This window comes from Neoarius graeffei, chromosome 3 (genome assembly GCF_027579695.1).
Source record: "Neoarius graeffei isolate fNeoGra1 chromosome 3, fNeoGra1.pri, whole genome shotgun sequence".
In the NCBI taxonomy this organism is placed as follows: Eukaryota; Metazoa; Chordata; class Actinopteri; order Siluriformes; family Ariidae; genus Neoarius; species Neoarius graeffei.
Window position 1 is genome coordinate 24,188,342 of NC_083571.1, and position 144,179 is coordinate 24,332,520.

Sequence of the window (144,179 nt, forward strand, 5' to 3'; positions counted from 1 at the left end):
GTTCCTGGGTACTATATATACACTATATTGCCAAAAGTATTTGCTCACCCATCCAAATTATCGGAATCAGGTGTTCCAATCACTTCCATGGCCACAAGTGTATAAAATCAAGTACCTAGGCATGCAGACTGTTTTTACAGTTTGGATCTGGCCCCTTCCTCTTCCAACATGACTGTGCACCAGTGCACAAAGCAAGGTCCATAAAGACATGGATGACAGAGTCTGGTGTGGATGAACTTGACTGGCCTGCACAGAGTCCTGACCTCCACCCGATAGAACACCTTTGGGATGAATTAGAGCGGAGACTGAGAGCCAGGCCTTCTTGTCCAACATCAGTGTGTGACCTCACAAATGCGCTTCTGGAAGAATAGTCAAAAATTCCCATAAACACACTCCTAAACCTTGTGGACAGCCTTCCCAGAAGAGTTGAAGCTGTTTTAGATGCAAAGGGTGGACCGACGTCATATTGAACCCTATGGATTAGGAATGGGATGTCACTTAAGCTCATATGTGAGTCAAGGCAAGTGAGCGAATATCATTATCTCTAGCCGCTTTATCCTGTTCTACAGGGTCGCAGGCAAGCTGGAGCCTATCCCAGCTGACTACAGGTGAAAGGCGGGGTACACCCTGGACAAGTCGCCAGGTCATCACAGGGCTGACACATAGACACAGACAACCATTCACACCTACGGTCAATTTAGAGTCACCAGTTAACCTAACCTGCATGTCTTTGGACTGTGGGGGAAACCGGAGCACCCGGAGGAAACCCACAGGGAGAACATACAAACTCCGCACAGAAAGGCCCTCGTCGGCCACGGGGCTCGAACCAGGACCTTCTTTCTGTGAGGCCTATAAAGAGTAGTAAACAGTAATAAATGAAACAAAGTCTCAGGTGCAGTTTTATAAGGAACGTTTTAATGAGAACGTTCCAGAGCCAGTTCTTCTGGAGATTTTGACTGTCGCACTTTTGCAGTAACACCAAGCAGCCTTCATTCTATTGTATGATTTGTCTGGAAAGTGAGTGAATGTAGAAATTATCTAATAAAAATATATAAAGTTCTCATCTCATTATCTCTAGCCACTTTATCCTGTTCTGCAGGCAAGCTGAAGCCTATCCAAGCTGACTACAGGCGAAAGGCGGGGTACACCCTGGACAAGTTGCCAGGTCATCACAGGGCTGACACATAGACACAGACAACCATTCACACTCACGTTCACACCTACGCTCAATTTAGAGTCACCAGTTAACCTAACCTGCATGTCTTTGGACTGTGGGGGAAACCGGAGCACCCGGAGGAAACCGACGGGGAGAACATGCAAACTCTGCACAGAAAGGCCCTCGCCGGGCATGGGGCCCGAACCCAGACCTTCTTGCTGTGAGGCCTATAAAGAGCAGTAAACAGTAATAAATGAAACAAAGTCTCAGGTGCAGTTTTATAAGGAACGTTTTAATGAGAGTGTTCCAGAACCAGATCCAGTTCTTCTGGAGATTTTGACTGTCGCACTTTTGCAGTAAAACCAAGCAGCCTTCATTCTACTGTATTATTTGTCTGGAAAGTGAGTGAATGTAGAAATTCATATCATTCATCTCATTATCTCTAGCTGCTTTATCCTTCTACAGGGTCGCAGGCAAGCTGGAGCCTATCCCAGCTGACTACGGGCGAAAGGCGGGGTACACCCTGGACAAGTCGCCAGGTCATCACAGGGCTGACACATAGACACAGACAACCATTCACACTCACATTCACACCTACGGTCAATTTAGAGTCACCAGTTAACCTAACCTGCATGTCTTTGGACTGTGGGGGAAACCGGAGCACCCGGAGGAAACCCACGCGGACACGGAGAGAACATGCAAACTCCACACAGAAAGGCCCTCGCTGGCCACAGGGCCTGAACCTGGACCTTCTTGCTGTGAGGCCTATAAAGAGTAGTAAACAGTAATAAATGAAATTGTATGGAAAGTGAGTGAATGTAGAAATTATCTAATAAAAATATATAAAGTTAATACTAAAAAAAAAAAAAAATAGGGTGCCTAAGACGTTTCCACAGTACTGTATTTACAGAACAAAGAAAAGATGATAATAATAATAATAATAAATGCAGAACTGGATCTTATTTTCTTGCTGATATTTTATTAGAACTTATCCACAGGCCATTCGCGCGCACAGACAGAACACATGCACGAGCGTCTAATACCTGCGTGCACGCGCTTTAGACAGTATCTCTCGTGCATTAGAGGAGTTGAGGAAAGGCTCGCGCGGGGAATAAACACCAGGCTGTTTGTTTGTTTGTTTGTTTGTTTGTTTGTTTGTTTGTTTGTTGAACACTGATCAGAAGTCAGACTTGACATTATTCCGTTATTATTCCATGATGAGGGAAAGTGTGCTGCAGAGGCTGGGTCTGTCACCTGCGCTGGGGCTCATGATGATGATGATGATGATCTGCTGGAGTGCGGCGCGTGAACCCGGGGCTCCTCGCGGGGACGCGCTGGACTTCGGCTTTGTCCCGGCTGTTGTGTACGAGACACGCGCGCACTACGAGCCCGGAGCCGCGGATCTGCTCTTTCAAGTAGTGCACATGTTTCTAAACACGGTTCAGCCAAACCCATTCCCAGCAGGTGAGTCCTCTACCAAAGTAGTGTGACAAAACAGCACTTACAGTGGTGCTTGAAAGTTTGTGAACCCTTTAGAATTTTCTATATATTTCTGCATAAATGACCTAAAACATCATCAGATTTTCACACAAGTCCTAAAAGTAGATAAAGAGAACCCAGTTAAACAAATGAGACAAAAATATTCTACTTGGTCATTTATTTATTGAGGAAAATGATCCAATATTACATATCTGTGAGTGGCAAAAGTATGTGAACCTTTGCTTTCAGTATCTGGTGTGACCCCTTGTGCAGCAATAACTGCAACTAAACGTTTCCGGTAACTGTTGATCAGTCCTGCACACCGGCTTGGAGGAATTTTAGCCCATTCCTCCATACAGAACAGCTTCAACTCTGGGATGTTGGTGGGTTTCCTCACATGAACTGCTCGCTTCAGGTCCTTCCACAACATTTCCATTGGATTAAGGTCAGGACTTTGACTTGGCCATTCCAAAACATTAACTTTATTCTTCTTTATTGATTGAAAACACCTGACTGTATTTTCACCTTCAAATTAACTGCTAATCCTAGAGGTTCACATACTTTTGCCACTCACAGATATTGGATAATTTTCCTCAATAAATAAATGACCAAGTATAATATTTTTGTCTCATTTGTTTAACTGGGTTCTCTTGATCTACTTTTAGGACTTGTGTGAAAATCTGATGTTTTAGGTCATATTTATGCAGAAATATAGAAAACTCCAAAGGGTTCACAAACTTTCAAGCACCACTGAACACTATACTTACAAAGCATGAAAGGAATTCTACAGAGATTCCAAAGTCAGGTCAATTTATCTGCATAGCACTTCTAACAATAGACATTGTTGCAAAGCAGCTTTACAGAAAAATAAAAATGTTTAACAGATCAAACTAATAAATGTATCCCTAATGAACAACCCAGAGGCGACTGTGCCAAGCTAAAACTCCCTGAGACATCATGAGGAAGAACCAGACTCAAAAGTGAACCCTTTCTCATTTAGGTAATAACAGATAGTGTGATTATACTGTATATACACCTCGCTTCTGTAAGTGCAATTGTGTAAATTTAACCAGGAAATTTCATTATAGTTTGAACACACAGTCTATTTTCTTGAACTGTTCATGTGTACCAAATTTGAAAGTTATTATGGTAATTGTAGTCCTAAGCCATCATTCAAAACTGTTTGTATTAAGTATCCAGAGCCGTCTTCTAAGTATACTGTATCTTTAGATTGTAGATATAGGGCCATCCTTAACAGGAGTGATGTAATGAGAACTCCAGCCAGAAGTAGGGCATCAGAATGGATCAGGTAGGTCCGAAGAGCAGGAGATGTTAGCATCACTGGTATTTCAGGATTGATGTGTAAATTGACAAAAAGAGAGAGAGAAGCACACAGGGTGTTGGGTATGTCTGTTGTCACCTAAGGGTTAAGAACAGTGTACATTGTGCACTGAGTGCAAGGTGACTTTTTTAATCATGTGTGCATAATAGTGTTGTAGTCAAGACCAAGACAAGACCAAGGCAGGGCGAGACCAAGTCAAAACCAGGACCAGACCAGTATGTGTGAAGGGGGGCAGGGGAGGGGTGACAGCCATTAACAGTAACAAAATTTTTGAATTAGCAGTGAGTCACATTATTGGTCGCATTTGAAGCAGGAAATTTTACATCCAGTCACAGTAATGATGTTAAATCAGACAGTGCACAAGCAATTTTGTAAAATCCCCACAGTTGTGCTCTTGACCAGTCTTGAAATAAAATCCTGAGTCCTCTATGTCTGAGAACCAAGATAAGACCAAGTAATAATGCAGTCGATTCTGAGATGGGACCAAGACCTTCAGAAAGTTGTCTTGAGACCAAGACCGGTCTCAAGTACTACAACAGTAGTGCATGATTTACGGTATTATCTTGTAGGAACAAGTTATTAGTTTGCACACAGGATAAAAATATCAACCTTCAGGACTTTAGGGGTTCTGCAGAATTCAGATATAATTCTGATATAATTCTGTGAAACATATTTACAATAAAGTACTTTATTATATGGCACGAGCTATTTCTGGTAAAATCGTCTGCTCTGATTGGTCCTTTGGCAGGTAGAATTTTCCCATAATGTCTGTGGGTGATTATGGGCTTTCTTTCCAAGGTGCTGGTTTTCAATGTTGCAAAAAAACAAACAAAAACAAACGACAACAAAGATTAATTGGAAATCAAAATGGAATCAAAAATGGCCAAAAGACAAACAAGAGTCATCAAGTTATTCAAGACATGAGCAACGAAAAGCATTCAGAAACCGCTAATAGAAATTCAGTTTTGAAACCGCTAGCCATTTATTCTGCCTGCGTGACTCAACTACGTTACAAATATGATGTGACTGAAAGCAGTGTCATGCCTTATTATAATGAGCATCTATTTTAATCTTAGAAATAAAAAAGCCATATAATACACTCTTTACGAGCCTTGCTTGCTCAGTCTTTACGGGAAAATATCAGACCTCAGTCTTTTTGTGCACTGTCAAGACCTCTGTCTGATATTTTCCCATAAAGACTTCACGCTCAGTTAATAAGTAGTTAATCATAGCTTACATAGTAAAATAAAGCATAATCCAGTACGTTTACTCATTTGGCTGGAGCTTAAATAAAATGAAGAAGAAGCTATTTACATCTGATACCAGATACTTAGCTGAAGGGACTTGCTCAAGGACTCAATCGTGGTCGTAGCTTGGTAGTGCTGGGATTTGAACACACAACCTTCTAATCTGTAACTCAAAGCCTGAACTGCTGAGCTGCCATAACTAACTTAGCTTGCATGCACTGATTTGACCACACCTATGACTGAATCAACTTGCACGAAAGGATTGCATTGAATCAGTGTAAACTTGAGCTGGTTGTGGTCAAGATCAGACTGGTGTTTGTTCAAATCTCAGCACTGACAAATTGCCCTGGTTGGGTCAAGTCAAGTTTATTTGTATAGCGCTTTTAACAATAAACATTGTCACAAAGCAGCTTTACAGAATTTGAACGACTTAAAACATGAACTAATTTTATCCCTAATCTATCCCCAATGAGCAAGCCTGCAGCGACGGTGGCAAGGAAAAACTCCCTCAGACGACATGAGGAAGAAACCTCGAGAGGAACCAGACTCTAAAGGGAACCCATCCTCATTTGGGCAACAACAGACAGCATGACTATAACATTAACAGTTTTAACATGAAGACAGTTTCATTGATGTTGTAACTCTTCATTGATGGAAACTTAAGTGCAAAAGTGTTCATGACAACTGCAGTCCTAAAGTTAGCAAGTCAACTGTAGTCCTCAGCCATAAAAGCATTACTGTAAGAGTCCAGAGCGTCCTCCAGGTGTAACTTTCAACTGTCCTCATGGGGCCATCCTCCACAGGAGCGATGCGATAAGACTCCAACCAGACACAGAGCACCAGAATGGATCAAGCAGGTCCGAGGGGCAGAAGAGGTCAGCATCTCGATCCCAGGACCGACATGTAACTCAGAGGGACAGATTGGGGGGAGAAAACACAGGTTGTTAGGTATGCCCTAAAAATGACACAAGTATTAAGTCTGTGTGGTAGGCTAGCAGAGACGAGAGTCTTGACATCAGGCATAATACACAACAATGGCATGTTAATATGGTTAAAAAATATCATGACCTGCTCTGGCTGGATGCTTGATTGGGTGATGGGAGCACACTCCTCAGCAATGATTGGATGCAGATGGGACCTTTAAGGCCAATTTATGCTGACAACGCAGTCCTCGCAGATGGTGTCATAGATGGCGTCTGCATAGCCCCCCCCCTTCGCAGACGCTCTGCGTGCACCTCCCAAAAATTGTGACCACCGCAGAAGCCTCGCAGACAGCGTCGCAGACAAGAGGGCTCTGATTGGTCCACTCTACATCCGCTGTACACGCACTTCCGCTTCCCTACTGGTTTGGTTTGTTTTCACTACCGCCATTTTTAAAAACACGAGCGAAGATGGAGCAGCATGAAGAGCGGTTGATCGAGGAAGTGAGGAAGTACGTACATCTATACAACTCCAGTTCTAGTCATTATAATTAACCGGAGGATAAACACTCCACTAACCACACCCACCAACTACTCCTAGCGATTTCGCGACTTCATGCCCCCTTGCGTTGTGGCGGTGAATAACATCGCGCGCGCCTATTACTCCCCGCTCAACGATAAATTACAACTGTCTGCGAAAAGCTATCTGCGAAAGGCTTGTCGCAAGAGCATGCAGAGGCTTTTATGGCTGGCCAAGACAATTCAGTTACATTTCACTGGGTCTGGGACATGCGACAGAATGTCTGACAGCCGATTCCCTGCAGGCTACGATAGCCAGTCAAGGTCTCCACCCTCTCCACCAAAAGATTTCCTGTTGACTCCATGTAACTCAGAGGGACAGATTTGGGGGGAGGGGGGGAGAGAGAGAGAGAGAGAGAGAGAGAGAGGGGGGGGGGGAAGAAAACACATTGTTAGGTATGCCCAATGTCACCTGAATAAGTAGGAACAGTATACATATTGCACTGAGTACAAGCAGGGACTCAGGCAACTAACTATGACAGCATAACTAAAAGGGGAGAGCCAGAAGGTAACACAGGCATGAGGGAGCCCCGGGACATAAAGCAGCCAGCCACTACACCGTCAACAAACTCGAGTGAGCAAGCGAGTGGGGACTGACAGCATCCATACATCCCAGTTTACCAAAACACTGTCTGAGGACCCTTCAGATCTACACCTTTACTTCATAAACACCATTAACAAAAGGCTTGATTAAACAGATATGTTTTCAGCCTAGACTTAAACACTGAGACTGTGTCTGATTCCCGAACATTACTTGGAAGGCTGTTCCATAACTGTGGAGCTTTGTAAGAAAAGGCTCTGCCCCCTGATGTAGCCTTCACTATACGAGTAAGTCCTTGAGTAAGTGTGTTAATTAGCCTTCTGCTCGGTTGTATCCTGCATCAATTGTAAGCTGCTTTGTAAAGAAGAAGAAAGCATAAGGCAAATGTACTGGATTATGTCTTATTTTATACGACAGAAGTATTACAGTTCTTTACTGTAAAAAATGGAAATTGCTGTAAATTTTACAGCCAGTATTCCACAGTATAAGCTTTCTTGCCATTAGAGCAAAACATATGATACATTTTGGAAATCCTCAATGTGTTGACTCGAGATGTGAAGGAAAGATGGCGTAATCTTTTATCAAACTGGCAGAATCCCATTTTACATGGCCATCACTCATTACCTCTGCTAACCTTTTTGGAGGAGGTTATGTTTTCAACTCTGTTTGTTTGCCTGTTCCCAACGTAACTCAAAAAGTAGTGAGTGGATTTTTATGAAATTTGGTGGAAAGTTGAGCCATGGGCCAAGGAACACTTGATAAGATTTTGATGCAAATTCAGATATGTATGTGGATCCAGGATTTTTCATCTTTTCCCAGTGTAACTCAAAGTAGTGAACGGATTTAGATAAAATTTGGTGTACAGCTGAGGTTCAAGTTATTTGGTTTTGATGGAGGTATACACTCTACTGAGTGCCCTTCCAGTTTCTGACATGCATTGGTTTTGGCATTTATTTTCATACTCAAATACACAAATGCTATTTATTTGTAGCATACATATTCATGACAACAACAAATCAAATTTCAGTAAAAAAAAATCTTTCACCATATTCTAATATTGCTGGAACAAAGTATACTATGATTATTGACGGCATATTAAGGGCAAATTCTGCTGTATAGAGTAACATTCTCTAATTCATTTCTTACAGCAGAAACAACAATAACAGCGTTTAGAAAATCCTCACTATTTTCCAAAGTCATAACTGATCTTTTCTGGAATTCAGCATGAACAGATAAAGTGGGCAAAATAAGCAAAGCAGAAATCCTTTTTAAGTAACATAATAATGTTATAGTTCATTTCTTGCAGTAGCGACATAACATAGGATTTAAAAAAAATGTCAACACCTCTAAAATAATATTAACACAATACACTCAGTAAAAATCTCTGCATACTAGGGCTAAGTCTATATTTTCCAATCTTATGCCTTATTAACATCATCTCATATCATCTCTAGCCGCTTTATCCTGTTCTACAGGGTTGCAGGCAAGCTGGAGCCTATCCCAGCTGACTACGGGCAAAAGGCGGGGTACACCCTGGACAAGTCGCCAGGTCATCACAGGGCTGACACATAGACACAGACAACCATTCACACTCACACCTACGGTCAATTTAGAGTCACCAGTTAACCTAACCTGCATGTCTTTGGACTGTGGGGGAAACCGGAGCACCCGGAGGAAACCCACGCGGACACGAGGAGAACATGCAATCTCCGCACAGAAAGGCCCTCGCCGGCCACGGAGCTCGAACCCGGACCTTCTTGCTGTGAGGCAACAGCACTAACCACTACACCACCGTGCCGCCCCCTTATTAACCTGTTTCTTAAAATGCTTCATAAAAAACAATTTAATGAACATAAAATTCATCAATGTTTCATCCATCCATCCATTATCTGTAGCCGCTTATCCTGTTCTACAGGGTACCAGGCAAGCTGGAGCCCATCCCAGCTGACTATGGGTGAGAGGCGGGGTACACCCTGGACAAGTCACCAGGTCATCGAAGGGCAGACACACAGAGACAAACAACCATTCACACACACATTCACACCTACGGTCAATTTAGAGCCACCAATTAGCCTAACCTGCATGTCTTTGGACTGTGAGGGGAAACCGGAGCACCCGGAGGAAACCCACACGGACACGGCGAGAATATGCAAACTCCACACAGAAAGGCCCCCGTCAGCCCCGGGGCTCGAACCCAGAACCTTCTTGCTGTGAGGCGACAGTGTTATCCACTACACCACCGTGCCACCCATCATTGTTTCATTTAACCATATTTGTCAGATGTTTCATGCATCCATTATATCCCTTCACTTTTTTGCTCTTCACTTACTGTATTTTAATGAACCTGAACGATGCTGTCCCAAATTCCCAAACCATGATCCACAAGATTTTTGAGGCTGGCTTTCTGTTTGATGTTAACGACACCCCTTATATGATGTCACATGAATTTCATCCATCCATCCACTATCCGTAACCGCTTATCCTGTGCAGGGTCACGGGCAAGCTGGAGCCTATCCCAGCTGACTATGGGTGAGAGGCAGGGTACAACCTAGACAAATCACCAGGTCATCACAGTGCTGATACATAGAGACACACAACCATTCACACTCACATTCACACCTATGGACCCTTTTCACGTGACATCACGACAAACGCGGCCGCCATTTTGGACATGTACTACCAGTAGTTTACCACAGCCAACATTGAGGAATGGCAGCAAAGAAAGTGTTTATTTTCAGCAAGACTTCCATCATGCCACTATGTTGTTGTGCACCTGGATGTAGTAACCATCAACAAACAAGGCAAGGGTTATCAGGTGCTGCAGATGCCGTGGCCAGTCATTACTATAGATTATTATGTCATCCAAGTATGCAGCCGCGTAGGTGGCGTGGGGGCGGAGAACCCTGTCCATGAGCCGCTGGAACATAGCGGGCGCCCCAAACAGCCCAAAAGGAAGTGTGATAAATCAGTGTAAGCCAAACGGTGTGGAAAAGGCCGTTTTTTCTTGGGATAATGGAGTCAAGTGGATCTGCCAGTAATCCTTTGTCAAATCCAGTGTCGAATAAAAGCGAGCCGTGCCTAGTCGATCCAGCAACTCGTCAATGTGAGACATTGGGTACGCATCGAATTTAGACACCGCGTTGACTTTTCTATAGTCCACACAGAACCAGACCGACCCGTCAGCCTTGGGAACCAAGACCACCAGGCTGCTCCAGTCACTGTGGGACTCCTTGACGATGCCCATTTCGAGCATGGCCTCGAGTTCTTCCCAAACCACCTTTTTCTTGTGTTCGGGTAGCCTGTAAGGGCGGCTGCGCACTACCACCCCTGGGGGCATCTCAATGTGGTGTTCTATGAGGCGGGTGCAGCCGGGCAGGGGCGAGAACACGTCCGAAAATTCGGTCTGCAACTGGGCAACCTCCATGAGTTGGGTCGGGGAGAGGTGGTCTCTACAGGGGACCGGAGAGGTAAGTGATGTCAATGTTCCTTTTTGAACCTCCGGCCCCAGCTCCGCTTTCTCCAGAACCACCGACACCAATGCCACGGGGACCTCCTCATTCCAGAGTTTAAGCAGATTGAGGTGGTAAATCTGTAGCGCCCCACCCCTGTCCATTCGCCTCACCTCATAGTCAACGTCCCCGACTCGCCGTGTGACCTCAAAGGGTCCATGCCACTTGGCGATCAATTTGGAGCTCGATATGGGCAACAGTATGAGTACTTTATCTCCCGGTGCGAACTCCCTAAGGCGGGTACCCCTGTTGTACAGGCGGATTTGCTGTTCTTGAGCCTGCCGCAAATTCTCCTGGGTTAGGTGTGTGTGTGTGTGTGTGTGTGGAGTTTTGCGTGCAGGTCAATAACGTATTGAATTTCGTTTTTGCTCAGTGAAGGTCCCTCCTCCCAATTTTCCCGCAGTACATCTAGGATGCCACGCGGCTTATGCCCGTATAATAATTCGAATGGGGAGAACCCTGTGGAGGCTTGTGGGACCTCTCGCACTGCGAATAACAGGGGTTCAAGCCATTTATCCCAACTGCATGTGTCCTCGCTTATGAGGTTTTTTAAATTATATTCTTGAGGGTGCGGTTGAACCGTTCGACTAAACCGTCCGTTTGTGGGTGATAAACGCTGGTGCGGATCGGCTTAATTCCCAATAACCCATACAGTTCGTGCAGTGTGGGTGACATAAACGAAGTGCCTTGATCAGTCAGAATCTCTTTGGGGATTCCGACTCGGGAGATGACGTGGAAGAGTGCTTCCGCAATACTGCGTGCTGAGGTATTGCGAAGAGGCACTGCTTCCGGGTATCGCGTTGCATAGTCCACCAGGACTAAAATAAAGCGATACCCTTGTGTTGACCGATCTAATGGCCCGACGAGATCCATCCCAATTCTTTCGAACGGGGTCTTGATTAATGGTAGAGGGCGCAAAGGTGCTTTTGGAATGGCCGCTAGATTTACTAACTGGCATTCGCGGCATGCCATACACCACCTACGGACATCGCCGCGAATCCCTGGCCAATAGAACCGGGCCATTATTTGGGCTAGTGTCTTATCCTGCCCCAAGTGTCCGGCCATGGGATTAAAGTGAGCCACCTGGAATACCAATTCCCAGCAGCTCTTTGGGATCAAAAGTTGTGAGACCATCTCCTTAGTCTGAGTGTCCTGCGTCACTCGGTATAATCTATCTCTCCTAATGGAGAAATAGGGGAAAGACGGGGTGGCGTTTGGCTGGAGCGTTTGACCATCGATTACTCTCACTTGGTCAAACGCATGCCGCAGAGTCTCGTCTCGCGACTGCTCTAACGGGAAATCCGCAAGGGACTCCCCGAGAGAGGGAGGAGGAGCCTGCTGCTCCTCACTCTGACGCGAAGATGACGTAGACGGCTCGTGACAACTGCTCCCACCAATGCCACTCCGGGACCTCCCCCTGCTGAACCCACTCTTTACTAAATGAGTCATTAATTCCCGAAATCCCGGCCAATCAGTCCTCAAAATTATCGAGTGGGTAAGGCGAGGATTAACCAACGCCTTTACACTAGATTTCTCCCCTCGAAATAGAATGTGGGCTGACACTAAAGGGTAGTTGTGAACATCCCCATGCACACACAACACCTTCACCAATTGTACTCCCCCCAATGCCTCACCTTGCACCAGGCTTTGGTGGATTGAGGTCTGATTACAGCCAGAGTCCACCAAAGCCTTATACGTATCCCCTTGGACAATCACCAGTATGCGATACGCTCCAGCTTGATCGAGGGCGGTTCCTGGCGTGTCGGGGATCCGGACCACCACGCCCACCTCCATTACTGAGCACTGATGCTGGAGGTGCCCCGACTTCCCGCAGCGCCAGCAAACTGGCCCGGGCTTTCTCTCTGCACCGGTGCTCTGGGGCTCACTCACCTGAGGGGGGGGGAGAGACAGACACGGAAGCGGGAAACGGGAGGGCACCACAGGTGCGGTGGGCCGGCTGGGGTGGAGCCAGCCCCCGCCTCCGCGGTGGGGGAACGGGGTGAGGACGAGACACAGAAGGGGAGGGGGAAAGAGAGAGAGAGGAGAAGAGGAGATCTGCTGTCCTGCCGTGGGAACAGCCACCAAATGATCCTCCGCCAACTCGATGGCCTGATCCAGTGACGCCGGGCAATGGCACTGGACCCACTCCGCTGTTTCTTTGGATGGCGAAGCCTGGCAGAGCTGTGTTGGCTGTGGAGCCTGGCAGGGTGATTTTACTGTTGGGACTGGATGGGCTGGGTGTTGATGGTGGAGCCTGGCATGGCTGGGTTGGTGTTGGGACTAGCAGGGCTGGGTTGCTGTAAAGATTGGCAGGGCTGGGTTGATGGCAAAGCCTGGCAGGGCTGCATTGGCTGTGGAGCCTGGCAGGGTGATTTTGCTGTTGGGATTGGATGGGCTTGGTGTTGATGGTGGAGCCTGGTATGGCTGGGTTGGTGTTGGGACTGGTAGGGCTGGGTTGGTAGTGCAGCGTTGCAGGTCTGGGTTAATGGTGGAGCATGGGAGGGTTGAGTTGCTGTTGGGACTGGCAGGGCTGAGTGTTGATGACTGAGCCTGGCATGGCTGGGTTGCTGTGAAGCCTGGCAGGACAGGGTTGGTGGTGAAACCTGGCAGGGCTGGGTCTTGAGATGATACATGGCTGAGCTGTATTGGTGCTGGGGCCTGGCAGTTGGTGTTTGGACTGGCAGGCCTGGGTTGCTGTTTGGAAAAGCCAGCCTTCAAGGGGGTTGCAGCCAGAGGACATGATATTGCCATAATTCTGCAAATATCATAATTCCATTTTTCCATATTTTTCATGATTGTTCCTCATCCAGGCTTTACATGCAGCATTGATATGCTTCTTTAGTGACTTGTGCATAGACCTGAAGATGATGATTGCAGAGGGCTGGAAATGAAAGCACAACTGTACCAACTAGAATCTTGATCGGATGCAAAGAAAAAAGCTCAAACATTTAACTTGTGCTTTTCATGCTGTACATTTATTCAGAATAAATTTTGAAAAGCCTGTATATGTTAGGGCATACCACTGTCAGTTATTAGACTTGTCATGGATGGTATGACAATCCAGAATTGTCATACTGGATATTGTATAAAAATCAAGGAGTAAAAATTTCCACATTGTGTAAGGTGTCATCTATTCGGTTTTTGAGACTAAAACTGTGTTTCATCATTGTGTTTAAGACACTCTTAACATTTTGTGCTTACTTATTCTACTATGGGGAATCCCTATGACTTTAATAAAGCTGGTTTCAGTACTTGCACAAGTTATTTTGGTAGATGACCCTTGGCAGACACAAAGAGTGAAGTGAATATTAATGCAGATTTCTGGGAACTTACTGAGAAAGCATTACAATTTTCGTTTCAATGTAGAAGAAAATAAAGATTAAGTTGTTTAGAACTAATTAGCGAAACATTTGATTTCCTACTTTAAAAATGGGACAATAGACACAAAAGTGTCAGACACAAAAACAGGTTATGCATTTCTTTAGTTTCTCAGGGTGATGAGAGAGGAAATGAGGACTGTGTGTGTGTGTGTTCAGAGAAGAGGATTGCAGAGGTAAGTCCCTGCTGCCTAATCAATTAGTTGATCTGTCTCTCTGAGTCACCTGCCTTGTCACGTAATCTGAAAATCTGAGTGCCATATGCTGCCAAAATACTCACTGTGGCCATACAATGTACATTAAACTTCCCAAATTATGACGCAATTATAATATTAAGAAAGTAAATCTGAAAATGTGATCTGCATTCATTAAAGTTGTTACCATAGTAAAAGTTTAAATAAAATTATTGGAAATAATCACAAATTTAGAACCCTATTCAATTAGATTCTTTTAATTGTCTTTTAATTGGACATTGTCACAAAGCAACTTTACAGAAATATATAAATTCCGTATATAAACTTTACATATATGAATTTATAAATTTGTCCCTTATGAGCAAGCCAGAAGGCAACAGTGGCAAGGAAAAACTCCCTGAGATGACATGAGGAAGAAACCTCGAGAAGAACCAGACTCAAAAGGGAACCCATCCTCATCTGGGTGATAACAGATGGCATTATTGTCAATAACTCTCTTCAATAACTGTGTGTTTTTTAGTCAAAAAGTGCAATTGTGTAACCAGGAAATTCATTATAGTTTTAAAATGAAGTCTATTTTGGTGAAGTTTTGAACTGAAGAGGGAGAGAGAGATGGAGAGAAAAACACACTGTCACATAATGGTTAAGAACAGTGCACATTGTGTGCTGAGTGCAAGCAGAGACTCTGGCAAGACTAACTATGACAGCATAACTAAGAGGGAGAGCCAGAAGGTAACACAGACATGAGGGAACCCTGGGACATAAAGCAAGCAGTAACTCCACTGTCAACAAACCCAAATGAACGAGTGAGAGTGGGGGGGTGACAGCATCCATACATCTCAGTTTACCAAAGCAATCTATGCCTGAGGACCCTCCAGATCTACTCCTTTACCTAATAAAAACTATTAACAAAAGGCTTGTTAAACAAATATATTTTGAGAATAGACTTAAACACTGGAACTGTGTCTAAGTCCCAAACATTAATTGGAAGGCTGTTCCATAACTGTGGGGCTTTGTAAGAAAAGACTCTGCTCCATGATTTAGCCTCCATTATTTAAGGTACCAACAGGTATCCTGCACCTTGTGATCTAAGTAAGTATGCTGGATCATAAAAAAACAGAAGCCTGCTCAGTTACTGTGACAAGAGACCATTCATTGCTTTAAAGTCAATAGCAGTATTTTATAATTGATGCAAAATTTGACTGGAAGCCAATGCAGTGTGGATAAGACAGGGGTGATGTGGTCATATCTTCTGGTTCTAGTAAGGGCTCTCGCTGCTGCATTCTGGACTAACTGAAGCTTGTTTATGCACCTACTAGAACATCCAGACAGGAAGGCATAAAATAATCTAACCTAAAGGTAACAAAACCATGAACTAGTTTTTCATGGTTGAGATGACAAAAGGCTAGCCTATTAATATTATCTACAATCCCAAATCAGAAGAAGTTGGGACGGTATGGAAAATGTAAATTAAAAAAATAAAGCAGCAGTTTACTTCGACTTGTATTTCATTGCAGCCAGAATGAACCCAAGATATTTCATTTTTTGTATGGTCAACTTCATCTCATCTCATCTCATTATCTCTAGCCGCTTTATCCTGTTCTACAGGGTCACAGGCAAGCTGGAGCCTATCCCAGCTGACTACGGGTGACAGGCGGGGTACACCCTGGACAAGTTGCCAGGTCATCACAGGGCTGACATCAACTTCATTTCATTTGTTAATATACATCCATTCCTGCGTTTCAGGCCTGTAACACATTCCAAAAAAAGTTGGGACAGGGGCAATTTAGGGCAGGGGTCATCAAACTACGGCCCGCGGGCCGACTCCGGCCCGCAACCCCCCTTTGACTGGCCCCCCAGCCCCTCTGCCCCCCACCACTTGAACCAGCCCTATGAGGCAATCCCCAAAAGTGGTCATAGCCTATTTTTTTAAATTGCTTTTTGGCAAATAATAACGTCTGCATCTTGTATTTTGTTGATTTTATCAATTAAAATTGATATTTAGTTATAAAATGAACTATTCATATTTTCCGAATTTTCATCATATGCTCGTGATCAAGCAGTGACAGGCAGCGCACGCGCAGAGAACTGTCAGTGTTCAGGACAGCAAAATGGCTAGCGGTAAGCGAAAAGCTGACAGAGAGTGCAGAGTTTTTAAAGAACAGTGGACCACCGATTATTTTTTCGTTCAGTGTAAGGACCGTGCAGTTTGTCTTGTATGTAAAGAAAGTGTGTCGGTTTTCAAAGAATATAATCTGTGTCGTCACTACGAAACCCGCCACAAAGAGTATGCTAGTTTGAGAGGGCAAACAAGAGAAGACAGGATTCGGAGGATGAAATGCGGACTGGCTGCACAACAGAATGTATTCCTTCGCCAAACCCAGCTCAACCAGGCTGCTGTCCGAGCTAGCTATAAGGTAGCTCACCTACTAGCTACCCATGGAAAGCCGTTTACTGATGGGGACTTTGTTAAAGTATGCATGCTTGCTGTGGCCGAGGAGGTGTGTCCCGACAAGAAGGATGTGCTCAACGCGGTGAGTCTCTGTTTAGATACGGCTGCTTCAAATTCTGTAAAGCTGCTTTGCGACAATGTTTATTGTTAAAAGCGCTATACAAATAAACTTGACTTGACTAGGATGAATTGCGCTAGGCTTATGTTATAGCCGACCTTATAACATTGCGATTTCAGATCCAGAATCATAGAAATATGTGCTCAACCCAACTACAGTGCGAAATCATTCCGTTATAACTTTCCCCAGTTCGCCTAATGTGTGCATGAGTTTTTCCCCCTCGTGACAGCGCGATGCAGCCCAGCCTCAGTGGACTTCAATGGCATTTGGGAGCTATGCGCTTTTCAATATCAAAATGCAAGACGGTTATTGGACAAATACTGTGAAAATGCCCGCCTACGGACTCCGAGCCTCACATGGGAGGGACATGGCAGTTTCCGCGAGGAGACTGGTGATTGGTGAAAGCGGCCGGATATTTTCTTTGATTGACATCTCGTTTCAACTATAGACAGGCAGCGGTGAATTTCAGTTCAGTCCCATGCGGATTCGCGAGTGCTGTGGTGTATTGTAAGAGATCAGCTTACATTTCAATTTCATTCATTACATACAGTTTCTACCAGCTTTTTTAGTTTGTATATATTTTCATTGTAAATAAAGTGTAAATATAGTGTCAAGTTTGCTATCTTAGTTCCAGAAATTTAGTTTATTTGAGTGACTGAACTTGAACTTGAGGGGGCTAGTCAGCTAGCAAGAAAGCTGCGCACGGATGCCAAGCATTGCTGATTTAATTTTGGCGAAGCCATTTGCCAGTCTTCCTTTCAAGGAAAAAATTAAAATTAAAGAGCAGGGTAGACCAACGCCTCAAATTGACTTGGTGAAAAAGGTAGGGAATAATACTCATTCCTTTCAGCTTTCCTGGTACGAGAAAGTGAATTGGCTAACAGCAAGTGACCCACATCAACAACAGTAAATAGGCTACTTTAGTAATATGTCATGGATGGACCAAAAATATAGAATCTATTTAAAATGTTTATGCTGAGTATATTATATTGGAATATATATTTCTCTGGATATGAATTAAACACAGCTACAATTTGGAAAACATTTTTAAACAAAAACACAGCCGAGAACATTTCACACTACAGACCTGGATTAAAAGTGAAGGGTTATCAAAATTGTCAATAAAACATTTCTCAGTCAAAATAAGTAAAATATAGGGAAAGTGTCATTGAATGAAATGTGTGGCACCCAATAATGATCAATTTTTAAACAACATGCCACAATTTTAAAATATAAAATGTTAAAATATACACCCCCAACACCATCATCATGTATATTGGACAGTAGGCTAATGGGCCAAAAGAACCTGTTATTTCACAGTTTGTGACCCTGCCAACAATCAGCCAGATCAGAGGCAAGAGTATGGGCAAAATTGATGTGTTCTTTCTTTTTTCTTTTAAAATCTGGAAATATCGTAACTGACCAGCCTCCCCTGTTTGAAAGACTACCAGCCGCCACTGTAGTAAGGGTATTGGATATTTCACCCTCTATGGTACATAATATCATTAAATGATTCAAGGAATCTGGAGGAATTTTGGTGTGTAAAGAGCAAGGGCTCAAGCCTAATCTGAACCCCCATGAGCTCCAATTCCTCAGACGGCAGTGCATCAAGAACCATCATTCATGTATAGCTGATATAACCACATGGGCTCGGGATTACTTTGGCAAACTTTTGTTAAGCTACAATAAGGAGTTACATCCACAAACACCAGTTAAATCTTTACTGTACAAAAAGGAAGCCTGATGTTAACTGTGTCCAGAAGCGCTGTTGACTTCTCTGGGCTTGGTGGAATTGGGGATGGACCATCACACAGTGGAAACATGTATTGTAGTCAGATGAATCAGTATTCCACATCTTTTTTGTAAGAAATGGACACTGTGTGCTCTGGACCAAAAGCCAGGGTGTGTCATGGTATGGGGTTGTGTCAGTGTCCTTGGAAAAGCTAACTTACTTACACTTCTGTGATGGAGCGTTAATGCAGAAAAGTACATTGACATTTTTGGAGCAACATATGCTGCCTTCAAGGCGGCACCTTTTCCAGGGAGATTTCAACAAAACAATGCAAAACCACATTCTGCACACATTACAAAGACATGGTTGTGGAAGGAGAGGGTGCCTGTCTCCTCTGTCCTCAATAGAGAATGAAGCGAAAAATATGACAACGACCCTGTACTGTTGCACACCTTAAGACCTGTTTGCAGGAAGAATGGGACAAAATAACACCTGAAACACTTCATCACTTGATGTCTTTAGTCCCTAAACATCTTTTAAGTGTTGTGAGAAGGAATGGAAACAGTATAAATTGGTTAATGCTTTACTGTCCCAACATTTTTTTGAAATGTGTTTCAAGAATTAAAATTTAAATGTGTTTATTTTGAAAAAACTAAAATTCATGAGATAAAACATCAAATAATGTGCTGTTGTATTGTTTTGTAAATAATCTTTGACCTGTATTACATTCAAATCATTGTTTTCAGTTTAATTACAATTTCAACATACAGTGTCTTGCAAAAGTATTCATCCCCCTTGGTGTTTGTCCTGGTTTGTTGCATTACAAGTTGGAATTAAAATGGATTGTTGGGGGTTAGCACCATTTGATTTACACAACATGCCTAAAGGTGCACATTGTTTTTTATTGTAACACAAACAGTAATTAAGCTGAAAAAACAGTGTGCATAGATATTCACCCCCTTTCGCATGAAACCCCTAAATAAGAGCGGGTCCAACCAATTCACTTCATAAGTCACATAATTAGTTGATTAAGATCCACCTGTGTGCAATCAAAGTGTCACATAATCTGTTACATGATGTCTGTAGAAATCAACCTGTTCTGGAAGGACCCTGACTCTGTAACACTACTAAGCAAGCAACATGAAAACCAAGGAGCCTCCAAACAGGTCAGAGACAAAGTCATGGAGAAGTATAGATCAGGGTTGGGTTATAAAAAAAAATCCCAATCTTTGAATATCCCAGGGAGCACCATTAAATTCATTATAGCAAAATGGAAAGAATATGGCACCACTACAAACCTGACGAGAAGGCCGCCCACCAAAACTCACAGACCAAACCTCACAAGGAGGGCATTAATCAGAGATGCAACACAGACACCAAAGATAACACTGAAGGAGCTGCAAAGATCCACAGCGGAGATGGGAGTATCTGTCCATAGGACCACTTTAAGCCATACACTCCACAGAGTGGGGCTTTATGGAAGAGTGGCCAGAAAAGTAATTGCTTAAAAAATCATGTTTGGAGTTTGCCCAACAGCATGTGGCAGACTCCCCAAACACATGGAAGAAGATTCTCTGGTCAAATGAGACTAAAATTGATCTTTTTGGCCATCATGGGAAATGCCATGTGTGTCGCAAACCCAACACCCTGAGAACAGCATTCCTACAGTGAAGCATGGTGGTGGCAGCATCGTGCTGTGGGGATATTTTTCATCTGCAGGGACAGGAAAGCTGGTCAGGACTGAAGGAAAGATGGATGGCACTAAATACAGGGCAATTCTGGAGGAAAACCTGTTTGAATCAGCCAGAAGTTTGAGACTGGGTTGGAGGTTCACATTCCAGCAGAACAGAGACCCTAAATATAGGCATATCAGATGCTCACTGGCCATGCTGTGAAAATTGTGCATGCAGACACTCATTTAACTTTCCAAATCTGTCATTGCTTAACTCTTGAATATTTTCTGTTGTGAATACTATCATTAAAAAGCTTATAATCTCTGCTTTCCAAAGAAATCCATCTCGTTAAAGTCTGTTCAGCACTTTGTGAGTAACAGCAGGTTGAAGTTGGTACAACAGAGTAAAAACTTTGCTCGCATGATGTCGGGAAACTGTCGGTGCTTTCTGAGTCATGGGAAAGTGGTCAGGCTCTCTTCTGATCAGTTTCTGACTTGGTTACTCATGGATAGCAATCAGATAACTTTTATAGGGATGTTCTCTAGGTGGCATTATGGTGTAGTGGTTAGCACTGTCGCCTCACAGCAAGAAGGTTCTGGGTTTGAGCCCAGTCGCCGATGGGGGCCTTTCTGTGTGGGGTTTACATGTTCTCCCTGTGTCTGCGTGGGTTTCCTCTGGGTGCTCTGGTTTCCCTCACAGTCCAAAGACATATGGTTAGGCTAATTGGTGGCTTTAAATTGACCGTAGGTGTGAATGGTTGATTGTCAGCCCTGCGATGATCTGGCAACTTGTCCAGGGTGTACCCTGCCTCTCGCCCGTAGTCAACTGGGATAGGCTCCAGCTTGCCTGTGACCCTGCACAGAATAAACGGTTATGGATAATGGATGGATGGGATGTTCTCTAGCTCTCATTGTTTCTGATGAGGTATTCAGCAAAAATTTCTGTCAGCTAGTTTTGATGTTATGATTCATGGGAGACTTTGAAGTGAGTTTTCATAGCTTTACCAACTTATTTTTTCAAATCAAACTGATTCATGTAAATAAATAATTACTTTAGAATATAACTGTAGTTATTTTGATGAAAAATATTGAGCTCTTAGTGGTCGGAATGATATTTTTTTAACCCTTTGGTGACTGACCCCTTGAAAATGGTTCCTCCAGGAACGATGACGTTTCAGTTGTCAAGACAACGGAAAAACTAAAATACAAGAGCATTTTGTTTTGTGCACAAGAGCATTGTGACGTATCTTTCTGTTTTTGTATTTTAGTTTTTCCGTTGTCTTGACAACTGAAACGTCATCGTTCCTGGAGGAACCATTTTCAAGGGGTCAGTCACCAAAGGGTTATTAAAAATGGAAGTCAGAAACATGAGTATCAGTTTCAGTTCAATTAAATAGAATTGTTTATTGGATGTGGCTCACAGTTTTTTCATGGTTAGCCTTGAAAGCTGTAAATATTAATCAAAATAATCATTTATATTCTTTCATATAAACACTAGTAGGCCCTACTTAGAAATACAAAGGCCTACAGAGCACAAAGAGGGTATTAGAAATATTCTTTTATTACTTTTTTATTTTGATAGAGAACGATAGATGTGAATGACATTCAGTGCTTATTTATGCATATTTCATCTCATCTCATCTCATTATCTCTAGCCGCTTTATCCTTCTACAGGGTCGCAGGCAAGCTGGAGCCTATCCCAGCTGACTACGGGCGAAAGGCGGGGTACACCCTGGACAAGTCGCCAGGTCATCACAGGGCTGACACATAGACACAGACAACCATTCACACTCACATTCACACCTACGGTCAATTTAGAGTCACCAGTTAACCTAACCTGCATGTCTTTGGACTGTGGGGGAAACCGGAGCACCCGGAGGAAACCCACGCGGACACGGGGAGAACATGCAAACTCCGCACAGAAAGGCCCTCGCCGGCCACAGGGCTCGAACCCGGACCTTCTTGCTGTGAGGCGATAGCACTAACCACTACACCACCGTGCCGCCCCTATGCATATTTTATAACTGTATTTGTAATTGTAATTAACATTGATTTCTCCTTCTTTGTGATGTATAAATGAGAGTTAAGATCAGCTTTAAATTGCATAAATAAAGCCATTTGGTGAAACTTTGAAGAAGAGAGTGTATCGATTTAACATTTTTACCTAATTAGCATAATTAATACTAATTTAATACTAATTATTATATCACTTGCTTTTTTCTAATTTTTGTAAACTTTGTATTCGGTGTACAACCATGTATGTGCCTGCCAATTTCCATGTTAATACAAGAAAGCTGAGGAACTACAGGAACTGGCAGACAGGAAGGACTACCATGGATTATTCGCCAGACTAAAGACTCTATGGACCAAAAAGCAATGTAGTGGCACCAGTGAAAAGTGCTGATGGAAGTATACTCCACACAAATCTGGAAGACATAAAAAGAAGGTGGAAGGAACATTTCTCCAATCTCCTAAACCAACAAGGGTCAGCCGATCCTTAGGCATGTCATTGGCTTGAGAGGAGACCAACAAGAGAAGGTCTGTGTGTACCCATCACATCAGATGAGCTTGAGAAAGCACTCAAGGATACTAGATGTGGCAAAGCACCCGGCCAAGACAGCATCCCAGCTGACATGTTGGAATGAGGTGGTCCCAGCCAAACAGCTGCACTCTGTACTATGCATGTTGAGAGAACATGTGTCTTCCCCAAGACTTCAAAGATACACTAATTGTGACCACCTGCAAAAAGAAAGGAGAAAGGAGTGAATGTGGAAACCACCGTGGCATATCTCTGCTTTCCATTGCAGGCAAGATTCTGGCCAAGATAGTTCTAAACCGAATTAAAAATGTCTCAGAAGATGAGACAGAAAGTCTTGACTTCCAGAAAGTCAGTGCGGTTTCAGGGCTGGCAAATCTACCTCAGATATGATATTTAGCCTGAGACAACTCCAAGAGAAAGCCATCGAACAACCGTCACCGACACCGTTGACCGAGAGACGCTTTGGAAGGTACTAGAATTGTATGGATGCCCGGAAAGACTGATACGGCTCATTAACCTCTTCCATCAGAATATGTCTGGAAAGGTTTCGATCGGAGGAGACATTAATGAAGCTTTTTCTGTCAATCATGGTGTCAAACAGGAATGCATTTTTGCCCCAACATTGTTTATACTCTACCTTACAGCAGTCCTAGAGACTATGGGCACTAACCTAGATAAAGGAGTCTACATCAGGACTCGATCGGAAGGCAAAATCTTCAATCTTGCCAGACTCAAGTCCTCAACCAAAACTCGGCAAATTTGCATGTGAGAACTGCTGTACGCAGACAACTCTGCATTTGTAGCAACAGATTTGGATGACATGCAGGAAATCATTGATCGTTTGCCACAGCTGCAACCCTCTTTGGATTGAAAATCAATACCATAAAAACAGGACTCCTGTCCCAACCCTCACCTGAGCCACAGGCAATGTCAAACAATGTTGTTTTGGTCAATGGAACACCTCTTAGGAGTTCTGAGAGTTTCATCTACTTAGGCAGAGCAGTTACTAACACAAACTCATTAGACTTGGAGGTAGACTGCCAGATTCAAGCTGCCACCAAAGTCTTTAGTGCATTACAAAAGCAACTATGGTCTCAACTCCGACACCTGCATCAAATCTGTAAAAAAAGATGACAGGACAAGGTCCCTGATATAGAAGTCCTCAGGTGAGCCAATACGGTAAGCGTGAAAGCTCTTATCACAGCCTCCCAACTTCGTTGGGCTGGACACATCTGGTGCGTGCCTGACACGTGACTACCCAAAGCCGTTTTGTACAGAGAACTGAGCTGAGGAAAGAGGAGACAAGGAGGACAGAAACTGAGGTACAAAGATGTCTTGAATAGGAACATGAATGCCGGAATTATCGATAAGATGTGGGAAAGGGATGCCTCAGAAGCATAGTTAAAAGCTCAGTGTCCGCAGTTGAATACAAGCATCAAAGGGAGTATACGAGGGCTCACAAAGCCAGACATTCCATGGCAGCTCAGCCAGGCCTTTTGTGCCACCGCTGCGGACAAGTCTGTCGCTCTGGTGCAGGCCTGGTGGCCCATCTGCGTTTCTGCGCATCCTAATGAAGCAGTCATCATCACTAGCCTTGGACATCCGCCGACGATGAAAATGTTCTGCATGTAAGAATAGGACAAGATCCCTCCACATGTGTTTACAGGCTTGTTAGAGATTCAGTGCTGTTATTCTCTACAAGGCAGGAGTCATGAAATATTAATTGTCAGGGTGATAATCTTTTTCCTTGCACTACTTAAAAACTTGTGTTTATGAAAAAAAAAAGTGTCTAGTCTGCTACTACTATACTGTGCTACTATACAATGGTCAAAATATCACATTGCACGTGTGTTTCATCCATCATCTGTAGCCACTTATCCTGTTCTACAGGGTCGCAGGCAAGCTGGAGCCTATCCCAGCTGACTATGGGCGAGAGGCGGGGTACACCCTGGATAAATTTCCAAAGCATGATCCACAAGATTTTTGAGGCTGGCTTTCTGTTTGATGTTAACGACACCCCTTATATGATGTCACATGAATTCCATCCATCCATCCATTATCCGTAACCGCTTATCCTGTGCAGGGTCATGGGCAAGCTGGAGCCTATCCCAGCTGACTATGGGTGAGAGGCAGGGTACAACCTGGACAAATCACCAGGTCATCACAGTGCTGATACATAGAGACACACAACCATTCACACTCACATTCACACCTACAGTCAATTTAGAGCCACCAGTTAGCCTAAACCTGCATGCCTTTGGACTGTGGGGGAAACCGGAGCACCCGGAGGAAACCCACGCGGACATGGGGAGAGCATGTAAACTCCACACAGAAAGGCCCTCATCAGCCGCTGGGCTTGAACCCAGGACCTTCTTGCTGTGAGGCAACAGTGCTAACCACTACACCAAGCACGTTTATTTTTTTGTATTAATCTTTGCCTTTTCATTAACAGACATGAAGTTTAATTTGAATTAATAAATAAATCACACAATAAATGCCTTAACAATTTAAATATAAATAAGTAAATGCATAAGATACACAACCCTGATTCCAAAAAAGTTGGGACAAAGTACAAATTGTAAATAAAAACTGAATGCAATAATTTACAAATCTCAAAAACTGATATTGTATTCACAATAGAACATAGACAACATATCAAATGTCGAAAGTGAGACATTTTGAAATTTCATGACAGCAACACATCTCAAAAAAGTTGGGACAGGGGCATTAAGTGGCTGGAAAAGTTAAAGGTACAAAAAAGGAACAGCTGGAGGACCAAATTGCAACTCATTAGGTCAATTGGCAATAGGTCATTAACATGACTGGGTATAAAAAGAGCATCTTGGAGTGGCAGCGGCTCTCAGAAGTAAAGATGGGAAGAGGATCACCAATCCCCCTTAAGGCCTCTGCATGCTCTTGCGACAAGGCTTTCGCAGATAGCTTTTCGCAGACAGTTGTAATTTATTGTTGAGCGGGGGAATAGGCGTGCGCGATGTTATTCACCGGCACAACACAAGGGGGGGCGAAGTCGCTAGGAGTAGTTGGTGGGTGTGGTTAGTGGAGTGTTTATCCTCCGGTTACTTATAATGACTAGAACTTTTTTTTTTTTATAATGACTAGAACTGGAGTCGTATAGATGTACGTACTTCCTCACTTCCTCAATCAACCACTCTTCATGCTGCTCCATCTTCGCTCGTGTTTTTAAAAATGCCGGTCGTGAAAACAAAAACCGGGAAAGTAGGGAAGCGGAAGTGCGTGTACAGCGGGTAGAGTGGACCAATCAGAGCCCTCTTGTCTGCGGCGCTGTCTGCGAGGCTTCTGCGGTGGTCACAATTTTTGGGAGGTGCGCGCAGAGCATCTGCAAAGGTGGGGGGGCTACGCAGACACTGTCTGCGACACCGTCTGCGAGGACTGGGTTGTCAGCATAAATTGGCCTTTATTCTACGCCGACAAATAGTGGAGCAATATCAGAAAGGAGTTCGACAGTGTAAAATTGCAAAGAGTTTGAACATATCATCATCTACAGTGCATAATATCATCAGAAGATTCAGAGAATCTGGAAGAATCTCTGTGCGTAAGGGTCAAGGCCAGAAAACCATACTGGGTGCCTGTGATCTTCGGGCCCTTAGATGGCACTGCATCACATACAGGCATGCTTCTGTATTGGAAATCACAAAATGGGCTCAGGAATATTTGCAGAGAACATTATCTGTGAACACAATTCACCGTGCCATCCGCCGTTGCCAGCTAAAACTCTATAGTTCAAAGAAGAAGCTGTATCTAAACATGATCCAGAAGCGCAGACGTCTTCTCTGGGCCAAGGGTCATTTAAAATGGACTGTGGCAAAGTGGAAAACTGTTCTGTGGTCAGACAAATCAAAATTTGAAGTTCTTTATGGTAGGGTTTTACTGGGATTCGAACCCAGGTCACTGGTGTGATAATCCAGCAAACCCCCACTAGGCCATCAGGGGGATGATGCAAGTGCAGAGGTGTGAGGCAAAAGTAGAGTATCAAACACAGTTTATTTACAATATTTACAATCCAAAGGAAAAAACAAAAGGATAATCCAAAAGCTCAGAAGATATACAAAAATAAAAATATCCAAAGGTTCAATGTCCAAAATCTAACTCAGAAAAGAAGAGGCAAAAACTCAAACGCTCAGAAGATCCAAAGGTCAAAACAAAATCCACAAAGTCCAAAAGAAAGTAACAAAAAACAAGAATACTAAGACACAGGCAAGGTACATGGGACAGAGGGAACTAGCACTAACAGCATAGCATAAAGACTCCGTGACTAGGGACTGAACTGAGGGAGTATATATACACAAAATAAATGGGAAACAGGTGAAAATAATGAGGACTAAACAGGCAATCAACACAAACACAAAACACAGGAACAGTGGCAGCCTCTAGAGGCCAAAACAAACATGACATGAAAAGGAAATAACAGCGGCCTCTAGAGGCCAAAACAGTCCCAGTCCTAACACTTTATGGAAATCAGGGACGCCGTGTCATTCGGACTAAAGAGGAGAAGGACGACCCAAGTTGTTATCAGCGCTCAGTTCAGAAGCCTGCATCTCTGATGGTATGGGGCTGCATTAGTGCGTGTGGCATGGGCAGCTTACGCATCTGGAAAGACATCATCAATGCTGAAAGGTATATCCAGGTTCTAGAGCAACATATGCTCCCATCCAGACGACGTCTCTTTCAGGGAAGATCTTGCATTTTCCAACATGACAATGCCAAACCACACACTGCATCAATTACAGCATCATGGCTGTGTAGAAGAAGGGTCCGGGTACTGAACTGGCCAGCCTGCAGTCCAGATCTTTCACCCATAGAAAACATTTGGTGCATCATAAAACGGAAGATACGACAAAAAAAGACCTAAGACAGTTGAGCAACTAGAATCCTACATTAGACAAGAATGGGTTAACATTCCTATCCCTAAACTTGAGCAACTTGTCTCCTCAGTCCCCAGACGTTTACAGACTGTTGTACAGAGAAAAGGGGATGTCTCACAGTGGTAAACATGGCCTTGTCCCAACTTTTTTGAGATGTGTTGTTGTCATGAAATTTAAAATCACCTAATTTTTCTCTTTAAATGATACCTTTTCTCAGTTTAAACATTTGATATATCATCTATGTTCTATTCTGAATAAAATATGGAATTTTGAAACTTCCACATCATTGCATTCTGTTTTTATTTACAAATTGTACTTTGTCCCAACTTTTTTGGAATCGGGGTTGTACAAATAAATACTTTCAAATTTTGTTGGAGGTTTTCACCTCCATCTGTTTGTTTGTTTGATTGTTTGTTTATGTCTTTTCCCAACATAACTCAAAAACTAGTGAACTGATTTTGATGAAATTTGGTGGAAAGGTGGGCCATGGGCCAAGGAATATTCGATTAGATTTTGATGCAAATCCAGATGTGTATGCGGATCCAGGATTTTTTAGTTTGTTCCCAACGTAACTCAAAAAGTAGCAAACAGATTTTGATGAAATTTGGAGGAAAGATGGGCCATGGGCCAAGGAACAATTAGATTTTGATGCAAATCCAGATCTGTGGCTTGGCGGAGGTCTCTGCACTCTACCAAGTGCCCTTCTAGTTACACACTATAGCTGGACTGTACACGTCAATGCTACAGTTGTTATAACTTTTAGTGTGTTCAAATGCACATGTGACATTCATTTATTCACCATCATTTGCGAGTTTTGCTTCCCTAAGGATAAATTTCAAGTTAATAATGGTTATATTTTTGGTACTAGAAATAACTAGATATTTCCAACAAATACTACTATACTGTAACTAAATACTACAGTACTACTATACTGTAGTACTACTATACTATAGTACTACAGTACTACTATACTGTAACTAAAATGAGAGGTTCTCTGTTCCCCTGCACTGTCTAATTTAACCCATTGATGTTGCTTACCTTCTGATGTTTATGCTGTTTCACGCACATTTAAAAAGGTGCTTTTGCACTGTAAGTCATTTTGCACACAAAACTCATTTCAAACACAAAGTCCAGATAGGTAAGGCAGAATTACATAGAAAAGAAAAAAGAAAACAAAAACAAATGGGAAAGAAGGTAGAAAAGGGGGTTTAAAAAGGGATTAGGGAAAAAGAGATTGGGATTGACAATAAAAGAATCATGAATGCAAATGAAATAAGTGGGATCACTTAAATACCCAATAGGAAGACCCTTTAAAGAGGATTAAAGACATGCCTCTTTGTGAAGTTGGACCTTCCTGACTTATTTTTTCTCTCTCTCTCTTTCTCACACACACACACACACACACACACACACACACACACAGCTAAATTAGCTGGATTTCCACTAATATGCAGTACTGAGGCTGGAGTTGATTTTCCCTCAACATAACATTCTTTCATGATACATCAAGTGGTTAATTGAGCCATGCTGAAATCAATTATTTAGTCTTGTCTAATATGTTCAATGTCTTCTAATAGAGTCATCCTTAAACTGTATATGTTTAGTCACCCTTGCCATTCTTCACTGGAGGAGCAGGAGGAGGCTATGTTTACAGAATCATATGACTACAGAGAAATTCCTCTGGAATCATAATGACCTAGTAGTTGAACCCACAACCTCAACTCTAATCTTGGCAATGACTAGGCCAGCCTCTAGAAACTCACAGGCACCTTGAACAACCTCTAAACTAGTCATGGTAACCACTCTACAATGGGCTTTTATCAGCCTATGGCTAGATATATCCAAAATCCCACAAAGAGAGATGTGTCATTGTCTCAGTGAGAGGTCTACAGGCTCTAGCTTACTAGAGAAGCAAGGATTTTCTAACTAAATGCATCCCTTTGAGAGAGGTGTCCCAGAGAGAGAGAGAGAGAGAGAGCCAACCTGGCTGGCATGTGGCCCATCCCAGTGAGAGATCCGAACACACCAACCATATGGAATTTGTGCAGTAGTATAGCGTATATGAAGGAGAGTGGTGTCTGCACCCAGAAGTGGTGTCCCAGATCTGAGAAAAACTTGGCAAGGCATAGGTGGATTTCTTTGCCAATACCAGGTCAGCACATTGCTGATTGTGGTTCTCCCTGGTGGAGCCGGACAGCCTGTTGGGACAAGACTTTGTTATTCGATGCTGCTTTTGCTAGTGATAGGAACACCCTGGGGGCTTCCTCCCTGGTCAGATCTTATCCCTACTACATGGGCTTTGTATATCCTTAGATAAATGCTGTTCTACAGATGGTGTGCACCTCATCAGCTAGATCCAATGTATTGCTCCCTTCCCAGAATACCTTTCTCTCACAAGTTCCCCTTTACATTAAAGGTGTATGTGGCAGCCACTGAGGAGCAGCACCACACCATGAATGGCATTTATCTGTAGGCTCATAAACCTGCTACAACTGGTCTTAAAGGGGTGAAGTGCCTCCATCCTCCAAGAGCCCTGGGTCCTGGAGTCCTCTAAGACCCTTCCTTTCTTGCCTATGCAAGATGTTAAATTGAAAGAAGTGTCTCTGAAAACTGCCTTTTTGCTAGAAGTGACTCCAGCACAAGGAGTCTGAGAATAGCCTTGCATGGGAGTGTTAGGCTAATCTTTTGGTTGAAGCTGTGATTTTTTTTGCTCAAGGTCATATAACCTAATTTGTAAATTCAATTGACCTTATAGTGTTTCTTGAAGGCAAGCCCGGAGAGAATTGCTTTATATGCCTAGTTTTCACTCTGTGGTACTATTTGTTACCTATATGGTACCTCAGACTTGTTTTTTATCTATCATGGAGGAAAGACACAAACATCCCCTATGTTTAAACACAGACTGGCCCACTCAGTGGTGGACGACATCACCATGATCTATAAATGGACCAGATGCCCAATCCAGGCTTGTTGCTCCAGGAAGTATGTGCCACTGCCACCTGGGCATCACCATGTATCTTTTACAGGTTCTATAAGGTTAACTCCAGTGGTGTGAATGTTGTGGTTATATGTAGATGTCCAGCTTTTGGCATAAATTAGCCACCCCTGGGTGTTGGGAAGGGTGAAATAAGTCAAAAGCTATGACATATGTAAATGTGGTTCTATGAACCAGTACCAGGGCTTTTTTGTCATTTGGAACAAGTGCCGACTGACCCAATGAGAACTTGGCAAGAAAGTTCCTAGGATAATGGTTCTTTGTCACATGTCACTTTGTGACTTTGTTGGAAGGTTTTGGCATGCAAAGCCATGTACGCAAAAAGTTATCCAACCAATTTTCATCACCACTGGTGGTTGTCTGAACCAGAACCACCATAGAACCATACTTGTAATGCTATATAAATAGTCAATCCATCCATTATCCGTAACCGCTTATCCTGTGCAGGGTCACGGGCAAGCTGGAACCTATCCCAGCTGACTATGGGCGAGAGGCGGGGTACACCCTGGACAAGTCACCAGATCATCGCAGAGCTGACACATAGAGACAAGCAACCATTCACACTCACTTTAGAGCCACCAATTAGCCAAACATGCATGTCTTTGGACTGTGGGGGAAACCAGAGCACCCGGTGGAAACTCACACAGACACAGGGAGAACATGCAAACTCCACACAGAAAGGCCCCATCAGCCACTGGGCTCGAACCCAGAACCTTCTTGCTGTGAGGCGACAGTGCTAACTACTACACCACTGTGCCGCCTCTATATAATTAGTGTTCAAGCCAAGCATAAACCAAGCAGGACATCTAATTACAGTACTGTGTAGTGTTCATAGGCACAGAGAAAGCATGCACTAGGAGGCTTGTCATTACCATTCTAACTGTTAAGCCTATAAATGCCACAACTGTCTTTCAAATTTTATGTTATGATCACAAAAATAGGACTCTTAAAGTTTTAATGTTACAGAAGGAGGTTAATGGCCCTGTGTAGGTGCAGGTATAATTCCACCATTTGCTAATTTGGTTAGAGGTTTATCTATTTTCCTTCTTAAAATGTGTATGAACTGAGTAAGTTTTACATTTTATTTAAACAAAGAAATTAAAAACAAGACATTTTAATAACGATTAAATTAAAATAGGTCTCTCTGGTGGTTAATTGATTAATAAGTCTCAGGAAATCTGATAACTAGTGGAATAAACTAGAATCTACATAGATTATTCAGTGGTGGCGCTCTTGGGCCTTGAGTTAAACCCTGGACTCTAACCCTAAATTGTACTGCATACATATCGTATATACTGCGTACATAGTTTTATTTAGACCATGGCAATTATTTAAACCTGAGAAGAGAATAAAGAAAATTAGGATGCCAGTGATATTCATCTTCATCCTCTCATAACTACGCTGGATTCGGCAACAGACTCCACTTCCCATCCTTCAAAATGGCTGACAAACACGATAACTCTGAACTACAGCTTGCAGTTGTCATGCTCCAGCTCCTCGCCTTCTGATTTTACACACCTGATTCCACTCACCACCCACTCTTTATAAAAACACGCATAAAACCACAAAGTATAATTCAGTGAACCTTTTGCCTGATGTTTTGCAGAGCCTTTTGTTGCTTCTGACGATTTCAACCTGTTTGATATTCTGTTCTTTTTTTTTCTCATCCTCTGGATTGTTGTGCTAGTTGTGTATACTCCTCTCTGCTTGTGGATTGCCTGACCATAGCCTGTTTTTTAACTCTACTTTTGCCTGACATTTTCAACCTGCTTGATATTCTACTGCTTTTCTATTAAAAATAAAAACAGATTTTTGCAACTCCAGCGCCTAAGACAGACACACCTAATGAAAAAGAGTAACTGTGTTTATAAGACATGCAGTAGGTGCAGATTAGTGCATAAGCAGCTTGTTATTTGTGTTGTGACTACTTATGCAGGTCATGATACTGACCATGTGTTTTAAATACAGAGTGACTCACACTCACACACATTCACACACCCACACACTTCTGACTTAATCATGTCTTATGGAGCTAAATATGGCTAAGCGTACAACTACAACTCGAATTTTAACCTCCCAAATGTGCACACACACACACACACACACACACACACACACATAACACCCTGGCCATAGGTGCTGGTTTTTACAAGTTTTTATGACCTCTAATTATTATTTAATTTATTTGCTTATTTATTATTTAAATCAGCATTAGTTTGAATCAAGCTGACACAACAGGAAGCTCTTTTGATGACACTACAAGATAAAGCTAACATACTAATACACTCTAGTTCGGAAATGTGTACATTTGTTTTTACTTTCATTGTATCTAGTGATTGATTGTCATTGCTAAATCCTTTTAAATAGTAAATAATCCCAAGCAGGGATGGAGATTAACTTTGTAGCTCACCAGCAACTATGGATAGGCATTTTCCAAATTAATGAACCATTTATACAGTTATTGACAAAACAAATGCCTTTTTTTCCATCTTAAATTTGTATAATACAATCAAATCAGTTCATTTACATTTATCTCATTTGGCTGATGCTGTCATTCGAGGCGGCTTACAATCGAGGCAGGATACAACTGAGCAGTTAAAGGTGACGTGTGGCACATTAACAAACGAAGAATGCAAACAGAATTCAGAAAAAAAAAACAAAATCAAAAGCATTGTCTCAAAACAGAAAGGTCCTTATCGAACATGTTGAACTTGTTGAACATCACATGCTTGTTGCTGATTGGCTAATGCATGGATCAGTCAGAGATAGCAGAAAGCCAAAAGCTGCAGGATGTTTACCATAAGAGGAAATATGAGCCAAAAATGAATATACTGATGCTTTATGCATTTATTTGTTAAGGGTATTCAGATGATGTTATCTTAGATATGCTGTCAACTTAGCTCAGTGGAAAACTGTAATAACCTACTGTGACATAAAATAGTTTTCACTAGACTAAATAGATAAGAGATTTCCTTGTGATAGTCATATGCCATGTCCAATCAACAATTGGACATTTTATTTCTAAAAGACTTATATAGATAACCATATATAAATAACTTGTAGTGGTAACTCATATCATAGATGACAGTATTTCCTTGCTTCCAAATATTGCTGCTCAGGAGAAATGGAGAGTGATTTAGAGGATGTTTATATCATAGTAATTCCAGTTACTATATCGTGGACGACGCGAAAATCTAATTTTACCTCCACCAAATTTGTTTTCACCTCCATTTGTGCATCTGTTCCCAATGTAATTCAAAAAATAGTGAATGTATTTTGATGAAATTTGGTGGAAAGGTGAGCCATGGGCCAAGAAACACCTGATTAGATTTTGATGCAAATCTGTATATGTATGTGGATCCAGGATTCAGATATGTATGTGGATACAGGATTTTTTTTTTTGTCTGTTCCCAGTATAACTCAAAAAGTAGTGGATGGACTTTGATGAAATTTGGTGGAAAGTTGAGCCATGGGCAAAGGAACAATTTATTAGATTTTGATGCAAATCCAGATATGTATGTGGATCCAGGATTTTTTTTTTTGTCCTTTCTCAGTGTAACTCAAAAAGTAGTGAATGGATTTTAATGAAATTTGGTATACAGCTTTAGTATTATCCTCGGTTCAAGTGATTTGATTTTGATGTTGATAATGTGTAGCTTGGCGGAGGTATGTTCTCTCCTGTGTGCACTTCTAATTCATAAGGTTTCTTCGCTGACAATGGACCTGACAATGGATTTATTCACAAATCATTAGTACGAGAATTTACACAAACAATTTGGTGAAATTCGGGCGGCACGGTGGTGTAGTGGTTAGCGCTGTTGCCTCACAGCAAGAAGGTCCGGGTTCGAGCCCCGTGGCCGGCGAGGGCCTTTCTGTGCGGAGTTTGCATGTTGCCCGCGTGGGTTTCCTCCGGGTGCTCTGGTTTCCCCCACAGTCCAAAGACATGCAGGTTAGGTTAACTGGTGACTCTAAATTGACCGTAGGTGTGAATGTGAATGGTTGTCTGTGTCTATGTGTCAGCCCTGTGATGACCTGGCGACTTGTCCAGGGTGTACCCCGCCTTTTGCCCGTAGTCAGCTGGGATAGGCTCCAGCTTGCCTGCGACCCTGTAGAAGGATAAAGCGGCTAGAGATAATGAGATGAGATGAGAATTTGGTGAAATTCATAAAAGTCATGTAAATTTGGAAAAATGTTAATATTCTACTCCTGCTCCTGAGTCTGTGTAAATTTACACATAAGAAGACTAACTAATGTAAACCTCGACTTTCCAAATATTTCAGGCAACAGGGTTGAATGAATGGCACTAACATTGATGTTCAGTGAAGTCACACATTAATGAAAATAAGATTTTGAAGTATTTTAGTAATAATTTTTCAAGGTAAATTGTAGTTATAGTGGTCTAGGACAGGCAAAAAATGTGTTTTAAAAGCTATAGAGGTTTTACTTGTGTTTTAATTTATTTATCTGAAACATGCACATTGTTATTAAAATACCAAGGGTTTAACTTTACATACACTTTTGTAAATGCAATATCCAATGGTAGCCCAGTCATGGAGTCAACATGTTGTCAACTTTTTTTTTTTATTATTATAACAGATCTAATTGTCAAGCTTTTGCAACAAAACATGAAAGGACTCACACCAGAGGAGCTTCAGAAGGTGCGTGTCTTTGTGTGGATGCATATAAATATTAGTTATTAGACTTTATTACTCCATGTAAATCTCACTGTCAACTTAATTTTGTCACTGCTACTTCTGCAACATCATGGAACAACAGCCTGAGAACATTGTCCTAACACTACAGGTAATAACTTCACTTGCTATCACATTCCTATTCTAACTGTGGAAAAAATGTTTTGATATTTCTCTGTCATTACATTTAATTTTCTCTTGATATTTGATCTTGTATTCATTCATCTACATATACAGATGTAGAAACATGAATATCTAAATATCCAGTTATTTTAAATATTAATTAAATATCCAGTTAGCATTTTCTTCATTTGTTTTTTCACCATTTACAGATGGGTGACAAATTAAACAAAAAAAGAAACTCAGTGGCTGTGTTATGCTGTAGCGGCACTGAAAATCAATACAAAGCACCTTTTTCCAATAATGAAACATTTCTGTATTGATTCTGGGAGTGGTCTGTTGTGACTCCACCCCTTTCCACAGGGCAACAGGATGCACTGAATGGGTTGCAAATGGGTTGTTAAACGAGGTTGCAAATGATATAAATCATATGCTATGGCCATCACACTCACCAGATCTCAGACTAGTTGAATACCTATGAAAGACTTTGGTTTGACTTTGGTTTGGTTTGGATAGTGCTCTCTACCACCATCATTAAAACACCAAATGAAGTAATATATTTTGGAAGAATATTGTTCATTGCTCTAGTACAGTTCTGTTGTTCTGGTAGCTTGTGGAGGCCCAATACCTTACTAACCACACCTGATGCTGTTTTTTCCCCCTTTAATTTGTCAAGTATTTGTGTATTTCCTTTTATGTAATGTGTTAGTGCCCCACTGTTTTCAGTAAGAAATTAGAAGCACACTCAGTAGAGTGTATATCTCCAACAAGGCACATATTATCAACATCAAAATCAAATCACTTCAACTGAGGATAATACTAAAGCTGTACACCAAATTTCATCAAAATCCATTCACCACATTTTGATTTACATTAGGAACAGAGAAAAAAATCCTGGATCCACATACATATCTGGATCCTGGATTCACGTACATATCTGGATTTGCATCAAAATCTCATTAATTGTTCTTTGGCTCATGGCTCACCTTTCCACCAAATTTCATCAAAATTTCTTCACTACTTTTTGAATAACATTGGGAACAGAAAAAAATTCTGGTTCCGCATACATATCTGGATCCTGGATCCACATGCATGTGCAGATTTGCATCAAAATCGCATCAATTGTTCCTTCACCCATGGCCCATATTTCCACCAAATTTCATCCAAATCTGTTCACTACTTTTTGATTTATGTTGGGAACAACAACACATGGAGGTGAAAATACAACCTCCTCCAACAAAATTGGCAGAGGTAATAATAGGCTTTTAGAAAAGTAGAGCAATTATTTCCATACTCACGTTTGAGTATTCATGTGCTTCACATTGCTGATGTACTTGAATTATGTGCATGTGCATGTGTGCTTTGTTGGTCTTTGAAATAAAAGAACTGGAAATCCATATAGACCATCGCTTTAAAATATCATTACTACAGCACTGTTTTGTTCTTATTCTGAACTGCAGTTGAGTTTAAAAATCTTAAATTTAAACTAATGAAACAAGATTACATTATTTAAACCTTTAAGACACACGTATGTCTTTGTCACATATTTTTCATCTCAATATTCTTTTCTTTACCATTTATGTAAGTTGTTGTACCCTTCTAACAATATTACATGGATGCTCTTAACAGTGTTAACTGCATTGCTTAAGAACTAGCCACTGAACCACTGAGACCCAGTTAATGTGGAGACTTGAGGACTTACATAAAGAATGATGTAAATTCGTTTTGTAATGAGACATGTGATGAAATAAACCATGACTCATGTTTTTCACACATTTTTCTCTCTGAAGGCCATTTATTATGAGATCGGCTTCATTGTGCTGGCAATGCTGGGTGTTGTTTTCATGCTGCTGATGCCGCTGGTGGGTTTATTTTTCTGCCTGTGTCGGTGCTGTGACAACTGCGGAGGCGAGATGCACCAAAGACACCACAAAAATGCTGACTGCCAACGAGGCTTCTATACATTCTCACTTATCACCTCATCTGTGTTTATTGCGTATGTATACAAACTTCCACCTAAATATGTCACAACACATGTATGATCTATGTATGATGTAATGTCTCATCATTGTTTATTTCATGAGAAAACAGGCATGTGATTATGTTTTAACAGAGTAGCGTGATCAGGCAATGGTTAATGTATTCATTAAAGAACAGGAGCTAATAACTTTTTTAAAGGTCGTGCTGTACACTGTACAGTGTGAAATGGGCTTTAAGTCCAACATTTCAAAATATATTATATCCTCAGCATAAGAATTGAAATAAAAGCTGCGTAGTCACAAGAAAAGCACTTGTTAGTGAGACTGATTGGAAGAAAAGGCTTGCTAGGGAGCATAAAGATTGGAATCTGGACCAATGGGAAAAGGCCATGAGGCCAGTGTGATGCTATTCCTGAGTGATGGGAGCTTTAGGGTGAGAAGGGAAGCACATGAAGTGATGCATCCATCATGCATAGTGGCCACTGTACAAGCCCATGGAAGCAGTGTTATGATCTGGGGTTGCTGCAGTTGATCAGGTTGAGGCTCAGTAATGTTATGGGGCCATAAAATGAAGTCAGCTGATGACCTGAATGTACTGAATGACCAGGTTATCATCATATCAATGGATTTTTACTTCCCTGATGGCACGGGTATAAAATTAGAGCTCAAATTGTGAAAGAGTAGTTCAGGGAGCATAAGGAATTATGTTCACACATTAATTAACCACCACAGAGTCCCAACCTTAACTTCACTGAGTATCTTTGGGATGCTGGAGAAGACTTTATGCAGTGGTTCGACTCTCCCATCTTCAACACAAGATCTTAGTGGAAACTAATGCAACTCTGAATGGAAATAACTGCTGTGATGTTGCATAAAGTTATCGAAACATTGCCATGGCGAATGCATGCTGTAATCAAAGCTAAAGGCAGTCCAACCAAACATTAGAGTGAACGACTTGTTTTTGGCCAGGCAGTATGTCTATAGTTTTATACTGTAGTGTTTATTAATTCAAACCTGTCAGTCAAAAAGATGTATCAGAAATCATTCTTATGCCTGTGCTCACCTCTGTGTGTGTGTGTGTGTGTGTGTGTGTGAGAGAGAGAGAGAGAGAGAGAGAGAGAGAGAGAGGTAATTACCTCTAGTTAAAGTTAATTACATTAATTGGTGGCTAGAAATAGAATGAAGAGCACATCCTGGACATCCTCCATCGATCCTCCACCTGTTTATCTCTTTCTATTGCTATCTCTTCCTCTGTTTGTGTATGTATGCTATTCTGTTCATCCCCCTCTTTCATGCTTTGTGTGTATAAATGAGTACATGCTGTCATTTGTGTGTGTGTGTGTGTGTGTGTGTGTTCCATCACGTTTTCCATGCCACACTTATTTGTAGGTTTGTTTATTCTGAATGTAAACTTGGAGGAAATTTGACAATTTCACTGCAATCAAAGAAGTATAAATCAAATACAACTTTCTCATTAGAAGAGAGGCTTAAGAGTACACCTGCAGTAGTTTAGAATATCTCTCTCTCACACACACACACACACACACACACACACACACACACATATGGGGAATAAGAAACTCGTGCTTTTGTTACAGTCTGTGTGTGTGTGTGTAGCAGTTATGTGACATCGATAGCCCTTATTTTGTCCTCAGAGAAATTCTCCGCTTTCTTTCTCTGCTCTCCATCTCTCACTTTTCCTCTTTTTTCTTTCCTGCACTGTGCTGACAGCAGCCTTCACACCACAATGAGCGTTTGTGAAGAGAAGACAAGTGTGAGCCCTGTCTGCATTGTGTGTGTGTGTGTGTGTGTGTGTGTGTGTGTGTGTAGTGTGTGACTTTCACAGTGATGGTTACTCGTTGAATGAAATGTTCCCAACTGAGAGCAATGTGTTTTATAATGACACCAGAGTGCAGCGATACTGAACTGATTACTTTTAGCTGAATCACAGCCATGCTGATATTCAGTACAACAGCATGACTGCGGGTGCATAATTACTTTTATACAATAATTCTATAAACAATAATAGCAAGTAATGACATTTCTGACACAATATGGGCAAATGTTTTGGTTGCTTTTGCTCTGCTAGTGGAAATAGATCCTGAAGAAGCCTCACTCACTTTACTGCCTGTCAGCTAGCCTGCTGACTCGCTCACATTGATTTGTATGTTTCAGTTAAACATGCTCCAATGAAATTGGCTTCGCTTCTTCCTTTTCATCGTCATTTGATGTGCTTTCACATTTTAAGTCAAAAGCAACATTCATGAAAAATGCATCGGTTGCCATGTCCACTGATGATGTTGCTAACTCTACTGTAGTAACCATTACGGTACACCAAACTTTTGCTAGAATTTATGTAGCAAACGCAGATGAGTGGAGTGACACAAACAGTGAAACATCCCAGTGTGGTGTTTATAAGCACTCTTGGAACACTGCTTGTCCAATCAAAATAAAAATATCTTAGCAAATACTTAAAGGTTCTGACTGAAAAGTTGAATTCTGTGCAAAATGTTGCATTTCTATTGCTGTTGGAGTTTCGAGATGTTCCGCTGCTGCACACACTGTGTACCCAATGTGTACTGTAAAGGTTTTGCCGAGATAAAATGCGTCCCGCGTTTTATAATTCCGGCGGTTGCCGAAGCAAGTGAGCAACAATATCACATGACCACCATGGGGCATGTTTGACCTACTTTTAACCAAAACAAGTTGGCAAGGACAAACATGGCGGACTCAGCTCTTCTGCCAACTAAAAGCCAACGGAAAAGAAAAGTAAAGCCTGCCTAGTGAGTGCAACTGCAAGATAGAGCAAGGTTAGATGACATGTCATTTTTCTGGACTGATAACTAAATTATTCTAGTTAGTGCTTAGCTATCTTAGCCTTAGAATGCATGAGCTTGACTCCACGGTAGTGAGTATGAAGTTATACACCTAATGTTTTGATCTTACAGAGAAAGAAATGATAACACAAAAAGCAATAACAGAGAAAAGATATATTCGTCTTTTGTTTCATGGATCTATTCATGAATGTCAACCACAAATTACATGACGACTCAAAACTCTCCGAGGTCAATGCAGAGTCACAATGTTTTCCATGCATCGCCATCTTGGTGTGACACAGTTCCATAGTTATGCTAATTGGTTCAAGCTCCTTGCATTTGGCTGTTTCTGTAGGGCCATACTGTTTATCTCAAGAGGGAGGAAAATGGTCCCAAAATGGAAAAAAGCAACCCTCAACACATCAAAATGATCACATCTCCTCTGCATGATATTGTTCTTGCGAGACATAGGAAAATGCCATGCACAATAAAAAATTAGAAAATTTCAGATGAATTTGCAGTCAGCACCTTTAACAGTTTCATCCTTGTGTTCTCCCAAACAAAAGGCCTCAAGAGCCATATAGCGCCACCCACTTTAATTTATGATAATTAGCATAATATGCAAAACCTACTTTTGCATACTAGGCCTAGGATTTTTGGTTTATCTTCACAAACCTGGTACCAAACTATTCAGCAGTGTGTGAACCTTAATAATTATCAGAAACATGTTGATATTTGTTACCAGTATGACCAACATGTCAATCAATTCCACTGAGGCGAAGCCTAATTTACTTAGAACTGTAACTCATAGCAGAAGAAGAAGCTTTTATTTGTCACATGCGCACTCAAGCACAGTGAAATTTGTCCTCTGCATTTAACCCATCTGAAGCAGTGAATACACACATGCACACACAAGTGAGCAATGAACACACACACATACCCAGAGCAGTGGGCAGCTATGCTACAATGCCTAGGGAGCAGTTGGGGGTTAAGCGCCTTGCTGAAGGGCACTTCAGCCAGAAGTAGGGCATTAGGATGGATCAGGAGCTTTACATATACGGCTATCCTTGCAGGAGTGAAATGATGAGAACTCGAGCCAGAAGTAGGGCATTAGGTTGGATCAGGAGCTGTAAATATGGGGCCATCCTTGCAGGAGCAAAGTGATGAGAACTTGAACCAGAAGTAGGGCATTAGGATGGATCAGGGGCTGTACATATGCGGCCATCCTTGCAGAAACGAAGTGTTGAACACTCAAACCAGAAGTAGGGTATCAGGATGGATATCATGATTACAGATTTCCCGATTTTTGCAGAGAAAAAGGGGCAGCCAGAAATGCAATGCTACCAAGTGGACCAATCACAGTTGTTGCCATGTGTGTCACAGTGACGTGTAGTTGCATTTCTAGAGAAGTGCATGTCAGGCTGCAGTGTAGAGTACAGCGTAGGGTACATGGCTATGCCGTACCCTACGGTGTAGATTTGAAGCAGAAGTGTAACAAGATTCTGAGGTCACAAGCAAAGTTTGGGGCATGGTGATTCATACAGGGGTGGCGCGATGCTGAAAAATCTGTTTATCAAAATGTTCAAAAACATTTTGAGATTTGCAAATAGCATTGCCCCACATGCCAATCAACCCAACTGAAGTGGAGCCTGATTTACTAACACAGTTGTAATTTAGGACTAGTTTTTGGATCCAAATAAAACTTGAAAGTCAACTTCAGGATAATGTTATGAGGAGGCGTGCAAAGTTTGGGGTATGAATGTCAACAGTGGGAGGAATTAAGGCCAAATAGCTATTTGAAATTTGGTATTCTGGACTGTTCTGTTAATCTGTAACTGGATTTGAATTTCTATAGGCTTACTTCAAAAACATGGTCATCTTCAGCCAAATAGCTTTTGGCAGCATTTCATACAATTTCAGACATTTGATACTCATTAAATTATGTCCATCTCTGGAATCTTTATTGTTCTATGTAAGTTAGCAAGAACTGGCCATTGGGGGCAATCTTTTGTGAATGTGCTTGGACCCCAATAAGTGCTGCTTGTGACTATATTTATGGATTATAATCAGTTGCTAATAGGGAGGTCCTCAAAAATTGTGTGTGTGTGTGTGTGTACTGCCATAATGTGGTTGAGTTACTGCCTCTGTGTGGTTCATAGCTGCTACTGCAAGACACCTCTATTACAGCTTGCATAAAGGTATACATTGTAGGCATACATTGTAGGTATATAGTTCCTGTGGGGTGGCATGGTGGTGTAGTGATTAGCACTGTCACCTCACAGAAAGAAGGTATGGGTTTGAACCTCATGGCCGACGGGGGCCTTTCTGTGTGGAGTTTGCATGTTCTCCCCGTGTCTGTGTGGGTTTCCTCTGGGTGCTCCGGTTTCCCACACAGTTCAAAGACATGTAGATTAGGTAAAATACCCAGCCACTGGGGTTGCTCAAGCCAGTGCATACTTAGTGCCAGTCTCAAGCCTGGATAGACTGGGGAGGGTTGTGTCAGGAAGGGCATCCAGTGTAAAACTTGTGCAAAATCATTTATGTGGAACAGATCCACTGTGGCACCTGAATGTACGGGAGCAGCTGAAAGAAGAAGTTCCTGTGTGTAGCCCATCTGTTACCATGTGTGGTAGGGGGTGGGAGTATAAATCCAGGGGACATGTACAGGAGATACTGAGGACATAAAAATACTAGTATGTACAGGATATGGTAATTATATTATGTCAGACATGTGTTTAATACATATGGAAAAATAAGTGTTAACGCTGTGTATGTTCCAGAGTGGGTGTACTGGTTGCCTACACTGGAAGCTACAACATCACATCCCAGATGAAAAATACCAAACAACTTCTCAGCTCCAACATAAAAGACCTGAAATCACTGGCCAGTCATACACCAGCGGTAACTCATATCATAAACACACAGAATTCTAACAGCTTAATGCAAATAAAAATGTGTGTAGTTGTACAAATAGATACAGATTCTAGACCAACAAACACACAGAAACTGGCACAATTGAACTAAGTCACTGTTGGTTTGTGTATATTTACAGCAAATCGAGTATCTGACTGCACAATACACAACAGCCAAAAATAAAATTCTGTCCGATCTAGACAGTAAGTAGTCTCTCTCTTCAATATTTTTTGTATATTTATTTTATTTGTATACATTTTACGTTATTTAGTCCTTTCTGTCTTCATTAATTGTGTGTGATTTTTTTTTCATTGTGATCGTGACCAGATATTGGGCCATTGTTGGGTGCACGGATACACAACCAGCTGAATAGAGATGTGATGCCAGCTTTAGACAATGTACTGCATATGGCAGCAGGTAAAGTCAAAACACACACATACTGTATACATATTGGCACAAACACAAGCAGTTTAAATAACACTTTAACCCTTTAAACTCCTCTTAGTGGGTCCTTTCATATTATTTTTGCTGTAGTTACTGAAAAATTCTGAGGAGTTACTGGATAAGATGGCTTTTGGGTTACAAGGATATCTCAGCAGTAATGTGATCTGTGGTTGATCTGGAAGCTGTCCCTTTTTTTTTTTTATCTGGTCTCTATTGATTTTAAAAATAAAGCTGTAATTGGTCGGTTTGTTAAGAAAGTTTCCTGGTTTAAACATGGGGCATCGTTATAACATAAAACAAAACCACTGATGTGATGTTTTTTTCCATGGTTTTTTTTTTCCACATAGCAGAGTGCGCTTAGTTTGTAAGGACTCATTTGCTGTAATGAAAGAATGTGGCCACTTTGATTCAATTCCATTGTATTTATACAGTGGTGCTTGAAAGTTTGTGAACCCTTTAGAATTTTCTATGTTTCTGCATAAATATGACCTAAAACATCATCAGATTTTCACACAAGTCCTAAAAGTAGATAAGGAGAACCCAGTTAAACAAATGAGACAAAAATATTCTACTTGGTCATTTATTTATTGAGGAAAATGATCCAATATTACATATCTGTGAGTGGCAAAAGTATGTGAACCTTTGCTTTCAGTATCTGGTGTGACCCCCTTGTGCAGCAATAATTGCAACTTAACATTTCCAGTAACTGTTGATCAGTCCTGCACACCGGCTTGGAGGAATTTTAGCCCGTTCCTCCGTACAGAACTGCTTCAACTCTGGGATGTTGGTGGGTTTCTTCACATGAATTGCTCGCTTCAGGTCCTTCCACAACATTTCGATTGGATTAAGGTCAGGACTTTGACTTGGCCATTTAAAACATGAAATTTATTCTTCTTTAACCATTCTTTGGTAGAATGACTTGTGTGCTTAGGGTCGTTGTCTTGCTGCATGACCCACCTTCTCTTGAGATTCAGTTCATGGACAGATGTCGTGACATTTTCCTTTAGAATTTGCTGGTATAATTCAGAATTCATTGTTCCATCAATGATGGCAAGCCATCCTGGCCCGGACGCAGCAAAACAGGCCCAAACCATGATACTACCACCACCATATTTCACAGATGGGATAAGGTTCTTATGCTGGAATGCAGTGTTTTCCTTTCCCCAAACATAACGCTTCTCATTTAAACCAAAAAGTTCTATTTTGGTCTCATCCATCCACAAAACATTTTTCCAATAGCCTTCTGGCTTGTCCACGTGATCTTTAGCAAACTGCAGACGAGCAGCAATGTTCTTTTTGGAGAGCAGTGGCTTTCTCCTTGCAACCCTGCCATGCACACCATTGTTGTTCAGTGTTCTCTTGTTGGTGGACTCATGAACATTAACATTAGCCAATGTGAGAGAGGCCTTCAGTTGCTTAGAAGTTATGCTGGGGTCCTTTGTGACCTTGCCAACTATTACATGCCTTGCTCTTGGAATGATCTTTGTTGGTCAGCCACTCCTGGGGAGGGTAACAATGGTCTTGAATTTCCTCCATTTGTACACAATCTGTCTGACTGTGGATTGGTGGAGTCCAAACTCTTTAGAGATGGTTTTGTAACCTTGCCAGCCTGACAAGCATCAGCAGCGTTTCTTCTGAGGTCCTCAGAAATCTCCTTTGTTTGTGTCATGAAACACTTCCACAAACGTGTTGTGAAGATCAGACTTTGATAGATCCCTGTTCTTTAAATAAAACAGGGTGCCCACCTACACCTGATTGTCATCCCATTGATTGAAAACACCTAACTCTAATTTCACCTTCAAATTAACTGCTAATCTTAGAGGTTTACATACTTTTGCCACTCCCAAATATGTAATATTGGATCATTTTCCTCAATAAATAAATGACCAAGTATAATATTTTTGTCTCATTTGTTTGACTGGGTTCTCTTTATCTACTTTTAGGACTTGTGTGAAAATCTGATGATGTTTTAGGTCATGTTTATGCAGAAATATAGAAAATTCTAAAGGGTTCACAAACTTTCAAGCACCACTGTACATATAGTGCTTTTAACTTTATAAGAAAATCATACCGGTCAAGAGTTTCAGTTAATGTTCACATCAGACATCAGAATGAGGAAAAAATGTGATTTCTGTAACTCTGATTGTGGTGTGGTTGTTGCTACCAGATGGGATGGTTTGAGTATTTCAGATACGGCTGACCTCTTGAGGTTTTCACTCACAAAAGTCTTTAGAGTTTACACAGAATGAATTAAAATTCTGTTTACAAAAATACAAGATGATGAAACTTATATGGACATGCTGGCATACACACAGACATGAACATAACATTAATTGCTCTGCCTCCGCTCTTCCCCCTCCCCATCTCTCTCTCTCTCTCACTAATTTTATTGTAAAGTCAAAGTGGAAAGTGCTATTAAAGGTAACCGATCAAACCTGACATCCCTGTACAGTGAAAGTGATGAATGTGCTTGTGTGAGTTGTTGTGATCCTTTGTTCTTTGTCCATGTTGCCTTGACCATACAAACTGAAATGCAGTATTTATTGCCATTACTGACAGTGGTGAAAAGTGTTCACGATACAACAGACACTTTTATCCAAAATCCAAAAAAATTCCATGCCATTACTATATTTAAATCTATGGACAGTTTCACACTTTAGATGTAGATCAGGGGCGTAGCTAGGATTTTTCAAAGGTGGGGTCACACACTGACTGACAGCCTGAGTCACAGACTGACTGGCAGTTGAAAAAAGGAGGAAAGCTTCGCTTGTTTTGACATGGGGAATTATTAACCCAAGAGGAAACACTCATAATTCGCAACTACTGCAGCTACACTGGCAGCTTGACCACTTTGTGGAAGATTGAATTTACTAAACTGAAAGGTGAAATGTTGTTCAAAATTGCTGTTAAAATAAAGATGGTGAAAATGAGTACAGTACCACTCAAAAATGCTCTTAAAACTATGGATGGTGTAGAAAGGAGGACGTTCTGTATCTTCTAACGTGAAACGTTTCCATAACACAGCCATGTGAGATACCGTAGCTGCAGCAGCCTTTTGCAGGTACTCGACAAGCTATGGAACACTGCCGAGAGCGGTAGGTGCTTCATAATCTTCAAGATTATTTCATCTAGCAAATCAAGAACGCCTACAGTATATCGACCAAAAAGAATGGTTGAGCTTACTGACCATACTAACGTTTTGGGCTAATTCTATCAAACCAAACAACAGCGACCATAGCATAAGCAAACCAAGCTCGCTCACCGGCAACTGCCACTTGGGCCGGTGTTTCTTGGTCTGCCGAAGGCGATGATGCAGCTTGTTTTGAGTCTGTTTTATCATAAAAAATTGACTCAGTACTAGAATAGAAATATGAAAAATATGTAACAAAAAATAATTACAATTGCTAGTTTTATGTAGCTTAGAAACTCTTCCATTATTGCTGTTTCTTCCACATTTTCTTGATGTGTTCTAGAAACGGCGTACTAAAACTTAGCTTCGAAGCAACAAAATGCAACTTTGATGGAAAAAAACAGAAAAAAAGGGAGTCTCTTCACGTCGAAAGAAGGAGGAAAGTTTCACTTGTTTTGACATGGCGAATTATTAACACAAGAGGAAATACTTGTAATTCACAACTAAAAAGACTGCAGCTACACTGGCAGCTTGACCATGCTTTCTAGTGCGATCATGTTGCGCTTGCACAGAATTGGGTTTTTGTGCCCAAACCACAGGAAGTTCATACAAGGTTATAGAAACCCTAATGAGGCTGAGGTGACAATCTAGTTTAAAAATTGTTTTTTAGAAAAATTACAGTGGGCGCTTTTCTAATATTCTTATGTGGCTATTGAAAAAATGTATGGTCCAACAAAGGGCGAGGGGGGGGGGGGGGGGGGTCACGGGCACCCCAGGACCCCCCCAGCTACGCCCCTGTAGATTATGTACTTCAGGTATTCAAAATGATTAAATTATGATGACTACATACGCTATAACTTGTGCCAGAGAAAACTGTTTCATTGTTTCTACATGAATCGCCTCATTTACTGAATCTCATTTTAAATGGTCTGTTTGACAAACCTCACAAATGTGTATATGTGAATATACAGTACTGTGCAAAAGTCTTAGGCCCCCTATTTTTTCATACAAACTTTGTTGTAGATTTCTATTTTATGACTTCTACATTATCGAGTCAGTACAAAAACATTTTTGAGTTCCAAACATTTGTTTTCCAGCACAAAATTAAATGTTACAGAAAAAAAAGTTTGTATTTGAGCAGCATATTCCATAAGATACCACTTTTCAGATTAAAAAAAGAAAACATAATGAAGCCTTCTGGGTTTTGGTGCAAAATGAAGAAGCGAGTGTGACAGTCAAAGTGTCCAGAAGAACCGTGGCTGGTTCTGTAAGATGCTCAGTAAAACCTACAGCTCATTTCCTTATCAAACTGCACTCATTGTACCTGAGACTACTATTTTTTTTAAAGCAAAGGGTCATCTCACACCAAATATTGACTTTGTTTCATTTATTATGGCTTACTGATTACTGTTTGTAGTATTTTTTAATATCGAAACATTTCATTTAATTATTTTTTCAGCCATTTTTGGTCTACAGCATTTCTTTACATGTGCCTAAGACTTTTGTACAGTACTGTACATGTCTGGATGAATGTGTTATTAGTTCACTGTGTGGATTTGTGTGAGTCGTCGCTAATCTGTGCATGTACATATGGTTTTATCCTCATTCTGTATTTGTGCATGTTGTGTCTGTCGGCTCATTTTGCATGTGCATGTGTCTGTATGGTTGTGTGTGTGCTCATTACATTACTTGAGCATATTTTTGATCGTATCTGGAGTTTAAGTATTATTTTAGAGGATTTTACTTCAGCTGAATATAATTCAAAATGGACATTTGGACTCTTAATTAATTACAGTTTGGCTTTACAAATGGCCATAATTATGATGTGATCATGACTAATTTTTGCCTTTCATCTAATTCTGTCAATGCATTTTAACATTACAGTACTTATTAATTATGTATGTCACAATCTGAGAAAGTCAGTAGTTGCTGTGGTTAAATTTAGGCAAATGGTACAAAAACTTTAGGCAACCAGAAATATATTTCAAAAGTTTTGCTGACCTTTTAATCTTGTCCTGGCCATTTTCATGAAAAGCTCATGCTGAGTAAGGAGCCGGGATAACAAACACAGTCAGTCTGCCGAAAGACGTCTAGATAGTGTAACTTTTGCACGTGATGAATGTCAGGCTTTGATTAGTGAAATAAACATAATCCATTCAGTTGTCAAAATGTCCATGATGCTTCTGCCCAGGGCGTCACGGTGGTGTAGTGGTTAGCGCTGTCACCTCACAGCAAGAAGGTCCTGGGTTCGAGCCCCGTGGCCGGCGAGGGCCTTTCTGTGTGGAGTTTGCATGTTCTCCCCGTGTCCGTGTGGGTTTCCTCCGGGTGCTCCGGTTTCCCCCACAGTCCAAAGACATGCAGGTTAGGTTAACTGGTGACTCTAAATTGACCGTAGGTGTGAATGTGAGTGTGAATGGTTGTCTGTGTCTATGTGTCAGCCCTGTGATGACCTGGCGACTTGTCCAGGGTGTACCCCGCCTTTCGCCCGTAGTCAGCTGGGATAGGCTCCAGCTTGCCTGCGACCCTGTAGAACAGGATAAAGCGGCTAGAGATAATGAGATGAGATGAGATGCTTCTGCCCCAAATACGATTTTCTCCCTTTTTACTTCCCTTTTTGGGGTAATTAGACTTTAAAATGTTCCAATTTCACTGTACTTGAGAGAAGTATATTTCAGTTCATAAAGTGTGGGTTATTCCAGAACTAGTGGAATAGTAGAAAAAGTAGAAATGGAAAATGTTGAAATTTGAGAAGGTGTAGAATTTTACTGGGTGGCACGGTGGTCTGGTGGTTAGCACTGTTGCCTCACAACAAGAAGGCTCTGGGTTCAAGCCCAGTGGCTGATGGGGGCTTTCTGTGTGGAGTTTGCATGTTCTCCCCGTGTCTGTGTGGGCTTCCTCTGGGTGCGCCGGTTTCCCCCACAGTTCAAAAACATGCGGTTAGGTTAACTGGCTACTCTAAATTGCCCACAGGTGTGAATGAGGGTGAATGGTTGAGAAGAGAAAACCTCTATAAATAATCCAGTAGAAGCCAATGGGAAACCACTACACTAATCCTTCCCTAGAAAACTTGGACCTGCCATCAGGTAAAACACTTAAAAAAGAAAAAAGGGGGGAGTTTACCCCAAACATGTTTAAAATACACTGTTCAGCCATAACATTAAACTCACTGACAGGTGAAGTGAATAACATTGATTATCTCATTACAATGGCACCTGCCAAGAGGTGGGATATACAACCCCGATTCCAAAAAAGTTGGGGCAAAGTACAAATTGTAAACAAAAACGGAATGCAATAATTTACAAATCTCAAAAACTGATATTGTATTCACAATAGAACATAGACAACATATCAAATGTCGAAAGTGAGACATTTTGAAATTTCATGCCAAATATTGGCTCATTTTGAAATTTCATGACAGCAACACATCTCAAAAAAGTTGGGACAGGGGCAATAAGAGGCTGGAAAAGTTAAAGGTACAAAAAAGGAACAGCTGGAGGACCAAATTGCAACTCATTAGGTCAATTGGCAATAGGTCATTAACATGACTGGGTATAAAAAGAGCATCTTGGAGTGGCAGCTGCTCTCAGAAGTAAAGATGGGAAGAGGATCACCAATCCCCCTAATTCTGCGCCAACAAATAGTGGAGCAATATCAGAAAGGAGTTCGACAGTGTAAAATTGCAAAGAGTTTGAACATATCATCATCTACAGTGCATAATATCATCAAAAGATTCAGAGAATCTGGAAGAATCTCTGTGCGTAAGGGTCAAGGCTGGAAAACCATACTGGGTGCCCGTGATCTTCGGGCCCTTAGACGGCACTGCATCACATACCGTACAGGCATGCTTCTGTATTGGAAATCACAAAATGGGCTCAGGAATATTTCCAGAGAACATTATCTGTGAACACAATTCACCGTGCCATCCGCCATTGCCAGCTAAAACTCTATAGTTCAAAGAAGCAGCCGTATCTAAACGTGATCCAGAAGCGCAGATGTCTTCTCTGGGCCAAGGCTCATTTAAAATGGACTGTGGCAAAGTGGAAAACTGTTCTGTGGTCAGACGAATCAAAATTTGAAGTTCTTGATGGAAATCAGGGACGCCGTGTCATTCGGACTAAAGAGGAGAAGGACGACCCAAGTCATTATCAGCGCTCAGTTCAGAAGCCTGCATCTCTGATGGTACGGGGTTGTATTAGTGCGTGTGGCATGGGCAGCTTACACATCTGGAAAGACACCATCAATGCTGAAAGGTATATCCAGGTTCTAGAGCAACATATGCTCCCATCCAGACGACATCCCACCCATCCCATCCATTTCAGGGAAGACCTTGCATTTTCCAACATGACAATGCCAAACCACATACTGCATCAATTACAGCATCATGGCTGCGTAGAAGAAGGGTCCGGGTACTGAACTGGCCAGCCTGCAGTCCAGATCTTTCACCCATAGAAAACATTTGGCGCATCATAAAACGGAAGATACGACAAAAAAGACCTAAGACAGTTGAGCAACTAGAATCCTACATTAGACAAGAATGGGTTAACATTCCTATCCCTAAACTTGAGCAACTTGTCTCCTCAGTCCCCAGACGTTTACAGACTGTTGTAAAGAGAAAAGGGGATGTCTCACAGTGGTAAATATGGCCTTGTCCCAAGTTTTTTGAGATGTGTTGTTGTCATGAAATTTAAAATCACCTAATTTTTCTCTTTAAATGATACATTTTCTCAGTTTAAACATTTGATATGTCATCTATGTTCTGTTCTGAATAAAATATGGAATTTTGAAACTTCCACATCATTGCATTCTGTTTTTATTTACAATTTGTACTTTGTCCCAACGTTTTTGGAATCGGGGTTGTATTAGACAGCAAGAGAATTGTCAGTTCTTGAAGTTGATGTGTTGGAAACAGGAAAAATGGGCAAGCGTAAGGATCTGAGTGACTTTGTCAAGGGCCAAATTGTGATGGCTAGATGACTGGATCTGAGCATCTCTAAAATGGCATATCTTGTGGGGTGTTCCTGGTATGCAGTGGTTAAAGTGGTCCAAGGAAGGACAACCAGTGACACCTTTCTGTTTTAGTCAGCATTAGCTTTTTCAGCAGTTTGTGCTACAGTAGCTCTTCTGTGGGATTGGACCATATGGGCTAGCCCATACCTGTCAACTTTGAGGTTTGAAAAAAAGGGATATTTCCCAGATTTTAACTCAAAATAAGGGAAAATTTCAGAAAGTCGAACGTTCCGAAAATTTCAGAAAGTCGGTAATCGAACTGACTTTTCTTCACAAAATTAAATTCGTCCTGCCATTTGGGCAAGTAGCGGCAATACACCTTTTTTGGTTTTGCCTCGCTCCTTTCTTTATTCATGTCTCTAGTCTTGCCGTCTACTGAAACTCGCTCCCTGAGGAAAGAATTACAACCATCTTTTAGTTTTGTGAGAAGTTCCGAGCAGTGACCTTGGTCAGACCATAGATTTACATAGAAGACTAGATGCCTCGTCCCCGTTGCCCGTCAACGAAGTCGAACGTCCGCACATGGCGGCCATCTTACCTCAGACAGCTGGCTTACCCATTACATTGTGTTGGTAGCGATACGTACTTTTCAGATGACCGTAACTTCCTCAAATTTCAATCGATATTCAAACCGTTTGGTTTGTTATATAAAACAAACAAACGGAAGTATGTATTTATGATATTAATGATGAATAATCATTTTATGTTTTAAAAAATACGCATAGCTTGGCGAAAATATTTCAGTATACTACAGACTGTAAGACAGGATGCATGCTGAAATTCCTATGCTGTGAAAAGCCTAACACTGCATACTTATGGATAACTGCGGCCTTAGGACAAATAATCATACAATTTATTTCCAATTTTTAGTGAAAATATTTTTACATGTGATAGGGCCGTAGGGGAAGCTAAAGTTAAATAAACAGCTTACTCACTTCTGAAACTTCAGAAATACGTCATCCACCTCAAAAACCTAATGCACTCACATCATAGCATAATAACAAATGTAAACTCACATCATAGCATAATAACAAATGTAAACTCACATCATAGCATAATAACAAATGCACTGCCCGAGTAAGTAATAGTATAAAACAGTGACAGCGACTCATGGTAGTTTGTGACAAAAAAAGCACTTAATTAATCACATGTGGTTATACTTCCAAGGATAAAAAGATATCTTTACATTTACAAAAAGAACATTCAAAGCTGATTATCATGTCAAAGTCAATATATGTTAGCACAGAAGATTGAAATTTCATTTGACTAGGCTCCAATGTGCAGTTAAAATAAAACTAAACATACTGATATAAACATCTACAATTAAAACAGACACACACATCAGCTTGTCATCAAAGTCAGTACTTTGATTTCCTGTAAATCATAATGTGAGTGCTGGGCTGTGCTTGCGTAAGTCTTCATACCCATAGGATGTCTATGTTCATACCCCTTGTCTGTGGTAAGATGTCCACCCTGTGCGGACGTTCTGTAATACGCGGTGAGGAATCTAGTCTTCTATGTAAATCTATGGGTCAGACTAGCACTATGGTTCTGACAGTCTTCTTCACAGACATGCAATTAAAATCAATGTGTAATTACTAGACTGCCACCTGCTGTACTGGAGAGGGTGGGGACGTGAATTCATGGCCCAACTTCCTGCTGTAAACTCCTGTCAGAGGCGTGTCATGAATTCTGGACCTACCGACTTTTATATAATGTGAAAATACGGGATATTTTCGGGAAAATAAAAAAAACGGGAAGACAGCGGGAAATAAGTCAAAATAAGGGATTTCCCGGGAAAAACGGGAGGGTTGACAGGTATGGGCTAGCCTTCATGCCCCATGTGACTCAATGAGCCTTCGACACCCATAACCCTGTCACTAGTTCACCGGTTGTCCTTCCTTGGACCACTTTTGGTAGGTACTAACCACCACATACCAGGAACACCCCACAAGATGTACCACTTTAGAGATGCTCAGACCCAGTCATCTAGCCATCACAATTTGGCCCTTGTTAAAGTCACTCAGATCCTTACACTTGCCCATTTTTCCTGCTTCCAACACATCAACTTCAAGAACTGACTGTTCTCTTGCTGCCTAATATATCCCACCCCTTGGCAGGTGTCATTGTAATGAGATAATCAGTGTTATTCACTTCACCTGTCAGTGGGTTTAATTTTATGGCTGATTGGTGTATACAATCAAATTCATACCAATTCCTATAGATACAATAAACAATCAACTTTGTTAAATTAATATCTAGTTATTAGTCTCACTTAATCTTTAGACTTCAATGTTACTTTATACTATAAAATTACTTTTCATATGAATGATTGAATCATGAGATCTGTGAAATGTTAAGAATTTGTATTTACAGAAATAAAATAAAGTACCAAATTTTAATTTCATTCACGTTTCAGTTCTAAATATTTTTAATGTCCAGTCAACTACATTTTTTTACTTCTAGCTAAGATTCTTAAACTAATTATACAGGTATATTCACGTCACAACCCTGTACCTTTTCCATCACTCCATTTATCTATCTATCCACCGTGTGTGTGATTTATATGTGTTTTTTCGTGTGTGTGTGTTAAGCAATGCGAGACACTAAGGAGGCTTTAGAGAATGTGAGCATGTCCCGAGAGACACTACAAGAAGCAACTACTGAGCTGCACAGGTCTTTAGAGGCAGAGCGCACTTCACTTTCAAACACACTCAATGATCCAGCCTGTCGCAGCGGAAACGCCACACACATGTGCAACAGCATCCAGGACGCACTTGACCGGCTCACTGTCAGTGCCAACTTCAGTGGGGTAACACACACACACACACACACATCTTGTATGTTTCATTGTCCACACTATTTCATCCCAGTCTATGAGGAAATATTGGCTGAACTAATATAAGAGTAGATATGAATGAAATCTCCTTTTCTATCATTTTTATTAAACAGTAACTGTACAAAACAGTATATAATTACATACGGTATATACACCACTATGGATATTGATGGAATCTTATTACTGAATATTATGTCTTGCTTTACTAATACAGTACTTCCTTTTATATTATAGCCGTCCATTCATAACATATAAATGTTTCTTTTTAGATCACATTCTTTTTGTATACTGTGTTTACAGGTTTGCTCTTTGCTGTGTATTACTGCATGTTGCATACATACTAAACAAAAATGTACTATAAATTTCCTGTGCATCCTGTATTTTTCCGTACACAATTTATTCCACCTCAGCAGTTTGTGTTATGTTACAGCTACCGAATGTCAGTCTTCAGTTAGCAAAGCTAGAAACTGTGATGGAGACAGATCTCAGCTATATTGTACAGAAGGTACTATATGTGTGTCATTCATTTATTCACTTACATGTCAATCTGTTATCCAGTCCATTATGCACTGGTGTGACAGTTTTAAATAAAAGAGACATGACAGATATTTCTCTCTCTCTCTCTCTGTTTAGGGCTACTCTGCTTTTAACGACACTTCCAGGATAGTGAGTGAACAGACAGAAGATATTGTGGCCAGTGAGTAAAATTTCTTCATCCTTCCACTTACCTAAGGCTTATTACACTCATTGATCGCAAATTTCCATCTAATGTCTCATTTTTACATTTTCTTTATATACCGAGTGTCCCAAAAATGTACTCACTCAATGCATTTATTGTAATTTAAAGAGTGAGTAATTTTTTTTGGGACACCATGTATATTTATCATTAAGTTTATACTGTATCTGCTACTAGTAATATACTGTAGATAGATCCACCTAAGAGCAGGTATGTTGGAGTGCAAATAAAAGATGATGGAAATGCAATAGACTATAATCACTTTTTACCCTCACCAACTTTGTTGGAGGAGGTTATGTTTTCACCTCCATTTGTTGCTTGGTTTGTTTGTCTGTTTCAAACATAACTCAAAAATAGTGAACGGATTACGATGAAGTTTGGAAGAAAGGTGAGCCATGGGCTAAGGAATAATTGATTAGATTTTGATGCAAATCCAGATATGTATGTGGATCCAGGATTTTTTTTTTTTTTTTGCCTTTTCCCAATGCAACTCAAAAAGTAGTGAAAAGATTTGGATGAAATTTGGTGTACAGCTTTGTATTATCCTCAGTTCAAGTGATTTGGTTTTGAGCTTGATAATATGTATCTTGGCAGATGCGTACACTCTACTGAGTGCCATTCTAGTTTGTAACTGATTTACATTTTCTTAAATGTTATGTTGTGTATGTCATAATTATGAACATCATCTAAAATATAAATAATTTATTAAATTATTTTCATCAAATAAATTAAAAAATAATAATTTCTAGCATTGTTGCACTTTTATTTAAACTAGAGCATAACTGTTCATTCTAATTATAACTAGAAGGGCACTCAGTAGAGTGCATACCTCCACCAAACCACATACTCAGATTTGCATCAAAATCTAAGCAATTGTTCCTTGGCCTATGGCTCACATTTTCACCAAATTTAATCAAAATCCATTCACTATGTTTTGAGCTATGTTGGGAACAGACAAACAAATGGATGCCAAAACGTAACATCCATCCATCCATTATTTGTAGCCACTTATCCTGTACAGGGTCGCAGGCAAGCTGGAACCTATCCCAGCTGACTATGGGCGAGAGGCGGGGTACATCCTGGACAAGTCACCACGTCATTACAGGGCTGACAGAGAGACACAGACAACCATTCACACTCACATTCACACCTACGGTCAATTTAGAGCCACCAATTAGCCTAACCTGCATGCCTTTGGACTGTGGGGGAAACCAGAGCACCCGGAGGAAACCCACATGGGGAGAACATGCAAACTCCACACAGAAAGGCCCTCGTCGGCTACTGGGCTCAAACCCAGGACCTTCTTACTGTGAGGCAACAGTGCTAACCACTACACCACCATGCTGCCCTGAAAACATAACATCCTCCAACAAAATTTCCAGAGGTAATAAAGCTCAAGTTTGTGTTCTAGTGTTCTGTTGCTTTTGCAGGTGAGTTTGATCAGCCGGATTAAGTGTCTTAAGTGAATGAGGGTTGAATCTCGTCAGTAAGCTTGAGAATGACAGATCGAATAACTTTCTGAAAGATGGATATGGATGTACATTCTGCTTTGTGCTCTCTATACTTTTCAGTGAAACATAATACTGTTCTTTTCTTCTGTTTCTGTACGCCTCTGTTTTGAATGTCAGCACTGCCCAGTAAGTCTCTCTCTCTCGCTCGCTCACTCACTCGCTTTGCACCCTTAGTACCTTTAGGTATGATTTATCCAAATGTCTGACAGATGTTAAAAGAATTTCCAAAGCCAAAGGTATACTAATGTGCACACAGTGCTAGCTTGCTATATTAGGCCTTGATTTCTTGAATGTATGAGTGTTCAATCTAAATTAGTAAAAATATAAGGCAGTTTCGATGCTAGAATATTATTATTGTTAATTCGTTTTTGTTTTATTACCCACAGTGCTGTTAAATACCGGATTATCAGAAGGTGTTGTTTGGTTTTCTATACAGTAACAACACTCTTCAGAGGTTCATACTGTATTAACATGGTCATTCTTATATGTTATACATTATAGAAATATAGTAACAACTTCCAAAGGGACTTGAATGAAAATCTAGTGAGGGAACAACTGTTTATAGCTGTGGGTTTTAATAATATTGCAAGTGATAACAAGAATGCAGGAACACAGATGTTCCACAGCATAACTATATACAAGTAAAACATACAGTATGCCTTTCAAACTGTTGGCAAGCTGCTGTAGAGAGGAATAAGAGGAATTTGGGATGTGCTGTTATTGGAAAGCAATCAATTTCAAGGTTTCAACACATCACACCACTTTCTCGTGTTTTTTCCTTACTTTTATATTTAAGCGCCTCGGCGAACCCACATGTCCTAAAATATGGATTTTATTACTTGTTTAGTACTTTAGTTTAACGGTGTTTCACTTTTCCCTCTTTCTGTGTGAGATGAGCTTGGTTCTGCTACAGTGGGGCAAAAAAGTATTTAGTCAGTCACCAATTGTGCAAGTTCTCCCACTTAAAAAGATGAGAGAGGCCTGTAATTTTCATCATAAATATACCTCAACTATGAGAGACAAAATGAGAAAAAAATCCAGAAAAATCACATTGTTTGATTTTTAAAGAATTTATTGGCAAATTATGGTGGAAAATAAGTATTTGGTCAATAACAAAAGTTCATCTCAATACTTTGTTATATACCCTTTGTTGGCAATGACAGAGGTCAAACATTTTCTGTAAGTCTTCACAAGGTTTTCACAAACTGTTGCTAGTATTTTGGCCCATTCCTCCATGCAGATTTCCTCTAGAGCAGTGATGTTTTGGGGCTGTCAACTCCCTCCAAAGATTTTCTATGGGGTTGAGATCTGGAGACTGGCTAGGCCACTCCAGGACCTTGAAATGCTTCTTACGAAGCCACTCCTTCATTGCCCGGGCGGTGTGTTTGGGATCATTGTCATGCTGAAAGACCCAGCCACGTTTCATCTTCAATGCCCTTGCTGATGGAAGGAGGTTTTCACTCAAAATCTCACGATACATGGCCCCATTCATTCTTTCCTTTACACAGATCAGTCGTCCTGGTCCCTTTGCAGAAAAACAGCCCCAAAGCATGATGTTTCCACCCCCATGCTTCACAGTAGGTATGGTGTTCTTTGGATGCAACTCAGCATTCTTTCTCCTCCAAACACGACAAGTTGAGTTTTTCCCAAAAAGTTCTATTTTGGTTTCATCTGACCATATGACATTCTCCCAATCCTCTTCTGGATCATCCAAATGCTCTCTAGCAAACTTCAGATGGGCCTGGACATGTACTGGCTTAAGCAGGGGGACACGTCTGGCACTGCAGGATTTGAGTCCCTGGCGGCATAGTGTGTTACTGATGGTAGCCCCAGATCGAGGGAGATTATCAGTGGTCTTGTATGTCTTCCATTTTCTAATAATTGCTCCCACAGTTGATTTCTTCACACCAAGCTGCTTACCTATTGCAGATTCAGTCTTCCCAGCCTGGTGCAGGTCTACAATTTTGTTTCTGGTGTCCTTTGACAGCTCTTTGGTCTTGCCCATAGTGGAGTTTGGAGTGTGACTGTTTGAGGTTGTGGACAGGTGTCTTTTATACTGATAACGAGTTCAAACAGGTGCCATTAATACAGGTAACGAGTGGAGGACAGAGGAGCCACTTAAAGAAGTTGTTACAGGTCTGTGAGAGCCAGAAATCTTGCTTGTTTGTAGGTGACCAAATACTTATTTTATCGAGGAATTTACCAATTAATTCATTAAAAATCCTACAATGTGATTTCCTGGATTCTTTCCCCCCATTCTGTCTCTCATAGTTGAAGTGTATCTATGATGGAAATTACAGGCCTCTCTCATCTTTTTAAGTGGGAGAACTTGCACAATTGGTGGCTGACTAAATACTTTTTTGCCCCACTGTATCTTACTTCCAATGTGTACTCCTAAGCATATCGACATCTCTGTCTATCTTTCTTTCTGTGCTTAAGAAATGAAGGCTTTGTTGGAGAAGTCAGGAGCAGAGATTATTGATTTCACTAATACATTCCCAGTGGAATCAGCAGTAGGGAACTTCACTCGTTTCCTAACAGAAACCGAGAAGGACATAGAAGCTTTCTACCCACAGATTGACCAGTTTGACTTTTACAGGTAATGGGACAACAAACTGTAGTACTGTACTAAAGCATTTAATTGTAGTATAGATCTCAAATAAAACTGTAAAATATTAACAAGTACATTTCATTAAAAATAATTATAGAATAATAACAATTATTAATTATAATTTTAATATCAAATGTCAATCATAAGTCAATTATTCAAACTCATGATTTAAAATGGAGAAAATCTCATATGAATTGAATCTGAATATGTAGTTCACTTTTCAATTTTCCTGATTGGTTGGATGGTCCATAATTAGTTTTTACTTCCGCCAACTTTGTTGGAGGAGGTTATGTTTTCGCCCCTATTTGTTTTTTCTTGCCTTTATCCAATGTAACTCAAAAAGTAGTAAATGGATTTTGATGAAACTTGGTGGAAAGGTGAGCCATGGGCCAAGCTAAAATTGATTAGATTTTGATGCAAATCCGGATATGTACAGTATATGGATCCAGGATCCAGATATGTATGCAGATGGAGGATTTTTTTTCCTTTTCCCAACATAACTCAAAAAGTAGTGAGTGGATTTTGATGAAAATTGGTGGAAAGGTGAGCCATGGGCCAAGGAACAATTGCTTAGATTTTAGTGCAAATCCAGATATGTATGCAGATCCAGGATTTTTTTTTTGTCTTTTCCCAATGCAACTCAAAAAGTAGTGAACAGATTTTGATGAAATTTGGTGTAGAGCTTTACTATTATCCTAGGTTCAAATTATTTGATTTTGATGTTGATAATATGTGGTTTTGCAGAGGTGTGCACTCTACCAAATGCCCTTTTAGTTTCTCCTGTTTACAAAGCCTGGGATTCTACAATGATATTTATTGTTAATATACTGTATTATTTTTTTAAAAGATATTTTATTGGTACCTTCTACAATAAGATCAGAACTTCATCATATATGACTAAATACAGTATGTTCTTACAAAATCCCACTCAGAAATGTTGCCTTTCATTTAACCCCTTCGGAAACAAGGAAAATGCTATGGAACTTCATGCTATGGAACTTCATGTGTACAGTTGTACACATTATGTCCGAAGGTGTTAAAGTCCATCCAACAAAAACAAAAACTATTCTTTAGTCCCAAAAACAAGCCTAATTTGGGTTTCTCTCTCCCATTAGATGGATAGGGTGTGTGGTGCTGTGCTGCATGGTTGTGCTGATCCTGGCATTTAACTCTCTGGGTTTGATGTGTGGAATGTGTGGCCACGATAAGAACGCCACACCTACAACACGTGGCTGCCTCTCAAACACAGGCGGCAATCTCCTCATGGCGTAAGTTAGATTAAACAGGTCTGAGTTGACTCTAAAAAGATATTATATGTCCACACATAAATATTCCAACAAAATTAATAACCAAGCATAGTTATTTAATAATGAAATGTTTAATTATTTTGGAATTTAATAATTATAGTGCTGCCAAATTTTGCCACATACATTTTGTTCAATATTATGTCCAAATTATATCCCAATTCAGCCAAGAATAATTTTTCCATTTGTCTAAAATTAATTCAAAAGTCATATCATAGTGCTCTATTTTTAATGTCCACCATTTTGTAGTCATAAATAGTGAATCATAATTTGCATTCTCCATATTATTGTAGTACATAATGCTCATGTTATCTCCAATGTAAGGAACAGAAAGTTAAATCATGTCTCTACATGGTTAAACTGGCAATATCAACCACTATCATTGTTCAACAAATGGATAATAACATGTAATAATATTAAAAAAAATAGTATTATGCCATGAAGATGAAAGAATGTTCTCCCATTAATGATTTAATCATACTTAATTACTTCTGCAGAATGTTAGATTTGCCATGTTTGAAGGCACTGAGGTGTATTTCTAACCACTAAGATATGGATGTTTTTCCAAATTTACCACAATGTTAAATTACAAACTAGACATTCAGTCGGATTATGTAAAAGTAAACATCCATTTGTTTGTGTGGTGAAACAAAAAAAATCTCTGGTTCTGGGTATATACTCAGAGAGGAAGCTGTAGTTTACCGGTACCTTTGAACTCCTGCCACTAGGTGTCAGCATTTACCTAAACATGTTTCTATTTTCCTGCAGTAAAATTCAGTCTTTCTGATGTAACATGTCCATCACTTTGTAAGTATTCAATAGAACTAGAGGACAGAGGACATCTTGTTGTCAGGAGGCTGTGCTTGATCAGTGTCAGGAGGATGGGCTGCCTAGCTCACAAGAAGACAACTGCAGTTCATCCTTCCTGACCCTGACCAATAAGTCCTAGCTAGTGGATTTGGGCAGTGATGTGCACTGTTCAGGAAACCCCTTAGTTGTAAGAAGAGTGGGGTAAACTGGCTAAAGGTCCACTTGATTGCAGACGTTTGTGGCATGCTTAACCTCAACTACATGTGATCCAGGTAGTGGTTCTGTCTCTTGGTAAAGGTTTCATCATTATGCTCTGCCCCATGCTCAACCCAAAGTTCACATGGCTACTTGTCTTGTACGGTGCAGATTCTTCTAAAACACTTATAGCAACGCATGGTTCAAGCAGTGCATTTGACACAGGCAATGGTGTTTTGAACCTGCATGTCTTCAGGCTTTGTGCTGGGTTGCTGTCTGCCTGATGTGAGCAAGACACCTTTCCACGGGTTATTACTGCTTACAGAGGCTCTTGACAAATCTTACAGCTCACTCTGCCTTGTCAGTGGGCTTCAGGTGTTTGGGGGATGTTCAAAGCAACAGGTCTGGGCACATTTTTGAAGGTGGCACAGATGAGCTTTGCATCTCAGCTTCCTTTCAATAGTGCTTGATGAGAATGATGAGCTTATCATTGTGGTTCCAGGTGGCTTCCTCTGAATCTCCCAAGCTAATGGCCTGGCAGATGTGTGTGCGCTCCAGTCCTGGTAGAGCAAATCCAACCTTCAGCATCATCCTCCCCTCATCTGGAAGTGTCTACAGTGTTTTGGTTCATTTTCATGCATGCATTTTCAAGCTGATTAAGAGTCCCATGAATCAGGCATCTGCAGCTTGACACATGTCCTGCCTTGTGGGAACATTTTTGTCCAGAGTTTTGCAGCTTGGCAGATCTTAATAGCTGATGCGAGTGTGAGATCCCTTTTTCTCAAGAGGCAATGCTCTCATCAGTGATTCCAAGAAACAAGTTGTCTCTAATGTGCTCATCTTTCAGCTGCCAATAATTGCAAAACAATGCTTTCTTTCATAATGTGGTAACGTAGGCTTCAATAGCCTCAGCTTTAAAATACCCCCTAGTGTGGACAAAATTACAGTGAAATCTTTCTCTTTCCCCTCCATTAAATGGAGATTGTATCTGTAAATGTGTCTTTTGTGTCTGTTTGGTGGTTACCACAACCACTGCCCATTACCTTTCAGAATATTGCAGCTTGCACTTTGGCAGACTTATCGTTATTTCTCCAGGCCAGAGTGGGATCCATTTTAATTCAAATTAAGCATGTCCCAGTTGCTAGCTTTATCTACAATTAATTTCATTTCAGCTGAGGGTGATATGGCATTAGCAGCCATGTTAGCTAACTTGTCTTTGGGTCAATACTAGAGAAAAAAAAAACTTGGTCAGGAAGTAATCATCTCAGTAGAGCTATGAATGTACAATATTTCCTTTCCAATACATTAAATTTGTTGTTCTTGATAGTTGTGCAGACAGTCTCCCAGAAGCTACCACCAACATCTTTTAATTTGGTAAAGAAGCCAGTCTAAAGATTAGTGTCTGAAGGACTGAGACCATGCTCATTGGGAAGTTCCACAATCAACACCTTTATCAGCAAGATGAGGTGCTGGATGTCACTGTAGACTGTGAGCCTTTAGAGCAAGTGAACCCCTTCAGATATCTAGCAGTCTTTCCTTGGACAAGGAAATCAATGTGAAAATTGGCCACACTTTCAGTGCATTCAATGCTCTCAATAATATCTAGAGAAACTGTGGTATCACACTCAACACAAAAGTCAAGATCATTGAAAGTGGTGTTGTGACACTACTCCTGTACGGTTGTCCCACATGGGCTCTGAAACAACAACAGCTAAGCTGACTTGAAAGCTTCCATCATGCCTGTTTATGGAAAATCTTAAGGGTATGGTTTTACCATCACATCTCAAACAAGGAAATAAGGAGGACAGGCTGTTGTAAACTCAGCACCTTAACAAATTTCAGTTGACTCCACTACTTTAGTCACATCTCACAGATGCAGAAAAGCAGACCACCTACAGTGGTGCTTGAAAATTTGCGAACCCTTTAGAATTTTCTATATTTCTGCATAAATATGACCGAAAACAACATCAGATTTTCACACAAGTCCTAAAAGTAGATAAAGAGAACCCAGTTAAACAAATGAGACAAAAATATTATACTTGGTCATTTATTTGTTGAGGAAAATGATCCAATATTACATATCTGTGAGTGGCAAAAGTATGTGAACCTCTAGGATTAGCAGTTAATTTGAAGGTGAAATTAGAGTCAGGTGTTTTCAATCAATGGGATGACAATCAGGTGTGAGTGGGCACCCTGTTTTATTTAAAGACCAGGGATCTATCAAAATCTGATCTTCACAGCACATGTTTGTGGAAGTGTATCATGGCACGAACAAAGGAGATTTCTGAGGACCTCAGAAAAAGCGTTGTTGATGCTCATCAGGCTGGAAAAGGTTACAAAACCATCTCTAAACAGTTTGGACTCCACCAATCCACAGTGTACATTATGTACAAATGGAGGAAATTCAAGACCATTGTTACACTCCCCAGGAGTGGTTGACCAACAAAGATCACTCCAAGAGCAAGGCGTGTAATAGTTGGCGAGGTCACAAAGGACCCCTGGGTCATTTTGCTGCAGGTAATGTTATGAGTCAGCAGAGTGTGTGTGTGTGTGTGTGTGTGTGAGTGAGTGTGTGTGAGAGAGAGATAATAAATACATACACATTTTGCTAACTACAACCCTGATTCCAAAAAAGTTGGGACAAAGTACAAATTGTAAATATAAACGGAATGCAATAATTTACAAATCTCAAAAACTGATATTGTATTCACAATAGAACATAGACAACATATCAAATGTCGAATGTGAGACATTTTGAAATTTCATGCCAAATATTGGCTCATTTGAAATTTCATGACAGCAACACATCTCAAAAAAGTTGGGACAGGGGCAATAAAAGGCTGGAAAAGTTAAAGGTACAAAAAAGGAACAGCTGGAGGACCAAATTGCAACTCATTAGATCAATTGGCAATAGGTCATTAACATGACTGGGTATAAAAAGAGCATCTTGGAGTGGCAGCGGCTCTCAGAAGTAAAGATGGGAAGAGGATTACCAATCCCCCTAATTCTGCGCCGACAAATAGTGGAGCAATATCAGAAAGGAGTTCGACAGTGTAAAATTGCAAAGAGTTTGAACATATCATTATGTACAGTGCATAATATCATCAAAAGATTCAGAGAATCTGGAAGAATCTCTGTGCGTAAGGGTCAAGGCCGGAAAACCATACTGGGTGCCCGTGATCTTTGGGCCCTTAGACGGCACTGCATCACATACAGGCATGCTTCTGTATTGGAAATCACAAAATGGGCTCAGGAATATTTCCAGAGAACATTATCTGTGAACACAATTCACCGTGCCATCCGCCATTGCCAGCTAAAACTCTATAGTTCAAAGAAGCAGCCGTATCTAAACATGATCCAGAAGCACAGACGTCTTCTCTGGGCCAAGGCTCATTTAAAATGGACTGTGGCAAAGTGGAAAACTGTTCTGTGGTCAGACGAATCAAAATTTGAAGTTCTTTATGGAAATCAGGGACGCCGTGTCATTCAGACTAAAGAGGAGAAGGACGACCCAAGTTATCATCAGCGCTCAGTTCAGAAGCCTGCATCTCTGATGGTATGGGGTTGCATTAGTGCGTGTGGCATGGGCAGCTTACACATCTGGAAAGACCCCATCAATGCTGAAAGGTATATCCAGGTTCTAGAGCAACATATGCTCCCATCCAGACGACGTCTCTTTCAGGGAAGACCTTGCATTTTCCAACATGACAATGCCAAACCACATACTGCATCAATTACAGCATCATGGCTGCGTAGAAGAAGGGTCCGGGTACTGAACTGGCCAGCCTGCAGTCCAGATCTTTCACCCATAGAAAACATTTGGCGCATCATAATACGGAAGATACGACAAAAAAAGACCTGAGACAGTTGAGCAACTAGAATCCTCCATTAGACAAGAATGGGTTAACATTCCTATCCCTAAACTTGAGCAACTTGTCTCCTCAGTCCCCAGATGTTTACAGACTGTTGTAAAGAGAAAAGGGGATGTCTCACAGTGGGAAACATGGCCTTGTCCCAACTTTTTTGAGATGTGTTGTTGTCATGAAATTTAAAATCACCTAATTTTTCTCTTTAAATGATACATTTTCTCACTTTAAACATTTGATATGTCATCTATGTTCTATTCTGAATAAAATATGGAATTTTGAAACTTCCACATCATTGCATTCCGTTTTTATTTACAATTTGTACTTTGTCCCAACTTTTTTTGGAATCGGGGTTGTATTACACACCTTGCTCTTGGAGTGATCTTTGTTGGTCGACCACTCCTGGGGAGGGTAACAATGGTCTTGAATTTCCTCCATTTGTACACAATCTGTCTGACTGTGGATTGGTGGAGTCCAAACTCTTTAGAGATGGTTTTGTAACCTTTTCCAGCCTGATGAACATCAACAACCCTTTTTCTGAGATCCTCAGAAATCTCCTTTTGTTCATGCCATGATACACTTCCACAAACGTGTGTTGTGAAGATCAGACTTTGATAGATCCCTGGTCTTTAAATAAAACAGGGTGCCCACTCACACCTGATTGTCATCCCATTGATTGAAAACACCTGACTCTAATTTAACCTTCAAATTAACTGCTAATCCTAGAGGTTCACATACTTTTGCCACCCACAGATATGTAATATTGGATCATTTCCCTCAATAAATAAATGACCAAGTATAATATTTTTGTCTCATTTATTTAATTGGGTTCTCTTTATCTACTTTTAGGACTTGTGTGAAAATCTGATGATGTTTTAGGTCATATTTATGCAGAAATATAGAAAATTCTAAAGGGTTCACAAACTTTCAAGCACCACTATAGATACCTACTTGACTGGGTGCTTGTCCACTACCATCAGGGTGTTGGTCACCTGAGGACAAATCTGATGCAAACTCTACAATCAAATGTGGTAGTATTTTTGGGAGAGGGGTGTGACTTGAAGCTGGCTAGGCATTACACAGAGGACATGGAAAGATGGAGACAGCGCTTCTATACCATCAAATATGACCTGACCTGTAGTGAGCAGGCAAATTCGCCCAAAAGCAAATGAAGATCTGACCAAGTCCAAGTCTAGTCCAAGCTTCTGTGTATATGAAGAACCACACAAAGCCTGTGGTGTTATATGTTCAGAACCAAAGGTGTGTTTCATCTGTCACATTATTTCAACAACACTGGCTACTTCAGAAACCCCTAAACCTTATTTAGCTAACTTTATACTTCTAATATTAGTAGGTTTAAGACTTTGTTAGGTAATTAATGCTTTATTCAAAACTCAGCAGAGGCTACATTCGCAGCATAGCTAAATTAGCCTTGTTCTTTATAACATTTGTATTTTTCTCTTTGACAATTCAGAAGCATTGGCTTTAGCTTCATCTTTTCATGGGTGCTGATGGGAGTTGTGGTCACTACATTTGTTACTGGAGGAAATGTGGAGAAGCTTGTGTGTGAGCCTCTGGCCAACAGACAACTGTTTAAGGTATTTAAAAAATTACAATAATACAAACAGTAATACTTGTTTGACAAATGTCACTGTTTCAAAATGTCATATTTTAGTATTTATGTTCTAACAGGACATAGTAAGTAATTTTTTTTTCTGTGTAGATCATAGACTCACCATATTTGGTCCATCCTGGCCAAAAGAATTTCCTCCCAGGAATGCTGTTTCAAAACCCCAATATTGATCTTACTGTTGGCAGTATGTACAGGTGTGTGTGCGTGCGTGCGTGCCTGTTTAGATTAGAAATAATTTTGTAACTAATCTTGGACCATCTCTAACCTTTTTGTTTCGGTGAGCTAATGGTGCACATAACATCTTGCAAATGTTGTTCAGTATAAATTAATTCATTCATTAATTCACCTTAAGCTGAGCAGTTTCAAGCCCAACATTGGTTTTCTGCCAGTGCTGGGATATGAACTTATAACCTTCATGTCACTACTCACACCTGCATAAAGAGTAGCTTTCCCTCATGCGCACACTGTTCCCCAGCACAGTGATGAAGAGGATGAAGGAGGAGCAAAAAGAGGCCAAAAATCACATCACAGTTGTAGAATTACTCATCTGTCACATACCATTTTCTTAACAGCAAGCTGTTTGAAAGCATGGCAGGAAAGAAGCCTGACCTTATTGAGCGCATCTCACAAAATGAACACATAAACTAAGCACCAAGCATCATTACAACTACACTACTAACATACCAAGTGCACTGGAAAGTGTGTTCTTAAACTTTTGACAACAGCAAGTATATAAAATGCTATCATTCGTGATCAGGCACAATCATTCTGACAATCATTAGTGGGGGTTTTTTTGTTTGTTTGTTTGTTTGTTTTACTGATAAAAGACAATGATATTATGTTTGAAATAGGAAAATTAGATTATAGAAATGGAAAAAAGATGCAACATTCATTTTATATGCAGATCATGTTGTGTACAGTGCCTTGGAAAAGTATTCATCCCCCTGGTTTTTTGCATTACAAGCTGGAATTAAAATGGATTTTTGGGGGGTTAGCAACATTTGATTTACACAGCATGCCTACCACTTTTTTTTTCCTCCGTGCTCTCACGGAAGGCGGTCGCATCTCTGCTCTCCTCTCCTTTTTTTTCCAGCTTGTGCTCTTTGTTCGTCTCGTCTGCCTATACTTTTTTTTTGAGAGAAACTCTCTCCGCATTGAATTTCTAAATTAAAAAGCATGGATTTGATTTGGTGGAGAAGTCCTGCCTCAAGTGGAAGAGTTTAAGTATATCGGGATCTTGTTCACGAGTGAGGGAAGGATGGAGCGTGAGATCGACAGGCGGATCGGTGCAGCCTCCGCAGTGATGCGGTCGCTTTACCGGTCCGTCGTGGTGAAGAAGGAGCTGAGCCAAAAGGCGAAGCTCTCAATTTACCGGTCGATCTATGTTCCGACTCTCACCTATGGTCATGAGCTTTGGGTAATGACCGAAAGAACAAGATCGCGGATACAAGCGGCCGAAATGAGTTTCCTTCGCAGGGTGGCTGGGCGCTCCCTTAGAGATAGGGTGAGAAGCACAGTCACTCGGGAGGAGCTCGGAGTAGAGCCGCTGCTCCTCCACATCGAGAGGAACCAGCTGAGGTGGCTCGGGCATCTTTTTCGGATGCCTCCTGGACGCCTCCCTGGGGAGGTGTTCCAGGCATGTCCCCCCGGTAGGAGGCCCCGGGGAAGACCCAGGACACGCTGGAGGGACTATGTCTCTCAGCTGGCCTGGGAACGCCTCGGTGTTCTTCCCGAGGAGCTGACCGAGGTGTCTGGGGAGAGGGAAGTTTGGGCTTCCATGCTTAGACTGCTGCCTCCGCGACCCGGTCCCGGATAAAGTGGAAGAAGACGAGACGAGACGAGATGAGACGGGATTTGATAAACTGGTCTCCCAATGAAATTGACACAGTTTCTGGGTTCGGGGGAACCCACCTGTCCTGCCGGAACGTCTGTGGAGGACACTGAAGATATCTACCTATTCGGAACCATGATTACAGGACTTTTGCTGATTGGATTAGGCATTGCCCTGGTATATCGAGGAAATCAGACAACGGTGACAGCTGTTCAAAGCCCCACAAAGCTGCCCGATATGATTGGAGTGGTGGGCAAAGCTGTTTGCACTTGGACTGTGGACATTCAGAACTTCATCTCATCTCATCTCATTATCTCTAGCCGCTTTATCCTGTTCTACAGGGTCGCAGGCAAGCTGGAGCCTATCCCAGCTGACTACGGGCGAAAGGCGGGGTACACCCTGGACAAGTCGCCAGGTCATCACAGGGCTGACACATAGACACAGACAACCATTCACACTCACATTCACACCTACGGTCAATTTAGAGTCACCAGTTAACCTAACCTGCATGTCTTTGGACTGTGGGGGAAACTGGAGCACCCGGAGGAAACCCACGCGGACACGGGGAGAACATGCAAACTCCGCACAGAAAGGCCCTCATCAGCCACGGGGCTCGAACCCGGACCTTCTTGCTGTGAGGCGACAGCACTAACCACTACACCACCGTGCCGCCCCATTCAGAACTTTAACCACAAAATGGTTGTTATCTTGGAGCAGCTTTCAGCTTTGCAAGGAATACGTATTTCGGAGACCAAATGGAATTGAATTGAATAGAATGGATGAAATGGACAGATATGGACGAGTGGTGTGGACGTGTAAAGACTGCGTCTGTTTGAAAGACTAAACAATCTCTATCTTATCGACATTCGGCTCCCTGAACAGCACTGGCCTTGATCAAGGCCGTTGCTGGGTAACATTTCCCCCAGAAGGTCACTGCTGGGAGACACACTCGCATTCCTTCCCCAATTTTCCGTGGTCGCCGTTTTTCACACCCAGTGTGACAAGCGGGTGCGTGACCAGCGCCGTTTGCATGGCTGCAGGAGCGGACGGCTGCTTGCTTGCACTGGGTTACCTCTACCTCCTCCCCTCCCCTCCTACCCCCTTCCCCCTACCCCTGATTACCCCCTCCTTCCCCCTGTCCCCCCCTCAAGTCCCATGTTTCAAAGTGTACTTGTGTTATTGTGTGCTTTTGCGGAGGTTTTTAAATGTTCCCACACTGTACTCCTGATAGGAGCATAGTGGGGGGGGGGGGTGATCTTTTTTCCTCATCTTTCCTTTTGTCTTTTCTTTTTCTTTTATCCCTGTCTTCCTGTCCTGTTCCCCCTCTGTAAGGACAGGTTGATGGTCAATTTCACTGGTAACAGTGACAATAAAGGGTTCATTCTTTCACTTTAAAGGCGCACATTGTTTTTTTTTATTGTGACACAAACAATAACTAAGATGGAAAAACAGAAATCTGGAGTGCGCATAAGTACCCCCCCAACTTTATAGAGCCACCTTTTGCTACAATTACAGCTGCAAGTCTCTTGGGGTATGTCTCTATTAGCTTTAGCACATCCAGCCACTGGGATTTTTGCCCATTCCTCAAGGCAAAACTGCTCTAACTCCTTCAAGTTAGATGGGTTGCGTTGGTGTACAGCAATCTTCAAGTTATGCCACAGATTCTCAATTGGATTAAGGTCTGGGCTTTGACTAGGCCATTCCAAGACATTTAAATGTTTCCCTTTAAGCCACTCCAGTGTAGCTTTAGCAGTATGTTTAGGATCATTGTCCTGCTGGACCATGAACCTTCGTCCCAGTCTCAAACCTCTGGCTGACTCAAACAGGTTTTCCTCCAGAATTGCCTTGTATTTAGTGCCATCCATCTTTCCTTCAGTCCTAACCAGCTTTCCTGTCCCTGTAGATGAAAAACATCCCTAGAGCATGATGCAGCCACCACCATGCTTCATTGTAGGGATAGTGTTCTCAGGGTGTTGGGTTTGCACCACACATGGCATGATGGCCAAAAAGATCAATTTTAGTCTCATTTGACCAGAGAATCTTCTTCCATGTGTTTGGGGAGTCTGCCACATGCTGTTGGGCAAACTCCAAACATGATTTTTTAAGCAATTACTTTTCTGGCCACTCTTCCATAAAGCCCCACTCTGTGGAGTGTATGGATTAAAGTGGTCCTATCTCCCATCTCCACTGTGGATCTTTGCAGCTTCCTTAGCGTTATCATTAGTGTTTTTGTTGCATCTCTGATTAATGCCCTCCTTGCCTGGTCTGTGAGTTTTGGTGGGCAGCCTTCTCTTGTCAGGTTTGTTGTGGTGCCATATTCTTTCCATTTTGCTATAATGGTGTAGGAATTCGAGCGGGTGGGTGGAGCACAGAAGTACGGCAGGCCAGAACTGAGTTTCCCAAAACTCTTTATTGTTGCACTTTTCAGTGATTTCACAATCTCCCAGCCACACATACACGCACACACACAAGTCATCTGGTTGGGGAGAGAGCTCCCTTCCTCTGCTCTCTCTCTCCTTTTATAGGGCACGGTCACTGGGGAAGACACACAAACACAGGTTAACTGACATCAGGTGCAGTGACTCTGCCACTTACCTTCCTTGACTCCGCGCTCCATTCACAGACTGACGCTTGACCATGCCCCCGCTGCCACATACCCCCACTGTCCGACTCAGGCCGGGCAGCCGTCCAGCCTGCAGCCGACCCCCCCCCCCCCCCCGACGGGAGAGGAAATCCGCCACGACCATCTGCGCCCCCGGCCTGTGGACCACCTTGAAGTTAAAGGGCTGGAGTGCCAGATACCAACAGGTGATCCACGCGTTGGCATCCTTCATGCAGTGGAGCCACTGGAGGGGCGTGTGATCCGAACAGAGGGTGAAAGGGCATCCCAGTAGGTAGTAGCGGAGGGCGAGGACCGCCCACTTGATGGCCAGGCATGCCTTTTCTATCATGCTGTAGCGGCCCTCACGCACCAACAGCTTCCTGCTGATGTACAGTGCTGGGTGATCCTCCCCTTCCACCTCCTGGGACAGAACAGCCCCCAGCCCTCTGTCTGATGTGTCCATCTGCAATGTAAAGGGGAGAGAAAAGTCAGGGGAGTGTAACAGTGGCCCCCCACATACCCCTTTTCCACCAAATCAGTTCCAGGGCTGGTTCGGGGCCAGTGGTGGTGCTGGTTCACAACTCGTTCAACTTGCAAGCCAGCTGAGAACCAGTTTGCTTTTCCATTGCTCGTGGTGCTAAGAGAATTCACGTCATTACATCGCTGTATACGTCATTACGTTGCTGTATACGTCAGTTACGTCGCTATGTTTGCATCAACCTTGGCGTGAATATCGAAGCAAAAACAACACGGAAGAAGCAGCAGCAACAACAATAATAATAATGGATGACTTCGCGTTTGTACAGCTGCTGCTTCTCGTCACTTAAAAATGGCGATCTTTCGTGGTCTTGTTATTGTTGTCGGTCTTAACAACTCCGCCCCCCCGCTGACATAAGCAGTTCTTTCCTCTGGCCCAGCAGAGAGTTGGTGCTAGCCTGGAACCGTTTTTTCTGGCCCCAGAGCCAGTTCTTTGTCAGTGGAAACAGAAAACCCGGTTCCAAACTAAGCACTGGCCCCGAACCAGCCCTGGAACTGCTTTGGTGGAAAAGGGGCAACAGAGTGCAGCCTTTACATCAGAAAAAACCCGCTGGCATTGCTCCGTCCACTGGACCGGATCTGGTGCCTCCTTTTTAGTGAGATCAATCAGCAGGCTGGTGACGTCCGAATAATTAGGTATAAACCTACGATAGTAGCCAGCCAGCCCCAGGAACTGTCTCACCCCCTTTTTGGTCTTGGGCCTCAGGCAGGCCGCAGTTGCTGCTGTCTTATTAATTTGGGGACGCACCTGCCCATTGCCCAAGTGGAAGCCAAGATACCGTACTTCCACCCACCCAATCGCACACTTTTTTGGGTTGGCTGTGAGACCCGCTCGCCTCAGCGACCTAAGGATGCCCTTTAGGTGTTGTAAATGCTGTGGCCAGTCATTACTATAGATTTATAATATTGTCCAAGTATGCGGCCGCATAGGTGGCGTGGGGGCGGAGGACCCTATCCATAAGCCGCTGGAACATAGCAAGTGCTCCAAACAGCCCAAAAGGAAGCGTGACAAATTGGTGTAAGCCAAACAGTGTGGAAAAGGCCGTTTTCTCTTGGGATAATGGAGTCAGGGGGATCTGCCAATATCACTTTGTCAAATCCAGTGTCGAATAAAAACGAGCCATGCCTAGTCGATCCAGCAACTCGTCAGTACGAGGCATTGGGTACGCATCGAATTTAGACACCGCGTTGACTTTTCTATAGTCCACACAAAACCAGACTGACCCGTCGGCCTTGGGAACCAAGACCACCGGGCTGCTCCAGTCACTGTGGGACTCCTCGACGATGCCCATTTCGAGCATGGCCTCGAGTTCTTCCCGAACCACCTTTTTCTTGTGTTCGGGCAGCCTGTAAGGGCGGCTGCGCACTACCACCCCTGGGGGCGTCTCAATGTGGTGTTCTCTGAGGCAGATTTAGCCAGGCAGGGGCGAGAACACGTCCGAAAATTTGGTCTGCAACTGGGCAACCTCCGTGAGTTGGGTCGGGGAGAGGTGGTCTCTACAGGGGACCAGAGAGGTAAGCGATGCCAATGTTCCCTTTTGAACCTCTGGCTCCCGCTCTGCCTTCTCTGAAACCAACGACACCAATACCACGGGGACCTCCTCATTCCAAAGTTTGAGCAGATTGAAGTGGTAAATCTGTAGCGCCCCACCCCTGTCCGTTCGCCTCACCTCATAGTTGACGTCCCCGACTCACTGTGTGACCTCAAAGGGTCCTTGCCACTTGGCGATCAATTTGAAGCTTGACGTGGGCAACAGCGCGAGTACTTTATCTCCCGGTGCGAACTCCCTAAGGCACGTGCCCCTGTCATAAAGGCGGATTTGCCGTTCTTGGGCCTGCCACAAATTCTCCTGGGTTAGGTGTGTGAGTGTGTGGAGTTTTGCGTGCAGGTCGATAACGTATTGAATTTCGCTTTTGCTCATTGAAGATCCCTCCTCCCAATTTTCCCACAGTACATCTAGGATGCCACGCAGCTTATGCCCATATAATAATTTGAATGGGGAGAACCGCGTGGAGGCTTGTGGGACCTCTCGCTCTACAAATAACAGGGGTTCGAGCCATTTATCCCAATTGCGTGCATCCTCGCATAAAATTACTTTTTCATTATGTTTTTGAGGGTGCAATTAAACCGTTCGACTAAGCCGTCCATTAGTGGGTGATAAACGCTGGTGCGGATCGGCTTAATTCCTAGTAACCCATGCAGTTCGCACAGTGTGCGTGACATAAACGTAGTGCCTTGATCAGTCAGAATCTCTTTGGGGATTCCAACTTGGGAGATGACGTGGAAGAGTGCTTCCGCAATACTACGTGCTGACATATTGCGAAGAGGCACTACTTCCGGATATCGCATTGCATAGTCCACCAGAACTAATATAAAGCGATACCCTCGTGTTGACCGATCTAATGGCCCGATGAGATCCATCCCAATTCTTTCAAACGGGGTCTCGATTAATGGCAGAGGGCGCAAAGGCACTTTTGGAATGGCCGCTGGATTTACTAACTGGCATTCGTGGCACGCCGTACACCACCTACGGACATCGCCGTGAATCCCTGGCCAATAGAACCGGGCCATTATTCAGGCTAGTGTCTTATCCTGCCCCAAATGTCCAGCCATGGGATTAAAGTGACCCACCTGGAATACCAATTCCCGGCGGCTCTTTAGGATCAAAAGTTGTGTGATCGGCTCCTTAGTCTGAGTGTCCTGCATCAGTCGGTATAATCTATCCTTCATAATGGAAAAATAGGGGAAGGACGGGGTGGCATTTGGCTGGAGCATTTGACCATTGATTACTCTCACTTGGTCAAACACATGCCGCAGAGTCTCGTCTCGTGACTGCTCTAACGGGAAATCCGCAAGGGATTCCCCGAGAGAGGGAGGAGGAGCCTGCTGCTCCTCACTCTGACGCAGTGATGACGTAGACGGCTCTGTGACAGCTGCTCCCGCCAATGCCACACCGGGACCGCCCCCTGCTGAACTATGGCAGGCCCCACTCTTCACTAAATGTCATTAATTCCCGAAATCCCGGCCAATCAGTCCCAAAATTATCGAGTGGGTAAGGCGAGGATAAACCACCGCCTTTACACTAAATTTCTCCCCTCAAAATAGAACATGGACTGACACTAAAGGGTAGTTGTGAACATCCCCATGCACACACAACACCATCACCAATTGTGCTCTCCCCAATGCCTCTTCTTGCACCAGTCTTTGGTAGACTGAGGTCTGATTACAGCCAGAGTCCACCAAAGCCTGATACGTATCCCCTTGGATACTCACCAGTATGCGATACGCTCTGGCCCAATCGAGGGCGGTCCCTGGCGCGTCGGGGATCCGGACCACCGCGCCCACCTCCATTGCTGAGCACTGATGCTGGAGGTGCCCCGGCTCCCCGCAGCACCAGCAAACCGGCCCGGGCTCTCTCTCTGCACCGGCGTTCTGGGGCTCACTCACCTGAGGGGGGGGGGAGAGAGAGAGACACAGAAGTGGGAAATGGGAGGGCACCACGGGTGCGGCGGGCTGGCTGGGGTGGAGCCGGCCCCTGCCTCCGGTGGTGGGGGAACAGGGCAAGGACGAGAAACAGAAGGGGAAGGGGGGAGAGAGAGAGGAGAGGGGAGGGGAGAAGAGGAGACATGCTGTCCTGCCGTTGAAACAGCCGCCAAATGGTCCTCCGCCAGCTTGATGGCCTGATCCAGTGACGCTGGGCGATGGCACTGGACCCACTCCGCAGTCCCTTCGGGAAGTCGGGCGATGAACTGTTCCAGTACCACCAGATTGACGATTCCCTCGGCGTCGCGGTTGTCAGCCCTCAGCCACCGCCGGCAGGCGTCCCGGAGTTGCTGGCCCAACGCGAATGGCCGGCCAACCTCCTCTAGGTGCAGAGCGCGGAAGCGCTGTCGTTGTTGTTCAGGGGTGCACCCCACATGCTGGAGGACGGCCTAGCGGAGGTCTGCGTAGACTAGCCGGCTGTCGGCGGGGAGCTGTAGTGCGGCCAGCTGCACCTCGCCCGTTAGCAGGGGGAGGAGGCGTGCCGCGCGCTGTTCCACCGGCCAGCCTCAGGCCTCTGCTGTTTGCTCGAAGAGCGCGAGGAAGGCCTCGGGGTCATCGTGCGGGCCCATGTTCGTTAGGGTGAGGTGGGGTGGGCCCGTGGCGGTGGAGGTGGTGGACCCCGCTGACGCGAGGAGGTGCCAGAACGCCTGACGATCTTCCTGCTGCGCCAGCACCAGGGCCTCGAACCGTTGCTCCTGCTCCTTCCGAAGGGTGACCAGCGCCTGGTGCTGGCTCTGTTGGGCCGTGGCGAGGGCATGGATCAGGTCTGCGAAGGGGGAGGACTCCATGGGGTTGTTCTCCTCTGTGCTCCGAGTTCCGGGTTTCAGCACCACTGTAGGAATTCGAGCGGGTGGGTGGAGCACAGAAGTACGGCAGGCCAGAACTGAATTTCCAAAAACTCTTTATTTGCACTTTTCAGTGATTATTTTACACTCTCCCAGCCACACACGCATGCACACACACACAAGTCATCTGATTGGGGAGAGAGCTCCCTTCCTCTGCTCTCTCTCTCCTTTTATAGGTCGCGGTCACTGGGGAAGACACACAAACACAGGTTAACTGACATCAGGTGCAGTGATTCTGCCACTTACCTTACCTGACTCCGCCCTCCGTTCACAGACCAACGCTTGACCACACCCCTGCTGCCACAAATGGATTTAGAAAGAAAGAAAGAAAACACAACTTTATTCATTAAACACTTGTGAAATTCCTCTCTGCATTTAACCCATCTGAAGCAGTGAACACACATATGCACACACACGAGCAATGAGCGCACACACATACCCAGAGCAGTGGGCGGCCATGCTGACAGCGCCCAGGGAGCAGTTGGGAGTTAGGTGCCTCGCTCAAGGGCACCTCAGCCCAAGGCCGTCCCATATTAACCTAACCGCATGTCTTTGAACTGTGGGGGAAACTGGAGCACCCAGAGGAAACCCATGCAGACACAGAGAGAACATGTGAACTCCACACAGAAAGGCCCTCGCCGGCCGCTGGGCTCAAACCCAGAACCTTCTTGCTGTGAGGTGACCATGCTAACCACTACACCACCGTGCCACCCTTTAATGGTGCTCCCTGGGATACTCAAAGTTTGGGATATTTTTTATGACCCAACCCTGATCTGTACTTCTCCACAACTTTGTCTCTGACCTGTTTGGAGTGCTCCTTGGTTTTCATGTTGCTTGCTTAGTAGCGTAGCAGAGTCAGGTTCCTTCCAGAACAGGCTGATTTATACAGACATCATGTGACAGATCATGTGACACTTTGATTGCACACAGGTGGATCTTAATCAACTAATTATGTGACTTATGTAGTGAATTGGTTGGACCAGCTCTTATTTAGGGGTTTCATACGCAAGGAGGTGAATACTTATGCACACTCCAGATTTCTGTTTTTTCATCTTAATTATTGTTTGTGTCACAATAAAACAACAATGTGCACCTTTAAAGTGGTAGGCATGTTGTGTAAATCAAATGGTGCTAACCCTCCAATAATCTATGTTAATTCCAGCTTGTAATGCAACAGAACAGGACAAACACCAAGGGGGATGAATACTTTTGCAAGGCACTGTATCTGCATAATTTTAAAGAAACAAAATAACAAAGTAATGGCTACTGTGTGTCGTTGTACCACAATAATAAGACATTATTTGTCTTTTTATTTCTCAGTGATTGTTATGAGAATAAAGGCATATATTCTGCACTACAACTTGAGAACCAGTTCCATTTCTTCCAGTTCATCAACAGAACCGTGGTGAGTTTCATCATTGTCCATTTCATATAAGCAATTCAGAATATTAAAAAGGTTTTCCATTCATTTTTACCTCCAGCAGATGTGTTGGAGGTTGTGTTTTTGCCTCCATTTGTTTGTTTGTTTATTTGTTCATAACTCAAAAAGTAGTGAACAGATTTTGATGAAATTTGGTGGAAAGGTGAGCCATGGGCCAAGGAACAGTTGCTTAGATTTTGATGCAAATCTGAATATGTGGCTTGGCAGAGGTAATGTGGTGCTTGAAAGTATGTGAACCCTTTAGAATTTTCTATATTTCTGCATAAATATGACCTAAAACATCATCAGATTTTCACACAAGTCCTAAAAGTAGATCAAGAGAACCCAGTTAAACAAATGAGACAAAAATATTATACTTGGTCATTTATTTATTGAGGAAAATGATCCAATATTACATATCTGTGAGTGGCAAAAGTATGTGAACCACTAGGATTAGCAGTTAATTTGAAGGTGAAATTAGAGTCAGGTGTTTTCAATCAATGGGATGACAATCAGGTGTGAGTGGGCACCCTGTTTTATTTAAAGACCAGGGATCTATTAAAGTCTGATCTTCACAGCACGTTTGTGGAAGTGTATCATGGCACGAACAAAGGAGATTTCTGAGGACCTCAGAAAAAGTGTTGTTGATGCTCATCAGGCTGGAAAAGGTTACAAAACCATCTCTAAAGAGTTTGGACTCCACCAATCCACAGTCAGACAGATTGTGTACAAATGGAGGAAATTCAAGACCATTGTTACCCTCCCCAGGAGTTGTCGACCAACAAAGATCACTCCAAGAGCAAAGCGTGTAATAGTCGGCGAGGTCACAAAGGACCCCAGGGTAACTTCTAAGCAACTGAAGGCCTCTCTCACATTGGCTAATGTTAATGTTCATGAATCCACCATCAGGAGAACACTGAACAACAATAGTGTGCATGGCAGGGTTGTGAGGAGAAAGCCACTGCTCTCCAAAAAGAACATTGCAGCTTGTCTGCAGTTTGCTAAAGATACCGTGGCCAAGCCAGAAGGCTATTGGAAAAATGTTTTGTGGCCGGATGAAACCAAAGTAATACTTTTTGGTTTCAATGAGAAGCGTTATGTTTGGAGAAAGGAAAACACTGCATTCCAGCATAAGAACCTTATCCCATCTGTGAAACATGGTGGTGGTAGTATCATGGTTTGGGCCTGTTTTTCTGCATCGGGACCAGGACCGCTTGTCATCATTGATGGAACAATGAATTCTGAATTATACCAGTGAATTCTAAAGTAAAATGTCAGGACATCTGTCCATGAACTGAATCTCAAGAGAAGGTTGGTCATGCAGCAAGACAACGACCCTAAGCACACAAGTCGTTCTACCAAAGAATGGTTAAAGAAGAATAAAGTTAATGTTTTGGAATGGCCAAGTCAAAGTCCTGACCTTAATCCAATGGAAATGTTGTGGAAAGACCTGAAGTGAGCAGTTCATATGAGGAAACCCACCAACATCCCAGAGTTGAAGCTGTTCTGTACAGAGGAATGGGCTAAAATTCCTCCAAGCTGGTGTGCAGGACTGATCAACAGTTACTGGAAACGTTTAGTTGCAGTTATTGCTGCACAAGGGGGTCACACCAGATACTGAAAGCAAAGGTTCACATACTTTTGCTACTCACAGATATGTAATATTGGGTCATTTTGTTCAATAAATAAATGACCAAGTATAATATTTTTGTCTCATTTGTTTAACTGGGTTCTCTTTACCTACTTTTAGGACTTGTGTGAAAATCTGATGATGTTTTAGGTCATATTTATGCAGAAATATTGAAAATTCTAAAGGGTTCACAAACTTTCAAGCACCACTGTATGCACTCTACTGAGTGCCCTTCTAGTTCAGTATGTGGTTCAGACTTTAGCAAGCTGTACACAAATGAATGCACTGTATCTGTGATTTCCAGAACAACCATGACCTGGCAGAGATATTTGAGGGGGTAAATGTAGATTTGGAAGGAATAATCCTGCTGGGGGAAGAAGGAAAAGACAATCTCATCAATTTTGCTAATACAGGCCTTGGAGAAATCAACTACAAGGCCTACCTCTCAGAGGTAACACATGCATACAACACACATACAATACACATTTGTACGCAAATCAAATACACATATGATGATTGTAGATCTTCGAGCAAGTGGGTAGAGCACAGAAGTATGGCAGGCCAGAATTGAGTTTCCCAAAACTCTTTATTGTTGCACTTTTCAGTGATTTCACAATGTCCCAGCCACACATACATGCACACACACATAAGTCGTCTGGTTGGGGAGAGAGCCCCCTTCCTCTGCTCTCTCTCTCTCCTTTTATAGGGCGCGGTCACTGGGGAAGACACACAAACACAGGTTAACTGAGATCAGGTGCAGTGATTCTGCCACTTACCTTCCCTGACTCCGCCCTCCGTTCACAGGCCGACGCTTGACCACGGCCCCGCTGCCACATACCCCCACCGCCCGACTCAGGCCGGGCAGCCGTCTGCGCCCCTGGCCTGTGGACCACCTTGAAGTTAAAGGGCTGGAGTGCCAAATACCAAAGGGTGATCCGCGCGTTGGCATCCTTCATGCAGTGGAGCCACTGGAGGGGCGCGTGGTCTGAACAGAGGGTGAAAGGGCATCCCAGCAGGTAGTAGCAGAGGGCGAGGACCGCCCACTTGATGGCTAGGCACTCCTTCTCTATCGTGCTGTAGCGTCCCTCACGCACCGACAGCTTTCTGCTGATATACAGCACGGGGTGATCCTCCCCCTCCCCCTCCTGGGACAGAACAGCCCCCAGCCCTCTGTCCAACACGTCCGTCTGCAACATAAAGGGGAGAGAAAAGTCACGGGAGTGTAACAATGGCCCCCCACAGAGTGCAGCCTTCACCTCAGAGGAAACCCACTGGCATTGCTCCGTCCACTGGACCGGATCTGGAGCCCCCTTTTTAGTGAGATCAGTCAGCGGGCTGGTGACGTCTGAATAATTAGGTATAAACCTACGATAGTAGCCAGCCAGCCCCAGGAACTGTCTCACCCCCTTTTTGGTCTTGGGCCTCGGGCAGGCTGCAATCGCTGCTGTCTTATTAATCTGGGGACGCACCTGCCCATTGCCCAAGTTGAAGCCCAGATACCGTACTTCCACCCGCCCAATCGCACACTTCCTCGGGTTGGCTGTGAGACCTGCTCACCTCAGCGACCCAAGGACGGCCCTCAGGTGTTGCAGATGTCGCGGCCAGTCATTAGTATAGATTATAATGTCATCTAAGTATGCAGCCGCATAGGTGGCATGGGGGCAGAGGACCCTGTCCATAAGCCGCTGGAGCATAGTGGGCGCCCCAAACAGCCCAAAAGGAAGTGTGACAAATTGGTTTGGAAAAGGCCGTTTTTTCTCAGGATAATGGAGTCAAGGGGATCTGCCAATAACCCTTTGTCAAATCCAGTGTCGAATAAAAGTGAGCCGTGCCTAGTCGATCCAGCAACTCATCAATACGAGGCATTGGGCACGCATCGAATTTAGACACCGCGTTGACTTTTCTATAGTCTACACAGAATTGGACCAACCCGTCAGCCTTGGGAACCAAGACCACCGGGCTGCTCCAGTCACTGTGGGACTCCTCGACGATGGCCATGTCGAGCATGGCCTCGAGTTCTTCCCGAACCGCCTTTTTCTTGTGTTCGGGCAGCCTGTAAGAGCGGCTGCGCACTACCACCCCCGGGGGCGTCTCAATGTGGTGTTCTATGAGGCGGGTGCGGCCGGGCAGGGGCGAGAACACGTCCGAAAATTCGGTCTGCAACTGGGCAACCTCCGTGAGTTGGGTCGGGGAGAGCTGGTCTCCACAGGGGACTAGAGAGGTAAGTGATGTCAATGTTCCCTTTTGAACCTCCGGCCCCAGCTCCGCCTTCTCCGGAACCAATGACACCAACGCCACGGGGACCTCCTCGTTCCAAAGTTTGAGCAGATTGAGGTGGTAAATCTGTAGCGCCCTACCCCTGTCCGTTCGCCTCACCTCATAGTCGACGTCCCCAACTCGCCGTGTGACCTCAAAGGGTCCTTGCCACTTGGCAATCAATTTGGAGCTCGACGTAGGCAACAGCACGAGTACTTTATCTCCCGGTGTGAACTCCCTAAGGCGCGTACCCCTGTCATACAGGTGGATTTGCCATTCTTGGGCCTGCCGCAAATTCTCCTGGGTTAGGTGTGTGAGTGGTTAGAGTTTTGCGCGCAGGTCGATAACGTATTGAATTTCATTTTTGCTCGTTGAAGGTCCCTCCTCCCAATTTTCCCGCAGTACATCTAGGATGCCACGCGGCTTACGCCCATATAATAATTCGAATGGGGAGAACCCCATGGAGGCTTGTGGGACCTCTCGCACTGCGAATAACAGGGGTTCAAGCCATTTATCCCAATTGCGTGCGTCCTCGCGTACAAACTTTTTCATTATGTTCTTGAGGGTGTGATTGAACCTCTTGATTAAACTGTCCGTTTGTGGGTAATAAACGCTGGTGCGGATCGGCTTAATTCCCAGTAACCCATACAGTTCGCACAGTGTGCGTGACATAAACATAGTGCCTTGATCAGTCAGAATCTCTTTGGGGATTCCAACTCAGGAGATGATGTGGAAGAGTGCTTCCGCAATACTACATGCTGAGATATTGCGAAGAGGCACTGCTTCCGGGTATCGCTTTGCATAGTCCACCAGAACTAAAATAAAGCGATACCCTCGTGTTGACCGATCTAATGGCCCGACGAGATCCATCCCAATTCTTTCGAACGGGGTCACGATTAATGGCAGAAGGCACAAAGGCGCTTTTGGGATGGCCGCTGGTATTACTAACTGGCATTCGCGGCACGCCGTACACCACCTACGGACATCGCCACAAATCCCTGGCCAATAGAACCGGGCCATTATTCGGGCTAGTGTCTTATCCTGCCCCAAGTGTCCAGCCATGGGATTAAAGTGAGCCACCTGGAATACCAATTCCCAGCGGCTCTTTGGGATTAAAATTTGTGTGATCAGCTCCTTAGTCTGAGTGTCCTGCGTCACTCGGTATAATCTATCCTTCATAATGGAAAAATAGGGGAAGGACGGGGTGGCGTTTGGCTGGAGCGTTTGACCATCGATTACTCTCACTTGGTCAAACGCATGCCGCAGAGTCTCGTCTTGCGACTGTTCTAACGGGAAATCCGCGAGGGATTCCCCGAGAGAAGGAGGAGGAGCCTGCGGCTCCTCACTCTGACGCAGTGATGACACAGACGGCTCTGTGACAGCTGCTCCTGCCAGTGCCACACCGGGACCTCCCCCTGCTGAACTATGGCAGGCCCCACTCTTCACTAAATGAGCCATTAATTCCCAAAATCCCGGCCAATCAGTCCCCAAAATTATCGAGTGGGTAAGGCGAGGATTAACCGCCACCTTTACACTAAATTTCTCTCCTGAAAATAGAATGTGGACCGACACTAAAGGGTAGTTGTGAACATCCCCGTGCACACACAACACCTTCACCAATTGTGCTCTCCCCAATGCCTCATCTTGCACCAGGCTTTGGTGGATTGAGGTCTGATTACATCCGGAATCCACTAAAGCCTGATATGTATCCCCTTGTATACTCACCAGTATGCGATATGCTCCGGCCCGATCGAGGGCAGTCCCTGGCATGTCGGGGATCTGGACCACCGCCACCCACCTCCATTACCAAGCACTGATGCTGGAGGTGCCTCCGGCAGGCGTCCCGGAGTTGCTGGCCCAACGCGAATGGCCGGCCAACCTCCTCTAGGTGCAGAGCACGGAAGTGCTGGCGTTGTTGTTCTGGAGTGCGCCCCACTCGCTGGAGGACGGCCTGGCACAGGTCTGTGTAGACCAGTCGGCTGTCGGTGGGGAGCTGTAACGCGGCCAGCTGCGCCTCGCCCGTTAGCAGGGGGAGGAGGCGCGCCGCACGCTTTTCCACCGGCCACCCCCAGGCCTCTGCTGCTTGCTCGAAGAGCGCGAGGAAGGCCTCGGGGTCGTTGTGCGGGCCTATCTTCATTAGGGTGACGTGGGGAGGGCCCGTGGAGGTGGTGGACCCCGCCAACGCGAGGAGGTGCCAGAATGCCTGACGATCTTCCTGTTGTGCCAGCACCAGGGCCTCGAACCTTTGCTCTTGCTCCTTTTGGAGGGCGACCAGTGCCTGGTGCTGTCTCTTTTGGGCCATGGCGGGGGCGTGGATCAGGTCCGCAAAGGGGGAGGATTCCATGGGGCTGTTCTCCTCTGTGCTCCGGTCCCGGGTTTCAGCACCACTGTAGATCTTCGAGTGAGTGGGTGGAGCACAGAAGTACGGCAGGCCAGAACTGAGTTTCCCAAAACTCTTTATTGTTGCACTTTTCAGTGATTTCACAATCTCCCAGCCACACATACACGCACACACACATAAGTCGTCTGGTTGGGCAGAGAGCCCCCTTCCTCTGCTCTCTCTCTCTCCTTTTATAGGGCGCAGTCACTGGGGAAGACACACAAACACAGGTTAACTGACATCAGGTGCAGTGATTCTGCCACTTACCTTCCCTGACTCCGCCCTCCATTCACGGACCGATGCTTGACCACGCCCCCGCTGCCACAATGATATATTAGTATGCCAGTATCATGGACTGTGATAATGATAAACTTGAAATATTCATGATGCTACACAAAATATAAAATGTCATGAACCAGGCAGTAATCATTTAAGAATCAGGCCACAGGACAATCCAAAAGAATAAACAGTAAGATAAGGCTGATCAGTAAGATAAGGCTCAGAACTATAACAACCCCAATATTTTGCAAGACTTTGCAATGAATTAATGATCTTGGCATGTTTATATAGTGCAGAGTAAGGAAGTGAAATTTTTCTTTGGCAGAGGTCATGTTAGAATTCTCACTCTGCTGCAGGGGACGTGCCCCCCTGGCCCCTTTTTCTCTAAAGCTGAATCACTTCTCTGACATGTCCTGTCCTTGGTCTCGAAGCAGGTCAGTCCGGATGTTGGCGATGGAAATCTTTAATGAGAGATGAGTCTAGAATCCCATCCGCACTGACCCAGGAGGTGAATTGCACTCTACTGTCAGAAAAAAATGTCCTTTAATATCCAGAAAGCTCTTGGAACATAATGGCCCTCTATATTCCTGTGTGATCTGATCTTAATGAAGTGTGAATCCAGGTCATAAGTTGCTTTCTTATAGACTGAAGCATGTAGATTTTCTCCAGAGGACACTGGAGGTGTGGGTTTCTTTCCCATTAACCAGAAGCTACTGTACAGTGCATGTGTGTAGAAGGATGGTCTGTTTCTTTAATATATTTTGGAGAAAAAGAGTGTCTGCCTTTGTTTGCTTAAATCCAGGTTTACATGGACAGTAAGTGATGTTCTGCTATGTGCAACCGATTCCTCCATTCTTCCCAGGCTGCTTTTATTGCCAGATCTCTCTATTCCCCATTGTGAAATTAAATTAAAATGCATATGGGTACATCATTTGACAGGACTGCTGCAATCCCACTCTCTGAAACAGCCATCTCAGATGATACTGTAGGTCAGAATGTAAAAAAAAAATGGGGATCATTCCTCAAAGGCAGAGATGCTAAGTCATCCCATTTTAGGCCACCAATCTCAAGGACTAGATGAAACTCAGATAGAAACAGTAGAATCCGATAAACCATCATAGGAAATTAGGGCCATGAAGTAATGATCAAGCTACAGGGCATAACTAAAAAATCATAAAGACCTGATGCTGTGAAGAATGCTGTCTTCCACTTGTTCTTTTTTAAATGAGTCTCATTGTGAATGTGTGGGATACAAGAAATGTCTTTTAACACAACAAAGTGCTTTTGCCAGTGAAAATAATAGCTTTACTGGCGAGTATCTCATTATTTCTTGTAAATGTATTGACAACCCTGACACCCTGACCACCCACAATGATTCTTATTTCATTCTTTTTTTACCATGTGTGTGTGTGTTTGTGTGTTTGACTTGGCAGGTCAATAAAGGAGTAACTGTTGTAGATCTTCTCTCCTTTGCCAATGAATTGGAGACTGAGGCAGACCATCTGGTGAGCAAAACAACACTGCCAAAAAGCAGTCTGTCAATAAAGTGGAAATATAGACACAGTCTTAGAATCTGCACATATTGAACCTGTCCAGGATGTTCTAAAAGTACACTTACCAGCCACTTATGTAGTTAGAGACTCCAACATAATGTTTTCCAGGTTTGTATTAATTGTGTTCTTGCTCTTCATCGGTTTCAGTTTAGATTTATTTGGTTAATGGACTGTTTCTCAATCCAGCAATGACACTGAAGTGTTAAAAAAAATCCAGCAACATTGCTGTACTTGATATACTTTATATACAAAGACGAAATCATCAGTTACACTGCTCTGCTGAGAATGGTCCCATGACAGTCTTTTTCCGCAAGGTAGTGGAGGACTGACATGGAGCATATGGCCAGTGAATGTATACAATGTAGCTTTGGCCAGGCACTGTCCAAACTGATAATCACATCATCACTTTTTCTTTGGCTAATCATACACAAGGTATGCCACCACTCTTGCCAGGGTTAGGTGTCTTGCTCAAGGGCACTTCAGCCAGTCCTGCTGGTTTAGGGAATCAAAAGGATCTGCTCATTTGAGATTTTGACAGCAAATCAACTTCAACTCAGTGGCTACTTTATTAGGAATACTTACGTGCACACACGATAGCAATTAGCATATAAGCATTCACGTGTTACCATGCTAGCTGTTAGCATGTTACCCATTACGATATCATGCCTGCTGTTAGCTTGCGAGTTGTTAGCATGTTCACCATTAGCATGTTATCATGAGAGCTGTTAACATGTTAGGATTAGCGTGGTAGCATGCAGAGTTCGCATGTTTGCTGTTAGCGAGTCCACATGAGCATGTTAGCATGCTAACTGTTAGCATGTTAGCTGTTAGCATGTCACCCTCAGCATGTTAGCATGCTAAAAGTTAACATACTATCCATTAGCATGTTAGCCTGTTAGCTGTTAGCATGATAGCTGCCAGCATATTAGCCTTAAAGTGTTAGAATTTTAACAAATAGCATGTTAATCATTAGCATGTTAGAATGCTAGCTGTTAGCATGTTATCTATTAGCATGTTAACATGCTAGCTTTTAGCATGTTAGTATGCTGTTAGCATGCTAGTATGCTAACTGTTAGCATGCTAGTTGTTAGCATGTTGGCATTAGCATGTTGGCATGCTAGCTTTTAGCATGCTAGCATGATAGCTGTTCTACTACAGCTCAGCAAGCACACTTTGCATTTTCTCTGCAGACATGCAGTCTAGTTTGTAATGAAATTTTTTTCTTTTGCTTAGCTTATAAATATTTCATGGGCATAATGGTCTAGTTCAGGGGTGGCCAACCAGTTGGAGACCAAGAGCCACATTTTTTATTGTATTACCGCAAAGAGCCACATCATACACATGGGCACACGAACATCACCCATCCCTTCCTCTCTCTCTCTCTCTCTCTCTCTCACACACACACACACACACACACACACACCTCTGCTCAGCCAGATTAATAGTAAATGTCACACACCAACATATTTACTCCTACAGTACTAAGACCACAGGCTGAGGCCAGTCATTTTTAACAATGAACATTGTGTGCACTTACTATGCATGCTGCTTAGTGGGACTCATGGCATTACCAAAAAAAAGCCGCACCATACACATGACCACACATGAACATCCCCCCCCCCCCCCCCCCCCACACAGACGCACACGCTCAAGCACGCATCTCTGCTCAGCCAGATTAATAGTAAATGTCACACGCCAACATGAGAGAAATTTACTCCTTCAGTCAGTACTAATACCACAGGCCAGTCATTTACAGCAATCAATATTGTATGCACTTACTATGCATGTTGCTTACTGGGACTTCTGACATTCCTTGCCTTGAACAATCCTCTTCAAATCTGGCTTGTATTCTGTCGTTGCCACTCGAAGCAGTTCTTTCACATGGGTTTCAGTCAGAACAGAACGATGCTTTGACTTCACATGTTTCATGGTAGAGAACACAGACTCGCAGACGTATGTTGACCCAAACATTGACAGTATCTTAAGCGCAGCCCGTTTTACATTCGGGTATTTTTCCAATGGCACACTTTTCCAAAACTCAATGGTGCCTTCCCTCAAAACAGGTTTCAGTTGGTCTTCCTCACGAAGATCGATCATCTCCAACTCAGCCGCAGCCTCATCTGTGACAAGCGGGGCTTTCAAACAGTCCGTCTCCGCATTGAATGGGTCGACGAGGAACGTAACCTGTGGCCTTTTCAGTTGTATATCACGGGTTACAAAGCTTTCGTGCAGGTTTTCAATTAGTGTTGCATATCTGGCTCCTTGCTTATTCAGGAAGGCGGGAAGCTTTGAAATGAGCTAATGACGACTGACATATAAGGCAGAATGGCTTGCCATTACGTTCAACAAAAAAGTATAAACTCTCCCACTCTGTTAAAAATGTCCCATGTTCGTCTTCATATTTTCGTTTTGGTGTGCATTTTTTCATTGCCATTTTGAGAGGCTACTTGACACAAGATACACCTTGCCCAAAAACTTGGCGATTATCTCACGCACATGCGCATTTGACATGACCTGAAAATACCGTAATATACCCAAGCAAAGCAAAGATGCATTTGATGAAAATACCATACTGAACTCAAGCAAAGCGCACACGCACATAAAAAAAAAAACACAAACACAAACTTCGATATGAACATAAGAGCCGCATGACACCAGGCAAAGAGCCGCATGCGGCTCGCGAGCCGCGGGTTGGCCACCCAAGGTCTAGTTTCATTGGATAACAGTTTCCTACATTACTCACACTGCTGTTCCAATGAGATTTAATTCAGTTTTATTTTATTTATTTGTATAGTGCTTTTTTTTTTTAGCCTTCACTTTATTTGTAAGACAGCGATGCAGCAGCACTTTAGTCCTTAAGTCTGTCTAGCTCTCTCACCTCCTCATCTGTTTGACACCGCTTCCAAAGGTTCATCTTTTATGGCAATACCTCTGGGAACACATGCACACTCGTTATCTTGTAGATTTTCTAACTAGCCCAGCTGAGTTAGTCAGAACAACTGTATCTCAGAACAACTGTGTCATAACAACTGCACTGCATTCTGTCTAATTCACCACTACTTCTAACTTGGATTTCTCATTAATATGGCATTGCTGGAAAAAAGATAAGTGAGAAAGAAGCTCTTGCTTTTTTTTTCTTTTTTTAGGAAACATACCAAAACACTAGCATCCATTTGACTGAACAGTCTCTATTATCGCAGTACAGATAATGAAGGCAACATTAAATATTTTTTTTTGAACATTTGCATGGAGACCCTGTGCTTTGAGGTCATCATCATTATCTCATCTCATTATCTCTAGCCGCTTTATCCTGTTCTACAGGGTCGCAGGCAAGCTGGAGCCTATCCCAGCTGACTATGGGCGAAAGGCGGGGTACACCCTGGACAAGTCGCCAGGTCATCACAGGGCTGGCACATAGACACAGACAACCATTCACATTCACACCTACGGTCAATTTAGAGCCATCAGTTAACCGGAGCACCCGGAGGAAACCCACACGGACACGGGGAGAACATGCAAACTATGCACAGAAAGGCCCTCGCCGGCCATGGGGCTCGAACCCGGACCTTCTTGCTGTGAGGTGACATTACTAACCACTACACCACTGTGCTGCCCGTGCTTTGAGGTTTGAGTGCTAATTTATATAGAGAATTAACTCATACAAACTGCTGTATAGATTGCAACAAGGCATCTTCTACTGCATTTGTGATACACCTTTAATTTCATCTAATTTTTAATTCGTCTTGGCATTTAAAAACATCTTAACAGAAGTAGACTGTGTGCATTTGTGACAAGTTATCATGTAGCTTTTAACCTCTGGAAATTTTTTGGACTTATGGTGGTCTACATCTGAACCACACAATCGAGCCATTCATAAGGGAGTCCTACACACATGCACATGCACACACACTAAGATTTGCACGTGTTTCTGTGTGTGAGGAAAATATCGCAGGAGAGAGCAACTCATATAAAAAGAGAACTCTACACTATATAAAATATTCAGGTTGTTTCCAAAGATGGATATGTTTAAATGATTAGGTATCTGCAAATACAAATCTAAAAAGAAATCTATTTGTAGCCCTTTTCATAGATTTATAATTAATAAATCACTGAACGAAGGAACAAAACAAGCGACAGGTATGACTGCAGAGCTTACTGGGGTAAAAGCTAAGCTCCTTTGCTACATTGCTGTCACAGAACCAGGCAGCAGCCATGAACCAAAAGAACTTGTTCTAAGCTGAAGGTTCACCTTGGTGGAGAGCAATGATAGCCCACCACCTGAGTGTCTGATGATCAGGGTGTAATGCAGGAGTACAACTCAGCAACAGTCGCAAATGCAATGTAGAGTGGTATTAAGCCTACCTTAGTGAACTTGAAGCTGTGTGTGCATGTGTGTGTGTAATCTGTTACTGTACTTCTGTCGTCAGCTCTTACGCACCCTACATTCAGGTCTCTCGTATGTGTAAAATTGTACAAAAGTGAGATCTGCTCTGACTATAATTTCTTCTTTCTTACACTTTTTCAGCCACGTGGTGCTCTCGCAAATGCACTAAAGGGTCATGCTAGCAGCATCAGACAGATCCATAAAGAGCAAATCGTGCCCATGGAGCAAGTCATGGTAATTCTTCACACACACTGTCTACAAAAACTTACAAAACCCAATAACATACAATCATTCATTTTGAATAACTCACCTATTCCCTTTATTTTTTTTAACCCTGCTCCAACCCTTTTTATATGCAACTAAAGAAATTTGTCAGAGCCAGGGTAAGCCAGGGGGTTCAGGAAATGTAATTGATCTAATATGTGAAGTTGTGCTATTGGTTTTGTGTTTGGTTTTGATGTGTGGGTCTTAGGAGGGGACCAAATTACTCTTTACATGGTTGTTGTGAGTAGGATAGAATGTATGTGTATAATTTAGAGGCCAATAACCCTCATGTTCTGTTCACTACTTAGTGACCCAACTATCTCTCTTCATTTCCTGCAGCATGGATTTAATCTTTGTTTTATAATAGAGACGTCGTAGCTATCAGCATGCAACAGCAGCCACCCCGGACAACAGTTTTGGCAGGCTGGCTAAACATGGTGAGGATAGCTAATGGGTCTGAAACCCTCGGTGAGCTACATTTGGGCTTGTCAGCCATATTGTATGCGAAGACTGATTCCTGGCAGGGTGAGTGGAAGAGATCACCAGTAAGACCCAATGGTCACAAAGATGGTGACAGCAAGTGCTGTGGAGCGCATCAGAGCATGGACATAACACTAAGCAGTCCTGGTCATCCATTGCAGCCTGGCTGTCTCTAGTCATAATGGTCTCTCGTACCATTGGATCAAGACTCCCCAGGCCAAAAGAGTAGGACTACCTCAGTGCAACGGTTCTTCCACTTTAAAATATTCCCACACAGGTCCATTAAGCAGGTGGCACGGTGGTGTAGTGGTTAGTGCTGTCGCCTCACAGCAAGAAGGTCCGGGTTCGATCCCCGTGGCCGGCGAGGGCCTTTCTGTGTGGAGTTTGCATGTTCTCCCCGTGTCCGTGTGAGTTTCCTCCGGGTGCTCCGGTTTCCCCCACAGTCCAAAGACATGCAGGTTAGGTTAACTGGTGACTCTAAATTGACCGTAGGTGTGAGTGTGAATGATTGTCTGTGTCTATGTGTCAGCCCTGTGATGACCTGGCGACTTGTCCAGGGTGTACCCCGCCTTTCGCCCATAGTCAGCTGGGATAGGCTCCAGCTTGCCTGCGACCCTGTAGAACAGGATAAAGCGGCTAGAGATAATGAGATGAGATGAGGTCCATTAAGCAAGTCGATCTGTCCAATTAATTGCTAAACAAAAAGCCCTCTTCAGACACAAAGGACAACCACCATAATAGAAACATAAACCATAAGTAAAGTCATTATGTAGACAGAATCAGTCCGTAACATAAACAAGGCCAAGGAGTAATCCAAAGAGTAATCCAACAAGTACGACAGTGACCATGACATCTGCTGGTGAGAAGATGAAGTGTCCTGTTATATAGACACTGGGATATAAACTACAGGTTTTAGTACTCAGGCAAGATGGAGTACTGGGCACATGCTGCCGTGGGAGGTGTAAAGACTTGATAGCCCAAATGGTGTTGGGTGATCAGGGTAGTATTAATGGGATCCTGCCTACGGGAGGGGGAACATCCTTGGCAGAGATCCATGAGCACTCCTCCAAGACATAACCCTCTGTGTCTACCAGATACTAGAGAAATCCCCCTCTTATGTTGGAGTTCAGCTGAAGATCCCATGAGCATGCAATTACGGTAGCTGGTGGATTGTCAGAGGGGACAGCATTTTGGAGGCAGGAGTCCTGGAACTATAGTCCTGAGGAGAGTGACCTGGAAAGATGGTGACATTTGGAACTGTGATGGTAACTGGACCTTATGTACAATCCTATTGATGCAATGGAGGATCTTGGCTGTTCCCATGTAGAATGATGAGTTTCATGGAATCAAGCCCAAGTTGCACTTCTCTGGGTGACAGTCAAACTACTATTCCCAACCTGTATTCAGGTACCTTCCTGTGGTCCCAATCAGCCTGGGTCTTCTGTCACCCGAGAGTCCTGTCTAGTTGTTCATGAACAGATTCTCATGCCTCCACACTGCCCTGGAACCACTAATTGACTGCTGGAATTTTTTCAGGGGCCAGATTGCACAGAAACAGGGGTGGGTGTTTACCCATGTAGTGTGGGAAAGGCTTGAGGTCCAACAATGAGTGAATGGGTGATTTACTGTCTGCCTGTGATTAGATGAATGTGGAGAAGGTGTCTGGTCTGGTCTGGTTGAGAGGGTCATCAGCTAGTTTAGGGAGGGAGTTGTCTCTGCATATCCCACAAAATTGTCAATGTGTGGATTATGGATGATCAAACAGGGAATAAAGTGGTGAACGGTTCATATTACCATGTTTCCTCTCCCAAAAATGCTGTTCTTTTATGCGATTCCAGTTAGCAGAGAGATAATAAAGGCCACTTTTGAAGTTTCTGCGGATAAATAGTGAACATTGCAAGAGAAATACTCAATGTTTTGGCTTCTCATTCAAACTTATTTGGTTTGAAATGTTGTTGTAGGAAACAACAGGGAGTTGACTCCTCTTGCTGGTATTCTCAGGTGGGTTGAGCAGTCGGCTGAACTGAACAAAACTAGATTTTAGGCAAGATGAAGAACAAGGAGAAGGCCAAACAGCAAACCCTAGAAGTAAATAATACAAAAATGCCTAGGAACTATTGATAACCAATTAAATAACTTTACACACACTAGGAACAATGGGAAAGAAACCAAGCCTATAAAAGGGCACTCAGTAGAGTGTATACTTCCACCAAGCCACATATCCACAAAAAACAAACAAACAAAACAAACAAACAAACAAACAAAAAACCTGGGTCCACATACATATCTGGATTTGCATCAAAATCTAATCAATTGTTCCTTGGCCCATGGCTCATCTTTCCTCCAAATTTCATCAAAATCTGTTCACTACTTTTTGAGGTACATTGGGAAAAGTCAGACAAACAAACAGACAAATGGAGGTGAAAACATAACCTCTTCCAACAAAGTTAGCAGAAGTAAAAACACAACAGGCAAGAACACAACTGGGGAAAAAGCACTGGATTCACAGACTGGGAAATGTACTCAGATCTGTGGCAAGGTAATAGCCAAGCACATGAACGGTGCAAGGCTGCATAGTGACTGAGTGTTTTCTAAAGAGTCTTTGATGAGCTGGGAAACAAACAGAAGTTGTTAATACTCGGGAGCGATGGAGTACTGGTTGCTGAGGGTGGGGCAATGTAAAACCAGACAGACACAAACTGAGTTTTTTACAGAGCCCTGCTTGTTGGAAAATCACTTTCAGGATTGTTTCACTTTTAGAGAACAGTAAAATGCCTATTTTGACTTTTGACTTGAACAGAACATAAGGGTTGACATGTGCCATGAGTTTTATCTGTCGGAGTCTTGTGTGTGTGTTATCTATTCAAGCAATGCCGTGCTTCATTTCTTTTCCAGAGCTCATTAAGTCAAAGTATCAGGTTCCTACAGACCACAGCTGAAGAACTTCCTGTAAGTCCACAGTTCAAAGTTTATATTTTTGATGTTTGCCTGTTTTTCTTTTTTGCATGCGCACACACATCCACTGTTCATTTATTAATTGCCTCTCTTTCAGACAAAAGTGACTAATGTGCTGAGTGCCATTGATTCAGCTGAGTATCTAATTACCAACAACGCCTCACATGTGGTCAAAAAGGTATCAGTGCTACAGTGATGACTTCATTCATTCATACACAATACAAAAAGATACAAGGCGTATTATAGCACATACTACTTTGTACAGTTGTCCCATGGACACGGATTTTAATTACTTAATATTTGAATGCATTCCAATATTAATGAGCCTATAATATTATACAGCCACTCGACAGTAACCTACAATAGCAGTATGCTGTCATATAAATCATGTCATTTTCATAAGGAATGAAAAGCACAGTCTTACGCACTATTCATACATTCCTGACTGTAAGTTAAATCCATTTTTGCTTATCTCAAGGACTGAATTTTATCAGTAAAAGTAGCCTCTATTTATTTGAACACACATGCTATTTTATGGGCTGTCAAATAACGTGAGTAGATGCCAATTTGTGAAGACATTTTTTTCAGCAAATAATACTTCCTATACCTCTATTCAAGAAAAATTTGGAAAACTCAGCAGCATGAATTACACTTGGGGACTTTTAATAATCCAAATCGACCATCCTGAAATTCATATTAAGCACATGTTAGTCGACTATAAATACAGAAAACTTTCCTAGCGTAAATACTGATGTATTGTTTAGACTCAAGTTACCAGCTTAAGTCTCTAATTATGAATATTCACATATGTACATGTTCACATGTACATAGTGTATAACAGGGTATTCTAGATCTTGCTTCGTGTACTATATGCCCAATAAAGCACAATTTAGGAACTAACTGAAGAAACCCAAGAAAAAAAATCAGCAATAAGTGTCTGTTGAAAATTAAATACTTACAGTACATGCAGTATCACATTTAAGATACGTTTTATTTTTACAAGTACAAAATGGTTAAAAGGTTTGGGAAGTGTATCTTTTTGACAGACTGACATTACAAAGCAAAAATAGAATATGGGATCTTAAAGACTCAAATGTCTAACAGTTAGAAGATAATTCTGAGGTTTTCATATTATAAGACGAAAAATATTCATATTAAAACATGGATATTCTGTTGCTTATTACTTTAACAGGAGACAGATAAATACACAAAGAATCTGATGGGATACCTCAAACAGTATGTTAACTGGGTTCAGCTATCGGTGAGTGTGTATGTACCTAATTGTTCATGTACTTTATAATATAAAATGTGTGTAAAACTGACTACTAATGCTGTAATGTGTATTTTCCTGTAGTTACTGATGGAGGTAGCTCAATGCAAACCTATCAGTAACATCATTGACTCATTGGAGATTGTGGGTTGCAGTTTCATAGTGGAGTCAGTGGTAAGACATGCTACAACGCTTCCCCTGTGCAATGTAGTGTACATGTACAGATTCATATAACAGACATGCTAACAAGGTTCCAACACACCCAGCACAAATCACAAAACAAGATTCTTACTGTTCACACTTGAAGCCCCTGAGTGCTGCAAAATGGAAGTGATGTGTTTTTGGAGAGAGAGAGAGAGAGTGAGTGAGTGAGTGAGTGAGTGTATGTGTCGGGGTGAGGGGGGATTGAAGGAGAGAGAAACTCATACAAGAAAAGAACTCTACATTGTATGAAATATTCAGGTTGTTTAAAAAATGGATATGTTTAAATGATTAGGTATCTGCAAATGCAAAACTACAGTAAACAGAAATCTGTTTGTAGCCCTTTTCACTGATTTATAACTAATAACTCACTGAACGAAGGAACTAAACAAGCGACAGGTATGACTGCAGATCTTGCTGGGGTAAAAACATTGCTGAATGAGAACCAGGCAGCAGCCATGAACCAAAATAACTCGTTCTAAGCTAAAGGTTCATCTTGGTGGAGCGCAATGACAGCCCACCACCTGAGTGTCTGATGATCAGGGTGTAATGCAGGAGTACAACTCCGCAACAGCTGTGAATGCAATGTAGAGTGGTTTTAAGCCTGCCTTAGTGAACTTGAAGCTACATCTTCCACTTGACACATCTGATTGAATGCCTACCCCAACTACCCCAAAGGACTTGAAACCAGAGGTTTAAGCTGTGATATATGAAAGGTAGGGTGAACACGTTGCATGGTGAGTGGTAATGCCAGTCTAATGGAACATGGGTTGATTACCTTCTTGATGAAGAAGGGTCCAAGGAACTTGGGTGCCAACTTGCAAGAGACAGCCCTAAGTGGCAGGTGGCACGTGGAGAGCATAACTCGTTGGCCCACTCGGTAGGTGGGTGCCTTGGAGCGATGTTTGTCAGCCTGCTTCTTGGATGTGAGTGCAGAGCGAATGAGTCTTCTCCGGGCCAATGCCCACGTCCTCCTGCAGCGGTGTATAAACGCCTGGGCTGAAGGTATGGCAACCTCCTCCTCCTGGCTGGGGAACAGTGGTGGTTGGTACCCTAGTGAGCACTGGAACAGAGAGAGACCTGTGGCAGAGGAAGGGAGAGTGTTATGTGCGTATTCAATCCAAGGTAGGTACTTGCTCCAAGAACTGGCATCCCTGGACGCCATGCACCTGAGTGCAACCTCCAAAGCCTGGTTAGCCCATTCTGCCTGGCCGTTGGTCTGTGGGTGGAAGCCTGAGGAGAGACTACAGGTGGCCCCGATGAGTTTGCAGAAGGCTCTCCAGAACTGTGCAGTGAACTGAGGATCCCGGTCAGAAACTATGTTGGTAGGCAGACCATTTAGGCGGCAAACGTGGTGGATGAGTAGTTCTGCGGTCTCTTTGGCTGAGGGGACCTTGGGCAGAGGAATGAAATGGACAGTCTTAGAAAAATGGTCAATGACAGTGAGGATGCATGTATTGCCACCTGAGTTGGGGAGTCCTGTGATGAAGTCCAGGGCGATGTGAGACTAAGGTCAATGCGAAGTAGGAAGGGGTCTTAGTAGGCCGGCAGGGGGTTGATTGGCTGTCTTGTTCCGGGAGCATGTGTCGCAGGCTGCCACGAACTCCTGGACGTCATCCTTGATGGATGGTCACCAAAAGCGTTGCTGGATGAGAGCCAGGGTTCGGGCAGCTCCCGGATGACAGGCCAACTTGGAACCGTGACTCCACTGCAGCACCCAAGTTTGCACATGACAGGGGACAAACAGATGGTTACGAGGAATATTGTTGGAGTTACCTTCACCGGGGTCCTTCTCCAGGGCCTTCTGCACAAGCGTCTCAACCTCTAAAATAGCGGCTCCCACCAGGCAGCGTGGAGGAAGGATAGTCTCGGGTGACTTGGACTCCTCTTGGTGGGAAGAGAATATCCTGGACAGGGCATCAGGTTTGCCATGCTTGGAGCCTGGGCGGTAGGAGAGCGTGAAGTTGAATCAGGAGAAGAAGAGAGACCAACGGGCTTGACGGGAGTTGAGACGTTTGGCAGACTTGAGATACTCCAATTTTTTATGGTCAGTCCAGACTAGGAATGGGAGATCAGACCCCTCTAGCCAGTGCCTCCACTCCTCCAAGGCTAGTTTCATGGCCAGTAGTTCACGGTCGCCAATGTCGTAGTTTCATTTAGCTGGGGATAGCTGGTGGGAGAAGGAGCATGGGTGGACCTTGTTGTCATTGGCCCTCTGGGATAGGATGGCTCCGACCCCTGACTCAGAGGCATCGACCTCGATGATAAACTGCTTGGTTGAATTGGGTATGGTGAGAATGGGTGCTGTGGTAAACCTGTGCTTGAGACTGGAAAAGGCTTTTTCTGCTTCCTCCCCCCACTTGAACTTGGTCTTGGTCAAGGTCAGGGCTGAGAGAGGTCTGGCCACCATACTGAAGTTGCGGATGAAACGCCTGTAAAAGTTGGCGAACCCCAGGAAGCGCTGGAGCTCTTGTCTTGAAGATGGGGTGGGCCAGTCAGTGACTGCCTCCAGCTTGAGGGGGTCCATCTGGATCTTGGCTGGTGAGATGATGAACCCCAGGAACAAGACAGAGCCTTGGTGGAACTTGCTCTTCTCTGCCTTAACGAACAGCTTATTCTCGAGCAGGCATTGAAGAACCTGCCGGACGTGACCCCGATGTTCCTCCAGGGAGTGAGAGAAAATCAAGATATCATCCAGATAAACAAAGACAAAGGTGTTAAGAAAGTTCCTCAAGATATCATTAACCAATGCCTGGAATACTGCGGGTGCATTAGTCAGGCCGAAAGGGACTACGAGGTACTCATAGTGGCCTGTGGTGGTGTTGAAGGCCGTCTTCCACTCATCCCCTTCCCTGATCCTAACTAGGTGATAGGCATTGCGTAAGTCCAAGTTAGTGAACACCTTGGCTCCCTGGAGTAGTTCGAAGGCTGTAGTCATGAGCGGTAGTGGGTAGCAGTTCTTGACTGTGATGGCGCTGAGACCTCGATAGTCAATGCAGGGGCGGAGCGACTTGTCTTTCTTCTCCACGAAGAAGAATCCCACCCCTGCTGGGGAGGAGGAAGGACGGATAATCCCAGCTGCCAGAGACTCAGTGATGTATTTCTCCATGGCCTGTCTCTCGGCGGGGGAAAGAGAGTAGAGACGTCTCTTGGGTGGTGCTGTCCCTGGCAGGAGATCGATACTGCAGTTATAGGGCCTATGAGGGGGAAGGGACACTGCTCGGATCTTACTGAAGACAGGCTTGAGGTCCAGATACTCTGGAGGCACATGAGAAAGGTCAGGAAACTCACTGGCTGAGGGCGGAGGTGGTTTGGCGGGAGGCAGAGCGGAGTTCAGGCAGGAGGCCAGGCAGGAAGGACTCCAGCCCAAGATGTTGTGGTCAGTCCAGTTTAGGTGGGGGTTGTGCTGCATCAACCAGGATAATCCAAGAATAACGGGAACGTGAGGGTTGTTCATGATGTGAAGCTGTATAGTTTCGGAGTGATTACTTGAAATCCTTAGGGTGAGCAGGGTGGTGAGGTGAGTGATGGTGGTCAAGCCAGTGCCATTGAGTGTCAGGATGGTGAGAGGGACCTCGAGGGTGAGTAACGGGATTCCGAGATCCTTGGCGGTGGCGGAGCAGATCAGGTTCCTGTCCACCCCAGAGTCGATGAGTGCCTGAAGATGGTGATGCCGGTTGTTGAGTGTGATGATAACAGGGAGCAACGGTCGGTCGGCAGGGGACTGGTTCCAAGCATTGCCCACCAGGGCCCCTCGATTCACTGGTGGGCTCGTCCTTTTAGCGGGCGGGCTCAGCAGATGTGTCCCTGCTTACCGTAGTAGAAACAAGCCCCCGTGCTCTGTCAGCGCAGTCATTTCTCCGCTGACACCCGTACCCGATCTATCTGCATGGGTTTGATGGACGAGGCGGGTGGTGGAGAGGGGTTGAAGCTGAGGCGGCTCCTCTCTCTCCTCCGTTGCTGAACCCGCACGTCAATATGATTGGCAAGGTCCATCAGGCTAGAGAGGTCCGACGGCAGATCCCGCGAGACGAGTTCATCCTTGATGGCGTCGGATAAGCCATGTAGGAACGCGTCGACCAGGGCACTCTCATTCCAACCGCATGATGCTGCCAACGTCCGGAACTCGATGGCATAATCTGAGGTAGATCGGGACCCCTGCCGCAGCTCCATGAGCTCTCTTGCCGCCTCCCGGCCAGACAGAGAACAGTCGAATGTTTGCCTCATTTCCTCAGAGAATTCCTTGAAGCTGGAACAACAGGGCGCATCGGCGGCCCAGACCGCAGTCCCCCATTCCCTGGCCTTGCCAGTGAGGAGCGTGATGGTATAGGCTATCCGGGAGCATTCTGTGGAGAAAGCCAGAGGTTGAAGGTCCAAGATTATTGAACACTGTGACAAAAAAGATCTGCAGGTACCTGGTTCTCCACTGTAGGGCTGAGGCAAAGGGAGTCTTGGTTTGTGGAGAGCAGCAGTGGCGGGCGGTGAAGAAAGAGATGGCTGGGCAGGGGTAGGCACTGCTTGGGAGCACTGGACTTGTGTGGCTAGGAGGTTGAGTGAGTCAGACAGGGTGGCCAGGTTCTGGGTGATCTGCCTGAGTTCCTGTTGTTGGGTCCCGAGGAGGGCTCCTTGCTGCTGCATAGCTGTTCTCAGATGGTTAAGTTCCGCTGGATCCATGTTGGCCAGAACATACTGTTATGGGTGACGAGATGTGGTGAGTTAGGATCCAAAAGCAGAAACACAAACAAGAAAATCCAATGAATAAAAAAAAATTTAATTGAAGTCCAAGAGACTAAACGAACAAAAATAGCAAAAATAGTCCAGATAAAAACGAGGTAGGCAAAGACAAAATGCTAGTAGGAAAAAACATGAAAAATAGTCCTGACGAAAAACTGTAAACAAAAAGCGTAGCACAAAAAACATGAAAAAAATGGCAAGACGAGAGTGCAAAAATTGTGGCAAAGAATAGGCAAAAACAGAGAGCAAAAATCCAGGAAGCAATAATGCCACAGAGACGATGTGAGAAACCAACAAGACGTTCTAGCAAAGTCCCTTTCTGAGAACGGCCTATTTATGCACAGCAGAGCAAACCAGGAAGTGGGTGCCGGCAAGATGGAAGTCCCGTCCCGGATCCAGATTGCACTGAACTGGGAGATAATGATTCTCCAGAGTGGAAGTCTGGGGCGGATCATGACAGTAACAGTAACCAAGCATTATGTATGGCAGAACATCACTGGATCACTGGAAGGCAAGTTGGAAGTCAACCTGGTACAAACTGCCCTGCATTACCTGCCACTATTACCTTAGTCACTCATTCAAAAGACAAAAAAAAACCCATAAAACATATCTATCACACTTTTCCTGCAAAACTGGGTTGCAAATGGATGGAGCTACGGTATAGCATGAATCACAGCAGTGCCACCACAAAACCCCTAAAAAATATATTGGTGTCACAGTAAGACCATAGCCCCAGGATACAGCTAATCAGAAAAAGCACAGATGCATCATTATATTTGAAAGTACATACACTCACCAGCCACTTTATTAGGAACACCCATCCACCATAGTTTTTTGTAGTTCTCTAATCAGCCAATCCCTTGACAGCAGCACAGTGCATAAAATCATGCAGATACAAATGAAGAGCTTCAGTTAATGATCAAACATCAGAATGGGAAAAATTGTTACCTCAAAGTGTGACTTTCACTGTGGCATGGGTGTTGATGCCAGGTGGTCTGGTTTGAGTATTTCAGAAACTGCTGATCTCCTGGGGTTTTCATACATAACAGTCTCTAGAGTTTACACAGAATGATGCGAAAAACAAAAAACATTGATTGAGCGACAGCCCTGTGGGTGAAAACAAACGCCTTGTTGATAAGAGAGGTCAGAGGAAAATGGCCAGATTGGTTCAAGCTGCCAGGAAGGATATAGTAACTCCTATAATCACTCTTTGCAACCATGAAAAGCATCTCAGCATGCAACAGTCAAAGCATGGCACGAAGGCTAGCTCATATGGTCCAATTCCACAGAAGAGCTATTTTTGCACAAACTGCTGAAAAAGTTTATGCGGACACCTTTCTGTTTTAGCCAGCATTAACTTTTTAAGCAGTTTGTGCTACAGTAGCTCTTCTGTGGGATTGGACGATATGGGCTACCCTTCATGCCCCATGCGAATCAATGAGCCTTCGGCACCCATGACCCTGTTGCCAGTTCACCAGTTGTCCTTCCTTCAACCACTTTTGGTAGATACTGACCACTGCATACCGGGAACACCCCACAAGACGTGCCATTTTGGAGATGCTCAGATAACAATTTGGTCCTTGTCAAAGTCACTCAGATCCTTACACTTGCCCATTTTCCTGCTTTTAACACATCAACTTCAAGAACTGACTGTTCTCTTGCTACCTACAGTAATATGTCCTACCCCTTGACAGGTGCCACTGTAATGAGATAATCAAATGTTATTCATTTCACCTGTCAGTGGTTTTAATGTTATGGCTGATCAATGTATAAACAAGATCACAGTCATGAATCGACAACTTAGCTATTGGTTAGGGTGACCAGACATCCCGGTTTTACCGGGACAGTCCCGATTTGGGGTTGTGTGTCTCAAGTCCCGACAAAAGTCTGTCGGGACACGGATATGTCCTGGTTTTCGCCACTCGCGACTTTTGCGACTGAGCAGCGTGGGAATCATTAGTGGAGAAATGTCTGCATTTACTATTTTGATGAATTGACAGGAATCGCAAACTTTCCTGGTTACTGCCCCCTGGCCCTGTAGCATGGGTGTTTATTTAGCCACATTATTCCAGACAACAGAACGTGTTGCCATGCAACAATAAAATAAACATTAACTGGCACGAATGTTCTTTGTCTAGCAGCTAGCAGCAGTAATGCCGCAGCAATTATGCCGAAAAGAAAATGTACCTTTTCCAAAGGTTTACAGGGCACCTACCCCTTCCACCGAGAGGTGCAGAACAATGCGCACGAAGCCTACTGCACACACTGTAAGTGTTTTGTTCTTGTACTGAGTTGGGTAGCCTATGTTGCAAATGCTGTGCGCTCCTGTGGGGGCTTTCCTCGGGCTGTCGCCCCTCTCCTCCTTTATTGCTGTTTTGTTTGAGTGTATATTTACGGAAGCTGCAAGAGGCCCTTCATATAATCTTTTTTTATTCACCTTGTTATCCCGAGATAACGACATAATTAATTCAGGATCTCGAGAAAACAACACAACTAATTCGAGATCTCGAGAAAACAAAACAATTATTTCATGATCTCAGCTGGATCACTGTATCTCCGTCGGTAGAGACGAAGCCGGGCCAGTCTTCTGCGGAGGTGCCGCGGACTAATTTTGAAATTATCCCTTATTAAAAGACTTAATGCAATCTCTCCCTGTGTCAACCCCTGATCAAAATATTGCCTTATTAGGTGATCGATTATTCCAGACATTCTAATGACCAAAGTTGCATCTATACAGAATGAGAAATAGCCCCAAAGTCAGCATATCACAAGTCTCTTGGCACACCTGAATGAACCATTTCTCAGCTGTTTACTCGAGATCATGAAATAATTGTTTTGTTTTCTCGAGATCTTGGAATAACGGTTTTGTTTTCTCGAGATCTCGGAATAACGGTTTTGTTTTCTCGAGATCTCGAATTAGTTGTGTTGTTTTCTCGATATCCTGAATTAATTATGTTGTTATCTTGGGATAACAAGGTGAATAAAAAAAAGGATTCTGTTTAACATACCATTCTGACAGTTTGGCCATATTGCTGTATTGAACAGCTTGTTGCACCTTCCATTAAAGTGTTCACTTTTGTACACATCTTCTTGCTTTATTCATTCAGTTGTGGGGAATGGTTAGTAAGGTTGATTCTGACCTAGGCTATGTTGAGGTCACATATCTACTTTTTAAGTTCATGCTATAGTGCATACAATTTTAGAGATATAGCCTACATGTGCATATGCATTCTTCTTGGTGTTCTCACAAACAGGTGAAATAAATCAGTTTAAATTTGGCCTATGGACATAGCCTGGCCTATTCTCAGCCATTACAAAATCTGTTGTCTGACCATAATTTAACTGATCTGTATACCACTATGCTACTAGATAACAAAATGCATGTTTGTTTTATTTCATGTAAGATGTTGATAAATGTGAGCTTCAACAAAATGATAAGAGCACCTCTCTGAGTGTCACTTTTACGTAAAAAAAAAAGGTGTGCGTAGACGAGCATGGTCGCGCGCAAAAGTGTCCCGGTTTCAGACTAGGGAAATCTGGTCACCCTACTATTGGTACTAGGCAAGGAACCAAGCAAATAGAAACATATTTAATGTGTAAAATTTATGCGTGTGTGTGTGCATTACAGAACACATTCTGGTTCGGTCTGGGTGGCTGCTGTTTTTTCCTTATCCCCAGTATCATCGTGTCTGTCAAACTTGCCAAATTCTACCGTAGAATGGACACAGAGGATGTATTTGAAGAGTAAGTGCACAAACACACACACACACACACACCATAGCTATTCACACTTGAACTCGTAGTTGCAGACTCTTGAGATAAAGTGCATGAAAAATTCAGCTTTTATCAAACAGACCAACAAACTAGAGCACATAATGGTTTTCAAATGAAAAGACCTTTTTGATTGTAAACATGAAATGTTTTTGATTCATTTATTACTTTAGATTTACCATGTGCTTTTCCATGGTTAAAAATGCCTAAATGCCTTTCTCCTTCTTTGTCCTCCTTTTTTATGGATTACTTCTAGTTTTCGACTCAGTTGATATTACTTATTTATATTATTGTTTGTTATCATTTCATCAATTTCTTTAAAAACAAGCCTGCATTCATTCTAGTACCTTTTCATTTTCACAGTGGTTTTACTTCTTTTCCTTCTTTCTATCTTGGTATTTTTTTATGTGTTCTCATTACTTCTAAACTTGGGGTAGCCAGTAGTTGGATTGGCTACATGAACATAGGTGTGAATGTGTGTACATGGGGCCCTGTGAAGGAACAGCATCTCATTCATGGTGTATTTCTACCTTGTGCACAGTGCACTCCATATCCACCATGGTCCTGACGATGATAAAATGCTTACTAAATGAATTTTTTTTTAAATTTCATCCTATTATTTTTCATTTCTTGTTTCATGTACCTTTTCTTTTTTCACTTATGTATTCACCATTTTATTTCAGTAAGGACACCAATATCATTGGTTATCTTACTGAGCAATTATGTGGCATAAATTACCTCATGATGAGCAGGTACAGTAAGTCCATTCTTTTGGTCTGCATGCCATTAGGAAGTCTTCATATAACAATGATAGGAAGTGAATGATTTTATAGTCAGCTAGTGAATGGCAAATTAATGTATAGTATACAGTATCAGTCAAAAGTTCAGCATAGCTGCTTATAACGCAATTAGAATAATTGTGAAGACATGGACTATAACATATGAGAACGTTATATGGAACTGGTCAAAAAAATCATAAATCAATTTTATATTTTAAATTCTTCAAAGTAACCTTAATAACCATAAACAGCATTGTAATATAGCCACAACCATATTTGCCAAAATTTAGACTTGTTTAATATACTGATAGGCAAACACTCAGCTTTTTCCAATGTACAATACAAAATCAATATCAAACCCTATAAAATCAAAACTTTTACCACCCTTGTCATTTTCATGAAGTGGTTTTCAGCTGATATGGGATTTGGCCTATTGTATTTTGTTACCTCCACCAACTTTGTTGGAGGAGGTTATGTTTTTGCCTCTGTCAGGGATGGGTGGTGGAGACGGATGTAGGTGCAGAAGATATTTATTAAGAAAAAGACAATCAGGGAAATAATCCAAAATGGCAGGCATAAATCGTAAACTGTGAAACAAGGCGATAGATCGAGCAAGGCACAGACTATCACAGACTATCCTTAATCAAAGACAAAGAACAGGAATCAGGAAACCAGGGGAACAGTATTCAAACACGGTTCGGTAATGTGTCCCAACAACACAATACTTTGCAAAGTTAATTAGTCTTAGGTGTCCTTATATATGCGTACTGTTTGCACCTTAATCCGCTGCCAGTGTGAGTCGTTAGCGGCGTGTGAGTCAGTTCATAGCACACGCTGTCCAGAGCACACATGAGAGTCAGCCAATGCATGTGGGTATGACAGAACCCCCCCAAAGAGCTCCCTCCAGGAGCTTAAATCCATCTGCAGTGGCCCCAGGGATGACGGCCTGACGCTGGATGCTGTGCCATCGACACTCCGCTCTGGGCTGATGTGGAACTGGATTCTTGGCTCAGGTGGGGGCTTGAGCTCGGGTTCTGGACAGGACCTGGATTCTGGACTGGACATGGGCTTGAGCCTAAGCTCAGGCTGTGGACAGGACCTGGACTTGGGCTCTGGACCAGGCTTGGGCTCCAGACTGGACATGGGTTCTGGGCAGGACCTGGATATGGGCTTTTGGCAAGACTTGGGCTCCAGACTGAACATGGACTTTGGGCAGGACTTAGGCTCTGGACTGGACATAGGCTCAAGCTCTGGACAGGACTTGGGCTCCTGACTGGACATGGGCTTGAGCTCTGAACAGGACTTGGACTCAAGCTCTGGACAGGACTTGGGCTGCAGACAGGGCTCTGTCTGAGCACCGCTCTTGTCCTTGTCAAAACCCAGCGGTGTGGCAGCAACATCCTTATGACCCAGCAGCTAAATGATGTCTTCAAAGCCGGGTAGCGGTGGGATGATGACATCTTCAAAGCCGGTTGGTGGTGAGACGATGATGTCTTCAAAGCTGGGTGGTGGCGGGACGACGACGTGTTCAAAGTCGGGTGGTGGTGGGATGACAACATCTTCAAAACCGGGTGGTGGTGGGATGATATCTTCAAAGCCGGGTGGCGGCAGGATGACGACATCTTCAAAGCCGGGTGGCGGTGAGACGACAATGTCTTCAAAGCCGGGTGGCGGTGGGACAATGACGACGTCTCCTTTACACCCCGTTGGCCTCTGGCACCGGTTCTGGAACAGGCTCTGGAGCTGGCTCTGGGACTGGCTCTGGTGCTGGCTCTGGCTCTTGTGCTGGCTCTGGTGCTGGTTCTGGCTCTGGCTCTTGCACTGGTGCCAGCACTGGCTCTAGAGACCTGCACTCTACAGAGTACCCTCCAGTTGAAAATGCTTTTCCAACAAGATGAAGTTCCCACATATTTTAAGTACTTGGTTTTTTTTATTTGTTTTCGAAATAAATTTATACAGAAGGACCAATGTTGCTTAAATTTGCCTTAAAACTATTTCCAAACATCAATCAATCAGATGTCTTTGAAGTCAGGTTCAAACTCTTGACTGATACTGCAAGTTGCTAAGTTTTATTACATTTTATTAGCATGTCATCTAATGAACAGCAATTGCTTTTTGCATGTGCTGCAATTATAATATCTTTATTTCTTAGTTACAGTCACTGATTCTGATTGATCTCATATATAACTCATAAAAATAAGGAATAACCATATTTCATGCAAATTAGTTGGTTTAGTTGGATTTTATATGAATAACTTGGATTGTGTGATTATTTTTAAGCATGCTTGGCCTAAAAGTATATTTAGCTATTCATATCCATATTTAGTTGCCCACGTTTCATGAATGGAGATGAATAGTTCTCAAGATGTAGGGCAAGCAATTATTGAGTACTTTGTATGTCAACACCTAATAAATTAGTAAAATTCTACATGCAATTTGCAAAAAAAAAAAAACCCTGTTAGATACATTTGAATTCTTGACTAAAAACTTCATTGGAGTTGAGTCATTGTGCTGACAAATGGCTTGCTTTCGTGCTAAAAAAGTCAGACATTAGTTAACAATAACTATTGCTGGCAGCACTGGCATTATACGGGTCAGCTCACTACATGGCTACATCTAATAGCCTCTAACAGTAACTAACTTTCCTCTGAGGGCAGTAACATTATACACATCTATGTGTTTCAGTGAACATTGGTGGAAGCTAAAAACTCAGAATTTCAGGAAAAGAGAGATAGAAGAGACTTCGCACAAAAGATGAGAATACACTGTAAGAGCACTCTAATGGCTTGGTAAAATGAATTTGCTGTGTTTTACTGTTTGGAATTCTTAAAATGGCTACATTCAGATAAATTATAAAACTCCTATAGGCTTCCTACATGATCTGTCCTCATGAATCTTGATTCTTAATAACCTTTCTTTTGGCACTGTTTCACCGAACACATTCATAAAAATGAAACATGCAGCCCAGTTCAATGCAAATACAAGAGCTTTTAACAATTGTGATATTTGAACTATCTAGAAAATACAGTATCACCATTGACATTTCCTCAACCTCTCTGATTAAGACCAAGGTAAATTGAGAGTAATGCAAAACAAAACTAATTAAGGCAAGGGAGGTAAGTTTAAACTTAAAAAAAAAAAACCTAGTGGTAATACCAGAGCAAGATAAACAGAGTAGATGTAAGAGGTCTGAACTGAACATTACAGGCATTTAATAGACACTCTTATCCAGAGTGACAGTTAACAATTTTTACCCAACCTGCATGTCTTTGAAGTGGGAGGAATCCCACGCAGAGAACACGCAAACTCCACACAGAAAGGCCCCTGTTAGCCATGAGGTTCAAACCCAGAACCTTCTTGCTATGAAGCGACAGTGATAACCAACACACCACTGTCTTTCATGACTGAATCCCAAATGGCTCCATGGTAGCAGAAAAATGGTGTAATGTGAGTAATATTGGTAGGGATTGGTTTGAGATTCAGCTTTTCTGTTGTATTCAAGGCTCAATAAATGAAGAGGTGGCTAGCAAGGTTGCACTCGTATGACTTGGGGCAATGCATGCAAGGGCTGAACCTTAGACATCTGATCTATCCCTGATATATTGCCCAAATCCCCAGAGTAAACATGGACATAACCTAGACTTGCCACTTCATGCAACCTTCTGGAGTAAAGTGGGCCCTGCCTTGTGTCATGGGCTCAGGTCTAACAGCTGGAGAGTTTCTGAATGATCAAGGTGGTGAATGATGATGGTACTTAGGCAGCAGGTTATCCAGCTGGCTTGAGCTTGAGCAGGAGATGAGCTGATTGAAGGAGAGAGAGAATCATCCTGAGAGGCATGTTTAGAACACTGAAAGGTTTTGTAAATCTTCTGGAAAGTATAGTGATGAGAGTAACCAGGCAAACAGACTGATGGAGCTCGACACAGTGTCTAGTATATTAGAAACATGAGAATAAACACAAACCCATATAGGGAATGCAAGGCAAAATTAGGCATAACAAGATGCAATCACATGGTATGCAGTTCTTCATGAACAGAGTCTCTGTTTTTGGAATGTATCAACAGTTCATAATTATATACGCTATTAGGATGTAGGTGTCAGTATTTAGTCAAGGAGAAGCATTGGATGCATGTTTCTGTGAACAGATGTGTGACATTCCATCACATCATCCTTGTAGTGTTTGTTTTGATTTTTTTTTTCACTTTTATTCTTCTACAATATTTCTACTTGTGCCATTATTAACATTTATTGATCTCTCTTCTTCTCCATCACCGAGACAAGTCCTCTGGCAACTTCCTTATGCTTTGCATTGCTATTTTTAACTTACTTGGACGTCACTATTTGTTTATCTGCATGTTCAGTTACGGGCAATTGTCCCTCATGTTTCAAGATTTCAGATAAAATCTTGAAACATCTCAGCATTCAATTTCTTGCTTGGTTTAATTTACTGTACTTCATATACATTCACTGGCCACTTTATTAGGAACACCTGTACACCTACATCTTCTTACAAAAAAAAAAAAAATCCACCAATGCCAGATCTGCAGGCAGAAATTGAGCTGACACTACACTACACTACAGCTACAGCAAAGGTTGATCCTTGAGATGGATGAGATACAACAGCAGAAGGCCACATCAGGATTGGCGGATTGGATAATTACATGAATGTGTAGTGTAAAGGTGTAACTAATAAAGTGGATAGTGAGTGTATGTTTACTTTCCATTATGACTTTTCAGTGTTTGTAATTTTCTATCTGTCTAAATTTCATCAGAGTTTTCATTTTCTTTGCACTATATATTTAATAAAGCTGGTTTCTTTTTATTTTTCTTAGTGGTACAGAGACCTGGAGTTAAAGCGTCCATTAATGTAAGAAAACCACATGGACATGCCAGAGTTTGACGACTATAGAGATTTTTTTTCTCATGAATTAATATTTTCCCCTTTTTTCATCAGGGCTTAATTTCGTCTAGGCCTAATTTCATTCCAAAGGAAGAACAAAGAAGATGAGAGCTGAAAGGGAAATCTGCAGAAGGACTATGGATACTTCCATGAAGACAAATTATATCATATCCTAAAGCTATGAACTATATTAAATCTGTCTTTATTAATGTATAACATCATTGACTTTAAAACAAAAACATACCTAATACTTTTGAGTATCTGATACACTGATAAATTATATTAATAATTATCTACAGTGTTGAAAATATCATGACCATTACTTTGTTTACTGATAAGCTACAGCTTTTATAGGTTGTCCCTTTCTAGTTAAAACCTGATTTTTATAATTTAAAAAAAATTAAAATGACAAAAGAATTCCATAATTTTTGTAAAGTTTCATAATATATGATTTAATGAATATGCTTATATTCCTTTGCAATTTGTTAATATTGTTTGGAAGCCTACTTATAAACACTAAAAAGATAATGTGACTCTCCAATAACGTACAGTATTATAATGAGTTTATTGATGAGTTATAAATATGTTGTAACATAAGTGATCCTACTCCTTCAGGTTCTTATACTTTGTTTAAAGCCAAGAAATATGTTTTATCTGATCAAAGCTTTATTCAGCAAGCCTATTTTTAAAATCAGTATATTCATATCAGATGTTATACAAATCAACGATTAAATAATTTGATTTCTTTCAAATTTCTTCCTAGAATTTTGATTGCTTTTCAAATATTTATTGTGTTTCACACAACTGGGGGAAAAAATCTAAGAAATCTCAAGTGCTTTATTTTATAAAGCTTTACAAGGTTTTATAAGCTTTCTGAGGCCTTATAATAATGCACTATTACCAAATTACAAAGAATTATAAGCAAAGTCAGAATTATTAAAAGTAGTCTTTTAATTATAAAAAGTAGTCCTTGTGCAATTTCATGAATGAGTTTGTGTCAACTTGGCAAGGGACTTTGAGTAAATGTTGGTCTATGATTATCAGCTTCTTAAATTGTAATATGGTTTGTGATTAATTTAACTATTATGGGCTCAGTAGAAAAAAAGAAAGAAAGAACTAGATAGAACTCGACGCCAACGGCGTCGATGGGGATGCCTCTGCCCGGTAGACTACACGCCTTATTAAGTTGCGATTTGGGGATGGACATTTGACCTCACAGTAATCGTGACCTGGTGAAATTACTTGTATCAGCCTTGGAGACATGTGTTCACAAGGTTTTCGGACAGACATTTGACCTCACAGTGACCTTGACCTCAGACCTTTTGATCTCAAAATCTAATCAGTTTATCTTTGTCCCCAAATGCACAAATGGTGATAGTCTGGTGAAATTCCTTTCATTCGCCTTGGAGATATTGTGTTCTCAAGGTTTGCGGACAGACATTTGACCTCACAGTGGCCTTGACCTTAGACCTTTTGATCTCAAAATCGAATCAGTTCATGCTTGTCCTAAAGCGCACAAATGGTGAAAGTTTGGTGAAATTCCTTTCATTAGCCTTTGAGATATCGCGTTTACAAGGTTTCGAGATGGACGCACGCACGGACAACCCAAAAATATAATGCCTCCTGCACCTTACAGTGGCGGAGGCATAAAAACGGTTGGCAGCCATATACTGAATTTTAACATTCTATATTTGACAGAAAGCCAAGGGTTTTTTTTCTGATTCAAACATTAACTAGTTTTTTGAAGGTTGATGAAAAGAGGTTTCAAGCAAATCAATGATGATTTGAAGATGATGCACACAATTACACTCACCTGCCACTTTACTAGGAACACCTGCTGTTTTCTGCAGTTCTCTAATCAGCCAATCCCTTGACAGCAGCACACTGCATCAAGAGTTTCAGTTAATGTTCACTTCAAACATCAGAATGGGAAAAATTGTGATCTCAAAGTGTGACTTTCACTGTGGTATGGGTGTTGGTTTGAGCCAGATGGACTGGTTTGAGTATTTCAGAAACTGCTGATCTCCTGGGGTTTTCACACACAACAGTCGCTAGAGTTTACACAGAATAGTGCAAAACAAAAAACAAAAAAACACTGAGTGAGCTACAGTTCTGTGGGCGGAAACAAATGCCTTGCTGATAAGAGAGCTCAGAGGAAAATGGACAAATTGGTTCAAGCTGCCAGGAAGGATAATAGTAACTCATATAATCACTCTTTATAACCGTGGTGAGCAGAAAAGCATCTCAGCATGCAACAGCAGAAGACAACATTGGGTTCCACTCCTGCAGCCAAGAACAGGAATCTTAGAACCAAGAACAAGATCCTATTAAAGTGGCCATTGAGGGTATATTCTACACTAAAACTGACAAAATATAAAACAGAAATTAGCTGAGCATTTAATCTGAAAAAGAAGGAAATAAATGAAGTTGGAGTTGGAGGGATAACTTGCAGGGAAGATTTTTATGCTCGTGACTGAAATGCTGTAAGGACAGTCATGTTGCTGCTTTCTCTCGACTCGAAACTGATCATATTTATCCTTGGAATGAATTTTGCCAAATCAGCAAATGTAAAATAAGTTGATTCATGCTTCGTTCATGTACTTTACAGATAGTGAAAACAGATGGTATTCTGCTGTTCGGAAAAGCTGTGTGTGAATTTTACTTGAGAATACAATCCATGTAAACAGCTGAAGGATAAAAACTTTGTCCGTGTCCCTGACAGGGGCTTTCTGGCACTCCTGGAACTTAAAGCATATACGCAGAGCCATGGCCTCACTTTCGTTTATAAATGGCTTGAGACCTCAAGAATGGCACAGGAATAGTTTTAAGCATTAACAATAAATCTAATATAGTAATTTTTATGATTAAAGTGATTTATATAGGTAGCGGTCTGAGTGAATGACCTTGACGTCTGTAACGTCACAGCAGGAAGTCTATCGGTCTCATCGCCATTTCTGCTATACTAAAACACAGAGCTGACTGCAACTCCGATCCTCCATTTTGAGCTAATTTATCGCCATGCCACGTAGATGTGTTTTTGGCCTGTGCAGCAACACGATAGAAGCTGGATTTGCGTTGCATTCATGGCCCAAGAATGTTCAAACTGCAAAGATTTGGACACGTTTTGCGAGAAGTTCACGGGCACATTGGGCGCCTACGAAGTGGTCTCTCCTCTGCTCTGCACATTTTACTGAACACTCGTATGAGACCTCTGTTGAGGAGTGTTGGCTATAAGCCTGTATTGAAAGAGGGTGCAGTACCAACAATTAAAGGAAAAGAAAACTACAAGGAAAGAAAAGTATTTATTTTATTTTTTTTTAAAGGAAAGTGAGTTCAGTTGCACCAGTCCTCCCGGAGTGAGCCGAGGGTTGTTGCTAAAACCCGGGACGGAACGAGATGGGACATATCGCTCGGGCAGTGACCTCCCTGCAATTGTTGCTAAAACTGGTGACATCCCGTTCTGTCCTGGGTTTTAGTAATTGCCTGAGCCTAGCAGTAATGGCGGAATACACAGTATGAAGAAAAGTGAATGAGTGGAGCAGCCGTCTTATTTCTAAACTGGATATTGCTGCCATCTCGCCCTTGCATGGAAGAAGTGAATGAACGGAGAACTGAATGAACAACTGAAAGTCAGATTGTTTCAAAAACAATCAGCTTTCAAGAAGCGAGAACATAGACGGGTAAGCTCTGACTCTCATTTGGATTAAAAAAAAAACACGTTGTTTACCTGCATTTAGATTAATGCATGTAACTTGTATTGTGTGTTTAAGTTACCGGTATAAGATGATTTAATTTGCTTCAGAATGTGATTGTCTCAGTTCATCTGATTATTTATTTAGCCTTATACGTTTTATCAGTGAAAATGCATGCATGTACATGTATGTTGCATAAGTTATAACACCTATCCTGTTTTAATGAGAGTCAACCCACAATCAATGAAGTCAAATCAGTCTTAGTCGAGCAAGTCGGTAACAGTATTTCTTACTTTCACCATAAATTTTTATTTATATGACTTTGGTCTATAGCTGTCAAAGGCCTTGGCCTTAAAACTGGTTACCGCAGTGACGTCACGCTCTCAGGGCTGGCTGGCTCAGCGGGGCAGCTCGAATGCCAACTTTGCGGTCGATTTTAACCCTCAAAAATATATTTTTTATTCCCATTTATGCAGCATACAAGAGTCAAGGATGGAGATACTATCCACTCAGAAATTTATTGAAAAATAAAGGTTCTGCGTATCTCCTTTAAACTCATAACCTTTCACTCAGGCACACAACCTAAATCTCTAAGCTACACATATTAAAACTGTCTACACATGGTGCATGTGGAGTTTCATATGGAGTTTGTGGAAATGGGAAAATAAACACTTATAATGCCTGAAAATTCCCTGGACTGTATCTTCTGCTTTGCTGATGTATTTGATACAGAGAATGGTGTATTATTATATTATATTATAAAGTTTCATATTTGTGGTACATTTTCACATTTATAAGTTGCTTAAAAAGGAATAAAGTATACCCAAGACTTCACAGCAAATATATCCTGTTGACAAATTAAAGGAATAACCAACATAAAGTGAGTTAGGAAGGCGCTGGGCCAACATAACCCCCTCAAAACAACTTCAGTATTCCTTGGCATGGATACACCAAGGGAAAATTCAAAAAGTCTGTGGAACTGTACTGGATGGATGAACTCCATTTCCTTCTGTTGGTGCTTTGCCAGTGGTGATGCCTTTAATCTTGGTGTTTGGTCTAAAGCATCATCTTGGCATACACAAATGTCAAATTGGTAAACACCAAACCAAAAGTCTCAAATTAAATTACACGTGTAAAGGTATACCTTTCCAGATTCTCACAATCCGCTCTTGAGGTGGGGCGATGACTTGGGGTGGTGGTTTATTCAACTCAAAGGCTACTTTGTGAGGAAAGTACTTATAAATCCTGCATACATTTAAGTACCTTTCAGCTTCTGCTTCTGCTCTGTAACCTTCTGTTGTGCAAAGGGAAGGGAAAATTTGCTTCAATACTAAATACAAAGACACTTGTGTAATATCTATCTCAAACCAGTTCCCAAAGGTGTGTGTAAGAGGTACTGTACTGTAAATACAGTGGCACATTGTACAGTTGTGTGTACCAACTGATGCCAGGCCTACAACAACAACAACAACAACCTACAGCACTATTTTATATAGATTACATTACCCTGGTTGGAAAAATATAACCCCCAAGTTCCAACGAGATAAAAAAACAGACAAGACAAGACAGAAGACACAACATGAACATGGTACTTATCAGGATGGTGTATGTAGTGATGGTGTATGGGTTATGCACAGAGGTGGACAGTAACGAAGTACATTTACTTGAGTACTGTACTTAAGTGCACTTTTTGAGTATCTGTACTTTACTTGAGTATTTTTTTTTTTGGAAACTTATGACTTTAACTTCACTACATTTGAAAGGCAAATATTGTACTTTTCACTCCATTACATTTCTGTCGAGGTCCTCGTTACTATGAAGCGGCTTTGAAAGTGGATGTTTTTTTCTTTTCTTTTCTAAAACGTGGTTGGTTTTTTTCGCAGATGACACTGAGACAGACAATCAGTAATCACTAGGGTCACGTCACATCCATAGACTGTATAAAATCAAGCTCAGTGATTTCTCAGCAACATTATTTATCATGATCGGTTGATGGCAGAATGGAAGGAGGCAGTTCTTCTGGGGAATGTACGCACCCATGGCCCACGAACCCATGTTTCAGTTTTCTGAAAGGATTAAAGATTCGTTTCGTTTTAAATGTTTGCTTTGTTTGCCTAAAACGAACCACATCACAGCATTCAAAAACTTGCTGTCCAACCTGTGGAAGCATATTGAGGAATGTAAATGTTTTATTCCAAGAGAAAGCTTGTAATTAAGTTGTCTGTGCTTTTAGAGCTAGCGATAACGTTGCAATATCTATGCAGTCTGGTTAGTCAAATTACTTTCTATGGATTTGCCTGCTAAGTTGCCCGCCTTGTCCACGGCTAACGTTAACACATAGCTAGTTAACTTGGACACTGTCAATTAGCATGTAAAAATGGAGTTATGCTAACATGAATAACGTAAACTTATCTGAAGTCCTTTCAGAAATATGTTTTAGCATAATCTTGCTAAATAAACAGAATGTAGAAATTTTTCTTTTCTAGTCATGTTAGCTACCCAATATGATTTTGAGTTTGAAAAGCGTTTGCTAGCATGTCAGGTGGAATTTCACTGACTAGCTAGCTTACCGTTAAACCACCATGATTCCACAGCATGTGTTCATTTTGTGAATTCACATTTCTATCTTTGGTAACAGCATTCGGTTTTGTAAGTGTTGTCGCAATAATACAACAATGCGTTGACAGAAAATGCACTTTTAATACTTAAGTATTTTTAAAAGCAAGTACTTCAGTACTTTAACTTAAGTAAAAAATTGACTGTACAAATTTCACTTGTAACAGAGTAACATTTAACCAGTGGGATCTGGACTTTTAAGTAATGAAGTTGAATACTTTGTCCACCTCTGGTTATGCAGGGAACGTGCAAAGAGTAGTAGATGGTAATGTTGGAGTTAATTAACATGTGCACTCACCACAGAAAGCCAAGGTTTTTTTCTGATTCAAATATTAATTAGCTTTTTGAAGGTTGATAAAAGAAGTTTCAAGCAAATCAATGATGATTTGAAGATGAAGCACACAATTACACTCACCTACCACTTTATTAGGAACACCTATGCACCTGCTGTTTTATGCAGTTCTCTAATCAGCCGATCCCTTGACAGCAGCACAGTGCATAAAATCATGCAGATACAAATGAAGAGTTTCAGTTAATGTTCAAACATCAGAATGGGAAAAATTGTGATCTCAAAGTGTGACTGTCACTGTGGCATGGGTGTTGGTTTGAGCCAGGTGGTCTGGTTTGAGTATTTCAGAAACTGCTGATCTCCTGGGGTTTTCACACACAACAGTCGCTAGAGTTTACACAGAATAGTGCAAAAAAACAAAAAAAAAAACCACTGAGTGAGTGACAGTTCTGTGGGTGGAAACAAATGCCTTGTTGATAAGAGAGGTCAGAGGAAAATGGCCAGATTGGTTCAAGCTGCCAGGAAGGATATAGTAACTCATATAATCACTCTTTATAACCGTGGTGAGCAGAAAAGCATCTCAGCATGCAACAGCAGAAGACAACATTGGGTTCCACTCCTGCCAACCAAGAACAGGAATCTTAGAACCAAGAACAAGTTCCTATTAAAGTTGCCGTGGAGGGTATATTCTACGTTAAAGGTATATTCTACAACATGCCAGGTTTGTATCACAATAAAAAAAAAATTATCTTTAAAAGTGGTAGGCATGTTGTGTAAATCAAATGGTGCCAACCTCCCAAAAATCCATTTTAATTCCAGTTTGTAATGCAACAAAACAGGACAAACACCAAGGAGGATGAAAACTTTTGCAAGACATTGTATATTTGGCCATCTACATCTCCAGCTTCAGCCAGCTTCTTCTTTGTGGAAAAGAAAGGAGTAGGTCTTCACCCCTGCATAGACTATTGCATACACTTTTCCGCTTCCGGTTGAGAGCACATCGTGCACATTCTGGCTGCCGCTTCTCACCGGAGCTTTTTTATTTTATTTATTTATTTATTGTGTGTGTTTGTGTAGTTTGATGTTTGTTTGAGTGTTTTTGTCTGCTAGTTGTGGTGTAGCTCCAGACCCAGTTTTAGGCATTGGTTCCCTCCAGGCCTTGGTTTGCCATGGGTGATGCCTGTGCTCCTAGCTATGGACTGCAGTGAGCTCGTTGCTCATTTTAATATCGTGGTTGTCCAGCGCTCTGTGCTTTAGTGCTTGGCGTAGTGTTCCGAGCGATGTTGCTTGGTGGCGTCGCAGCGGCTGTACAGGCGGTTTGGGACGTACCGGCGCTCTGTGTGGCGATGCTTCTGTGCTTGCTTTGTGGATCCATAGTGTGGTGTTCTGAGTGATGTTGCCGGCGGCATCGCGGCGGCTGTGCTGGCGGTGTGGGCCTTGTTTTCGTGCGCCTTTTGGTGGGACTGTGGCTGCTACACCATTGGAATGACATCCTGGCCTCTATTTGGTGGACTTTGTTTGTTTGTTTGTTTGTTTGTTTGTTCCCTATAACTGTAAAGCGACCTTGGGTTTTGAGAAAGGCACTATATAAATTGAAATTATTATTATTATTATTATTATTATTGAGGTTTAAACCAGATCACAGGTCAAATATCCCTATCAGCTTCCCCTGGTGCTATCGGCTTTGGAACAGCTCAGGTCAGCAAAAATATTCTCCAAGATGGATGTGCAAAGTGCTTACAACCTGGTCAGAATTTGAGAAGGCAATGAATGGAAGACTGCCTTTAGCACCATATTTGGTCATGCCTTCTGGACTTTCTTGTGCTCCAAGTGTCTTCCAATGTCTAATTAACAATGTGCTCATAGACATACTGGGAAGGTTTGCCATAACTTACATAGACAACATCCTAATCTACTCCCCCAATGACAGCTCGCATCATGAACATGTAAGGTCTGCCTGAGAACTGTCCTCCTGGACTCATGTATGTGCTGTCCCAATTTCAAGGTGAACTCATCACCTGGGCCCACTCCTCTCTGGCCACAGGGCACCCTAGCAGTCACAGAACCTATCAACTTCTCAAAAATAAGTATTTGTGAGAGAACATGATTTCCGAGATCAGCCACTTTGTTTCATCCTGCTTCACTTGTGCCCAAGTGAAGGTGCCACGGGCCCCACTTGCCAGAAAGCTCTGTCCACTCCTGGTGCCTCAACGACCCTGGTCACATACTGTATAGCCATTGACTTCATCACTGACCTACCCCAATCCTAAGACAACACAGTCATCCTAGTGGTCAAAGATCATGTTTCCAAAGCCCTCAAACTGTCTCTGTCTGGTCTACCCACGGCATTCAAAACCACAGAACTCCTATTCAATCACGTTTTCAGATATAATGGTATCCCTGAAGACATTATCAGTGACCGAGGTCCCCAGTTCATCTCCACATTATGGGCCAAGTTTATAGACAGACTAGAGGTATCTATGAGCTTAACTTTAGGATATCACCCACAATCCAATGGTCAGGTAGAATGCGCCAACCAGGAGGTAGGCTGCTTCCTCAGGATATTTTGCATGAGGAACCAGAAGGACTGGGCATGGTTCCTTCCTTGGGCCAGATACACACAGAACTCACTGAAACATTCTGTCACACAACTAACTAAATTGGTTATCAGCCACCACTCTTCCCCTGGGATGATTCCCCAACACAAATCCTGGCAGTGGACTCCTGGTTCAAGAGGAGTGAGCAGGTATGGAAAGAAGTTCACCAAAGCCTTGAACTGGTCAACAGCAAGTATAAACAATATGTAGACAAGCACTGAGGGGCGACTCCTGAGTATGCAGGTGACTGAGTGTGGGTTTCCACCAAGGATCTATGGGAGCCAAATACCTGCCAGAAGCTCCAAGCCCAATACATTGGTCCTTATAAGGTGAGTCGCAAAGTTAATGAGGTTTCCTATAAGTTGAAACTCCCACCTCACTGCAGAATGGCCCCTGAAGCCCACCATCCAAGGCCCCCTAGTCACTAACACACCTGTGAACCTCCCTCTCCCTGAAATGAGAAGGAGACCCAATATATCAGGTTCACAAAATTCTCAATTCTTGGTGCAGTCAAGGGCAGCTGGAGTACCTAGTGGACTGGGAAGAGTACGGCCCGGAGGAACACAGCTGGGTTAACTCCCAAGACATCTTCGACCCACTCCTCACCCAGGAGTTCCACAACAAACATCCAGACAAACCAGCACCAAGAAAAAGAGGTCATCCAAGAAAGGAGATTGCTCCCAGAGTGAGCACCTGGGGGGGTTCTGTCAGTAACACAGCACCGAAAACCTGACTTTGGAGCAGCCTCCAAACATGGTGCTCTGGACTACAACTCCCAAGCACCACAGTGCCCCTCATCTCCGGAATACTAGGAAGTGCACCTGTTTCCTTTTGGCCCGTAATCACTTCCCTATATAAGCTCAGCAGTCACAAACACCCTTTGTGAAGTATTGTTCTGTGTCTCTGTATCTGATCATACCAAGCCTTCTAACTTTCTGCCTGACTACTCATGCTTTGACTTTGTTTACGTTTATTTTTTGACTCCGATTTCTCACCTGCCCTTTGACATTGTGTTGCGAATCAACTGACTCTTGTCCGTCCCTGACTACAACTTCTGATTGGTGATTTAGATTTGTTTCCAGTTTGTGATGCACCCACTCTCCCCTGCGCTTGCATCCGTAAGTGCCTGCACCCTGACAGCAAGATGGAGATATTTTATATACAGTAATTGTGTGCCATTTTTATTAGCACTTAGTTTGTACTTGGTATTATTAAAGAGCCTGGCTACAACTAAGTTCTACTAATTTTTCATTATCAAGAGGTGGGAATAATTTGTGTCTTTTTGCCAAATATCTAAATTTGCTGTATACAGTAGCTAACTAAGATGTACCTCATACAGGCATGGCTACCTAAATCCAAATATTTCCCATGACAGCAAAACTTTTAGTACAAATACATAAGAAAATATAGTTCAGATCTGTAAGAATGTTGGCGTATGAATGTACAGCCTCATGTTACCTAAGGGTAGTATCTCACTGGGCTGCGACAGCTTGCAACAAATTGTGAACATCATTCGTGAGAGAGTTTCAAAAGTGTCTTGAAACATTCACGGGGCTTCTCAATTTCCTTGCATGAGTCACAAAGTGTTGCTCCTTCATCATTCAAAAAATTAGTGCGACAAAATTTCTCTCAAAATAGCCGCAAATGCGTCGCTGGTGTCGCAAAGCCATCACGAACCCTTCTCAATTCAGTTTCTGTGAGACAGGAAGTGCAAGTTGAGACAGGAAGTGCGAGCCAGTATCTCACTGGGCTGCGACAGCCTGCGACTAGTTAGAGATACAAGAATTGCGGTAAAATATGCGAATTTCAATTCAGTGTGATTCCAAGTGAAAATTGTCACTAATTTGCATATTTTATCGCAATTGTTGTGTCTCCAACTAGTCGCAGGCTGTCGCAGCCTAGTGAGATACTGGCTTAACATTAAGTGTATAGATTTTATATGGGGGAGGAAGGAGATGAGCTGTGATATCAGGTAATGTTTTGTGCAAAATATATATATATATTTTGTGTGGGCAGCACGGTGGTGTAGTGGTTAGTGCTGTCGCCTCACAGCAAGAAGGTCCGGGTTTGAGCCCCGTGGCCGGCGAGGGCCTTTCTGTGCGGAGTTTGCATGTTTTCCCCGTGTCCGCGTGGGTTTCCTCCGGGTGCTCCGGTTTCCCCCACAGTCCACAGACATGCAGGTTAGGTTAACTGGTGACTCTAATTTGACTAAGTGTGAATGGTTGTCTGTGTCTATGTGTCAGCCCTGTGATGATCTGGCGACTTGTCCAGGGTGTACCCCGCCTTTCGCCCGTAGTCAGCTGGGATAGGCTCCAGCTTGCCTGCAACCCTGTAGAACAGGATAAAGCAGCTAGAGATAATGAGATGAGATACAGCAAATGGACCAATCTGAAGATGATCCTCAGCCAGTGATTCCTGGGTCTTTGGATGATCAGATCTCCATCAATCCAAGATACAAAGTTTTGAAAGAAGTGAAATGTAGACGGTGTGGTTATGTGTCATGTTGCCGAATGAAATTGGAAAAAGAACTATTTTCTCCTATGTTTTTTATGACTTTTCCTTTATTACTGCTGAAATTCTGAATGCTGAAATTAATGAAAGCCATTAATGGGTGTCTCCAAAATACTGATTTGTATTGGATGCTGCTGATATGAGTATCTAACCCCATGTCAGCACAGTGTCAGTTGTCTTTCTCTACACTTGTCAGCCCTTCTGTTCATGACAGTTGCTAGATAAATCCAGATAGAAGTATTTAACATACACAGGACATGATGTTATAATATTGTGTAAGTACAAGATCTTCTGCACCTTTCCTGTGAAACTTGCTGCAGTTTGAAAAATGGCTGGGAAGATATCTATGAAAGAAAGAAAGCACAACTTTATTCATCACACACTTGTGAAATTTCCTCTCTGCATTTAACCCATCTGAAGCAGTGAACACACATCCAGAGCAATGGGCAGCCATGCTAATAGCACCCGGGGGAGCAGTTGGGAGTTAGGCACCTCACTCAAGGGCATCTTAGCTCAAGGCCGTCCCATATTAACCTAACCTGCATGTCTTTGGATTGTGGGGGAAACCGGAGCACCCGGAGGAAACCCACGCAGACACAGGGAGAACATGCCACACAGAAAGGCCTTTGCCAGCCGCTGGGTTTGAACTCAGAACCTTCTTGCTGTGAGGCGACTGTGCTAACCACTACACCACCGTCCCGTCCAAGACTTGCTGCAAAGCAAAAAATTAAAATTGATAGGGTTTGGGAAGATCTGGCATTGAGTTATAGATCAAGTTACAGGTACCGTTTCTGGCATTTTTGTTATCCAACTATATACTTTAATGACCAAAACACACCCAGATCATCCAGCGCCAATGTCTATGCCACTGGCCCCTGTGACCAAGCCCACATAGACAAACGTGGTGCATAGGCAGGGGCTCTGCCACCCAACGTTGTATTTCATGATCATCTTTTAGACAATTTATTGTTGAATTCTTATATCCCACATGTTGGGAAGCCTTGCACCTTATTCTTGTATTCGACCACGCAACACTGCTCCTCATTGTCGTTCTGTCTATGGATTGGCTTGTAAAATTTTTCCTAGTTATTATTGTTTAATGTTGGTCAAATATTAAAGATTAATATAAAGTTGTATTGGGTGGCACAGTGGTGTAGTGGTTAGCGCTGTCGCCTCACAGCAAGAAGGTCCAGGTTCGAGCCCCATGGCCGGTGAGGGCCTTTCTGTGCGGAGTTTGCATGTTCTCCCCATGTCCGCGTGGGTTTCCTCCAGGTGCTCCGGTTTCCCCCACAGTCCAAAGACATGCAGGTTAGGTTAACTGGTAACTCTCTAAATTGACCATAGGTGTGAATGTGAGTGTGAATGGTTGTCGGTGTCTATGTGTCAGCCCTGTGATGACCTGGTGACTTGTCCAGGGTGTACCCTGCCTCTCGCCCGTAGTCAGCTGGGATAGGCTCCAGCTTGCCTGCAGCACTGTAGGACAGGATAAAGCAGCTACAGATAATGGATGTTGTCTACATTTGGCCATGTCTAGGCATAAGTCAAGTCAACTTTATTTGTATAGCGTTTTTAACAACAAACATTGTTGCAAAGCAGCTTTACATAAAATTAAAGACTTTAAACATGAGCTAATTTTATCCCTAATTTATCCCTATGAGCAAGCCTGTGGTGATGGTGGCAAGAAAAAACTCCATCAGACGACATGGGGAAGAAATCTTGAGAGGAACCAGACTCAAAAGAGAACCCATCCTCATTTGGGTGATAACAGATAGCGTGATTATAAATAACTCGCTTCTATAACTGTTAATTCTGAAGCCAGTTAATTCATTATAGCTTTAACATGAAGTCTGTTTTGTTGAAGTTATAAACTGTTCATTGATGGAAACTTGAGTGCAAAACTGTTCATGACAACTGCAGTCCTAAAGTTATCATGGCAATTGTAGTCCTCAGCCATTGTACCAAAACTGTAAGTGTCCAGAGCCATCTTCCAAGTGCGACTTTCGACTGTCCCTATGGGGCCGTCCTCTACAGGAGCAATGTGATGGAGCATAAGGAGCATAAATGCTGATCACGTTCTATTCTCTAGTTACTTCTAGGTAAACTAGTGAGTATTGTGTGCTTGTTTGTCTTTTAAGTCTATTATTTCTCAAAATGTAGGTTTTTGTGCTTAGTTTGTTGTGTTCCATGCAAGCGTAATAAATAATTAAATTCGTATTAAATATTCGATTGAACCTGCAACATTTTCTCACCAGACCATCCTTTCACAGAGCTTGCTCTCACGGAAGAATTTTCATATATCCATTACTTAATAATCAAGAAAATTAAGAATAGGCATCAAAAGAGAGGTGTCTTTTCAGCACAACAATTATTGCACAATACTCATTTATATTAAAAACTTCTCATTATCCAACAAGGTAAGTATCTTTTCTTTAGCAGTAGGCTAATAAACAATCACAAATGAGCATTGATTTTCAATATTTATTAGGCTATATCTTGCGAAAAATCAGTATGTTAGGTAGGCATTGTAACTTAAGTATTTACTATTGCAGCTTATCCAAAGCCCAGATGAACTGCCATAAAAGGTAAGTGTCAGTATTTTGTAGAGCAAGTGGTAGTGCTATAGTACTCGAGACCAGTCAAGACCACTTTTTGAAGATCTTGGTCTTGTTTCGGAATCAACCACATTTTTACTGGTTCTTGTCTCGGTCTTAAACATAGAGGACTTGGGATTTAATTTCAAGACTGGTCAAGACCACAACTGTGGGGATTTCACTAAATTGCCTGTGCGTTGTCTGATTTATTTGTTAACATCGTTACTGTGATTGAATGTAAAAATGTCCTGCTTCAACTGCAACCAGTAATGTGATTCATTGCTAATGTGAAATTTTTCTTTCCTGTTAACAGTTGTCACCCCTCCCCCACCCCCCCTCACACCCACTAATCTAGTCCTGATCTTGACTCAGTTTTGCCAAGGCATGGTCTTGGTCTTGACTTGATCTCAATCCCTCAAAGTCTTGGTCTTGTCTTGGTCTCGATACACTTTGGCGTTGGTCATGAATTGGTCTCGATGTAGGTGGTCTTGATTACAACACTAGCAAGTGGCACAGAAATTAAAAAGGTACAAAACCCTTCAGTCATGATAGACACTCATTTGTGAGGGTGTCTCTAGGGTAATTCTGTGGTGTTTGTGGTGACTGTTTTTACTGTTAAAGTAATTGGTCTGTCAAGACTAGTATGGGCGCTGTGTGAGACGGCTGCCTTTCCAGTAGCTCTGTAGTTTTTAGCTCTTTAAACCTCTTTTTTCCACCTTTTTTTTTACTTTTCTGCTCTTCTTACGAAGACATAGTGTCTCATTTTTAACTTTAACATGCAACCAGGAGCCAGTTTTCTCACTTATTCGAGCGAGGAGCTGCTGGCCCTGAAAACAATGGGACGAGCCGGGATATGACACCCCATCCCGGCTGAGCTGAGGAGGAAATCCAGGGGCTGCAAAGCTGGAGCTAAGCTAAAGGCTAGGCTAGCGGACAACCAGCGATGCTGCAAACCATCCATTCCCTCCGTTATCATGGGGAATGTGAACTCGCTGCCGAATAAAGTCGACGAGCTTTCCGCTCTGAACAACCAGCGGATTTACTGGGACAGCGGCTTATTTATCTTTACGGAGACATGGCTAACACACCTTGTACCGGATGCTAATGTGGACCTGTGGGGATTCACTGCTATGAGAGCCGACAGAGACACTAACGCATGCGGGAAAAGCAAAGGTGGGGGACTCATCATTTATGTTAACAATCGCTGGTGTAACCAGAGACGTATCTCCATAAAGACAGTTTTATGTTGCCCGGACTTGGAGCTGCTAGCCATTAGCCTGCAGCCATATTATCTGCTGAGGGAGTTCAGTCACGTGATCACCATCTGTGTTTACATCCCTCTGAGGGCAGATGCAGCCGCTGCATGTGAGAGGATTCACTCTGTCACAGCAAGGCTGCAGACACAGCACCCTGAGGCATTTATCATCATTTCTGGGGACTTTAATCATGCTACTTTGGACTCTACTTTGGCTGCTTTTTACCAGGCTGTGGATTGTCCAACAAGGAACAACAGGACAATTGACTTGCTGTATGCTAATGTGATGGATGCATACAGAGCCACACCCCTCCCCCCACTAGGGAAATCTGACCACAACCTGGTTCTTCTACAGCTGAAGTACACTCCCCTGGTTCAAAGGCAGCCTGCAACAACTAGCTCCATCGGGAGGTGGTCCCCTGAAATGGAAGATGCCCTCAGGGACTGTTATGACATCACGGACTGGGATGTGCTGCTTAGTCCACACTGTGAGGACATAAAGGGGCTGTCACACTGTCTGACGGATTACCTTAACTTCTGTGCAGATGTGGTCTCCCCCGCTAAGACTGTACGGTGTTACCCCAATAACAAGCCATGGGTAACACAGGAAGTCAAAGCTGTCCTCAACAGGAAGAAGGCTGCCTTCAGGAGCAGGGGTGATGAAAGCAGCACAGCAGGAGGTAAAATGCTGCATGAGGGAAGCTAAGGACAGCTACAGGAGGAAGGTGGAGCAAAAGCTGAAGGAGAACAGCATGAGGGAGGTCTGGGAAGGTGTGAAAACCATCACAGGCCACAATACAAAGACCAGAGTCGTTGAGGGGACAGTGGAGAGGGCGAATGAGTTGAATGACTTTTTCAATCGGTTCAACCAGCCCACGTCCCCCCCACCCACTCCCTCACTGCAGCCATCTCTCCTCCTTCCCTCAACACACCTCCCCCCAGTCATCACAGCAGCCCCCTCCTCCCCCACCTCAACACAGACTCCTCCATGCATTACTGCAGACCAGGTCAGAGGTCAACTGAGGAAGCTTCACCCCAGGAAAGCAGCAGGCCCGGACAAGGTGTGTCCCCGACTACTGGAGACCTGTGCTGCTGAACTGGGTGAACCACTCCAACACATCTTCAACCTTAGCCTGCAGCTGGGGAGAGTGCCCACCCTCTGGAAGACATCATGTATCATTCCAGTTCCCAAAAAGAATCGGCCCAGCGAGCTGAATGACTTCCGACCGGTGGCACTCACTTCACATCTGATGAAGACATTGGAGTGGCTCTTCCTCAGCCTCCTCAGACCCCAGGTACAACATGCCCAGGACTGTCTGCAGTTTGCGTACCGGGCAGGTGTCGGTGTGGAAGACGCCATCCTCTGCCTGCTACACCGAGCCCACTCGCATCTGGATAAGGGAAATGGCACAGTGAGGATCCTCTTCTTGGACTTCTCAAGTGCCTTCAACACCATCCAGCCCTATTGCTTCAGGACAAACTGAACAGGATGCGAGTGGACCCCTGCCTGGTCACCTGGATCTCCAGCTACCTCACTGACAGGCGCAGTACATCAGGCTGAAGGACATCACATCTGACACTGTGATTAGCAGCACCAGAGCACCCCAGGGCACGGTGCTGGCCCCTCTTCACCCTGTACACCGCAGACTTCTGCTACAACTCGGAGCTGTGTCACATCCAGAAGTTTGCTGATGACACAGCCATCGTTGGGTGTATCAGTGATGACAGAGAGGAGGAGTATAGGAGCCTGGTGAGGGACTTTGCTGTGTGGTGCAAAAGGAACCATCTGCAGCTCAACACCTCGAAGACCAAGGAGCTGGTCATTGACTTTGGGAGGTCCAGACCAAGGTCACGACCAGTTCTGATTGAGGGAGTCGAGGTGGAGGCTGTGAATTCCTACAAGTACCTCGGGCTGTGGCTGGACAGCAAGCTGGACTGGACTTGCAACACCAAACACTTATATAGGAAGGGACAGAGCAGGCTATACTTCCTTAGGAGGCTGCAGTCCTTTAACATCTGCAGGAAACTCCTGTGGATGTTCTATCAGTCTGTGGTCACCAGTGTCCTGTTTTACACCGTGGTGTGCTGGGGGGGCAGCACATCCAAGAAGGACACATCCAGGCTGGACAAACTGATCAGACGGGCCGGCTCTGTGGTCAGCATGAAGCTGGACTCTCTGGTGACGGTGTCAGAGAAGAGGTCTATGGACAAACTATTGAACATCATGGACGATGCCAGTCACCCTCTGCACACCGTCATCAGCAACCAGAGGAGCCTGTTCAGTGACAGAATGCTCCTTCCCAAGTGCAGGACGAACAGACTTAAAAACTCCTTTGTCCCTCACACCATCAGACTGTACAACTCCTCTCTGGGGGGGGAGGAGGGGTAACAGGAAGACAGAGGACGGGAAGGAGCAGTAGCCTAGCCTAACAATAAGCAATACCGGACAATGTGCAATATAAAGTGGAATATCTCTCCTACCGCTGCCCCCCCTTTCTCCCCACCTTTTTTTTCTTCCCCCTCCTTCCCCCCTTCCTCTCTTCTCCATATCTTATTCTTTTTATATATTTGTATATGTAAATACTTCAAGGGCTCCTGACAGCAAAATTATGCTCTAAAATAGGTTTCTGTAATAAAACTACAAACACCACTGATCACTTTCATGATAGAACTAACCACCAACAGAATGAAATCAGTAGATTTGTCTTTGTGTGAAGTTGTGTCAATCTGGCCAAGTGCTAAGCCGCTGTCAGTGGTCGCCATATTTGCCGTGACGTCACATGCAGAACGACTGCTCGGCCTTCAAGGCAGCTATGGCCGATGAAACAGAGCGATTTTCTGACCAGTCTTCAGAAACTGAGGCCCTTTTTGAGGTTGACACTGGACATGTCGGATTACATGAAGATGAAGCAGTGGGTGGCATTTTGCCTTATCGTTTTGAGCCGTATCTGGACGATTTGCCTGCAGAAGGCAAGATTTCCGGCTCGGACACAGACGACGATGGGCCCAATGCAGAGGACGTCGTGATCCCAGCTGACATTGGGAGGCTCCAAAACACTGAATGGTAATATAATCATAATAGATCTAGTCCTCTGGGGGGGGGGGGGCGCATGCAGACAATATTACCGCACTGATTTCCTTTTAAAAAAATATGCTCTCTTGAAAGTTCATGATCTTTTAGATTTGTACGGAAGCCGAGAGAGGCCCTTCATATAATCCTTTTTGCCGAGAGAGGCCCTTCATATAATCCTTTTTGCCGAGAGAGGCCCTTCATATAATCCTTTTTGCCGAGAGAGGCCCTTCATATAATCCTTTTTTTATTCACCTTGTTATCCCAAGATAACGACATAATTAATTCAGGATCTTGAGAAAACAACACAACTAATTCGAGATCTCGAGAAAACAAAACAATTATTCTGTGATCTCGAGAAAACAAAACAATTATTTCATGATCTCGAGTAAACAGCTGAGAAATGGTTCATTCAGGTATGCCAAGAGACTTGTGATATGCTGACTTTGGGGCTAGTTCTCATTCTGTATAGACGCAACTTTGGTCATTAGAATGTCTGGAATAATCGATCACCTAATAAGGCAATATTTTGATCAGGGGTTGACACAGGGAGAGATTACATTAAGTCTTTTAATAAGGGATAATTTCAAAATTAGTCCGCGGCACCTCCGCAGAAGACTGGCCCCCCTCTCTCTCAAGGCATCGTAAAAAGCCATTTCTGCTCTGTTACATGTCAGCCAATTTCTAAGTCTTCGTTGTCTGACCCACAGGGGGGCGCAGCTCTGCTAGAAATCTCAGCTGTTTTCTCGAGATCACGGAATAATTGTTTTGTTTTCTCAAGATCTCGAATTAGTTGTGTTTTCTCGACATCCTGAATTAATTATGTCGTTATCTCGGGATAACAAGGTGAATAAAACAAGATTATATGAAGGGCCTCTCGCGGCTTCCGTAGATTTGGGCCGTTTTCTCACATTTTTATTTGAGAAGAATAAAAACTTCTATGAACTGATGAAATTCAATTGCATGTTAGGCCTATAAGGTCCAGCCAACACGGTATTGCAGCAGAACTGTGGCAGAACTTTGAATCATGAACAAATTCACCTCTTGCTATTATTTATTAGTAAATATCTCATTACAAGATGGAGATCTACACCGAAAAATCATCAATCAACAACTAATCAAACAAGTGTCACATGTCTGTCAAACAGAGGCCCACCTGTCATTGGGAGTCCACATGTCCCGTGTCCGGCGCACTTGTTTTGCCCACTCTTCGCGTCTGATGGGATCCTTGGGAAAGCTATACAGACTATACCCGGCTTCCCTGGTGTTTGAGCAAAATCCAGCCACTCAACGAGCAGGCATATTCACCAAAATAAACGACTCAGACGCAAAAATATTCACTTGCAAAGCACTGGTGAACAACGAGAAGTTGAGAAAATGTCTGTCAGTGGTTCTGCATGTGACATCATATCCGGCTTCTTCCTCGGCCGTGGGTTGGCTCGTTATGATATCGATTTATCTGCGTGGCGGGCCATTCAAAACGATGTTTGTTACTATTCTGTCGCGCGATGTGTGAAGTAAATATGTCATTTTATTCAACTCAATATGGCTGAAATTAACAATTTAACATATTTTTTGCTGTCAGGAGCCCTTTAATTTATTTTAATTTATCTAGAAGTTTTCTCTCTTTCTTTTCTCTGTTTATCTGTAATGATGCTGCTGGAATCTTAATTTCCCTGAGGGAACCCACCCAAAGGGATCAATAAAGTTTTATCTAATCTAATCTAATTTAATTTAATCTAACATCAAGACAGAATGCTCTCCACGTCTCTCTCCTGGGTGTGAGGACTCAGACAGCCGAAAAACACGCAGCATCCGCTCATGGTGAAAATCTAGTTTTACAAAATAACAAAATGTATGAATCACATTTTTCTTTTCCTATCTCACAAAAAAAGTGGGCTTACTGGAACAATCACGATTAGAGTTTTGAACAACAAATTATACCAAATATTTGATACTTTACACTAGCTAAGCATGTTTGTTTAGGGGGGAGAGCTAGAGTATGTTTTTTCTGGGGGGCCTCAAAATATGCCTAGCAACGCCCATACTGCACAGTCTGGTCATTCATGTATAGCTCTTTCAAATGCCTGCTAAATGTGGTGCAGTATAAACAGTATAGTATATGTACTAGGCAGGAGGAGACGCTGTGTTCAGCTCTGTAGTTTCTGCAACACGTCTTCAAAGACAAGAAGTTTCCATAGGCTAATTACCCCATGTTCAGTTACAAAACCCTTCTTTCTCAGCATTTCAGTCATTCTCTCACTCACTCTCACACACACAAATGTTTTTGTGGATATATGGTATGGGCATGACTTGCATCATCTCTCCTCAAAATAATAGTCAATGGTTCACCTGTGTGCTTGGTGAAATAATGTGAAAGACCATTAAAGGCTCGTGTTTGTACAAATCCACCGTACCCCTTCAAACAAACAATGACGTATGTAATTAAAACACTTTCGCTGCAGCTCAACTTCAACTTCTAATACACACATCCTGGCATATTAAAACAATCTGCTCATGCACACTGAGATGGGGCAGCGATCCAAACTCTACATGACTCAAAGGCCTCTTTGTAGGTAAAGTGCTTATAAACCCTGCTTACATTTCCAGGACCTTCCTCACAGTGTACGCTCTTTCCTTTCTATACTTCTGGCGAGCACTTATCCAGCCCTCCACTCATCATGAGAGTTACGTTCCAAGTTGCCTTCTTGCTAGCATGCTGCGTTTGGGCTATAATCGCTCAGGCTCAGAGAAGCAATCAGGATAACAGCAGTTACAGCAATCCAGATGAAATAACTAGCAATGATAGAACTGGAAGGACTGAGCCAATCCGCTTCAGCAACAAAGCCAAAGACGATTGTTTAATGGTCGTATCAAGCTACAGGAACTTCACAAAACTGCGCGTTTCCTGTAAAACCAAGGACAAGTCATATTGGTGCAATTACCTTGGTAAGCCAAACCTGTGCCAGGCCTACAACAACAAACCACGCCACTATTTTACCCAGATCATGTGGGAGATGCGCAAATTGCAGAATTCCTGCCAGGGCCTTCGCACATATAAACCGAAAATGTGCCGCTCTGCAGCAGATCAAGCACAGATGGTATTCTATGCATCCTGGCCCAAAATTCAGAAACAACACCAACCTGGTAAGGCTGGTCCAACATTCAAGAAGCCGAAGCCACAGCAGCCTGCAAAGGAAGGCTCAAAGCCAGTTAGGAATCCTGCTCTCAAACCTATTCAGCCTCAGAAACCTGCTAAAACCACCACACAGAGACCCACAGAGACACCCACGAGCTGGGCAGAAAAAGTAGCAGAGCAGCACTGTTGGACGAGCGTACAGGATATCTGTTCCTTCTTCCTCGGCTGGTTCAAGTGATGAAGAGCTTTCATTTTCAGGTACGAATCTGCCATTGAATAATCCTGCTGATTAACAATTTATCCCCTTCGGACACAAGGAAAAATGCTATGGAACTTCATGTGTACGATTGTACACATTATGTCCGAAGGGGTTAAACATAAATTTAAAAAACATTTATGGATGTTATCATATTTTAAAAAATTGTAATATGAGAAAACTTAAATAAAGCAAATGCTGTGAGCCAAATTTATTAACTAGACCCAAACTAGTATGGCAGCATCGCATAGTCCATTTAATGGGTCAATATTTTTAATGATCAGTGAATTCACTCAGTCTTTGACGACAGGAGATTAAAAACAGTTTAAAATTAAATGGAAATATAACACAAAGTGCACTATAGGACTACAATGTACGGTATATTCAGTACTTTGGCTGTAAAAGGCAATCTTGATAACAGCAACAACAACAACAACAACAACAATAATAATAATAATGTAATGGCTATCCTTAAAAGGCTTCTAAGAGGCTAAATTGTGTGATAGTCAATTACCTACAAAGTGAAAATATTTTAATGGACTGTAATGGACATATTGCACTCTTTCACTCATGGATGCTTCTTTTTACAGTATACTGGAAAATAAAATTGTTCTGATGTAAATTATTAAGAAATTTACATGGACTTTCCATAGTTTTTTTTTCCACCCCCAAGCTTTGATAATATTGAGATTCTATTATTCAGAACTGCGATAACTCCAGTGCAGCACAGTGACGCAGTGTCTGTTTCACAAACTGTCAGTTTTGCATGTTTCCATTGTATCCAGGAAGTTCGTCTATTTCCTCCCATGTCCAAAAATGTGTATGTAGTTGGATCGGCGACTTTAAATCGTCCCGAGGCAAAATAATTGTGCAAAATGTGTGTGTATATCCCATGCAAGCTGTTCCCTGGATACACTCTGGATTCACCACTGTGATCAGAGTAGATCAAGTCCTAATGATGAACGAATGAAATAAATGAATCTGTTTGGAAAATGTTTGTGATGAAAATAATAATAAAATAGTTTTTTATTTTGTTTTATGACTGTTGCACTTTCTTCTTACTGTCTTGATCCAGTGCAGTTTAGGAGACTTTTGGGTCAAATTTGGATGAAGCATGTGATAAACTGACACCCAGAAGAAGATGGCCATGAAGCTGAAATTGTTGGATTTTGAAGATATATATGAGCTCCACACCTGTTTATATATCTACAGTAAATTGTTACTAAACCTCTCATCATTTTGTACTTTTTAATATTGGAACAGAAATATATTCCTGCTGTAAATTTGTAATAAAATCGACAATGATCTTCTCAAAAGTGTCTTTTTTTTATAATGTCTTACCAATTATGAACTGCATTATTATTATTATTATTACTTGGCAGTAACACTTGCATGGGTGGCACGGCGGTGTAATGGTTAGCACTGTTGCCTCACAGCAAGAAGGTTCTGAGTTCAAGCCCGGTGGCCGACAGGGGCCTTTCTGCGTGCAGTTTGCATGTTGTCCGTGTGGGTTTCCTCTGGGTGCTCTGGTTTCCCCCACAGTCCAAAGACATGCAGGTTAGGCTAAGTGGTGGCTCTAAATTGACTGTAGCTGTGAATGTTTGTTTGTCTCTATGTGTCAGCCCTACAATGACCTGGCAACTTGTCCAGGGTGTACCCCGCCTCTTGCTCCTAGTCAGCTGGGGTAGGCTCCAGCTTGCCTGCGACCCTGCACAGGATAAGTGGTTACAGATAATGGATGAAGTAACATTTGCAAAGCAAAAGAGGCTTGCAATTTTATCAAATCGCATTTACTCTTAAATATATAGTACTGTGCAAAAGTCTTAGGCACATATAAAGAAATGGTGTAGAACAAAAATGCCTTTAAAATAATGAAATGAAATGTTTCAACATAAAAAAATACTATAAGCAGTAAGCCATAATAAATTTAACAAAGTCAGTATTTGGTGTGAGACGACCCTTTGCTTTTTAAAAAAAAAAAAAAGGGTGGAATATATGGGTATAATGAGTGCAGTTTTATGCGGAAATGAGCTGTAGGTTTTACTGAGCATCTTGCAGAACCAGCCACAGTTCTTCTGGACACTTTGACTGTCACACTCACTTCTTCATTTTGCACCAAAACCCAGTAGCCTTCATTATGTTTTCTTTTTTAATCTGAAAAGTGCTCTCTTATGTAATATGCTGCTCAGATACAAACATTTTTTTTCTTTAACATTTAATTTTGTGCTGGAAAATGAACATTTGGAACTCTAAAATGTTTTTGTACTGGCTTGATAATGTAGAAGTCATAAAATAGAAATCTATAACAAAGTTTGTATGAAAAAAATAGGGTGCCTAAGACTTTTGTACAGTACTGTATGTATATAAATCTCTAAAACTGTGATTCTACAACAAGGTATTAGTATTTCACTGGCTAGCAAAAGAAGACTAACTTTTCCTTAGTGTGTATGTATATATGTATTTATTTATTTATAAGAATACATTACACAAAAATACAAATTACTTTTAGGTGTTTAAGAAGTGCATGTTGAAATTAAAATGTATCTACATATAGCTGAAGCACAGCTTTTTCAATTTGTCATGAATCCATATTTTGTGCACAAAACAAAACATGCATACTAAAGGTAAATCTGATCGATAGTAGGCTATTAAAATGTAGGTTAAAATACAAGCAATGCATCAATACCATACATCATTAATAATCTTTGTGCATTTGTCAGAAAAAAAGTTGCATTGTTAATAATTTGTATTGTTGTATTACTGCACTATATCCAGTAGGTGGCAGAAGATGCTCTCTGTACATGCTGTACACGCCTACATTACTGTAGCATAAAGAGCCACCATAGAATAAAGCTGAATAAATATTTCATTCATTCATTATATTTACACCTTTGTATTAAACAGTTAAACCAGGCTGTTGTATGGGGTAGGGCAGAACTTTATCCTCAGACACCATTTTTAATCATGCAACCATGTCATCATGAAACATGGGGGCATGTGGACCACCATGTGAAACATGGGGGCAAGAAGATATCCGAACAGCAGTGTGATACCATCATGAAAAAAATCTAACTTCAGTCAGCAATGTTTCTCTGCCGAGCCACCAGAAGGGAACTCTGAGTTTTGAAACTGAGCCACAGGACTGCGTGGAGTCAAACATAGGGATGTTTTAGACATTATATACTCTTTGCTTGAAGAACAATGAGCACAGTGTAACTGTAAAGTTAGCTCCATGCCCCCCGGCTTTCAAAGACAAAAAGACATCCACATCAGATTATTTGCTGTTAGCAAATGCCAGATTATTCTGGATTTTTGAGGAACCAAAAACAATAAGAAATACACACAAAATGGTATGAAGAAGAGAGACTGGGGCTGATTTCTTTCCAGCCCAGACTGTAGATTCATGCAACCTATCAACGACAATCACCAGATCACTGCACGAAGTACCATGTCCCCTAGATTCGAGCTCCATTTGGGTTTATATTGTTCACCCCACTTCACTGATACATCTGTAACAAGTGATTGAAAAGGTGCATGTCAAATAATAAACATGAATGAGGTGGATTATTTATACTTTCTTCCCCCCAAAAAAAAAAATATTTCTAGAAGAAGCTAAAAGTAGCTAAACGAATATGTGATAACAGGAACTAACTTAAATCTATAAATAGTTAATAATAATAGTTAATATTCTTAATAATGATAATAGTGCCAGTTATCAATTTAAAGAATGTCTCCACCATACTGTATGTTTATCTTATTCATCAGGGGTTTTCAGACATTTTGCTGCTTGGGACTCCTACCAGATTAAAAGAATTCCAAAGGATCCCTTTATGTTTAGAGCACAGCTTTAATTTTAAGAACAATAGAGCAAATATGTACACTATGTTCATTTATTCAGGTCATTAGAGCAGGTCAAGTCATCGTTTTTATTCCTGAACTTTACACTCATCCAGATGGAGATTTGAAATACTGTGAACCATATTAACAGTGGTGTCCGGTTTTATATTATCCATCCATCCATCCATCCATTATCTCTAGCCGCTTTATCCTGTTCTACAGGGTCGCAGGCAAGCTGGAGCCTATCCCAGCTGACTACGGGCGAAAGGCGGGGTACACCCTGGACAAGTCGCCAGGTCATCACAGGGTTGACACATAGACACAGACAACCATTCACACTCACATTCACACCTACGGTCAATTTAGAGTCACCAGTTAACCTAACCTGCATGTCTTTGGACTGTGGGGGAAACCGGAGCACCCGGAGGAAACCCACGCGGACACGGGGAGAACATGCAAACTCCGCACAGAAAGGCCGTCGCCGGCCACGGGGCTCGAACCCAGGACCTTTTTGCTGTGAGGCGACAGTGCTAACCACTACACCACCGTGCCACCCTATATTAGACGAGATTAAAAATGTGACATGATATGAAATGTATAAAAATGCAGTGAGATTAATGTAAATGTTATTTATACTAGTTTTTTTAGTTATTGAGTTTTAGATTAACTCGTTTTCATTTCACATGACCAGGCAACTAAAATAAGCAAATAATAATCATAAAATCTTTGAGAGTGATCTCTACAACCATCATGCGAAATTTTTTTTTAAAGCAATATAGTCATGGACATGTTGGATATCCATCACAGACCACCAGGAATTCCCAAACCCCACTTTATGAACCATAGATCTAATGAATAATGTTAAAGGTCTCTAACAGAACAGCTGACCCCAGCCTGCAATTCAAACAGATGTGAGCGCTCTCTCAACTAAATCAGAAGACCTGGAAGAATTGGAGAGCTCAATCTCTCTTCTCTCACTTTTTCACACACATTATACACCCCCAAATCAGAAAAAGTTGGGACGGTATGGAAAATGCGGGGAAAAAAAGCAGTGATTTCTAAATTTACTTTGACTTGTATTTCATTACAGACAGAATGAACCCAATATATTTCATGTTTTCTCTGGCCAACTTCATTTCATTTGTTAATATACATCCATTCCTGCGTTTCAGGCCTGCAACACATTCCAAAACTAGATAGAACTCGACGCCAACGGTGTCGATGGGGATGCCTCCGCCTGGTAGACTACACGCCTTATTAAGTTGTGATTTGGGGATGGACATTTGACCTCACGAAATTACTTGTATTAGCCTTGGAGATATTGTGTTCACAAGGTTTTCGGACAGACATTTGACCTCACAGTGACCTTGACCTTAGACCTTTTGATCTCAAAATCTAATCAGTTCATGCTTGTCCCAAAGTGCACAAATGGTGAAAGTTTGGTGAAATTCCTTTCAGTAGCCTTTGAGATATCGCGTTCACAAGGTGTCGGGACGGACGGACGCACGCACGGACAACCCGAAAACATAATGTCTCCTGCACCTTAAGGTGTCGGAGGCATAAAAAAGTTGGGACGAGGGCAATTTAGGGCTAGTAAAACTATTAAATAATGATGTGATTTGAAACAGGTGATGTGAACAGGTGATTTTGTGCAAAATCAGTACCCAGGAAAGGCCTAGTCTTTGAGGAGCAAAAGACAAAGGGTGCAAGCCTAAGCTGAACACCCGTGATCTCCGATCCCTCAGACAGCACTGCATCAAGAACCGTTGTTCATCTATAGCTGATAGAACCACATGGGCTCAGGATTACTTTGGCAAACCTTTGTCAAGTTCTACAATACAGAGTTACATCCACAAACACCAGTTAAAACTTTACTGTGCAAAAAGGAAGCTTTATGTTAACTGTGTCCAGAAGCACCGTCGACTTCTCTGGGCTCAGAGGCATCTGGGATGGACCATCACACAGTGGAAACATATACTGTGGTCAGATGAATCAGTATTCCAGCTCTTTTTTGAAAGAAACAGACACTGACTACGTTTACATGCACATCCAAATCGAGCTGCTGTCGGTAATCGAGCTGAAGGTCCTAGCAGGGGTGCCAGAGAAATCCAATCCTACATGCACACAATGAAATCGAGCTATTGTGTGAGGTGCATTGTGCACCCGAGCCACAGGTGGCGCTACATGCCCCATCGTGTTGGTACATTTCCGGTTGTCGTCATGAAGAAGAGCTATTCAAGAGTATAAACAAAGTTATCAGCAGTGTTGCCAGATACTGCTGATGTTTTCCAGCTCAATACATGTTCAAATCCGCCAAAATGCACTTAAAACCGCCCAATCTGGCAACACTGGCAGTTCTGTGTTCACAAGTTCCATGCTCAAGCTGTTAGGCTTGCTCTAACAGACTGTATGGCTACAAACTGTCCTGTGCAGACCACTGTTTTGTAAGACAACTTATTTTGCACAATTGTATATTTTTCTAAAGTCCATTTTTTGCAGAAATTCGATTCTCTCTATTTGCATGTAAACGCACTGACTGTGTGCTTTGGACAAAAGACAAAAAGGGCCTATCCAGACTGCTACCAGGAACAAGTCCAAAAGGCAGGGTGTGTCACGCTATGGGGTTGTGTCAGTGCCCTCGGCAAAGGTAACTTACACTTCTATGATGCAGAAAAGTACACTGAGATTTTGGAGCAACATATGCTGCCTTCAAGACGACATCTTTTCCAGGGAAATTTCAACAAGACAGACAACGCAAAACCACATTCTGCACACATTACAAAGGCAGAGCTGTGGAAAAAGAGGGTGCCTGTCTCCTCTGTCCCCAATAGAGAATGTGTGGAGAATTTAGAAATGAAAAATATGACAATGACAACCCCGTACTGTTACACACCTTAAAACCTGTTTGCAGGAAGAATGGAACAAAATAACACTCGAAACACTTCATTACTTGGTGTGTTCAGTCCTTAAACATCTTTTAAGTGTTGTGAGAAGACATTATAAAGTGGTAAATGCTTTACTGTCCCAACTTTTTTTGAAATGTGTTGCAAGAATTAAAATCGAAATAAGAGTTTATAAAAAAAAAAAAATTTTCATGAGGTAAAACATCAAGTTATGTGCTGTTGTATTGTTTTGAGTGTAATACAGGTCAACTATTATTTACAAATCACTGTTTTCAGTTTTTATTTCAATTTCAACATACTGTGTCAACTTTTTCTGATTTGCAGTTGTAATTTGTAGAGTGCAAATTGGGACATTTTTAATAAGTTTGATGATATGTCAGTCATTTGTAATGTTGTTACTGACCTTTTCTATGGACAAGTGATTTTGGCCTTCAGACAAATAAAATGCGGATTTTGTTCCAAAAAAAAAAAAAAAACCTGAATGTCAACTGTTGCTTTCTTTCACACAAATGGAGGTAACATGAAAACATTTTACAGTCAGACACACTCGTCCCTCTAAAAAAAAAATTCTGATGATGATGCCTGATATGAAGTGTGTTCTGTCTTTTTATTCTTCTTAAATAATTTCTTTGGGTGAAAAAAGAAGTTTTAACATATATATATATATATATATATATATATATATATATATATATATATATATATATATATATTTGGGTTTTTTTTTCTCATTTCATTTTAAATAACAAGGTCTACCAAAAGTTTACAACAAGTGCAAAGGGAACAGTATACAAAAAAGAAGAAAGGAAAAAGTACACTTTTAAACACGATTATTATTTAACTCTGGGATGAAATAAGAATCTATATAACTTGTAACTTACAGTATTTCTATTGTTGCTCTCTTGGGCACTTATTTTAAGCATTTATTCCTTGCACAGTTCTTATCAGGATTCCCCCCCACCCTCTTTGTAATGAATACAGTACAAGCTGTTCCAGTTTTAACTGCTTTTTGTTTTGGAGAGTGCTGAATTGAATAAAAGTATTGATTGAATTCTTTGCTACAGATAATAAAACATGGTTTCTTTACTTGCAAATTGACATTTATAGATATGAAACGTGGCCGTTATAATACTAAGATTAATGTACACTTGTTTATTTTTCAGTGTATTATTTTCCAGGAGACCAAACAACACATTCTTCCAAAGTAAGTTAAAGTTTTTGTTAATATTTTCAGTCATAAAAGCAGATTTTTTTTCAGCTTTTGCTAGAAATTCTTCACAATTGGCCAATGCCAAAATAAATGCGCAACAGTTCCTAGATATCCATAACAGAAGCTACAATTCACATCAATGTCTGTCTTAAACTTTTTAACATATTTTTTTGCTGGAGAGACAGTTCCAGTTCAGACACCCTTATTCATATATTTTTTCTGTATTATGACTATTTTCTATATTGTAGAACAATGCTGAAGACATCAAAACTATGAAATGACATTTGATGCCAGCATTTACCTTGACGACACTTTACACACTATTGGTATTATCTTAACCAGCTTCATGAGGTAGTCACCTGGAATACTTTTCAATTAACACGTGTGCCTTTCGTGGAATTTCTGTTAGTAAATAATAATAGAGCGGGGGCTACAATTATTGACACCTGAATGATCTTTTGGTCGTTACAAAAGTAGAAAAGACTTTCAATACATAAATTGTGCATGAATAATTACTCAAACTTCCACTGGAAAAAAACTGAGTTGATTCCCAATTACTTAGTGTATCAGATCGCATGACACCATTCCACAATTATCAACACCTAGATGATTATTTATTAAAAAATGATCAGGATGTGGTATTAAAGTTAACAAAACATAGTTTTTATTTAAAATTTGTTTTACATAGACTTATATTATTATCATTTATTATTTAGTATATTTAGTACAAAAAAGCTTTTATATAAATATATGGATGTCAGTGCTTACGTAAATAAGGAAGTAATTGTTTTTTTTTAAACCTTTATTCGTCACATGCACACCAAGCACAGTGAAATTTATCCTCTGCATTTAACCCATCTGAAGCAGTGAACACACGCACGCACCCAGAGCAGTGGGCAGCCACGGGTTCGGTACCTCGCTCAAGGGCACCTCAGCCCAAGGCCGCCCCACGTCAACCTAACTGCATGTTTTTGGACTGTGGGCAAAACCGGAGCACCCAGAGGAAACCCACGTAGACAGGGGGAGAACATGCAAACTCCACACAGAAAGGCCCTCGCCGGCCACTGGGTTTGAACCCGGAACCTTCTTGCTGTGAGGCGACAGCGCTAACCACTACACCACCGTGCCACCCTCCCCATATCATATCTCATCTCATTATCTCTAGCCGCTTTATCCTGTTCTACAGGGTCGCAGGCAAGCTGGAGCCTATCCCAGCTGACTACAGGCGAAAGGCGGGGTACACCCTGGACAAGTCGCCAGGTCATCACAGGGCTGACACATAGACACAGACAACCATTCACACTCACACCTACGGTCAATTTAGAGTCACCAGTTAACCTAACCTGCATGTCTTTGGACTGTGGGGGAAACCGGAGCACCCGGAGGAAACCCACGCGGACACGGGGAGAACATGCAAACTCCGCACAGAAAGGCCCTCGCCGGCCACGGGGCTCAAACCCGGACCTTCTTGCTGTGAGGCGACAGCGCTAACCACTACACCACCGTGCCGCCCTCCCCATATCATATGTACATACTTAATTTATTTTAATTTATCTAGAAGTTTTCTCTATTTCTTTTCTCTGATTATCTGTAATGATGCTGCTGGAATCTTAATTTCCCTGAAGGAACCCTCCCAAAGGGATCAATAAAGTTTTATCTAATCTAATCTAATCTTGGGCTGAGGTACAGGGCCCAATTACCTCTCTGATATGTTGCAGCCGCCTAACCCAATCAGATGTACCAGATCGCAGCAGCAAAATTTACTGGTAAAACCTGTTGTTAAAACAGTGTGGTGAAGCAGCTTTTAGCTACTATGCAGTACAGCTATGGAACCAACTCCCAGAGGACATTAAAAATGCTCCTGCTGTTGGCAGCTTTAAATCTAGACCAAGCTGTTCTCAGATGCTTTCTGCTAACTGATAAATATCATCTTTACATGTTTTAAACTTTACTTAACTTTTACAGTCTTTGCATGTTTTAAACTTTACTTAACTTTTATTCCATTTTATTCTGCTGTTTTTACTGAACTTTTACTTCATTTTATTTCTACTACTGTTTAATTCTTATATTATTTTGTATTTTTCTCTCTTCTTCCCCCTTTATTTTATGTAATTTTATTTTCTATTGTTTACTGTTTTGCCTTTACCTCTGTAAAGCACATTGAACTGCCACTGTGTATGAAATGCGCTATATAAGGGTTGTTTTACAATCAGGGTACAAAGTTTGTGTCACAGGGGTCCAAAATTCAAATTGATTCAAACTGGTTCTTGTACCAGTTTTTAAGTGAAGGACAAGTTAAAGAACAGATTTCAGGTAATTTTTTGACGTGTGTACAGTAGTTTTGTGTAATCTGCTATAAGATGGGAGAAACAAATGAAGTGATTCTCAGAGAGGACGTTTTTTTTTTTTGACAATTCAGAATCCACTACTTCCATAGTGCTTTTAAATATAAGGCTGTAAGCTTTGTGTTAGTTGTCTCTAATATTTATGTCCCAATATCTTGACCACATTTTAGGATGAAAATAATCATTTTAGATATGTTATTTTATATTGAAAAATTAGCTGTCTCGGAGAGGACATTTTTTGACACTAATTTGTTCAAAATAGTCTGAAAACTTACTGGCATTCAACATTAAAACTTAACTATGTTTCCAATGATATGGAACCAAATATTTGTTTTATGGTATAAAGAATGATTTAAGTGCATCCCTGTGGTCAAAAAAGCACTTTTTCTAAATGACACGAGTAATTTTGCTAAATATGACACATATTATTGCCATACATTCACCAAAAATAACGTTATCACCAATTTTTTTTTTTTGCATGGTAAATAGAGCTATCACAGGGCTACAATAAACAACCAAGTTTATTTAGTCAAGCCTTTTGATATTGAAGATAATAAGTGTTAAATGTGATTTTTAGCTTGCGCACCCTGATTGTAAAACAACCTATAAATAAGCTTGCCTTGCCTTGAGCGAGGCACCTACTCCCAACTGCTCCCCAGGCGCTGTTAGCATGGCTGCCCACTGCTCTGGGTGTGTGTGTGTGTTCACTGCTTCAGATGGGTTAAATGCAGAGAGGAAATTTCACAAGTGTGTGTGATGTGACGTCACGAACACGTGGGTGTGTCACTACTGTATATAATAACAGGTCGCGCGCGCGGTACCGGCTCACTGCGCGTGTCAGCTTACTTTAACTGGTAAATTAGTGACGTGATAAATTAACTCGTGTGTGTTTAATTCAGTGAGTGAAGTTGTTCAGAGTCAATGCAAACTAATTAATTTTGATATTTACTCCTCAGAGAAAAGATGCGGCTGTGCGGAAATCTCGCGATGTTTCTGCTGCTGGCCTGGCTCGCGCCGTGCAACTTGGCACGTCGTGAAAAAGGGAAAGAAGGAAAGAAAAAAGACGGAGCAGAGAACGGAGCGGTTTCCGGTGGAGGAGGGGAGTTCTCTGGAGCAGCCGGAGAGCGGTGCACGTGGACGGTAAGCGGAGAGAAGCAGCTCGCGTTGAAAGTCACGTGCCTCGTGATGAAGAAGGGGAAGCCCCGGAGCGGTTACACCTGTGAGTACACCGGCGAGCCCGCGCTCTGCATCCGGTTCGCGTCCAGCCCGCGCGCCTTCTGGAAGCAGATCTCCCGCAGCCTGAAGCAGCACCTGTGCAGAGACGCTCACGAGACGCTCCAAGCGCGCATGTGCAAAAACGGGCCTGCGCGCGCTCACTTTCGGCTCCTCAATCCAGTGAAAGACATCACCATGACGACGCCCGCGGTGAGGGCGGGGCTTCTGGAGGACACGCCTACAACGGAATGCGTGCGACGCGCTGATCATCTAGAGCTCGCGCAAGAAAAGTGCGGGGCAGCGTGGGCGAGTTTCTGCAACTTTCTGTTCAGTATGGTCCAGAGTAAAGACTGCTGAGGGTGTGTGTGTGTGTGCACTCTATCTTGTTGGGGACCAAATGTCTCTACAGGGGCGTAGCTGGGGGTCCTGGGGTGCCCGTGACCCATACATTTTTTTCAATAGCCTCATAAGAATATTAGAAAAGCGCCCACTGTTGTCTTCTTCTTCTCATCTCATTATCTCTAGCCGCTTTATCCTGTTCTGCATACCGGGAACACCCCAAAAGATGTGCCATTTTGGAGATGCTCAGACCCACTCATCTAGCCATCACAATTTGGCTCTTGTCAAAGTTGCTCAGATCCTTACACTTTTTTTTCCTGCTTCCAACACATCAACTT

General features: G+C 42.5%; 3 protein-coding genes across 4 annotated transcripts in view; all 3 read left to right on the forward strand.

Moving 5' to 3' along the window:
- The first annotated feature begins 2,340 nt into the window (after positions 1 to 2,340).
- On the forward strand, positions 2,341 to 110,125 carry prom1b (prominin 1 b). The gene is made up of 29 exons (XM_060915840.1): positions 2,341 to 2,620; positions 35,353 to 35,414; positions 35,533 to 35,559; positions 37,358 to 37,563; positions 43,143 to 43,263; positions 43,415 to 43,478; positions 43,603 to 43,692; positions 46,117 to 46,140; positions 54,451 to 54,668; positions 55,126 to 55,200; positions 55,329 to 55,392; positions 57,060 to 57,068; positions 59,382 to 59,541; positions 60,669 to 60,821; positions 67,203 to 67,326; positions 67,452 to 67,555; positions 78,041 to 78,125; positions 80,075 to 80,221; positions 86,119 to 86,190; positions 90,764 to 90,856; positions 90,988 to 91,005; positions 94,262 to 94,315; positions 94,419 to 94,499; positions 95,514 to 95,582; positions 95,676 to 95,765; positions 104,155 to 104,270; positions 104,981 to 105,049; positions 109,909 to 109,943; positions 110,031 to 110,125. The coding sequence occupies exons 1-28, from the start codon at positions 2,371 to 2,373 to the stop codon at positions 109,928 to 109,930; spliced, it is 2,667 nt and encodes an 888-aa protein (XP_060771823.1). The 5' UTR covers positions 2,341 to 2,370; the 3' UTR covers positions 109,931 to 109,943; positions 110,031 to 110,125.
- Positions 110,126 to 131,278: 21,153 nt separating this feature from the next.
- On the forward strand, positions 131,279 to 131,974 carry fgfbp2b (fibroblast growth factor binding protein 2b). The gene has a single exon (XM_060915841.1). It carries the CDS (start codon positions 131,279 to 131,281, stop codon positions 131,972 to 131,974), a length of 696 nt encoding a protein of 231 aa, XP_060771824.1.
- A 6,218-nt stretch (positions 131,975 to 138,192) lies between these two features.
- The window catches only part of fgfbp1b (fibroblast growth factor binding protein 1b), a 6,173-nt gene continuing 186 nt past the window's right edge, over positions 138,193 to 144,179 (forward strand). Inside the window, exons 1-3 of one of the 2 annotated variants that reach the window (XM_060915842.1) lie at positions 138,193 to 138,476; positions 139,896 to 139,936; positions 143,244 to 144,179. The exon at positions 143,244 to 144,179 is cut by the window's right edge and continues 186 nt beyond it. In XM_060915842.1, the coding sequence (XP_060771825.1) occupies positions 143,251 to 143,859 (609 nt within the window). In that variant the 5' untranslated portion in view covers positions 138,193 to 138,476; positions 139,896 to 139,936; positions 143,244 to 143,250 and the 3' untranslated portion in view covers positions 143,860 to 144,179. Of the gene's footprint in view, positions 138,477 to 139,895; positions 139,937 to 143,083; positions 143,142 to 143,243 lie in introns of those variants that run through there. The other variant, XM_060915843.1, reaches the window with a different exon arrangement.

Bases quoted from the DNA above. Each gene is read 5' to 3' on its own strand.
- fgfbp2b (XM_060915841.1), top strand. From the start codon at position 131,279: ATGAGAGTTACGTTCCAAGTTGCCTTCTTGCTAGCATGCTGCGTTTGG.
- prom1b (XM_060915840.1), top strand. From the start codon at position 2,371: ATGATGAGGGAAAGTGTGCTGCAGAGGCTGGGTCTGTCACCTGCGCTG. The intron at 35,415-35,532 runs GTGCGTGTCTTT...ATGGAACAACAG, and splicing joins CACCAGAGGAGCTTCAGAAG to CCTGAGAACATTGTCCTAAC. The intron at 95,583-95,675 runs GTGAGTGTGTAT...ATTTTCCTGTAG, and splicing joins TTAACTGGGTTCAGCTATCG to TTACTGATGGAGGTAGCTCA.